At 35.7% G+C, this 144,179-nt stretch overlaps 2 protein-coding genes across 5 annotated transcripts; one reads left to right on the top strand and one right to left on the bottom strand.

The window, feature by feature from the left end:
- The first annotated feature begins 71,963 nt into the window (after positions 1-71,963).
- Positions 71,964-74,636, top strand: LOC118263506 (uncharacterized). The gene is made up of 6 exons (XM_035575540.2): positions 71,964-72,107; positions 72,190-72,260; positions 72,546-72,776; positions 73,158-73,328; positions 73,629-73,793; positions 73,929-74,636. The coding sequence occupies exons 1-6, from the start codon at positions 72,074-72,076 to the stop codon at positions 74,580-74,582; spliced, it is 1,326 nt and encodes a 441-aa protein (XP_035431433.1). The 5' UTR covers positions 71,964-72,073; the 3' UTR covers positions 74,583-74,636.
- Positions 74,637-82,056: 7,420 nt separating this feature from the next.
- Positions 82,057-142,105, bottom strand: LOC118263459 (LIM domain only protein 3). Of its 4 annotated transcripts, none has more exons than XM_035575478.2 (6): positions 141,806-142,105; positions 87,868-88,026; positions 87,450-87,622; positions 87,084-87,209; positions 83,174-83,324; positions 82,057-82,900 (listed from the first exon to the last, which is right to left on the bottom strand). In XM_035575478.2, exons 1-6 carry the CDS (start codon positions 141,809-141,811, stop codon positions 82,763-82,765), a joined length of 753 nt encoding a protein of 250 aa, XP_035431371.2. In that variant the 5' UTR covers positions 141,812-142,105; the 3' UTR covers positions 82,057-82,762. The 4 variants fall into 4 exon arrangements, with proteins under 4 accessions (XP_035431371.2, XP_050561221.1, XP_050561220.1 ...); XM_050705264.1 differs by lacking the exon at positions 141,806-142,105 and adding an exon at positions 125,425-125,511; XM_050705263.1 differs by lacking the exon at positions 141,806-142,105 and adding an exon at positions 116,235-116,321.
- Between the last annotated feature and the right edge of the window lie 2,074 nt (positions 142,106-144,179).

The raw sequence follows: 144,179 nt of genomic DNA, 5'->3' as shown, positions 1-144,179 counted from the left end.
CGGTGGTTTTCCCAGATGGTTATTTTATACAGTGGAGTCGAGTTAACGGCCTGGGTTTTTAGTATTCGTAGCCCCGCCGTAGACGCGCTACGCCGCCCGTAGCACTACGCGGCTTCGTAGCATCATCCCTGTGTAAATGGAGGTATTTGCTAAATGTTACTTTTTATCTTTACATGTAAGTATAGTCATTTTCACGATGTTCTATAAAGGGGTATAAGGAATAAATGCTAAAAAGTCTATAAATATAAAACATCATAAAGAGTTGGTGGTACTTTTTATTTACTGCCGCAATCCCTCCTCGTTTATTGCGATATAAATCGGCGACTAGATATGATTTATCAGCTCATCAGTCGTGGTTAGGTGTGAGTAATGTTCCGACGGTTATTGCAACATTATAAACGTCACGATGTATCTCTATACATTGAGGTAATATTTACGTTTTAAGACAGCAAACGTAATGGAATGGACGGCGACCAACTTAAAACACATTACCATACTCGGGGGACACTCACCCTTTATACAGACATTGGGACGTTTAAATTGAAATGGATCGGATTCAAGAGTCCATCCATCACGGTGTTTGCCCCACATCTAATGGTTTTTTAATAATTCCACTTCGGACGTCTGTGTGTCGTCCCTCATTAGAAAGAGGAGTGTGATCGAGTGCCGATTGTGCGCAATATGACAGCCAATTGACAGTTCTCGATGATAATCGAATAATGAAAGCGAGACGGTGCAGACAAAAGGTGTCGTTGAGGTGTGAAATGTGAAATGAGGAATACAGACGGAATTTTAAACAATGTGCGAATTATTTATTTCGATATGAACTTGCACATTGACACGTCGACGTCGTAGCATTTTTATTTCTATTATTTTCAAATAATATTTATAACTGGTTAGTTTTGGAATTGTAAGAAAATCTACATACTATGTAAACTCACATTTTATTTTAGTTTACAGTTTGATCGAGTATTACCTATGTAACACTAATAAAAAATTTAACAACGTAGATTAAATAACAGATGTAATAGAATGTTCGACGTGATTCTTTAATTTGAAAATTTAAGCATCCCACAATATATTCGACAGAGATTGGCATAGTTTTTGTGAAAGTTCTTTAAATAGACACACCTAATTATAGCAGTTCCGTAGTAACATTCCGTAAGCTATAAACATCCACAAACTTCCCTTTGCATTAAATTCCTAAAATAAAAAAAAGTCCTTCCAAGCATTTGAACGCACAGACGCGATTCTCAACAATTTAATTTACAATTTCGCTGTTGTCCTCCCTTTGTTTATCTATTTCATAAATATATTATTTCGATGTCATGAGCGGAAAGTAAGACAATAAAGGTACGAAGACAGGAATGCAAAAGGGGAGAGCAAACAAAACGACCGCGTTCACTGACCGCTATAAACAACGGGAAACTATGTGTGCGGTCACCTTTATATTTCATGCAAATCGACCCGCTGCCGGCGACTGTTTGTAAAATAATCGTATTGCGTGATAAACGATATTTGTTGCTTACTTTGCGGTCCTCAAGGAAAATAGTTTTTGTAAGACTATTATTTCACTTGAAGATATTTTAATAGGCATGTCGTTGCCGTGTTATTAATTCAAACGTAACCACACAGAGCGATGGTACAACACAAAGTCTGCAATAAAATATTGTCGCTACATGTGTAAGGGTAATAACTGGTAACATAAAGCGAGTAAGGATGCTCATGCTTCATATAATGAAATTTCACTTACGCATAATATAACGTTCGACATAAAGAGTCCTATCTAAAATACATCTCCGAACACGATCTATTCCCTCCATAAAAGTTACAAATAACCGCGAAATGACGCGTCATTAAATAATATCGTCGAGATAAGTACAGATTAATGTGGTTTTTTATATCGTTCGATCGACACAGCGTTTGAAACGACCCCCTTCACGCATTAAAAACCGCGAGAGCAACCGATATATGCGATTCCAACTTGCGATACGGCAATGTTATCGCGTTTGCCAAAGAGTAAAAAAATTGCAAACGCGATTAATCTAATAACTTGCCTCACAACAAATTAGAATAAACCGAAAATGTTTCAAACCGTGAAGAATTTATTTGAATTTTAAAATGCGTATTACAATTGGCAAGATTAGTTTGCACGTATCAGAAATCATTTCCCCATATTTTATGGGACACTCATATATCAAAGCTATGAAAAAGTTTGCCCCACCTACATAATATTGGTAGGGCAAGCATCTGTGCAGGAATCACCCGGTCACTAGAATATTGTTTTCACTATATTAGAAACGTGATCGCAATTTTTAAGAGCGAAAAAATTCTATTTCAACTCGACTCTCTGACGTTGGGCGTATTTGATTATACGTCGAGAGTGTATTCCCTTTTACAGTGTTATAAACTGAACGATATTGGGAAATTTTACGATTCCATCTACATGTTATATTGAAATATTAACTTTTGGATTAAAACTACGCGAGCGGCCGTCGGCACGATTGATTTTGTTAAAATGTAACTTTTATAGAGGGGAAAATTCGAAATTTATTACAGAATTTTTAATACGTTGAGGTAATTTTATTAGTGGGCTAAATGCCTTAAATCCTCTTTTTGCATAATCGTTACATCTGTCAATAATCATGGAATATGTGAGCTTACGATTTATCAATAAGTCGAGTGATTGCAAAAAGTCACACTTCAGCTTTGCGATCGTGCAAATAATGTGCTAGAATTGTATGACTATCGTGAGACAAAGTAATATAACTAAAAAACACAGTTTACTCACGAATTATTAATGGAGTAAAGCTAGTAATTTACTATGTCTCACAATCAAAATTCTCAGCAGGCAATCTAATCCTTTCCTGTACCCAAAATAATATGGCCAATATTACCAAGTCAACAACAATATCACTATTTATGTGTTATACATATATGCATGAATATTTACCTAGACTCGGTTAGGTATAATTAATCACTGGAGTGTCCCGGTATCTCAATGTATGCATGTCCTGCGTCTCCAGTTTGATTTTCATTAGGGCAAATCACGCTCCACGCCGCTCACATCAATTTATAGGTTCGTATCACGTGGTGGAATATATTCGTAATATCACAGAGATGATTGAGTACAGTTTACGAAGGAGAATTTCAAGATGGTCATAAAGTTTACAATGAAAAATTATGGTGGGCTATCAACTCTATAAATTATGATAAGTTTACTCAAACTAAAAATCGCTATTTAATCCTTGTGTTGGTGCCTATATTTTTCCTAATTATAACAATAACATATTACATACATCAAAGAATTCCACAAAAGAAAGTAATCGCCTTTATTATTTTTACGTTTTGTCCAATTTGTCTCTTTAATATCCGGATTCGGTAACCTGTAATCAAAAGTTACATATATACATATAACTAATTCGTGATAGATATAGGTTTATATGTGGGCAATATGACTCAACGTCAATCAGTAACAGTCAGTATATATCTCAATCATAATCCTCTACCAGGAACTTGATCTTAGTGCTAAAGGCTTACCTTGAATGGATGGACTCAAGTCCATTTGTGCGTGTATAAACGACGTTATACTAAACTATATAGGCAGTGCAAGTTGAACTCTTAGTGTATGGAAAATCGGTATTGGTCTCGGTAAAATTATTCTGCTACAATTTTTTTTTATTTTAGTGTCTACATTGCATGCTTTACACCTTTAAATCTCCAAAGATTTAGACCGAATCCTAAATGATTTTAGACACCCTCATTTCTTACCAGTTATTTAATGACTTTAAAAAAGTAAAATTCTCTTTTTAAAACTAATTGTTCAGAACACTTGATTGATTAATTTTTAACATATATCTGATAGTAGAGTCAAGTTATACCTCTTTACTATCATTAATAGAACAAAGACTAAGATAAGAGAAAACGTACCATAGTTTCATGAACTTCGCTTCTGTTAACACGTCAAAGAGTAGTGACGTCACTCCTAGCAGTTCATTTCAGGAAATTAATGTTAAGATAACAAGTCAGCGTCTACTATTGTCTTAGTATGTCATGTTATTATGAGTTTACTAACTTATGTTACCACTCAAACTCAGTGTAATATTATGTAGCTATTTGTACGTTTACATGTTATAATGTCGTAGTGGCACGGAGGTTTAAGACGTCCGCTTCTCATGCATGAGGTTGCGGGTACAAAACCTACCAATGGCAAGTACCAATGTGACATTTTTGAGTTATATCTACTTTCTAAGATTATTTAGATACCACTGACAAACGGTTGACATTGTTGACGACCGTGATGTTGAGGATGTAAGAACAAAAGTTGGTTTGTTTGATTTTTCATGCCACGCAACGGATTTAGGAGTTCTTAAAATCGAGTTGTAGAACTCGATTTATTACTACGGTAAGACTAGTTTGAGCTAATTGATTTATCTTAAAAACTCATGTAAAGAAATTTGTCCGCTAACAATTAATAATACCCAAGTTCAACTAAAGGTACAAACTCAAAATAAATAAATAGATGGCCGGTAATCAATTCAGCTCTCGTTGTCAGAACTTTAGACAAATTGGGGTTGATTATATTGTCGGTTAACTGATATCAATATTGGACCGAGATTGTTTACGTATTAGTTAGCTTGTTATTACTTGTTCTGTTTTAGTTTAACTAATAGATTAAGCATTACTACAGTTATGCTGCTATTAATCATGTTTTTGGATAGTTAAGTTTATGTTTATATTAGAACTTTCGTAACACTGCTACTGAATTGAACAGCAGCAGTAAAATTGAGTAGCAGCGCGACAGTCGTCTCGTCGTGTGTCGCGGAATGCTGGTCTTGAATATGGGCCTCAAGCATAGCCTGAAACGAGTCGAGTTCCTAATCAAATAATTACGTGGGTAAGCCGAAAAACATAATGATTAAGTTTATGGTAAATGTTCGTTGTTATATATTGTTATTTAATTTGAGATGGTTTTGTCAAGTTTTATAAAGTACCAAACGCGGGTAACAGCCAGTTAAGTACGGTACCTATCTAGCTATCATAATATAGCTAAGTACAAATATAAAGACTAAAGTCTCCACAACAAAAAACCCGTTTGTCTGAATGCAGTTACACGTTGTAAAGGAAGTCGTTGGCAGTTCCGCCCCCCTCCTCCCCTCAGGAAATTCTCGACTGGCAACTTTTGCTACGATGAAAGAAATACTTTACCAAACTTGTACGCGTTTCTTTATTAACCTTCCGATTTGTTTGTTCGTCTGTAGCTAGTCAAGGGTTGCGTTTTGCGTTTGTGAAATACTTTCTGTTAAAGAGGGTTTGTTAAGTGATTTATTATGAAACAATATTATAACAATATTATATTATTCCATGTTTGTCTTCGATATAAAAATATATCGAAGACAAACATGGAATAATATACTTTTAATAAATAAAAATATTCCAACATGTTGGAATAAATAAAAATATATTCCAACATGTTGGAATATTTTTTTTTATTTATTTAAGTTGTTATTTGGTGTATATTTATATAGTAATAATTAATATAGTTGGTTTTTACCAACATTTATGTTACACGAGAAATTTTTTATAAGCAATTCATTCGAGATTCTTTCTCATAATTATATTTTTTTAACATCATGTAAATATATTTCATGTTATATTATTTATTTCTAAACGGCACAAAACTATCGTAACAGATATTCCACAATCACAATATCAATATCATAAAATAACAAACAATAATAAAACATAAACAATGAAACTACGGAGCTATACAATTCAAATGTAAATACCAGTTAAATGGAGAGCCCCTATCTTCGGCAGACAAAGCACGAATTTAGAAGGCTTAGTTCTCAACTAAACCGTGATTTAATTTTAAAGCCAACTTCTCCCCGCCGGCATTTAGGAATAGCCTCTTAATAAATCTGCTACTTACCAACGTCCGGAGTTCGATTCCCGACGGGGGTACGAATTAACTAGTTGCCCTTTGGAGTACTGACCAACGGAAGTTATACTAACTTTGTAATTGAGGAGAATTTATTACTGATATCTTGAGACTACCCTCATATTTTGACAGCGGTGTTGTGGCTCTATTACTTTGGAAGGTTTCAACTTTGTTTTAGGGATGGGAGTGGGAATAAATTAATTAATGTGATTATAATTGCTTTTGGTAAAACAATGCTTTAATGGTTATTTTGTCACTAGAATGTATTATGTACTAGTTTCTACCAGCGGCTTCGCCCGCATTCCCGTGGGATAAAAAGTATCCTATGTGTTATTCCGGACCATAATCTATCCCTGTTCTAGATTTCATCCTGATTCATTCAGCCATTTTGATATTTTTGAGTAACAAACATACACTCAAACATATAAACTCATAATTTTTGCATTTATAATATTAGTACATAATAAATAATTACATAATAATACATTGGATATTTAAGATTTAAAACAACAATTCTCATAAAAAATACATTTACCTTAAGATATGATAAAAGAAGATAACTAAAAAATAAAGTAAAGGGTATGAGTATTTCAACCATTATTGATTATACTCAAGACACCTAATCTGTATTTAAACTAAAATAATTACAATAAGTTAGGGAACGTTGGCAGCACAAGACAGTCACGTCTGGCTACAGGTCGTCAAAGGGGAACTAATCCGAACTATGATTAATTGAATTTAGGAGTGGCTGGTGGCCCGTGCCTCGCAATACAGAGTTACGAATCTGTAACTTCAGTCGTTTGTACAGTACTGTGGGAGTTACCAATCTGTTGGTCTAGCTGTTACGGCAGTGACAGGTAAGAATTTGGTTTTGCTTGTCGATATTGATTTGAATTTTGTATATAGGTACAAGTAGGTTGTTTTTCGATAGAAGGTATATAATATGGCTGGTTATGCTGACTATTTGACTACTTTATATTTAGTATTATAATGTTTTTTTAGCAGATGGATCACCTGATGATAAGCAATGGCCGCTGCCCATGGACACCTGAAACACTAGAGGCATTATACTGCTTTGCCGGCCTTTTAGGGGTTAGGAGTTTTAGGATTGTTGGGGATTAATCTAAGTAATAGTGGCATCCCTTTTATAGGTAGAAGTGAGGTTCTGCTAACAATGGTTTTAGGAAGTAAAGTCTCTTACCCGACTGTTTTCAAATCACACCAGGGTTTGATAATCATGAGCAACATGTAGAAAAAAAAATATTTAATAAATGTTTTTTATTAATAATAACTTATGTCCTAATAAATTACCTTTATAGCTCAAGCTCAAAAATGTTTTAATTACCTAATAGAGAGCCTACAAATATTAAATAAACCAACAAGTAAAGTGTACACAGCTGAGTTACGCAGCTTTTAAACAAGAGTTTGGTCACAAGTGGGAATAGTGTCCAAGTTTTTGATAGTTCGTGTGGTTTCTGTATTTACTGGTTAAGTTTAGGGTCGGTTCGGGCAAGTTACACCATCTCGAGGGATGCCCGGCGGCCGGCGGCGAGTGTGCGTTTGACAGACAACTTTTTCACTTGTTTACTTTATAATTTAGTGGATTATTGAGTTTATCGCTATTAAATCCTGTTGTATTTTTTATAATAACTATCGTGAGACATACTACATTAACTAAAAATCATACGTAAATAAATGGAGAAAAGCTCTACTAGTTTACAGTAGGCTACGCGACTTCGTCGCGTCTGTGCACGCTGCTCATTATGAAGAGTCCCTCTGTGACTCGAAACTAGTAGAGTAGAACTTTTCTCCATTAATTTATTTGATTACGTTAGTAAACCATGATTTTGCGGATTGTTAGGATATGTAGTAAGTAAATAATGTAAGAAGAGTCTTTGTCCCTTGCTTTAGAGAGTCAATGTTTACCAAATAGTATATGGAAAAGTCTACGAGAAAAAAACTATATGAGTAACAGCGTTTTAAGCAAGTTATAAATAGAACTAGATCTTACACTAAAACACTCGTCTATAAGTTACCCGTTCACAAACACATGTTAACGACAGTAGCGGAATATTTTCCGATTGGGAACGGTACACACTGGTGCATCTGAGCACGTGCGGGCAATCAGTCATTCGGTGCGCGTCGCGTGTCGCTGCAGACCGCTGCGGTCCGCTGCGACTGCAAGCGGTCGCCGGCGACCTCGCTGCATCCTCAATGAGTGTGTAACCACCTTATTGGTTTCTCATATCACACGCTATCGATATTGCGGCAGTAAATTTTAGGGGTGTTACATTTAATTTTGTTGATGGAAATATAGTGGTCGTTGTTTCTTATGTTGTAAGATTTTGCTGTTTATTAAAATGTTTCTGGAACTGAACATTGAAATATCCGTATATAGGGCCCATTAGGGTTGATGCCGACGCGGAGCTGCGAACTGCCTAGCGGGTTGCTTGGGCTTCGAGTTGAAAAGCAGGAGGAGTAACGTGGTGGTTGTTAGTCAGTAGGAATCTGACATTCCCTGTCACCTCATCCATGACGGTAGAAATAACAGGATGATATCCCCTCTTAAAAAAGGAATCTCTTAATGGTATTGTATAAATCTATAAAATCAAGAAAAATCCCACTACATTAAATATTAAGCTGATTCAGTAAGCAAATTCAGCTTTCTACTCATTCAGTGATCCGTGTACACGACATTTAACGTAGGCGCAAAACATTAGTCTAACTCAGTCAATTTCCCAGAAATTTTACGCAGCTGTGTATAACAATCATACAAACCAAACAATCGAATGTGAATTTCTCATAAAACACGATTATTACAAATGACCGGTAATGTCCAAACAGTGATAGTCCACGCGTGACGTGATACGATCCGATATAATTGTCGAGGGCTGCGATCACGTTCGGCGGCGTCGAGAGTAATGGCTGTTTGCTTAGGCCGTGTCCACGGGCGCGTTTCTAACAAACAATATGTTGACATGACGCACATTAGCCAAAATCGACGGACGCTATGAATTCCAAGTTTTGCGTGGTTTGCGTTTAAATGCGTGTTTGGTGACGTGCCTAAATGCCCGAGTGGGCAGCCCGGATTGCGATCTGTGGCTATTCATGAATTAGACATGATGCTGACAAACAGGGTTTAACAATTGAACGTGGTCTGCGGGATTGAAACTGTCGATTGTGGGTATTATATCCACAACTGACGCTATATAAATTTATCAAACAAATACCTTATGAAATAATTATATTGATCTACAGTTATGAATAAAACAAGAATTAGTTTTGAGTTCAATATTAACCTCGTAGTCAAACATGCACACTAATGTATTATTATATAAATAATGTGTTTACCAACATCAGAGGTCGACCGGATAAATTATTATATTATCGGAAACGGAACCAAAAACCGCACACCGACAGTCGAACCGCATAAATATAAATTGTTAAAACGTATCTATGTTTAATATGCAAAGATAATATAATTAAATTATAATAAATAACAAATAAAACATAGACCAACAGATTAACATATCCTAAAATAATAACTTTATACGAATAAAATTATTATGTTGCTTTTAATTGTCAAATAAAATATTATTTTAAATAAAAAGTATTTCGGTCTACTGGTCTGTTTAAGCTTAGTCACGTATCTGTACAGACGTGAACGAAAGTGTTACAAGAGAAGTAAGAATACATATTAGAAGATAAAAATGTCACATAAATTATTAAGTAGAAATATGTTTTACACAAAAAATATAGTTTTAGGCATAAGTCCTATTATATTTCAAATATTCCTTTCGATTATTCCATACTTAATATCAATACTTCCGAAAGGTGTGTGCCATTTAAATAATTTCCTGTGAGCAAAGCAAATATACTAAACTGCACCTAACACTACTGCAATTTATTTAACATTCGACAGCAGTACCACCGTGTAGCTAATCCTAACATTTATTGCCAGGTAAGGCCGTTCTATCTGCTTGTACAGTAGCGGTCACTGAGTCAGCGAATGACCGGCAGTAACAAATTTAGTCGGCGGTCGCAAACGCATGTTGTTTTAGGCCGTAGTCAAACAAGGTGCAGCGTGACCGGTGCTAATACCGTGTTTGCTTTGGATATTTATGGCAGCACTCGACGTGCTCACACGCCGGAATAATTAGCTCGTTATAAAATGCACGATGCTAAGTTATCTTGTTTAACACGCGCTTTTGAGCGCGACTGTAAGGTGCTGAATGTACCTGGATTATGGTAATGAATTAACATTCGTATTTTCTTGTTTTTATTTTTAAATGTTAAAGAAAAGTAAATATGTAATTTCTTTTGAGAGCAGACTCAAAATACTTTCTTGGCTTTTTCAGTATTCTCTAATAACATAGGTCAATCTATGTATTTGTTAAGTTTTACTTGTAGACTGAATAGTCAATAAGTCAGTAACGGACTTAAAATTTGTAATAATACCTACATAGGTACAGAAAAAACATTGATGTTATTCTATACTCTATTTCCGTGCTCCCCAATTTGGCTAACACGATGTTCGTTAGCGGCCGCTGCAAATTAATAGGAGCACACTTTATCTCGTCACAGCGTTATTCGGTTACAGATATTCTATATAACGTACCTGGATATCGAGTAAAGTGGCGGTAGTATCGACGTGGCGGCGAGCCGAGTCGATTAAACGTTATAAACGGATTAAGCTGACCGCCGGCTAAGTGCCAGCCGACCTGCCACTAAACTGGACACTCGCTAATCTACTACATGTATGCACGGTTATGATACGGGTGACTTGGTGATTGGAACTAAACTTTTTTGAGACAAAACTTAGATTTCAGGTTATAACAGATTTTTTTATGGTATAAACCGGTAAACGGCCGTACGGATCACCTGATGGTAAGCAATCGCCGCGGCCCATGGACACTCAAAACATCAGAGGCGCTACAAGTGCGTTGTTGAATTGTTGTCCTTAGATAGAATGACGATAACATCATGTCTTGTACTTTTAACTGTAAATATAATATAGGTCATTTTGTTAAAGTAGTTTGTTCATGTCTACAACTGAAATCTTTTGTCCAAATTGTCGATATGTACATCGTCCATTGCCTTTTCGGTTCTCTTTATACAAATCAAATCAATCCATACAAATATATAACCAATATACAGATAAACACCCAACACACAATAAACACATAGTTAGATATACAACATAACACTTACCTTAACACAAACTAACTACTCAAATGTCCGTCTGAAGCCAAGAGCATTAAATTTCATAGTCAATACCCACGTAATCTGAGGGGCGCATACATTCGCAATTCGTCTCTGTAACGGGCAGATGTAATTAACTAAAGGTTTAATGACCCCTTTCCTAATTGGAGGCTAAGATTTGAAAGCCATTGTCTTACATATTCATAGAGGTACCTTGGGGCAGGTGGTTCTAATTTATTCAAAGGATAGGACATGCAAATTGCCAGTGGAATATCGGTCATGTTAATGTCAGATTTGAGTGAAAATTATTGCGGATTGGTTTCCAGGGATATTCTGGTCGTAGTTTGAATTATTATTATTATTTGGATAGGCTGACAGATGGTAGGTACTGTACCTTGTTTAGTTCATGCATGGAGTTATAGAGCAGTGCAGAACACTTAATGTGGCTGTATTGTTCATAGTAAAGTTGATTATATAAACTTATATATGCAAAGCATTCATGCCTTAAATGTAGTTATTATCAACATTATTTTACTTAGTTACTATATAGATATATAAAAATAATTAAATTGAATCACCTGACAATGAAACTCAAATACCTTTATCAGTTTTACAAAGCAATAAAGGGGAACAAAAAAGTAATGCGTTACGAAAGAAATACTAAGACTGTGTATTTGATTGGGCATACATTATTTGCTTAATGCATATAACATGTTATAAGATAAGAATATAATCAACTTGAATTTGTTAATTGTTAAAAGGAAAGCCTGTCAAGAATTAACCCTTCTTCTTGTGATTTTACACTCACACGAGTAGCTGATAAAATATTCAAACGATGTTACGTCTCAAGTCATTTGTTATTGTTTACATGAGAACAAGGAAGCTAAGGATGATATGTAATCTTTTGTGAATGAAATTACTGAAAATTTTCTTTTATCACTTTAACTGCATAATATATTGGCTTAAACTGTAAAATTATGCATGTTTTTACTAAAAAATAAATAAATTTTGTTAAAAAAATAATAGTAGGTATGGTATGTTTCAGATTACTAGATTTATAAAATTATTAATAAAAAATTCTTGAGGAGAGTTACAATTTTTAAATGTTGTAATCATTCGATAATTCAAATAACAAATCTAAACGTTCATCTCCAGAACCAATCAAGATATCCTTCAATCTGTTACAAATCTCAAATTCTACCCTGAAGGCACTGAACACTAAACGCCGAACATGCTAATTGCCGTCTGTTATCTTACGCCAAAGAAGATCTTAGTGAACAACAAACTACCCTTATCTTAGACAAGGAGTTTTAGCGAAAGGGCAACAAGCCCCGGGCTGAGCTAGGGGTAAATCCCACTTACGCAATTATCTGGGGCAGCTCTAGCGATTAGTGACGTCGTGCGTCTACTGTCCCGCTGAGAAATAGTGCTGTCAGGACCGTTTGTGTAAGTTTCTTGTACTTAAACTTAATAATTATTTGTAAAGTATCGATACAGAGAAGGTAATTCTTGAGTATCAAGGAATGTGTGTAGGACTGTAGGTAGGTACGTAATATAGTCCTTCATTACAGTGCAGTGGTTGTTTTAAAGTACTTAATGTCCCATTTTTTTCTAAATAGAAACAATGTAATGCTTAAAGTACGAGGAACCATTAAACACACCGTTTACTAGTAGCGAAATTTCTCTTCAAAAGAAACAAATCCCCATTCTCAAACTTCACACAAATAGTTGAAACCACAACTATTCTATTAGATAACACAATAGCAAGTCTAGCACGCCAAGAATACCCAATATGTAGCGGTCTGCTAGAAACAATGACACAAGTGCAGCGCTTCATCCGCTAAACAGACGGTATGGCACGCTTTGTGCCGACTCGAGCAGACTCGAGCAATCTCGAGCAAACTCAGAACACCGGGACAGGTAGACAGGCACTCTAAGAACCACTCGAGCACAGGAATGCCGTTACTCTGGCAACAGACTTGCCTGTAAACTGTCCAACAAACAATGGACTGTTTATCCGATCGTGTGGACGGCAAATATTTCGGTAGGGTAAATGTGAATTCACAGTATTTGTATTTCAAATTATTTTAAAAAGGATAACAGTAAACAGTAAAAATTCTGTTTTTTCTGATATTATTTTATAGATTATACAAATAACGATGATTTGTGGTGGTAATGATTATTGTAAGTTATTTTATCACTCACGTAGGACCTAATTAGAAAATGTTGTGAGTTATTCGGATAAACTGTTAAATACAGTAACCTGTTCTGTTTCTGTCTCTACAAAACTTTACTCGATTCTATATTAATCAGCTTTCGGTTAAAACTCTCAAAGAATAATTAAAATGTTTGCCAGTAACTTTTAATTATTAATATTCACACAATTAAATTTTGAAATGTCGAAATTAAATGTAAAATTAATGTTGCACCCACAATTACCGCAACCATTCATCGTAACAAACAATTGTATTGCGAACCACTTGAAACTTTTCCTTTGACGTGAGCCGCGTCTCTCGCTCGCTGCGAGTACCACTGAATCTAAACAATCGAGCTCATAAAGTTACAGCTTTCTAACTTCAGCGAACTTGTTCGGTTTCACTTACACGATAAATATGTTCGAGGTTTCAGTTCGAAGCTGGTTCTCAAACTCCGGTAAAGAGGTAATTATCCGAGTTCTGGAAAATTCTACGACTATTCATGTGTGCGCTTTGAAGTACTTAGAGTAAACCTTTAGTTAGAGTTACAGTTGCATTGTTAAGCTACTTTATTACTTACCACCGTACACAGAGTCATTAATGGTTACTTGGCCCAGTTATTAGCAATAGTTTTCTGAACAAAATCGTTACTAAGGAATAGTTTAAGTAATCATCAAATGATAAATGATAATAATAAATAATATTTATTTTTGCAAGTTGGTTATAAGATAACACTTTACACGTCAATATGTCTCTGAGTATGGCAGTTAGACCACCGTGTTTTGCTGAGTCAACTTAGCCAACATCAACTATACATCTGACAGTTACATCAAGTATCTCAAACTAACAGCCGCTAATATAAAAGTGACCCCATTGCAACTGGATAGTAGGTAATACGATATGCAGTATTGAGTTTACAAGTAGGACTCAACTCCACTAGACTCGAAGGGGTCGCAATTAATTCCTGATTGATTCACAAAGCTAGTTGGAATTTCACTAGACCCCCCCGCCACCCCACCGCAACTCCCCGCGCCCACCTGCCTCCACGTGAGGATCAGACAAAGATACGAAGTTAACGTCAGCTAAGGTTTGTTGTACAAAATTTATATGAAACTTTGCTTCCAAACCGTTAAGCGCGCGGGTTTATTACGACGAATTTGTTGCGTAGTGAAGTGTCTCTGATGTTATTGTGGTATTAGCATGTATTAGGAATCTGATCTTGTCTCCATTCATTTAGAATTCGTAGTTTCTTTTAACATTAATGTTTCCTAAACAAATAAATCCACTTCTAATACGTCATAGAAGGCATTTGTCACAAGTGTCTAGTTTACATGTTCTAAACAACGAGTCCCATTTGGGCGCCAATACCAATTCATAATATTTACAATAGCTTTTGCCCGCGACTTCGTTCGCGTGGAATAGTGACTTCCGGCAAATTTTTGGTTTTAACCACATAGTTCCCGATCTCGCGGGATCTCTTCAAAAATGAGATGTGGAAGATATTCCAGGGAACTCTTCAAAAATCAACATAATGAGCTCTGCGTTTGAATTTAATAGATGTATACTCACTTAGGGCATTGAAAAAATAGTTTAAAAACGGACTTAAACTAACTTAAAACTAAAGAAAGCTACGAATTACGAATTTATAACAATTAAAAAAGAAACTATATTACAACCTATCCTCTATGCTATAATAACCAAGCTTAAACTAAATAATTTAAAAGAAACGACTTAAATCTAATCTAATTAATTTATAAATTAGACTTACAATTTTATTAAAAAAACTAACTACAGTAACTACTAATAATCGATATCAAACTAAACCTACGTTAAATAGTTTAACCAAAAAACCAGGAAAACCCAACAAATAAACTTATTAATTGACAAATACAACGAAACCAATTTAGAATATACGAAACAGCAGGACCACTACAGACAAATAATCATACGACTGATAATACACTTTTTCTACGATAGTACCGAAGCGCTCGGCCGATACCCAACCAAATGAATGTAACGAAACCATAGCGCGATCTATTTCGAACTATCGAGGATAAAGACAACTTGGATTATTTATTTATACTCCGTTCGGGCATTTTCTTTGTACTAAAAGTTTAATTATATTGATATTATTTTTTTCATACCTTTTTACTATTTATTTACTTTTTTCGATGAATTAAAACAATAACATGAACCGAAGTCGTGTAACGATCGACATAGAATTATCTATACTCCGTTAGAGCATTTTCTTTGTACTAAATGTTTTATTATATTGATATAATTTTTTTCATACCTTTTTACTATTTATTTACTTTTTTTCGATAAATTAAAACAATAACATGAACCGAAGTCGTGTAACGATCGACATAGAATTATTTATAAATAATTTATTTCTTATTTTTATTTTTTGATTTTTGAAATAAAAATATATCTATGTCCTTTCTAAGGTTCTAAACTATATCTGTACCAAATTTCAACCAAATCCGTCAAATAGTTGCGGAGATTAATGGTATAAGCATAGAATGTTCGACGTGATTCTTTAATTTGACATAACTTTTTTATTTATGAACCGATTGACATGAAACAAACACTAAATGTAAATTTAAGCATCCCACAATATATTCGTGAAAACCGCATCCAACTCGGATCAGCCGTTTCTGAGATTAGCGCGCACAGACGAACAGACAAACAGACAAACAGACAAACAGACAAACAGACAAACAGACAAAAAAAAGTTATTTACATTTTTGGGTTCGACATCGACATAACAATAACCCCTGCTATTTTTTTTATTTTTATTATCAATGTACAGACAGCACTTTTCTACGATTTTATTATATGTATAGATCTTATTACATAGTGAATAGAACACAAAACCCTACTTATGTAAAGTTGCTTACTCTTATAGTGCTACTAATTGCCAAGTTCGCAGTATTAAACCCGTGACTGAGTAAACTGACGTGATAGCAGTACAACTGCTAAGATATTCCGAGACGCCGTGAGTTCGCGGCCGCCGCTCTATAATGCACGAGCTACTCCCTTTTTGTTCCTTCATCCTTTTCTCACACCCCGACGTATGTTCACTGAGTAATTATCTAGAATTATTAATACGTAACGAGACGAGTAAAGAAAGTGATAAGTTGAAGATGTAATTCCGAAGTGATTATGAATCTTTAATGGCGTGAATGGGGTGGCTGGGATGTGTTGTGTGCCTCTAATAGAGAGAATAGTGGTCATAAATGGTTTTGATATCGTGCCTTACTATATCGATAATCTTAGTCGGTACTTGATTCCTCAATTTAACACATAGTTATATGTACTTCGGTGATTTTCACTGTACTAATTTTGTCCCACGCGCAGTTATGTAGTTTGTGAAGTGTGCTTATTGTAAAAGTTTTTATCTAGTTCATGTGTTTTTCATGCTCAATATTAATGAAACAAAGTTCATCTGATTGTGTTGCTTTATATTAACACAATTCCAGACTCCGTGCTACTACTGAGTAATTTTCGAAAAACCGAAAAAGTCCAGTTATACTTTGCCCGGCCCGGGAATTGAACCCGAGACCCCTTGTCCGGCAGTCGCACTTGCGACCACTCGTCCAACGAGGCAGTCAAACCACTTAGGTACTATTCCTATCCAATTTATAATGAAGTTGAACACCACCCCAAATGTCTCTAAGTACATCTCTCAGATTTCACCTTCAAAATTTGTTAACCGCTTCATAATCTAAGCTCATAACATCAGAGCGGTTTAACCCTTACACTGGTTAACTTTTCGAGCGCCTTTTCGCCCAGTCCACGAATATTTTATTAACGTAAACGCGTTAAATTAACTTCGTTACCTCGCAGGAGAAGTGGCGTGGCAGCCTTTTTAACAACATTCAATTTTAATTAGGATGTGCCGTATTTTTGCGAAGGTTTATATGAGAATATTTTTGAGCTTCAAATTTTGAGGTTATAAATTTATAATCTATGTTAAATAACGAAAATCAATTGTAAAACAACTTTATTCTGTTGTTGCATGTTGTAAACAAATGCACGTCGCTTCGTCTTATGTTTCTTTCCAAAAAGTGGAAGGCCTTTAGTTGTAAATGTCTCAACATTTAAAAAAGGACATTAAAATGGGGGTTAAGGCACTCACGCGACTACTAAACAGCAAAAAGCCGACATCCGTTACGTCATTCGTGTAACACAGGTACTTGAAAAACTCGAGTTTTGTGTAAATGAGCGTGAGGGTAGTCGGCACGACCACGCATATGGCGGGAGGAAGCGACGGGCATAAATCTGTGCGACGGTGGCGCCGCGGCCGGAACAGGAAGCGCCGGCGTCGTTTGCCGCATTGTGATATCGGCCGCCAGGCCGCGCGGACGTCTCTTTGTGAATGCCACTTTATGGAGGCTATTCGAGAGATACGCCGCCACCCTGGCGTGTTCTCAAACGCTATTGTCGTGCCACCTTTATGATGATAGGCTGCTTCAATACAAGTGGGTGATATATTTTTATGTCACTTGAGGAACGGAATAAATGCTTTCAAACATTTCAAAGTTGTTTATTTAACATCGTATGTATTAACATTATATTGAGTTAAAAAGTTTACAAGTAACAATGTAACTTTTTCTTGCCATAAATCATGTGAAATCAAGATGGTAGAAAATATCGTAAGACAACTTTTAATAAATTAATAGGCCACATCATAGTAAGCATACTAATCTACTACAAAGTGTGTAGTAATGTACAAAACAAAGACAAGATAATCTACGTTCACTAGAAGTGACATAGAATATTCAAAGTGAAAAATATAAAAACCATTTGGCAGTGTAAGACGACGATCACAGAACAAATGCAAATCTAAGTACTACACATATTAAGCTACCGCCATACAAACACTTCGAACTAAACAAACCGAACGATGTTGTGGTTCACTTCAATTTCCAATGATTTCCGAATGGTACTAAGAGCAGATACAATGTGCGCGGTCTAATCGCGGAACCATAGGAAAGGCAGTTTCCGTCCACCGACGGCACAGTTATTGTGCTCGGTTGAATTTTAAAATGGGAACAAACGTTGCCTGCTCCGCTTCCATTAGTATTTGTCCGGAGAATCTCGTCATAGATGTCTGTGATGGATATCTTTAGTTTTTGATGGGTATTGATTCTCACTTAATTATTTGAGGGGTAGAATCGTATTCATACTAAGGTGAGCAGATACAATTATCTGATAATATACAGGTATATGTGCTTACAATGAGTACAGTTGTAGTCAAAATTTATGATTATTTATCACACAACTAAAATAAACTATACAATATATGAGTACATAAACATTATGTGTTAAATATATCTTTAAAGCCCGATTGAATAGGTTGCTTATGGGCAGACGTGCTCCATCATAGAGGCGAACATCAGGCGAGATAGCGGCCAAACGTCAACGAACCAAAATAAATGTAAAAAAGAACTGCTATTTAAAATTTGATCAGATTTTTTAGCAAAGTTCAAAATTAATCCACAACACAGGCTATCTTCAGTACGAGTAAAAATCATTGATACCGCGGGCAGTAAAACAACACGTTTACGACAAACGCTTATGCAAATTGAATTGTTCAGAGCACGGACATCGTCTGTGGCGCGGATTCTACTGATCGCCCTTGATAACTGAATATTTGTGGTCATTCTGTACAGTATGACTTTTTTATACATCCACTTCTGAATTTGTTTAGCGAAAATATATTTTAAACAGATGATAATAAAGTTGTATTTACATTGAGTTTATACTTTAGCGTTCGCTGCAAACGTCAAACGCTTTCCTAAGTTCCGTAAAATAGTTTCAAACAGAATAAACTTTCCGACCAGAATACACAAAGCACATCGAAATACTGACGTCAGAGCAGACATGGAAACTACGCTCCGGTAAAAGATTCCCGCAAACTATTTCGCAGCGTGAGTTCTCTCAATATTTATGAAGCTAACTTCTCAGCCGTCATCAATCACAAAGTTATAAATAAAACAATAAAAGGTAAAAACTTACCACGAGGGTCGGCTACTTCACTCCCGGGCGCAATATTGGCCCGAGGAAAACCCACTTATTGGAATAATATGTAGATTACAATGATATTAGAAATATTGCGAGGGACCTGTCGATACTTTATTACGTACCCTTCAATAACTCTTTCGCTTTTTATTAAGGGCTGTTTGATGTTTTGTAAGCAGGCTAAAAGTGATAATAAAAGTCAAATGGATAAATGATCTGTGGCTTAGGAAGACCATTTGGAGTCTATGTGGAGTCTCAGTGACTAAGTGACATCCCAAAGTGATGACAATATATAGAAGTTTAGTTCGACCGAGATTCTTGTTGCTTCTTTTGTATTGCATATAATGTCAAACAAGCAGACTGATCACTTTTTGATGGTCTACCTTTGACGAACACTGAACATTAGTACTTTTTATGGTATAAGCCGGTAAACGAGCAAATGGATCACCTGATGGTAAGCAATTGCCGCCGCTCATGGACACCTGGAACACCAGAGGCGTTACAAATGCGTTGCCGGCTTTTTGGGGGTTAGGAATTTAAGGGTTGATGGGTAATTTGGGGATGATTGGGAAAGGGGGTAATTGGGCCTCCAGTAACCTCACTCACACAACGAAACACAACGCAAACGTTGTTTCACGTCGGTTTTCTGTGAGGCCGTGGTGTTACTTGTCCATTCGTGGCAAAGCATGGCTCACCCACATTTAATAATAATAGGTTTAGCCTTTGTGATATGTGATCTAGTTTACAAGATATTCAGAACAACATTAATCAATAGCACAGCGTTGGTTGCACAATCAATATCTTTGGACGACCAACAAACATATTACATTTCTTACTCGAGGTAAGCGTCCACATGTTCGCATCACATCATCACCTGTAGGTATTGCTGATGACGTCATCAGCTACGCATCGCATATTACTGATGGCCTGTGGATGCTTAGCTTTGTTTGCCATTTACCTGAATAGAAGTACGAAATATAATAGCTTTTGTAGGGAAGAATCAACAATAGTGTTCCAAAATGGAGTCGGAATAAGTTATTTATGATAAATCGTATAAATCATTTTCTCTAACGCGTTCTAGTCGCGATAAAAGTGAGCGAATAAACTTGTGTGTGATTCGTAAACGTGATACTGCGGCGAACAACTTCGCTGCCAAAACTTTTCTAGGGAAGGAATAATGTGGACCTTACATCTCTTTGTAATAAATCAGAAAATATGTATTTGATTTAGGTATCGCTTTGAATGATATTACCTAAATGATGTTTGTGTGAGTTTTGTATAAATTATGTTGCTTTGGATATGAACGTAAACGCGATATTGTGCCTTTTTATGATAGTATTTATTAAAAGAAAATAATTAAAAATATTTGCTATTAATTTTATCAAAATGACGACGTTCCTCTGATGATGGTGATTTCCCATGACTGTCATCAATGGATGATAATATCTTTACTACTTACCTGATGCCATTAAAGTTTTTAGCAATGAAAAAATTGTTAATACATATCATAACTTTACAAAAATATTCATACATCCACACAATTCCAACAACCACAGTCAAATGAAAGCAAACGTTTTTTCTAAACTCATCTTCCAACGTATATGCCACTTGTAATGCGTTTAATATTTCATGATATCGCCGCCAGCGTATCGGTATCGCGGCCGCCATAAATAACGAACAAAAAGCGTCCGAGGGGCGAAATCAAACCTATCAATATAATATTAGACGTATATTGTTGTCTCTCAAGTGTCGAAATGAAGATCAATTGGAAGAATTATGTATGACACGGTTCGATGTATAAAATTGTCGATTTAAAATGTAATAACGTCACGTCTTGTGAGTTCTTGTAAAATAGGGTAGGTGACTAATTTTTATTTTTATGTCCGTCTAGATTCGGGTCCGGGAGATTAAAATGTTAGATATTTATATTTTTATTTTCTTACAGAAACTAGTACTTTCGACGATAAGAAAATTGGTATAAAATATCACATGACGTCATATTTGTGTACGTTTCATACACATAAGTGACGTAGTTAGCTCCCACTCCTTGACTTTGATTCGTTTTATGTAAGTATTGTTTTCCTATATAACAAACTAAAAAAAATACATGTCTAATATTTTTTAATATTACCCAACTGACGGACTAAATAGATTTTTAACTTTCATACCCCGTTATCATCCCCATTGTTTGAGAAAATCACCCTCCACCAATTTTTCGTCATTTATTTTAGGTGATATTTAATTGAGGTTAAATGTTTGTAAAATAGATGATCGCGAATAGACGGAAGCTTTTCTTAATTTCCATCAATATCATTCATCTAGTTTCTAAAAAAACACTCACTTTTCCCAGATTTCCAAGAGAGAGTTTGCCAAATCGTTTTGGGAAAATACACATAAAAAAGTAGTAAAGTTCCCCATTGCTGTTAGTTAGTATTCGAAAGGGCTAAACGGTGAATTATCGCGTGTTTCCGATTTAAATCGGCGAATTAACGACAGTGGTGTGCGACGCGGCCGCGGGGCGCCGTTTCGCGTATTTCAGTCGCACCGCGAAAATTATACCTGTTTACTTTAAACTATTTACCAAGTTTGCAAACTTTGGCTGACTCTGTAATTTGCTATTATTTACACTAAGTTCGCTTATATAAATAATTATATGCTTTATGTAATTATGATTCATACATAGTCAATTAAAAAAAAAACGAAGTGTTATTAAATATAAGACATCCAGTCGCATTACACCACTACTGAATTAAAAATATAAAATCGTCTCCTGTACTAAGTTTCACTTAAATATTTCAAAATACATATGTCACACAAATTGTGTGCCAACAACTAAATTAAACGAATATTTTTATGCCCAAGTTCATACGCACCTGTGATTGTATATCGAAACAAACTTTTTATTTTTCAACCCATGTTACAAAACCTACGTATTCACTCGGCCTATTTCACCCGTAGGCATAATTCCTATATCCACAAAAAACAAAAAAGTATCAGCTGTGCATCTGACAAGCGTTCATCTCGATTTACGAGCACAAATCAAACATTTAGTCGGCGGCTGTAAATCAGAATAGAATGGATTTATGGCGAAGTTCCCAGCTTTGTACTAAGCACGTTCCTTCGGAAAATATCACCGTAAACACGTGGTAAGCTGCCGTAATGAAAGATTGCTGTTTTTGGCCATTGTTGTCATTGTTAGGTCTTCAGAAGTATTTTTTTTTATAGGGTATTTTGTTTTGTTAGTGTGGGTAAGGTTTGATTCGGTGTTTCTATTACAATTTAGAGATAGAAAGTAACATAATCGATGAAGGTAGATATTATAAGAAGCATAAGAACTAATTTACGTGGTAAGACATTTCTCATAAATAATTTACATTGGCTTGACTGAGAAATGCAAAATATACGTAAGTAGATACAGAATGCAAACCAGTGTCAGAAAAACATACCCGTACCTATTTATACAACCAAATTACTATATTGTTTAGTTAGAACATACACAAAGATTCTTAAATAGTAATTTATGTTTAACGACTACATGCAAATCCTTTTAGTGAACGAGAATTATTTATAGTATAACCCATTTTGTTACATGAATCTCAAACCTACTTTACTCACCCTAAATCTATTAAAAACGTCAATCATACGTAGCACATGTAATGTTATGCTAATACAATTAGTTATTCAAACAACAGAACATCTGAGCATATCGTTTCGCTACTTTTGTACAGTTTCTATACAAAAGCGTGCAGTTAATGGTTTTTTAAATATCGCCGAGCACTGTGCGGCTTCCACACGTCGGTGAACAATGGCACGAAAAAGGGGGAAAATATAATTTATTTTCGAGTTAAATCTTTTGTGGAAATAATATGACATTTCTATTTGAAGTTGGCGTGTGATTTATCGGTTGCCTTGTTGTGGTCTCGCTTTTGAGCGGCCGCTTTCAATGGAGGTGTGTCCGCCACAATCCGCGCGCCCGCTACTGTTCAAGGATCGATGGATCGGCTGCGGTTCGACATTTTATTAATTTAATACTTTAATAAAAACAAACAATTGTAAACGAAAACATTAAACGTTAAGTCAGTTGATGCTTACAGTCCTATAAAGGCCATACTCGTATGTTCTTGTTAAAGCACCGTAGTTAATATAAAAAAAGTTTCTACAACTCATAACATGTTATAACTCTTTAGAAACAAAACAAGCACATTGTAAAACGAGAAATAATTCGAAACGAGTTTAAAAATTCAATTTTAACGAGTTATTTTCAATACAAAGTCTGCTTTGTAGGAAAAAAGCTGGCACTCGTATGTAACAGTTGCGTACGTTAATTCAAAAAGTTTTCATTAGGCGACTCTCGTGGCTGAGTGTGTGAGTTGTTGAACATTCGCATAAAGCATCGCGAGCGAAAGAATTTAAAGTATAGTAAAGCAAATAAAACGGGAAGCGACAGTGGCGGATAAAGCCAGTGGCAACAATTGCTACATTCCAGTCTCGGAACGGTCCGAGGCTCTGTCCTGCACTTAGTGGCTCTGCTACATTGGTCGTGTTCTAATGGGAAATTATTTTCTTTATATTTGTAACTTCACGAATTAGGATGTTATTAGGTTTCTATTTAAAGTATATTTGTAATGTTAATTACAATTCCTTTATTAAATGAAGATCGAGCTCAGTGGCATGCCTTTGAAGAGGCCTATGTCCAGGACCTACGTCCAGTGGACGAGAACAGGATGATGATGATATACAATTCCCTTGTCATTTAATAATAAAACAGAGGTTCTATATAAAAAGACTTAACTAACCTTCGCATATGGATTTGGCTCTAAATATTAATAATGCCTATGAAAATTATAACACACACAAGTGAGTGAAATCAAAATTAATTTAACAACGATTTGATACTTCGTCACTTGAACATGACGACATTATAGAATAGCCGTCAGAGTTGGCAAAGCTTTGGACAACTAACTCCTGGTTTTTCTTTTGTAAAACGAGTTCAGTCGCCTCTAGCGCAACCTCGACAAAAAATTAAGCTTTGTACGATTGTTATGACGCTAATATATTACACTATTGTCCTCTCAAAGGATTTTAATTCAAAAATAAAATGTCATTTCCCATTATGCTTCAACCGCGCGAGCGAGCAGACCTGTACCAAACAAATGTTCCGCAAACATTGTTTTGACAATACAATAAAATAAAATATTAAAGTCCCGTAAACATTTCAGGGCATAAGCATGGAATATGAAAACATTTTTTCTCAAAGCGAGCCAAACAGTGCTAGCGGACAGTGGACGGACCGTCACGCAGCCGTGCCGAAAATTAAAGGATTCCATCCGTCCAAAACAAATACGAGAATATTTTTATATTTTATTTTTGTTTAAAATAAAAAAGCGGCGGCAAATGGTGAGTAGGACCCGCAGGTGGGAATTTAAATAATCTGACAGGGATTAAAAGGAAAAATATCAGCTTTTGACCGTCGCCACGGGTGCCTACCTCCGTGGGATTATCCACATAATGCGATGTTGCATTTATATGTGCTCCTGGGTTTATAATTTAAACGGGTAACATGAATGTTTCAAACATTTACATTTGTTGAAAGTTAAAATTAATATAAAATCCGAAATGAAAATGAATTTGATGAAAATATTATTGTATTTCCATACAATACACATTATTATACTAACGTAATTAACTTATGTTAACCTCTCCAAACAAAGTCAATTCTGTCCAATCAAAATTATAATGAAAACAGCGTTAAACCCATAAGATCTGGTGTAGAGTGTAGACCTTTCACAAACCAATGCATAAATTGCGTATACCATAGAGGTTAGTAGCGGTGGGGATCTAGCCAGACGTCAAGTTGATTAATCACTATTTCCCCTATATTATTAACATGGTAATAGTCCGCGGATCGCTTTCTTAGCGATACTTAATGATACGGGATTTGCGGGATGATTGCGCGGTATACTCCGCTCGGGTTAGCTTACCGTTATCTTTTTCCTACAGTTCAGTTTGAATTGTAATGAGTTACCCGTTTACCTGAGTCAGCTGTGGAGGTTTCTGGGATTAGTTTTGACTGACGTAAGCGAATAGTTGCGTTTGGTTTTTTTTTAAGTAGCATTATTAATTTTAATATAAATACTTAGTACGTTTTTACGTACGTACCTTAAACCATTTTTACTTCGAGGGAGTTACGACATACTGTAACTTTTTGGAATAAAAATAATTAATTGATGTTATCTTGCTCGTTATTCTCCATTCAAAGCAACACTTTGGAACGAGCGCCTAGCTTCACTGACGGCCAGACTGACGGACAATTCAATTTGACGTTTCAAAAGTGCCTAATTTAGGATTAATTGAAATAAATGCTTTGACTTTGACTATAACAAGAAATTCATACTTCTTATTGTGTTTATTTTTTCTGTTTTTCAGATGGTACATGGAGAATTCGGAAATTGGATAGTATTATCTGTAGATCGTATTATTAATTTTTTTTTATTGTTTCAATGTTAAACTCATACAGCGTTATCCACAAACATAAAATACATGTTATACTATGTGTCTAGTTTGTACCATCCACTTGCGTCCTCTGTTCACTAAAAGGTACTCGACGAGCTAAAATATTTGTTCACCTATCCAGGGTCCCGAAGGACTGTTGTTTCTATGAATAAAATAACAATTATAAGTGATCCCCGTCCCTAGCGCGCGTGCTTAATTCCGTTTGAAACAATATTCATCTGGCGATTTACGCTGGCTGACATACTGCTAGCTAATTCGTACGATGAACTTAGTTGTATTTGAAGAAAATTAGAAAGATTTTATGTTAGTTGACATTAACATTTTTGAATTACATAAGATTTGTACATGTATGTTGTTGTTTATTTTGTCTGTTGTTCTTTTTAATGTGTTTGTTTTTCGTTTCAAATGTTCTTTTTAAGTTGTAATGACTAGACAAAGACATAGCGAACTATACTTTTCCAATGATTATGTACACCTCTTTATATCTACATATATTCGACTAATAAACATTTTGATTTGATTTATTTGAAAATTAGTTAATCGTCTTGGAAATTAAACTTTTCTCTATACATTTGAAAAATATCTTGATATAAGTGCCCTCGATTTTTCAATTTTTACAACATTTTACAAAATTTTTTGCAACAGAATAAATTAGAGGTCGGTTAATTTACATCATAATTAGGTATAACCTCATTCAGTTTTGCCCGAACATGTTGACCATGTTAGATGACCGTGTGTCCACCCGTCTATAGGGATGTGTGAAGTTTGTTCTGTTCGTCATTTCTCCCAGTATTTGATGTGGGATTGCGACTCGTTGCCCAAATTTAGTTTTGATGACACCCACCGCGGTAAGTGGCGGTGTCCTAACCATAACAGTTGGTGGGGTCCCAAATTAGTTTTACGCTATAACAATGTTTAAGTTCGTGATAAAATATAAGTGTGATCTGTATAGTTCATTAAACTTAATTTTGAATTAAAATTTATTAAAATTTTAGAGACTGCAATCTAGTTCAGTACTGCTCCGGACAGTTTACGGTGACGTGCAGACAGTCACTATAATCTTCTACCTTGGATATTCCAATACCTCTAGGTCATCGATAATAACTTGCAGTTTAAGCATTGATGGATACGGTAAAGTTACATTAAAGTTAATTTCATCAGTACCTACTTCATCCCAATATTATGACCGTACTTCCAAATTAGATGGTCACTAAAACGACTTTCAAACGTTCATCCATTTTATTATTAATAAACTAAAAGACGTCAGATAAAACAATTACGTAGCTTATGATGTTCAGTAATAGCCATAATGACGGTAAAATAACCACGCGACATAAAAAGATATCGTAAAGCGATGGTTGTAAACTTGTTTTTACTTAAAGTTCCCTTTATGGGGGAATAACCATAAAGAACCGAAGTTTGTCGAACGATAGCCGATATCTGTCGAACGTTACCCATCTGCGTTTATCTGTGGGGGTTAACTGGCAATCAGGCGGTCGTGACGGCGCGCGCTAAAATACTGGTCGACCGCGAAACCAGAGCTGCTAAACGTTCATAAAATTTACCAAATATCGTCACTTGGATAGTTTTAAATGGTTGTGAGATTGTTGTTAGAGAAATAGTGCAAAAGTTCTGTTTGGTTTACGGTGTTCAAAGTGAATTTTAATTATCAAGTTTTAAAACGTTGTATTATACTTGAAATTTCAACTATGTGCTTATCATTTCGCCTTTTCTTTGGAGTATGGAGTATCAATCGGTTTAAAACAACAAAAAAGAAAGCTAAGAAACATCAATACACCCAAAATCAACTACACCACACGATCATCAGCGCAAACCCGCACAAACACGCAACCTTATTCAATTCGCACATTCTCATCTCGTCCATCGATAAGGACGGCCATCAAAGGCTCAATTCTTTTTTCCCGTCAGTCTCCCCTCGCAAATGATCGAGCCGCTTATTATTTGGCGTGTGCGCAAACATTTAGCGCCCTTATCGCGGCTATTAAAGATACGGCTTCATTACCGGGAAGGTTGCGGTACTTTTGGTACCGCGAACCTATTGTACCGATTGTACGCCATTTTCTTTTTATGCACTTGTTTTTCCTTGTTTCTGTTTGCTTTATGTTATAGTGTATAATTATGTGGTTGTTATGTTTTTGGTGCAGTGCTTTAAATGGTTGGTTGTTAATAGCTGTAGATTTTTGTGGCTTTAATTAAGATGTGGAACGAATGTTTTGTATGTTAAATGTAAATTAAGTTTAACAAAATTTTGTTCCACACAGAAAAATACAAGCTATTTTTGTTATGCAGTGTTTTTATACCGTACCTTTATGTACATAACTGACTTACCAAACGATTCAATTTGACGACTCGATGTACGTATTTATACGACTCTTTACATGGGACATAGCGTTTTATTTCATTATTTATTGTTAAACGGGAGTTTTACGTCATTTTTACGTCCCCATACACCCATTTAGATAAAACAGCTGACTCTCATTTCCTAAACGACAGCCGACGGCGCTCAAATGCTAATGTTCATGCTTAAAACGTTACAACACATTATTTTTTTTGCGCATTACTTTACTTTACAAAGAAGAAAAAGTTGAAATATTTCACAAGGCGTAGAGATTTTAGCAGTCATTTCTATTAGAATAACTGATGAAAATGATGACGGGGTATGAAAATTAAATATCTATTTTAGTCTGTTATGTAATAAAAAATATTAGACACATATTTTATATTTTGTCGTAATTTTTTTAAGAGCTATTAGTCATCCGATGTCTTCTTTGGCCTTGGCTGAGGCGAGATGGTGAATCAGACTAAATACTAGCGTTCCTACTACTGCTTATTTTGTCTTATACTACTAGAACAGTCTTCAAAATGAATAACATTTTGCTCTTAACTAAACGATATTCAAAATATTTTAAACCAAAACTTTGCATACTAACATATACTATATATACATTTTATATAATCTGTATAAATAACATGACGTCATGCGTGGGTCGAGGGAAATGAAGTGGAATCTTTCAGATAACGCACACAATTACACAGACACACACACACACACACACACACACGCATGTAGGGTTGAGTTCACAATGTAATGTAGGTGACATCGATAATTTTGTATAATGGGGTGTAAGTGGTAAATTGAATGTTCATACGAGATATGAGTTTATTCTGTATGACGTGACCCAGAATCATTTGCGTGTACATTAATTAATGTTATAGAAATAGAAAGGGGAGGATAGAGCACCTAGCTTCACTGACGGACAGACTGAGAGACTATTATTTTTAAAGTACCTCTTTATGGTTTAATTGGAATAAATGATTTGACTTTGAAAATATTATGTTAACTACAAGTATGTAATATGAAATGATTTTATTGTTGTCTCTAAAATGAAAATTAAGGTAAAAAACAATATCTTAATATGATTTAGAAAAATATGATTTTAAACGTGAGCTTGCAAACAAAAGGAAAATGTGTTTAGCCACAGAAATTAATATCGATCTACCAACGTCGTGGTCGTAGTTAAAACTGACTACCAACCAGACATCCATCGCCAACTACAACATATTTGACCATTAAGTAATAAACACATGTTTTGACGATAAATACAATAAAAACAAATTAGTTAAAAATATTGTTTTGCATAACTAGATAAATATTATATCTGCTAAGTACCTGAAGGACATATGTAATCTTACAAGACTACACGTAGCTACATATATCACGTATCCGGACAACATACAGTTCACAAGTGAAGTCTTCATTTAGGACGAGTAGGGGTTGCTCCATTCATTTTCCTGTTCGCACAATTGAGCGGCAAAAGGAAGTGGTGGGAGATAACGCCCAGTGGGTCCCAATGGGTCCCACGTTGTTTTCCACTCGCGTACACATGTGGCCGACTTTACCGTACTTAAGGTTATGTTAAATTATTTTGTTGGTAATTTTCCTTGGTCGGTTGGACAGAGTTATCTATAGAAAATGTGGAATGAGGCCGCATTAATGTTTTTAAGATTGGAGAATACATCAAATCACTTAATTTATATGGAATTTATATGGAACATATATATAAGTATGTGTATATGGAATGAATGGAATGGATAAATATGTATATGGAAACCGAGTGAATAGGTTGCTTATGGGCAGACGTGCTCAACCGTAGGCCGCATCATCACTTACCATCAGGTGAGATAGCGGCCAAACGTCGACCCATTAAATGTAAAAAAAAAAAAAATAATGTTATCAGATTAATCAGATTAATAACAACATAACTGAGTTTCTAATTTATAACTGGGTAGGATCAATAAAATATTTTACACGTCTCAATGAAACCATAAATAAAGGAAAGGCTACGATATTGTAGCTCTTCGTAGCCAAACAAGTTATTAGTGCTACGGCGTAGCCAAAGTTTGTTTTAATTTGCATAGAAAGTTTGTTTTTACCAATACTATTCAATTTTAGTTTTAAAAAATACAGAACCTTTAGAATTAATAATAAATTATACTTCAACACTGATTAAATAAAATTACAATAATGAAACCTTTATGATATTTATACCAGTAAATATGTATTAAGAAAAGATGCTCTATCTACCCTTAAATCAAAAGAGGGATTCCATCCATCATTCATTACGGGTTTCCTTCATCACGTTGTGTATTATTTCCACGGATTATTCTTAAGATAAGCTTCATGTGGTTGGTATAAATGGTACACTATCAATCTCTTTGACGGCTTTCTTCTGAAACCAAATCATTAATATATGATTAGATGAACTGTATTATTCTTAAATAGTGGGTGATTAGTATTACTGAGTTAGGCTTTTTTTGAGGGGGGAGAATCATCTGATGACTTCTCCCGCCTCGGGCGAGACGAGAGGGAGTGTCAAACTCTTACAGACTAAAAACCACTCTGTTCCTACTCCGTCTTTTGGTGCCGTAGCTCTGGTAACCCGCTAGGCAGTACGCAGCTCTACTTAGTTAGGCTGATTTTACGTATATGTAAAAAAATTACATGTATCAAGCTATGTAAATGAGATTATGAGTATAATTTGAATTGTATTCATGTGTTTTGTGGTCGACAATGAAACTTAAATCTTAACCTAGTTTAATTGGGGGGCAGTCTTCACTTGATTAGACTTGTCATTTTTTTTTCTTATCAATAAATAACCTCGATTTGGTAGCTTAACTAAAAAATTATAACGCACAACTGTAATCTATTCATCATTAAAATGGCATTGTCAGAAGCGTCATAGATTCGACATTGAGCTTATTTTTTATGAAGTTGCAAAATGTTGGTGACTCAATTTCTATAGAACATTTACCGCCTCAATAATTTTATCATCATCAAAACAAAAAGTATCTAGACAAAAGAAATAAAAATTTATCTCAAGCAAAACACCCCATAAAAGTGAATGTCTCGAGAACTTTATAAACGCGATAACGACTAAAGTTGTTCGGAGCTTTGTTTCTCCGCTTACATAAACACGACCAGGCAACCAAGGACCGCCATGATCCATACTATGTTCAAAGTGCTTCGGAGAAAAACGAAATTAGATGAAGTGTCAGGGGTCTTGGTAATATGGTTGCTGCTTGCCTAGATACGGAGCGAAGCAACGAAAAAAGAGGATTCAAGGAGTGTCCGTCTCAAGCTCCGCCCATAGAGCGGCACGCCCACAGAGATACTCAGTAGAAAGGAGCAGAGTGAGACATTTCTTCAGTTTGAGTATAATATAAATGAAGCTGTGAGCGCGCCTCGTATACCGGCCGAGGTTTCTGTGTGCGAGCACTCAATATAAGCACACATGCGAACTATTCACACACACTAGTACACGTCGGGATTATATTTAGAAAGTTTTCAGTGTGATAATGTTGGAGTATTTGCTGAGTACACACTTATGTAGCTGCTCATTTACCAGGCTATGTACATGTAGAAGTAAATTGGAGATAGCGTGGGAGGGAGGTGAAATGAGGCTGGCGATCAATAGTTGTGACCTCTAGACGTAGATATTTGCGCTCCACTGATAATTATAATATTCTCGTGTCCTCATTTGCTTTCTAGATAGCAGTATTTGTACGAGTTCTTGGTTGAAATATGCTCTATATTAACTTTATAGATAAGATCATTTCTAAGGATTCTCTCTGGAATAATTTGAATACATGATATGTCTAGTAACTATGTTTATAATCAGTGACGCTAAACCTCTTTCTTTTTAGTTAGTCAGTTTATTTAAGAGACTGATAAAGTATGCGTAATCCTTTGCTAGTCTAGTTCTAAACGTCTGTCGAATGCTGTTTGGTTGTTAATAGGTTAATTACAAGATATCATGAGAGTGTGTACGCGGACCGCGTCACAGTCTCTTAGTCAGCTCTTACGATACCTACGGGAAGAAAAGGAGTGATGATACTCTGCCATAACGTGGATGAATTTTAATACCTTCACTCAATGCAATTGCAAATATTCAAGTTCTTTTTAAAAAAATCCTCCGTTATCTGTGTCAGGTATAATCCTTTTTTTAATTCAAAATCTAAACAAACATCCGTTCGTCATAACCCTGAAAAAAATAAAAATAAGCGGAGCAAACGTCACGGTATCCGGAAACGGATCCTCGTTTAATTTTTAATTCGGTCGGCAGGCGACGCGGCGCTGTCGTCGCCGTCTTCCTGCCCGTCGCTTCCGGTTGTGAGCACTTCTTTTTTCAAAGGTTGTATTTCCGTTTTGGCTCTGAAGCCGATGTCACGCGGGATTTGACATCGTTCCACTGAAACGGTTTAAAACTTTCTATTGTTTGTACTTAAATATAAATGAATGTAGGTTTTGCTTTGAAGTCTAAAATGATCTCTTTATTACGGTGTATGACAAGAAACGTTTAAGTGTGGGAGAGCCATGCTTCGGCAAAAATGGGCCGGCTCAACCGGAGTGCTACTACGGCCTCACAGAAAACTGACGTGAAACAACGCTTGCGTTGCGTGAGTGAGGTTACCGGAGACCCTATTGCCTCCTTCCCAATCCCCGATTCTCTAACCCCCAAAAAGCCGCGACGCACTTGTGTTTCGGGTGCCCATGGGCGGCGTGTGCTTATCATCAGGTGATCCGTCTGCTTGTTTACCGGCTTATATTATAAAAAAACAGAAACCTGTGTAGCTACAAAGTCAACAGAGTTACACTTTAAAATTATATCATGTTACACAAAAAAATAAATATATGTAATTTTAGCAAAACACGAAAATACAAAAACATTTTAGCAATGTGTAAATACCACCCGTCATTTTTTAAACAAAATATGAAAATAAAATATTATACTCGTATTTTCATGCACGTGTGTATTTTTTTGTAGAGATAAACCGCTTCCACGGTCCTGAATTCTGTTCATCCAACATTATAAATGACTAAGGCCTTTCGCGATTATTTTACGCCGACCACAGATTTTTTCTCAGCGGATGAAAAATCCGCTTCTGCCGGATATTATCATTAATTATGAATCAGGAGGTTTCACAGTCAACGCTCTGACGGTTATAAATTGTGTGAGACAACTTTTTGTCCATCAAGGGATGTTTTTTTAATTATTTATTTATTATGAATAGAAGCGCCGTTTGTTGATTGCGTAAGTTTTTGACTGTGACGGTTTTTAAAGCATAAAAGTAAAAATACATTGGGTAATGATTACTTGTTTGTTCCTTATTAAGTTAAATTTGCAATACGCTATGATTCAATTTGCTAGAACTTTCAATAATAGTATTATACAATTGTAGTTACTTTCTTCAGAAATACTATTGCGCGTTGTTGAGTTCAAACAAAGGTTTAGTTTAACAATTTATAGAAAAAAAAAACATCACTCCAAAATATGACAACACTTATAGTTATAATACATTTCTCAAATCCACAACACAAACTCATAAAGAAAGCTACAAATCAATCCAAAAACATCTCATAGCTGCCCTCAAGCAATTGATCTCTTTTCGGGCACGTAAATCAAAGCGGCAAAGACAAGGGCCGGCTAATGTCCGCCAAGGGCCAGTGGGAGGATGGATGGCCCCGTCCTCTGCGGCCACGCGATGGATGGGATGGCCCTCCGAGATCTGCACACCTGGCCGCCCGCCGTAAATCTTCAGGTAACCTCCGGTAATTAAAGGTGTTGGTAATTGCTAAGGTTTGAGTTAATTATCTTGTCTTTTCTGGTGTTATTGTGGGTTATGTGTAACAATGTGTGTGAGGTACAGTTGTGTTGTTATAATGTACGTTGTTATTCAGTTCATTTTATTGTTAAGCTAAACTTGTAGGTGTAACAAAATATTTGATGTTTGCATTTATTTATTTAGCAGTAATCAAAATGTGTTAGTACGATATAAAAACATGTAATTTGACTTTAATTAAAGGTCAGTACTCTATTGAAATTGAAGGAGTATATTATCAACTTACAGCTAGTATTTATTTGTATCTAATCTTGGGTCTACCTGAACTAAACCCATTCCTCACACAAGCATTTCATTAGCTACAAAGGCTTACACAAAGCTAACCAAAACATTCTTGGATCAAAGCCTACATTCCTACGTACTTAAGTTTCAGATTGTCATCGCAGTAACGTTCTGTCAAGTGGCAGCCATGATGAATATGCGGTGAGGTCCCCCGGGCTCTATGTTCCACCCTGGGAAGGATCTTTGCGATTTATACCCAGGATTTTGCTGTCCACTTCAAACAAACACGCCGTTAAATTGTAATATGAAGCAAACAAGGATTTGTGGTTTGTGTAAAACGAATTTTCTGGTGAATAGTTTTGTTTTGTGAGCTTTTTTTCGGTTCGTTATTTTGAGTAACATTTAATATCAATCATATTTCATATTTAATAATTCATAACATATATTTAGTTGCAAATTGATTAATTTTAATGAAATCAAAATAAATGTTCGTTAATTTTCAGGGCAATATCTCTACCAATATACAATCTGGACCTAACATACTTTTGTCGAGAACATAATTTTGTCGATTCTGTTAATCCCAATAACTCGATAACAATAGGTTCAGAAAATAACAAATCCTATACGATTACAGTTGATGAAGAGAACAGCTACACAAACAATTCATTGCACAATGATAATTTATATCGTGATCGCAGTCATTAGTCGCACAGTGCGCGTTCGGCACTAAAGTTGGGAACGAATAAATCGTGCCAACACTTGCGTCTTCCCATCGATATGATTAATAGGCGCTCGTGAACTATCTCGGGTAAGCTGAATTAAGATATTACTGGTGCCGTATTATGAGAGAATTACTTGGAAAGTAATCACTTGATTAAATATATCTTTATATTCTAAACAATGCGATGGAAAGAGACTTTTGTTGATATGAAAGTAAATGATAAACAAACTGGTATTGATGTGACGTAAAAAATACAAATGTAAGTTAATGTGTGATTGATTACTGGGTTTTACTATTGCAAACGTAATTGGTAATGTAAACCCAATAATATTAAACGCATTATTAATTCAACGACGACCACATCACGGCTGACCAATAGTCCGTTGCGTTCCGGATGTTGGCGCCCAACGTGGGGCCGTGACGTAGTGTTGCCAGCATCGACATTATCGCCTAGCAACACCTATAAATAAATATGGCGGCAAAAATGGTGGCCGTTTATCAGCTAACGGAAGTGGACACTGGGGACCGGAAGCCGAGTAATAAATGTTATTAGATAGCCCCTGGGCTTAGTGGGCACGGATTAAGTCCCCTTTTTTTACTTCTTTCGTCCACCGGTTTTGTTAATGTGTCTGGGTTTGAAAATAAATGGCTCCCGAGTTTCAGGCGGGCTCGTTAGGTGTGGGATTTTAATAATGAGGTTTAATTTTTACATGTGTTTAGGTTTAGATTGCTACACAAACATGTAAAATGTACAGTTGGACATTAGGTTCCAGATTTAATACGAGTAAAATATTAAACCTCTTTATAATCATGTTTAAACGTTTGATCCTGATTTAAAATCGTATATAAAACAACATTAAAGGATTATAACGAATATCCGTTAAAGCATTAATTAGCAATAATAATCCCAATACATCACGCACAGGGAGCGAAATAAAAAAGGCTGGCGCAAAAAGTTCACATACAAATAGTGGATGTTTGCTCAATACTTCTGACTGTCAAAAGCATCGGCAAACGATGCGTCGGTTATTTACCTACGACGTGCAGGCAGCTACAAATTGGCAGATGCTACTGTTGCAAGCCTCTTTTTTACACACATTTCACCTCTATTCTCCACTTTATACGGTTGCTTTTTGCGTGCACAAATATGAATGATGTTGGATCAGGTCAAACGCTCGATTTGATTCCACCATGATCGAGTTATAACAGTTGCTTACACGGTGTTTTATGGAATTTTGTGGACGTAAATATGATGTTTTGGTTTGTTTATTATGAATTTGAACTTTAATTTGGATTAGTAAATGTGTCAGTAAACGGTTTTGTCAAGTTAAGATTACAAAGAAATGTTTTAATTTCTTTTTATGTTTAATTAAATAGAGAAAAAATACATGAGCTATTTCTGTTCTTGTTATTTCAGGCTTGACATCATTGTCGTGTCATTTGTTTTTAATGCTGGCAACGTAGCAGAAAAAAATTGATGTACCTAGAAGGAGAATGAGATATGTGTCTTTCCTTGTCATTTCGCGCGTGTTATTTATTTATTACAAACCTCTACATCTACATTAGTATGATAATCGGAATTGAAAACCCGTGAAGTCAGTACTTACAACCGACCAACCAAAGCTTATAACAATTGTGATTGTGTAGTGATTAAAACAATAATAAGTGCAACAACACTCGGCATCATAAACACGAATGCAGAAGCACGTTCCGTCAATATTATAACATCCATTTCACATAAATTCATATTAATAGCCCTGAATAGTTTAAAGTGCATAAAATATTGTTAAACATCGGTTTTCTGTATGTATAGGATGGAAGTTTGAGCGTCCGATAGCCGATAGCGTCAATACTGGCAAGCCTCCAGCTATCAACTGCTGGTTATACGACTATTTACATATGAACTCAAGCGATAGTGTGCCCACTATGAATAAAATATTATAGGCGCTAGTATTAGGTGGTCCGAAATAACGGAATTCGGTCACTTTTTGTAGTTTTGGGCGAGAAAACTGGATGTATAGTGTTTTCTTTGAAATACCTTCAACTCTTCTTGAATGAACAGTTACAACAATAAGGTTATTGAGACACCACAGCATTAAATGATTGTTAATCCTCGTATCTATTAATAGCTATAGTTTGTTTGAGAAAATTGTATAACGAACTGATTGTTTAATTTCTAAAAATATGTACTAAATTCAAAAAGACATAATTTGAAACACTTTTCTTGCCTGTAAAAACAACTTGACCAAAATCAAAAATTCACACTTCGCTTGGCAAGACCCTAAGCTCGTTACATTGGCCACTAATTACATCCACATTTCTGAAGCTTAAAATTTCAAATTGCAACCCTCTCATGTCTTCTGTCCTTTTCTGGCGCGCTTAAAACAATACCAACTGTTGCGAACGGAGGCTGATGTGTGCGGGTGTGTGTGTGTGCGTGGGTAAACACCGGTTTAAGCCTAACTGGCCTTAATGAATCGTAATGGCCCCTATAATTCGCGGCGTAACTAACTGGCCATGTGGGGACGCCCGCGCCCCCCGCTCCCACCGCTTTTCCCGGTATTTGGAAGCGAGCCATATCGCGTCTATGACAGCGGCGATTCTCTTTTTAAAATTTTCAGGCCAGCCGCGTTTGCCGCTACAATTTGCGGTTCGTGCTTAGATTGCAATGTCAAAATATTGTCGCACGGTAAATATGATGCGATTTTTATTTCACACTCATGCCGTAACTAGCAACTGGTAGTTTATTTATCGTTACCTTGTTTATTTAACGACCGTTTAAAAATATTTTATATAAACATTGCGCTGTAGTATTTGAACGCAAATAGAATTATTTATTTTAAAATAGTTCGGAATAAACATTGGAAGTATTTGAAAAATGTTTGGTGCTGGCATGTTTTTATATGTTAGAAATGTTTTAAATACAGTTGTCGAGTTAAATGAGTATCAAATGTAAAATGCAACATCCTGCTCCCTAACTTTAAACTAAAGCCCGAAGGAGCTCGTTATTCCTTCTGTAATTTATTTAATTGCTCTGTGGCGGTAATTATTCATGAAATTACGGCAATTACGTCTGTGGAAACAATTATTTATTGTGCAAACTTGAGTCTTAACTCACATTTTATTCCATAATGCATCATCAGATAACCGGGTGGACGGAACAGTATCGTTGTGCAGAAACAGTTGCAATTTGTTTACTTTGCAAGTAAATCGTCTTGGATTTTCTAATTGCTTCTTCATAATTACATTTTGTTTTGTTTCTAAACCATAATTACGCATTCATGTACTTTTCGATAAAATTAAACTTGACTTGCTGTTCATATTGATGTATAAAAAATATGTGAAACAGATTGAAAGTAATTGAATATTAAATACAATATTTTAATATTTTCTTATGGTTTTGAACTGTCAATAGAAATACGCAATTTTTAAAATGGTTTTTAGAACTTACCAAAATAATTCTAGCCTTTTTTTAAAATTTTGCTACACACAATCTATTCAAATTTTAACCTATCTGTTTTTTAAATAATAAAATCTTGAAATTGTATCTATTTCAAAGACATAAACAGTATAAAGTCTGGTAAACATTAGGATAGCTTGACAAATACCGTCACTGGTACTCCTGGACAAATTGTTATCAAAACGAAGGAAAACAACCACAGAGTCGGACTCGGCGTGGTTCGACAGTGTCCATCCTGCATATTAATCACAGGAAGGCGCCATCTGGTGGTAGCTTACCGGACCTCGCTTAAATTAAAATATTTTGAATTTCCCTACGACAAACATGTAACATTTGGTGCTAATCGTCGCTGAAGGTTTCTTGGGGATACATCTAATTGTCGTATCACTTTCTATGTAGGTATATGTATATTTAAGTATATGTTTGGATTCCCTTACAAAATTGCAACAGTCAGAGTTAACTGATCATAATAGATTGTACTTTATTTTTTTAAGAAATGTTGCACCACTCTATTACTTACTCCTTATGTCGTGGCTACGTTTACAAGTATACAATTTCACATACATTTGACACCCAGACCCGAAATAACAAATTGTGTATATTATTTATATATTTTATATGCATTTTCCCTGCAGTAAAATAATTTTAAGTATCCAAAAAATAAAAGTGAACCAAGTCGTATTTTTTTTTCAAATGTGCGTTGTTAAACACAATCGCAGGTAAAGAATTGAAGGTGAATTACAACGACATAAAGCTGCCAAATAAATCGATGATATATCGAGGCAAACAAGTGGCGATCACAATAAAAGGCGACGCGGGCACGCCTCCGCACATTGTTCAAACAAGCGCTACAAATGAATAGTTAGGTAACCCGTCCTACGTGATAAATTCATTTTTGGGAAGGTTTAATTTGTTTGCAGCCGCCGCTATTTCGAATACGCCATTTCTCATTGAACAGATTACGGAGATTACGAATTCATTAGGGACGCTATATCTTTTGTTCGTGGCGTTGGGACGCGGCTAATTGATATTTTGGGCACACATGTAGTTCGTTGCCGTAATAATTGGTTCGGTAATTAATTTTCTAAAGAGTCGCCGATTCTCTCAGTGTAATTTGTACGTTTTAATAATTTCGTTTTATTTATTTATTACTGACTACTTCAAGACTTAACACCATTAGTATCCTTTCATATATTTGTACTAGAAAAGACATCAGGATCTTTATTTTGTTAGTTACAAAATGCTGAAAAAATATAACATAGAAAAGTGATTTTATAGCGCATAATAAGCAAAACATAAATGCCAGATTTGTACAGCATAATCATCATTATGATATTCTAAACCTAACTGACTACAATACTCACAGGTATATACAAGTACGCACATATATGTAGATAATGATACGTAATACACTTGCATTATCTGCGTAATTCAGTCAATAAGCTAATAGAGACATAGTTCGGTGGGGATGTCCTCGTCGGGATTCTGGCTGTGTCGGGGACAGCGCACACCGCAGCAGAAGAGCCGCGGGAGTGCGGACAGGAATTAATTGCGGCGCGTGTCTGAGGTGCGCCGTAATTATCGTGCCTGTGGACGTCCGGCCGATATCCGCGATGCTGCGGTTGACTTAGAAATATTGCGCTCCGGTATGTTTCTGGAAATTACAGTTGATGTGATCGGGGTTGTGTTATGCGGAGATGGAGTTGTGATGTAAATGTTTTAAAGTTATTTTTACGTTTCAGTATCAATTTTATAAAAGTATACTATATTGAATCTAATGTCAAACTGTAATGAATAAATAATAAAAAAATCTAAAAATATACAATAGCTTTTACTTTTTTTAAGAGAATTCAACATAATTGTATAGCTATTCATAACATAAAATTAATATCAAAGTTAGGACGTAGATATTAGCAACAAGATTCGCTGAGGCATATGGGAGTAGCACGCGGTAAAGACAGGGGTCGCATCGCTTGGCGCGGGCATCGAACCGCAACCGACCTGCGCTCGACGCCGCGACTGAATTAATTGCTCAACCCGAGGCAAACCGCTCACCTCAAATTTCCTTCGAGGAATTTTACTGTTGATACTGTGATTAAGGTTTGAATAATACGAATTTTAGGTCGAGTTTTATAAAAAAGAAAAGATTTTTTAGAATCCTGATGACATATTATGATATGACTGCAAGTTTTCGGATATAAAGACTACAGCCAAGTATTCATTTACATTATGTTAAGACAAGACATTTAATGTAAAAAATATGAAACTTATGGCCTGGAAAATTATTATACCTATAGGTAGAGTATACATAAGTACCTTGTGCAACATTGCACATTTATGTACAAGAACATAAATGTTAAACACATACATATTCTCATACATACACACAATATTTTACACGTAAGCAAGCAAAATAGTCTGCAAGCACGCACAGGATTTCTTAACGAGCTACTGTTATCATTCCTCATAATCTTTCCACGTCAATATTAATACACAATCTGGGTAATTCTACACCTTTACCTGAATACCTAATTGAGTATCAGCCGTTCAGTATTCGTCTCTCGTACGTTCTTACTGAAGATAAGCCGAATCCCGTCGCCTGCGAATCCCGCGATACTTGTGACTAATCGCCGGGATTCACCTCGCACCGTCTCACGATAATCCCGGACAAATTATAGGGGTGCTTATTACTACGTGGGGTTTCGTGATCATTATTTAACAGTCAGTTGAGGTAAGTCCCGACATTCGTGAAGATAAACGCTGTGTTTATAGAAATATAAAGATTAATGCTCATGTCTCGTGTTATGAATAAGTTAGGGATTTTTGTAACGTATCTTTCGTCTGTTATTGGATTTTAGTAGTGTTGTATTAATATAAATTACACTGGTACCAATAGCTTCAGTTTGTATCGCACATGTAACAAATGAGTCAGCCAAATTAAAATAGACAATTGACAAAAATATGCAAATTATTTTAACCAGACAGGCAGACACAAAAAGAAGAGAAACCAAGATAATTTTTAATTCACAGACATAGAATCCAAATAGCCAATGAAACCGGATCTATAAAATAAAAGACCGGCGACTCATAAATAAATACACTGAAAAATGCAAAGGGAAAAATAAAAAGAGGAATAATGGAGGGTATAAAAGAGGACAGTTTGCGTCACAAAGCCGCATGCGGGCCTCAGATATTGACAGTAAATTTCATTCATACGGCATTAGTGCCGCACCATCAGATCCAGGGATATCTCCCGCAAACATTTCAGCCGCGAAGCGGAGGAGGAGGCAACTTTCAACAGTTCCACTTGTACTACTGTAGTCTGTTAGTAGCGTGCAATACAGAACTGGATTATTTATTGATTGTATAACAATTATGATTAAAATAAACTTCTATAAATATGTCATTACTAATACATAAAAAAGCATATCTTTTTGAAATATTTTGTTTTATATAGTTAGTTTGGAAAATGTATTATACATTTCAAAAATATTAATGTACATATTTTAATTTAGTCTAAATTTAACATTAATAATACTTACAAAAAATATTTAACAAATGTAAGTTTAGACTAAATAATGAATTAAAAATAAATAATATTATGGAAGAATATTCGTAGCAAACAAATTATTTTCGTAGCTCCTCGTAGCCGCTGTGGATGGCGTAGCGGCATCTACGCCAAACCGCTACGCGGCCTACACGCGGCGACCAATTTAGCGTAGCACACCACAGAGAAAAACGTTCAACTGAGAACGAAAATAACCAGCTTTGAACTGTTTGGACAAGGCTGTATTGCCAATACACCTCTTTGTATGTGTGAGTTATTGCTCACTTTACTTTGGCTGGGGTAAGGAATTGTTTGGATCGTTTGTTAGTTTCGTTTTCTTAATTATTATTTAATGTGTGTTTATAGTTCAAATGATTAGTGAATTAGCTACAATGTCATTTATTAGCCTCAGTATCACATGTAAATTATTGAACTGCACTGTTATTATGTGAAAATATAATAAAAAAATAAAACATGCTTAAATGAATATAAACTGTAAAAAATATCATGTAATAATAAAGGTCCTTTTATTTACATTATAAAACACATACATTTGTAACAAATAAATCAAACATAAAACAACATTATCCTTATCTCATATTGTTTGAAGTTACATATAAAACATAATTCATATAAAATCCCGGGACGAGCTTTGTGTCCATTCTTCAAGTTAAGCCAATATTTGGCGAGTCCGGGACAACTTCCGCGAATGTGACCCGGTAATTTATCGGCGGACAAAGTGAAGTTTATCGAAAGAACGAGAATAACTTTATTATATAGTGACCGGAAGTGTAGGGTGGACGCGGACGGCGCGGACGTACGGCCAGACGCAACGGGAGCTTTGGGACAGTCGGGCACACAAGTGTTGCGAATTATTTGGTAGAGTGATTTTAGAAAATTATTATTGTCATTGGTTGTGTTGTTTTGTTACAATATATTATTTTAAACAAATTGTGGTAAGTATCATTTTACATGCACTGTATCGTTTCTCTTTATTTTGAGTATTCGATATATTCGGTGATAACGGTATCGCCATAACATAAATATAACGACGAAACATAAATTAAGTCATCTTGCGTGTAAGTGATGACAATTAATTATCTAAAATACTTGTCCATGTTATTGCAGATTTTTTTAGTTTTCGCATATTTTAAAAATCTTATATGCTAACTTATTAATAAAACTATTATTGCAAAATGTTTTGGTTCAAAGCAATCATGTAAAATTTCTAGACCATTTCTGTGTTCAACAGTACAGTTTCGCGTCGTTCCATTTTTATGGAGTTGGAGGCATTTCTTAGCAATAATGAAATATGTCGCGTCCACCGGCCGGCCCTCATTGTAAACACATTTCGGAAATCGTCCTCATACATACGTCCATACGAGGAAATCGTCCACGTTTTACTCATTTTATTTCCAAGAATCTTGCATTTCCCTTTGTAGTAAATATTTCCAGTTTCATGTTGAAATATGATGTCGGAATTTTTGTTATATTACAGGGTGTTATGGAAACCATCTGTAGAGATATGTAGAATTTAGAAAATCTAACTATATCATATGCCATATGATAATATGATATGTATTCCGTATTCTTTGTAACACCATTCATAATTCTATTAGATACGATTTTTTTAAATAAGTTTACAAGGTAATTTTTATTGTTTATTGGTTACGTTGATACTGGAAAAAAGCGTAACTAACATTAAAACATTTATATTTCATCAAAAATAAATATGTATAAACTAACATAGAAAAAAAAAACAAAATAAAAACAGCACACCGAATTTCAATTACAACAGTTGTTGTAATAACGCAAATACGCAATAAAATTTTGCGTTAATTGAAAGAAAAACCAATATGATTCTAGTTAGCAGAGGTATTCGTACAATATTGCGTTTCCCAGGAATCACACACAGGTCAATTTTCAGCATAGCTTGGTTGAGGGTTTTCGAGGTAAATGAAAAATGTCCAATAAAGTTTGATTTGGCGTCGAGGCGGCGCCGGGACCTGACGGACCGGGCGCAGCGGGCCTCAGATATGATACTGTCAAGTTGTTCACGCTCCACTACACTTATTCATGGCGACGGCGACGTGACGTCTTTACTGATACTCGAAGCTTGATAACACGTAAACTGTTTCGTCTCAGATATTTTTGTGTAAGTTAAGATTTATTTTATAGAAAAAAATGTGTACATATTATACTTTTTTAATAGTAAGTAACATATGAATTACTTACTAAATTGACTTGTCATTAATTAACATTCATTGACATGATAACATAACATTACAATAGATGAAAAACATCCATCTACACTTATCGCAAACGGAAATAGTTTGCGATAAGTGTTGTTTAAAAAAATGTTTCAGCAATCACTACCTTCAATCATCTAGCAATCTTTTATCCATACAGTTTCTTCTTACTAAAATAAATTATCTTAAAAAATAAAAAAAACATACCATATTACAATATTTTCTCGAAGCAACCAGTTACATTCTACCGACATACCCTTGTCCGGTGCGCAGTGAGTCCACTGTTTCGATAAAGGCTCGTTTAATACTACAAAGTGATCTGAAGCGAGTCCGCTGTCGCCCCGAGCAACGCTTTACCCAACTCTTATGAAAATTTTCTCAAGAACTCGCTACCTATCCGAGTTGAAACCTCTTTTGATATCTTATTTAGTATGTGATTGAAAAAGGACAGGTATCTTTAGGTAAGGTAGTGGTATATAATTTTTCCACGAAGAAATGTTTATAAGATCATAGCGTCTATACATAAGAGTAAGCTAAGATCATGCCATTTCAGACAGATATCTCATTTTAGTAGCAGCATCGAAGATTATACTAGTTGTCTACTTGAATGCAAGCGGGTACAAAGCCTAAGTACATCTGCATTTGGATAACACAAAATTTTCTTTGTGTCATTAGCGTCAATTAATAAGTCAGCCTTACACATAAGGTACAAGTGACATCAGTGTACTAAATTGCAAGACTCAATAATACTTAGCACCCCATTGACGTGTTCACGTTTCTAAGTATCAAGTGCAATAATAATAAAAAAACAATCAACTAATCGAATCTAAACTGATTTAAGAATTGTAGTAAAACTAATTTCTCTCGGAATTAAGGCATATAAAAACAGAATTGTTTCACAAATTGCTACCTAAATTAGTGATAAAAGTAGGAGTATGAAACAAAGTAAAAGTGAATAATTACCTGCAGGTAGGTAAATATGCTAACAAATGGACATTAATTAAACCGTTCTAGGAATGAACGCACGGCTCCATTTGTTCCAACCTGCCGCTGCCGTACCACGTGCATCGTGCACCATTTATAACTATGCAGTCAGCTGATAAAAACTTCCTGCTATTTTGTTTGGAGATCCGTGACTGTATTTTATTTTACAGACAACAAAATAATAATATGAAATCTAAAGAATTTCCTATTTTTAAGAGACTACCTTGTTCTGGGAACCGTCTTTAAAAGTTAAAGCGTATGAACCTGCATTTTTGTAAGTCGAGTAATATATCTAAAACCTTATCCTAAGTCTGAAAAATACTTTTTCGAAAACTGCATCAAAATCGGGTTCAACCAAACGCGAGACAATCGCGCACAAACATTCATACATGTCAAACTGAGAACCTCCTTTTCTTTAAGTCAGTTAAAAATTTTACGATCATAATTTTCAACAAAATTGTATACGGAACCAACATCGGTGGACCATACCTAAGCATTTTATTTCTACCTCGTGTAAATACGTTTTGGCTCGTTTCCGAGCTTACCGGAAAATATTGGCGGACTTTTTATTTTCCTAACGATTGCGACGAGATTCCACGGTATTCTCTTTATACACTTTTTAACTTATACCGTCTTAATCCTGTGCATTAAATTTTATACCTGTGTTGTTTTCCACGGATGAATGGTGCTAAATTATCATTATGAAGGTTTTAAATGTTTTTATGCTCAGAAATAGCATCTAATTATTTGAGTGTTTATTAAATAATTAGTGCCTAAAAAACGTTGCCTCGCACTAGCATTTTCTCCTGTGTCGTGTGTTTACTAGGATAAAAGTTTACATGAACATAACGCCCAGACCCGAAACAACAATTTGTGGATCACACAAAGAGTTGGTCTGTGCTGGAATCGAATCCAATACACGTAGCACCGTAGCCAGTTGCCCAGCCACCGCGCTAACCGCGCAGCTCTAGTAAGCTATTTATAGTAGGGAAGCCATCCATAGCACACATCCATTGCACGCATCTTTCCATATAAAAAAACATAGCATAGCTGACTCCGTTTCCACCAGTGCCAAGATCTGTGTACCAATAAATATGATTAGTGGAAGCCAAACTCATCCACAGCAACATAGCATGGCACATCTTTGGTGGAAAAGCAGCAAGTCTAAGTTTATCTTCCAACATTCATCAGGATACGTATGTATACATTACAAGAACATCATAACTTTGAAACTTCGAACATTTTTTCTCACCCAATGATTTAGTTTACGTGAAGCACAAACAATATAGAGCTGAACACGTGTTAACAGGGCCATAACCGTGTGAGTTAACTGCCGAACTTAGGGCACTTTGTGAAATATGACGCAGAGCGAAACGACCCTTATCGTCTTGCTGATTTTGTTTTATGTGCTGCCGCGGACTTTGGTGCTGAAAGGTAGATCTTGTAAGGGTTGAAGGAGAAAAAAGTAGCAGTTATCAAGTCGTACGTCATAGCTACTTTGAAAAAAAAACCGACTTTAAAAAACCAATGACTTTAAAAAGTGAAGCAAAAAATACTATTATAAGTACACGTTATCCTCCTACTGATAGGATACAAATTGATGTAAGCTGTATACAATTTTGTGACCACTAAGTTATATTATTTTGATATGAATCTCCCTTTTTTGAAGTCGGTAAAAATTAATCAAAGACATGCTGATCTAGGTAAGAAAGTCACTAATCTACAAATAACCTTTAGTTAACTTGTTAACTTAACTTTTATGGCTATTGGCTTATGCAAGACTGTGTGAAACCCAACCAAAACTATTTTAGTAGTTTAAAAAATGTGCATAATGTATAAGCAATTGAAATTGCACTTATAAAATACAAAATTCACGCCTATTAATTAGTATCCTTTACGTTTATTTCAAGTTGCTATTTCGAGGCAACAGCATATCAACGTTTTTTTGTTGTTTATTCACGAAAAATGTTTGGTAAAAATCTGATGATAGGTATTCTAAGAACACATAACATAAAGATCTCAGGTTTATGCCTATCAAAATATTTTCTCCTATAAGTTAATGACGACGCCAGGTGTTTCAAAATAGCTTGTCATTGATTTTTATCGGTAAAGGGTTCGACAAGAAGTGAGGCTATAACCATCTACACAACGTAATGGTTTATACCCCTGTAACGATAAATTTAGTGCACGGTAACATATTTGTACGTTTTTTTGAATGACTTGTTTTTCTACCTGCACCAAAAAACTGCTAGAGTTTTAGTGATATTCACCCAGTAAGTACAGTCTTCATGTATCCTTGCGGAGCACGAATTTGAATGTTTATGTACGTATCAGTAAATCAAGTCATATACTGTACATAATATAATAGTATCTATAATTTTATTAGTCTCGAGGACTTATTTATCACAGAACCACTCTCAATTTTAAACAAACTTCCCTCTTGTGGTCTTTCTGTAAAATAAAACCTCTTAGAAAAAATATTTAAATTGGTTTTTAATTTAAGAGCAGACCAATACAGAGGTATTGTGTTACCGTTTGTTTTTTTCAAGTTACCGTAATTAGCCCTCGCCCACACCTGCGAGGCTTCTCTCGAACTCTGACCAGGGAATCCTGAGGAATGCCTATTGTGTAACGCGATCGTTTCGACTTGCCTAGTTCTCGTAAACAACTCGACTAACTATTTATGAGAGGTTTCCTACTGCAAACAAATCGCTGAATAGTTTAATAACCTTAACTCGTACTCTGGTGGGGAAGTAGTTGTGTTATGTACCTAACCAATAATAACTTTCCGCCTCGCATAAATCGCAGCATTAATTTTACAACTCAAATGTAACAATTTAGTTGTAGGCAAGTAAGCACTTAGTTATACGCCGGCGGCGCTCTGCCTCGCAACTTAAGCGGCCCTCCCTTACCGCTAAACAAATTTGACAGCTCCAAGTTAGCCTAAGTTCGGGTACACGTGTGCAAACTTTGTTCTACAACCTTCTTAAGCGTCTGTCATCCTTAACCTGATTATCATAAGGAGTAATTTCGTGTAACATTTTTGACGTAGCAGGTTGTGTGTATGATTGCGTTTGGTTAAAGTTGCGTCTGACTAGTTAGCATTGTGCCCACGTTGAAACAAGTTGTCATGATTATTAAGGTGTTTAGCGCTGAGTTAGAGTTGGCACATGATTACTTTGTGAACTTATCTGTACAAGCCATGCACGCATAACTTTGTGCTTATACCAAATAAGCAGACTTTGTATTAGGAACATCTTAAGACTTTGAGTTTGGTAACGTGCATAATAACACATCAGTCAGGCACAAAAATATTGCACACATTACAGATTTAATGCGAAGTACTTTTAAAAATCATTTATTAATTTAAACTTACACGTCACAGCGCTGCTCTACAACACACACACACACACACACACATCTCTGCAAAAAGTACGTCAAAAGCGCGCAGTCTAAAATGTATTTCAGATTGATTATTAAATAACGACCATTAAATTTTCGACAGGGGTGATCAAAAAACGCAGGATTAATTCAGATTTAAGCTCCGCGAGTCGGAAGCTTTTAAATTCGCATAAATACAACATGTCATGGGCGGTAGCCGTCTGCCTTTATCAATTACAAAGAGGAGCCGCTTCGAAAAATGTAAAGTGAAGCGTTACATGGCGACCGTTTAATATTAAGTGGAGCATTTAGCACTAGGATGGGCTAAAATTATGTTTTATTTGAATTAATGTTAATACAATAGTATCAATTGTTGTAAAATTGTTACCTCACTTGTCTAGGGTTGATTAGTACTTGGTTTTAAAATGTTGATATTTTTTCTATAGCAAAATTCACAGCACACGTTTTTAAAAAAAAAACATTTTGTCCCACATTAGGATTTTCTTCTGACGTGGCTGCATTTACAAACATAGGAACAAGTTCACACACACATGACAACCAGATTACAATTTGTGGATCAAACAAAGAGTTGCTCCGAGAGGAATTCGAACCCGCTATACACACTACGCTACTACGCTTCCGCCAGTCACCGCACAAACCGTGAAGTCGAATTATGTACATAATTTAATTGAGGTAACATAAATACTATAAATAGGCTTTGACTTATACCTATAACTGAAGTATGCAACACAAGTAAAGGACTAAAAGCAATCCAACGACTAACTACTATTAGCCACATTCCATGCAAAAACCTTTAACAGTCAAAAATGCAGGTTTTAGTTTGGAATTCTGGACAACGAGCGCTTCAGCTGCGATGTTCATAAGTGGACAAAACAGTGTAGTGGCTCACATTTTATAAAATGTTTTATTCCAGTGCCGTCCTTGTGTTCCGATGCTGTGTACAACTCTGCTATGCCTCTTGTGATTTAAATGGTTAAAATTCTGCAGTTTTGTGTTTGGTGTTTTATTTTGAAGCGACTATTTTCAGTAGTTTTTACTAAGTACTGTGTAGCTGTTGATTAAACAATACAAGTAGCTGTATAGAGCTAGTAATGTGCATAAAGTCTTCTAGTGAATAATTCTATCTGACTAAACAATTTTTTATCGTATGAGTACTTTTTGTGAATAATACATAATTGTATAGTACATATTTGAGTCAAAAAATCATATCTATCAAAGTCAAATATTTATATCAAAGTACTAAATAGTGTAAAATAAAGTGCTTATTAAATAATAATAATTACTCATAGTTATATCAATGAAAACTACCAATACACCAATATTGTAGCCTAAGCATTTATCATAACACAAGAGGAATGCACAAACAATACGCAATTAAATTCCCAACAGCAATTATTTCTCATACATAACGGATCAAATTAAATTAATTCCCGAGAACAGCATATTACGGTACAAATGTGAAAAACGAGAATTTCTATCAAACAATTTAATTAACGCACATCGATATCTCTACTTATATCACAGAAGCAATGCGAACTATTAATTAATAAATATAAAGGCAAAGCTTTCACCATTATTAAACAACCGCAGCTTAATAAAAATTTCACATATATTAATTACAAGTGGCTTAACAAATGAAAAATATTTGCTCATTTATTGGGAACATGATAAATTGTAAATTACTTGGAAATGCGCGTTTTGGAGGGCAGACTGGGCTTAAATTTTAAAATGGTGAAACAACAGTGGAAATGAAATTCACGGACAAATAATGAGGGGTGAATTAAAAATGCAAAAATTGATTAATGGACCGTTGTTGGGTAAATATGTGCTCAATAAGTGAACGTCCACTCATTGTTAGTTGTCCTGTACTGTGTTTGAGTTATGCTTTTTATTTTGTAGTGTTATTGTTATTGTCGGAAATAAGTCATTACTATTTTAATGTAAAGGTATTGGAAACTGTTCCTCATTATATAAGATATGGGTGGTAAAAGAGCTATTATGTTATTATTTCAAAACATTTGATGATCTTACATCTTGCTCGTTCTCAGACTAGCGCGCGTGCATTAGATACTTTACACATACCTTGCTATTAAACGAGGTTTTCCCGTAGGGGAGAGAAAATAGTAGGCAGCAAGTATCAATAATATGGAGTGGAGTAACAACATGACATTTGAAGAACCATACGCCGCCATTGCCCTCGCTGCGCCGTCATAAAAAAGGCCAATTAAAAATCGCGTTTTCATGTCGAAATGTCCAGTAATGCTTTTTATTTGCCGCAAACATATGTTGCGAGAGTATTCTCGTAATTACAGTCGGCTTTTAATTAATTGTTTGTTATATTCGGATGCCCTACGGGAACGTGCTCGTGGCTCATGGCTCCATGGCTGGGCACTACAAAATTAACAACTTTTGCATTGTCACCAACTGTAAACTAATTAACACTTGCTACATTTATCGCTCGTGGATACAGATTGTGGTGTAATTTTAATTTCACAGTAACAATGCTTTACTTTTAAATGCTTTTTGTGTTGAATTTAATCGCTTTCCACTTAAAGTATTGCTCCATAAAGTGTTTAATGTTCATCAGATGCGCTGACACATAACTATTATGAAATAATATAATCATTTAAATCCTTTAACCCCACTTCAATTTCAATACTTCACCAAACCGACATAAACTCCCTTCACGCAAAACAAACATGAGAAACGACAATAAAAATGAATAGAATTGCTTGTACAAGTACGACTGCCTTTTTCCGTAGATTAATAGCATCAATCGCAAATCGGCTATTCAACACGCTCGACCGTTTCAGCAGCACATTAAACAGTGGCAAAGTAAAGCACACGGAATCGCGTGCTCAGCGTATATTAGGTGTCATAACATTGCAACCGGCTGCAACCTTCAACGTATACCATGGATTCAAGAAATGTGGATCGGATTTACATTCTATTCTCCAATATAAGAAAATAATGTGACGTTCTTTATGGAATGTGTTATCATTTATGTGGAATGTGTTATCATTTGTATTGCTATGTTTTAGTTGATTGTGAATAGTTTAGTGTATACAGCATTTGAAAATTCTGAACATACCACTTTTTTGCATTGTCGAATATCATATTGGACGATATAATCTCACTTGTTGTCATTTGAAAAGTTACCTTAATTACTTTTATTAAAGCATATTTTTCTTTGTTTTCTATAGGACAAGCCTGCCACAACCTCCCAAAACCGCTGCAACTCCTGTAAGCCAGGATCTACAGTAGACACAACCATGAAGACACCGGAATACTGAAGTCCGGCGCGTCACAGGGACATGAATGACTGTCTTGGATCTCGCAACGAAATAAATTAGAAGATATTATTAGAGGAGAAGAAAAAGAGAAGAGAATGTGATTAGATTTTGTATCCATCATGTAATTTTAATGAAAATATGTATTTATTTCTATTAGGCTCAATTCCTACGCAAAACCACATCCATCCTCAACGAATCTTAGTATCAGATGCATTTTCCACGGTACCATTTCGTAGCGCGATCGCAGCGATAACACGCCGCCATGCAACAAAGCCGCTAAACACCGTAAACTTGTGAATTATTAATCTTATCGAGTACTAAACATGGGCAGCTTCATGAAAAATTTAATAAATCGCCTTTTAGATTTATTACGACGTGGTTCATGTTGCCCAGTTATGAGCTAATGTTGATAAAGCTTAAATGCGAATGCTTGGCTTTATTGTAGCTCTTGATAAACGGTTTTGGCTTTTTGTGAATTATTTTTTGGTATTAACTTTCCTTTGTGTTGACGTTTTGTTTTGTGTGTTTTTTTTTATCGGAGTTTGATATGATATGGTACCGGTAGTTAAAGGTAGAGTGATTTATTGAAAGCTTGATTTATGCGGTGTAGTTTTTAGAATAACTTATATGAAGTTAACCTAAAAAGATTAGTTTTTTTATAAAACTGTTAAGTAACTTATCACGAAAACTTTAAAACCACTCTTTCAGAAACCAAAAAATTTCAAATAATAATTTCAACCAAAAACAAACAAAAGTTACGACTCAGTACGTTTCCCATAAATTTAAGTTAAAATTATTATCTGGCAACCCTTTAACGGAACACGAAAGAGGGAACCAAGAAGCGGAGTGGCGAACAAATTCGCTAATTTTATCTAGAGAGTAAAATAAAGATATATTAGTGGTCCGAACAAAGATAAAGGAATAAATTGTGGACGCGATAAATCAGTAAAGGATGGTTTTAATTACACGTCCGGCGGAACCACTGAGAGAAAGGTTGGGACACACTGAGACTTCTGAGAGAAAGGATTGAAGTATGTAGACTTAACACCAGTCACTAAAGTGTAAATGTTCTAATAATAAGATTTAATATATATAATTTGAAACTACAGACATAATCCCCAATGAAATGTGAAAAATTTACAGTAAGTAAAAATGATGTCACTACATGTTTGATTTCAGAGCAATCACTGTTTGAACACAATCATATTTTATGAAAGATGATAATTTTATGAAATTCAACTAAACCAATCCCGTTTACAAAATGTAACAATATGATAAAATACCTGTTAGAAACACCCTCGTACATTTCACTACCTGAAAAACTGTATGAAGCGTTTTTGCGACTCGTTTTACTCTCTATGTGTCTCTACCCTTATAAAGGGTTCCGCAATTGCCAGGAGGTAAAATGTAAATAAAGTTAATTATTGCTAGTTAAGTGATTTCAGACTTACTGAATATATTTTGCTTGGAGCTTGTGGTTTTACTTCGAACATGTTTACTTAAAAATTCACCGCAGCCCGTGAATTCTAAATGAAAATGGTTCGGGGAAAAAAGGATTGTTTTTTACATGGAAATGTTTTTATTCAACCAAAGATACAAAACATTTTTTGTTGGGAAAATCTGTGCATTATTTTATTATCTGGAAATAATATTAAAATACATTAATTCAGTTTCAGAAACCGGACTAGTATATGTAAAACAGTTTATTCTATTGTGTAAGACTAATTTAAGTTAATTTGAAAAGACTTAAGGTACGACTATTATTTTTTTCAATGTGTTAATAAATAAATAATCATCTTTTAACCCACTACAATTAATTCCAAAAATAAACCAAAAGGACAACCCAGTACTACAGCTACTGACGACAGTTTTTAGAGCTCAATGTCCTAGATAACAGGGCAGGCAACGTTGATTAGATCCGACATCGGTACGGTATGGCGTGCGTCCGCTGTTAATTAGCATTCCCTGCATTACAGCTGCACGGAACCCAACCAAACCGACCAGCCTTCCACTTTACTCAAAGCTTTGTCTATTCACATTTGTGAAGGATTGTTTTCACCAATGTGACTTGGAGCCCTGTTGCGCTGTGATTAGTACTCGCTCACTCGAAATTAGATCGAATTGTGGTGGGATAGTGTGTTAGTTACAAGGGTATTAATGCTGTTTAGTGGTTTGATGAAGGTAATTTCGGGATAGTTTGAGATGAAACTGAATATTGTAACTTTGTTGTTTTAGTATAATAATAAAATAATATTTAAAAATGGGATTTTCCCCCAAATCTGCACTTTAAAATAGTCCGTAGTATATTATTTATTTAAAAAATCCAACGTACAAACATTAATTACTAACTCGACTAATCTACACAAAACAAGACGGCCATCTTGGTCTCACTGAAAAGCAAGAAAAAACACATCCGAAGCGTATTTACCAGCCATTTCCAATCCAAAGCAAAGAAGACACCCGAGTGAGCACAAAAAATCGCTCACAAGGCGAAGTGGTCGCATTACATGCGTCGTCTGCGCGAAACGTCGCTTTGATTCGCTCACAGCTGAGTGTTATTTTAATTATAAACATTATTTACCTTAATTAGAGTTTTTGCGAGTGCTCAGCGCAACCGGCGGCAAATTGGCGGCCCACTTTGAATGCGCCATAATTAGGATGCAGTTTTAGAGCACACAGCTCTCGAGTGCTCGTGTGTTTGCTAAACTGTATGTCGATGGGGCTGGAGCTGAAAGCCCTTGCTGGCAATTAATTCGTAGGGATATAAATGAAACTCGTTCTCTATGCGACTATGAATTGATGGCGAAACTTTTGACTTGTGAGGAAATTGCCGTTGTCGTTTTTTGTCAGTTAAGGAAGGGATACATTGAAAGTCATGTTTTGTTTATCCACTAATCATTATGTTTGAAATTGTAACTAGAGATGTTCAAATAACATCCTCCTTATAAGCTAGTTATGTTATTGGTCAATTATATTGTTATTGTGACTCCTCTGATGTTGCGGGTGTCCATTAGCGGCGCTGATCGCTTACCATCAGGTGACCCGTATGCTTGTTTGCCCCCTATCAGATCAAACTTGCCTATCAGATTAACAACAACCGAGGTTTTATTTATTATTTAAAATTAAAATGGCCTCAATAATACTTTCCCAGCATAGTATTGCAATAATTACGTCGACGCAGACCCAGACTGGCGATGTTTGCTTGCTAATTAAATGATGCTAAATTAACGTTTTCCGCCATAATAATGATTACATAGCGCGCTGCTGACTGACCTCGCTGCTGCACTGGTTTGCACTACCTGCTTACTATTCATTAATGAGCCGTCATTAAGGTGACGCTGACGCTACGAATATTTAAAAAAGTTTTTTATACGTAGTGATTATTTTTCTGCAACTTTTGTAGGAGTTTATGGGAATGGATGATTGTCAAAAATATAAAATGTATGATGTTTCTTATAAGTAATGAAAATACTGGTTCAAGACTGATTCTACTCAAGTAAATTACATTTCTGTATAGTCACACTTAAATTCATGAAGATCATTTAGTTCGAACAACAGTACGATTACCTACTATCCATTATGTATAAGTACCTAGGTAGCGGGTTACTGCAGGTCCGGCTCGAAATGTAAGAACAGTGTAGTTTTTAGTCAGTAAGAGTCTGATAATCCCATTCGCTTCATTTAAGGCGGAAGAAATCATTAAATGATTATCCTCTATCAAAAGAAAAGTCTGAATGTTTATAAACTCCTCTAGGGCAGAAAGTTACGTACAACGTATATATGCGCTGTTTAAGCAGCGAGCTCACGTTTAAGACACCTCGTCCAGATAAGCATGAACGAGGTGGGTCCCGACCGACCTTATATCGCCGCCATTAACTCACCGGAACTACCCAATACTGAATTTATTGGAACAGGTTATCTTTTACCCTGTTCCACAATGTTTTTCTCATTGCAGTGCCTAGAAATGGATATTTATGTTATGTTTTATTTTTATATTCGCACCGTTTAATCCTTTCCTGTACTTCTAAAAATATTTTGAGACCAAAATTAGTCAAAACGATTCAGCTGTTTTAGTGAGACTAACGAACGGAAATTGATTTTTTTATAAATAGAGATAGAAAGATTTTGATTAGGTACGTAACTACTATAAAAGTAATTTTATGGAGATTTAAATACACTGGGAAGATTTAATACTAGTTTCAATAATATCTATAGTAAAATAATATTAAAAAATACATCTATAAGTGTCTACTAGAAACTTAGTAGCCTTTTCATGACCAAACTTTTCTAAAACTCAATAAAACAATACGTTTTCACAAAGAAAAATCTCGTAAAATTAAGACGCATAATTACACCCCCAATCGACTGTAGTCTGTAGTACATTTTAATTAAGGTGTTAAAAAACCGCCATTATCTCGGTTTATTTGCGTACAGGAAGGCGCAGACTTGGCACATAAATCAACATGGCACAATGGTAATGCCGTGGAATTAAAAAATACTTGGCTGCCAAGCTCGTACTGAAATAAAGGACTTAGCGCAATCTTTGTGAGCGGTTAATGAATTACTTTTTGCTAATTTCGCAGTAAGGGCCGTATTTGGGATTGTTTTTTTTTGGGATATTGTTTTGCCGGTATGTTGATATTACTGTATACTTATAGTTTGATATATTTTTGATTTCTAGTTTATTCAAATGATTTAATGAATATTTTTTAAAACAATATTTGAGGCATGATACATATAGTTTTTAGAATTTTTGTCCATTTGTATGTATGTTTGCATAAATATTATTAACTAGTCGGAACTATATTTAAGCTACATATTATCACGCCATAATTTACGGGAGAGGAGTTGTGAATCTTTATTTTTTTAAATCCCAATATCTGCCAGAAGTCATTATTCCACGCCGACGAAGTCGCGGGTAAAAGCTAATAATTCAATATTTACTATTGTAGTTAAACCATCATGAAGATTAAATCAATATAAGTACGTTTGTGATTTCTTCGATTTTATAAATACATACATAACTGTTATAGTTAAATGTGTCTTTCTAGTAAAGTACTAGTACTTCTACTTTTTATAGTCTTATTGTGTACACAACATAACTAATATGTAAATTGAAAATGATTTAAGACTCTATTTGGTTTTTCAAAATTTAATACTCTTTTGGTTTTTGGATAATATTCCTCTAAACTGATGTTGCTACATTAGTATGTAGTTTTCTTAATGTCTCCCTAAGATTCCCCAAATACCTCCCTGTATCCTTATAAAGTATCTAAGACAATATTATGATGTATACAGGGCCGTCGCGCCCTCAGCTGACATTTTAATTAATCATTCCAGATTAAAAATGAAATACGAGTAAGATAAGAACTCAAAAGAAAATGCAATCCATTGCATTAGCACTGAGTCATCTGTTTTTTTATTAATGTGTTTTTTTACCAACTTGTTTAAAGAGAAAGTTTAACCGCCGTACTCAGAGTCATTCAATGGTTACTTAACCCAGTACTTAGCAATTGTTTTCGGAACAAAATCGTTCCAGTAGTTTGAGCGATCATTAAATGACTCTGAGTACGGTAGTAAGTTACTGATTGTAATGCATGAGCCTGAATGTGAGACTTATTTCCACCTTCTGATGTTAGTTTGGGATAGTTTGTGTATCAAAACAACGTCATCAGCTCGTAAGAGTCCACTGGTATATCTAATGTGGGTTTTTTCGAATCACAAAAACAGTTGGGAGGTGAGGCTGTTCTGTACCACCCCACGGGTTTAAGTTAGTATATCTGTATGTGTATGAATTAATTGTTAATTAGCCAAAAGGCAGCACTTACTAAGATAAATATAATTCGAGTGTTTATATTGCGTAATAGTTTTTAATAACTAACATTCTCTACATAAAAGGTTTACCACAATCATGCATGTCAATCTTAACATGTGCTGCGTTTGGCAAAATTTGCTACGGCTGCTACGTAATGAGTGTGTCGGCTACGTAGTTGCGTAGCGATGTAGTATCTGCTACGAAGTATTATTAAAATTCATATTACATTGGTATGTACAGATTATGTACAATTATAAAGTAAATTATCTGTTTTTGTATTACAAATGTGAATGCAGTGAATATTTTCAATCTTCAGCAACTGTGTCAGTATCGATGTACTCTATAGATGTATACCGTAGGTAGTATATCTATAGATAAAATAGTATAGAATGTATAGAAAAATATGATAACTATACATTTTAATTATGAAATCTTCAATGTATTCAATCAAAAAATGATATGGAATTGAAGGCTCTATGCAAGAGTTGTAGTGGCCGATAGTATGAGTTTGTACAGCCGCTGCACTTCAGGCATGTCAACAGTATCATCGCGTCCGACGCTTCGCTGGCGACTGAAGTGTCAGCCAGTGGGCGGGGCGCATGGGTGGGCGTGCCTTCGCCCACCGCGGCACAAGCCCCGCCTACCCGCGAGACCGCCCCGTTCGCTCGAAAAACCGTGACAGGTGGGCGGGGACAAACTGAAGTATTGTCGTTAAGGATACTTTATCAAGTAATTTGTTACCTTCGATACGAATTTAAAATTTATTTGTCTACGCAAAATGTTTCAGTGGATAACTTCAACTATTCATTTCAGCACTACACTACACTGTTTCTCTTTAACTGCTTTTTCATGTAAATTTTATAATACATAGAATACAATGGAGTTGGTATATAGGGTACTACATCGCTGCAGGCCTTTGTTCCTCGTTTTACAATCAGTTTAGATATAATATCACTCAATTCTTTATAAAATAACATTTAGAGATAAAATAAAATAACAACCCAAAATACAGTTACAATCTTTAAAAACATAAAACATTTTTCCTGAAAATTATGACACAAAATTTTGGCAACATAGTTTCACAAAATACCTACAATACCTGCTTTGTAAATACCAAAAATGTTTACGAGAAAATGCTGTAAAATATTCAGTAGAGATAATGTTTAAAATTGTTGGCATCTTAAGGAGTTATTAAAGCGTTACTGGAAGGCATTTAGAGAATGTCTTTGAGAAAATTGTTGACATAGACAAGACACTCGGAATTACTGCCTTTAACTAGCTAAAAGGGTGAGAGCTTTACTCTCTGAAAATAGGGGTGAGTGAAATAATTTCGTTAATATTATAATTGTCTATAAGGGGGATTTTCCACCAGAAATGTGCTATGCTACGTTGCTGTGGTTGCGTTTAGCTACCAGCAATTCATTTGTAAACATAGCTTAACACTGATGGAAACGGGTTCAACTAAGATATGTTTTTATATGAAAAGATGCGTGCTATGGATATGTGCTATGCATGGTTTCCCTACTATCGATACATCGCATACTCGAGCTGCGCATCTTTCTCGTGCAGCTACTTTGCGGCGGCACATCTTACTTGCACCGCTACATAGCTTAGTATCAGTGGAAACGGTCACATAGTTTCACAGCTTAGCTATTACATCCATTCTGGTGGAAAAGCACCCTAACATTTATATCTCATTTCTCGAAGATGAAAGAAAGAAAGAAAAAGCATTTATTTGACAGTAAACACGCATACAAATACAAAGATTATAAAACAAACACCCAAATACTGGTAGTTCCATTGAAATAAACATATTTACCGTTCAGGGTAGAGAAAAATAGATACATTTTGTTGAACTAAAAAATAAATAAATATTTAAAAAAGGTTTCAATGTTAAGTATAGATGATAATGAGATTGATGACGTGTTTAAATCACGCACCTTCTATAAATGAAATAGGTTGTAATTATATTCTAAGTATCGTTTTAAAGTTTACTGGGTTACCAAATTGTCCGTCGGCTAGTCGAAACGGTCAGTTCCGAAATGATGATTTCAAGCACACGATTCCAATGTTCCTAGTTGGACACAAGTGTTGGTTCCCTGAATATTTCAAAATTATTTGAAAATGTCTGTCTCTGTAATCGTTGCAGTTGCGTCAACTCTAAAGTAAGACCATTGTAATTCAAGTTCGTAATAAAATTTAACCTATAAATAGAAAAAAGAGCGAAAATGGAATGCACAGATAAGTTGTTAGTCTATAAATAATACACTACAGGTTTAAAAAAGTTATAGTATGATAAATAAATTATAAATAAAAGTTATTTTTGCAAACGATACATTACTCTGATCTCTTCCAAAACCTTTTAATGTATAGCCCGACTCAAATCTTCGAGAAATATGTGTAGGTTTTGAGTTTTAATTAAACTAAGCACAAACCTACACTTACCGTGTCACAGTCGGGTGTCATATAACTACAGAGTTATTTCAACCCTTTAAAGTAAAGCATGCCGAATTATCTTCCCTAAGCTTTGATGTAATACGAGTATCTCTCAAATATTTCACGAACTATGTCGCGGCTTTAAATGTGTATAATATGCTTAAGTAAATAATTTTCTCTGTGCCTATAGTTCTGTTGTACACGTATTAAAGATATGTTTTCGTCAGTTATGTTATTGGTTTCTTGTAATAGAGGGAGCAAGTGTGCTCGAAGTCCATTTTTAATTTTAATCTCAATATTATTAGTGATTTCTTAAAAATTATAATAATAAACTAATCAAAGAATTGTTGTCAGTAAACACTCAACCAATTAAACAATCAATTCCAATATTCGGTTTAAAATACTTTTCTGCTGTAGGTATATGTTTCAAACAGATACCTAACTAAGAAAGAAGAGAGGGTGAAGAAGTAAATAAAATGCGCACACAACTGCCTAGATATACTTTCGAGAATTAAAAGTTGTAATATTTTGTTACGTAAGACATAATATACAATACTTACAGTGTGTTTAGTTTTTAGTTATTACTTATGTTATATTTCTACCGTCTCAAATCGAGTCTAAATATCAAAGCAGTAGAAATGTATTGAATAAACACTCGTTAAATGGAATAAAAATGTCGAAGTATAAATTTCAAAAGAAAAGGTCTTTTTGTAAATTATAGTTAATGTTAACTATTTTTTCCATTAAGTTAGTATTTGAAGCTAGTGGATGGTGTTGATATATTCTCAGTTTTTGTGAAAAATAAGAACGGTAACATTATCTATTTCAAAAACTTCGCTAAAACATAATAATTCTACACGACAGATGAAATCCTATAAAAACATACAAACGAATCCAAGCAATAGGTAAAGACATAACCTAGCATAAAAACTACAACCTGAAAGACACGAGTCCGGCTAAATAATCGTAAACCGGACGAAAAATCCGGCGATATTTCCCGGGCTTCGGCCATTCTAGGTGCACGTCACAACAATTAGCTAAACCGACGGCGACTGATTTATGAACGGGGCTTATCTGAAGCGCAGCTCTAACAGAGCCGACGGATCCATACACCTTTTAGGAGAACGTTACGAGGTAAAGAGAATGAACAAAACGATAGGTGATGTGTTCATTTTTACGGGGAAACTCGTTTAACGGGTTTATTGGGTGAATCTGGTATTTTGTTCTGTTCTGTTCTCTAAAAACATTATAAAATTTGCTCCTAAGTCTTGAGTGTGTTTACAAAATTCATAGCTACTGCCTAAATATTACATATATCACAAGTTCAAACTGTTCAAGCACCCATTAAGATCTAGGTTGGCATAAGATATTTAAATACTTACTTCATTAAAAAGGCACGCAACTTTTATCGAAACTACACACCGATTGTTTTTAAACAAACCAAAAAAAGAGATGAATAAGTATTTCACGAAAGTACATATTTGGAAAACAATAGCAGGCGCCGCTAATTATCCATTTGAGGCAGTGAGTCGGTGTGCACCGAGCCATGTGACGACATTAGCACTGCAGGCAGGCGATAAACAAATTCAAACGTCCCGACTGCCGCCTTAATCCATCTGTTGTTACAAAATTAATTATTTCAACAATACACCCAACGATAATTATCACGGCACACATATATTCCATTTCAATTAACGATTTTATTCAAATATTTTCAATAGCTCACATTGTTTCATTTTACACCGTACTGTTAATTTTATTATACTGCAATGCCACTTAATATAAAAATTCTTGGAACCTTTTTGTTGTTCCTAGTTTATGATAATTAATTCGTTTTGCAGATAATCATAATCTGAGCCAATTATTTATAATTATTTTTGATGCCAAATCAATGAAATCGTTTTGAAACCTGGAACTTTCAGAATATACCTACATAAACACATACGTACCTACAACAAAACAATTCAACTGAAAAACCAAAATTAAAGCTCGTACGGGCTAGAACAACGTAAGATATAGCTACCTTCAACAAATTTTATCACCGCAATGGATTTTGCAATATTGTACAACAAAATAACATTGTTTATAATTTATGTCTGTCTTTCTGTCTGTTTGTTCTGGCTAATCTCCGAAGTGGCTGGACCGATTTTAATGAGAATTTTATTGGTAGGTAGCTGATGTACTAAGAAGTAAAACTTTTATTAGTCACAAAGTCAATGATTCAAAAATACTCATTACGACACATTTTTACTTATCAATCAAATAATGACTCGTACCAATTTTTAATGCACGCGACTGTACATTGTACGGGTTTCAAGTTCCGCCGGCATCTGTTATCAGTGATCAGTGCTAATTGTGCGTTAATCAGTCGTTAATTACTGGCTGTGGGGCGCATGACGTCATTATGGCCACCACCCTACCACCTAGCAATCAATAATCCACTGTCATGTGCAACTTGATCTAATTTGTCGCGTGTCTAATTACCTACAACTGGCTTACTATCTGTTTGCTTCGTGTATCTATGTCTTGGACTAGACTCGGGTAGGAAATCGTCTTGTGTAGCGTATGGCATTGTTTAAATGAAATTGTACTTATTGACTATCTTTTGTAATACTTTTTAGCCAACTAAGAGTTTTTTTTTTAATAACTTTGCTCCATACTAGGATTGTTTCGTGTGTCGTGGGTGCATTTACAAACATACAAGTTAACATACACATGACACCCAGACCCGAAATAACAATTTATGGATCACACAAAGAGTTGTTTTGTGCGGAAATCGAACCCGCTACACGTTGCGCGACAGTCGGTTGCTCAGCCACCGCGCCAACCATGCAGTCAAATCAGCAGTATTATAAGCTTACATCAATTTGAAAGACATGTGTATTCTATGAACATAAAAATGTTCTACCATAAGTCAAATTCTGGCTCATCAGGTATACTGTCCATGGTCACAAGTTTTATTATTTTCTAGAAGTTGCTTCTTTAATATGACGTGGTCAACTATCCATTTGTCTGCGCACTAAAGTAACTAACACAAAACTATACTTAATCTATAAAGCTGAAGAGCTCACTATACATATATTTTACTAACTGGAGTAATTTAGTGAAAAAAACTTCCTTTAAATCAACTGGCTTTTGACTAAAAATCACAGTTTACTCACGTGAATTACTGAAGAAAAGCTCTACTAGTAGTAGAGTAGGCTGAGCCACGTCGCCTCGTCTGCGCACAGTGCTCATGATGAAGAGTCCCTCTGTGACTCGAAAGTAGTAGAGCTTTTCTCCATGAATTTACGTGAGTAAACCATGATTTTTAGTTAATTTAGTATGTCTCACGATAGTTATTATAAAAATACAACTGGCTTTAAAAAACATAAATACAATTACATATCTTCATCAAAATACTAAAAGAACAGTTTTTTTTTTATAAATCCGAATTTCGAAATTCCCTCCTCTCCTGCTAGTGGCCAGTGTCCGTAGCAATTCATTAGTGCCGGCCGCGTGTCACACGATATGCGCGTCATTTGGCTCAGCTGTCATTTGCGTCCGCCGTCAATCGCGCGTGATTAGCGCTCTGTGATTGCGCATTGATCGGTCGTTCCCACTGTTTGCTCGTACCGTACCGTATCGGACTGTCCTCTACTTATTAGATACTCAGAATTCCAAATTGTAAGGGTTGTAGTCTATTTTAATTGCCTAAGTAGATGTAGTAATTATGTGTTTAAATTCTAGCTTAACAGTAAAACAGCAACATCTCGCCTTTTATCCCCGAAGGGGTAGGCAGAGGAGCCGCTATATAATGTACACCCACTTTTCACCATTTGTGTTATTAGTCCCATGTAATAGGGGGTGAGCCGATTGCCATAATTATACTGGATGCAATTCCAGACACCGTACTACTACTGAGAAATTTTCGAAAAACCTAAAAAAGCCCAGTAATCTTTTGCCCGACCCGAGAATCAGTCGCACTTGCGAACATTCTACCAACGAGGCAGTCTTAACAGTAAAACAATGGTGATGCTACGTAGGTATCAAAGCTGTTTCATATGTTTCAATAGAAACTTATTTCATTTTTAACAAAACGAATAAATAATCGTGATTTTCCACGTCGTATTAATCTCCAGTCCTTTAATCCCTTAACACCGCCAAAAATATGAACTAGTGGAGCTATAAAAAATTGTAATAAAGCCATAACGGAGCGAAACGTGCGAATAAACGCGAGTCGCGTCGTAAAACTGTCGAATTGAATGGACGTTGCAGTTGGCCGGGTAGCGTTCACACGTGAAACAAACAAGACCACACATTTTCTTTTCATTGTGATCTACTCGAACGGGAAATTTCAAAACAAGTATGTAGATGTTGGTGGTGTCAGAAGAAATGGTGTGGGACTCAGATTTCTGAAGATTATCTTGTAGTTTGATGTTTTTTATCCAACATAGTACCTTTATAAAACTCACCTACAAGATGGCATTGCCAAAAAGTGGCAGTCTTAAACAAAATATCAATGAGATTTTTACAGAGAATTGACTGTGTTTCATTTTCTCTGTCGGCCGGCGCCACTGTTCTCCTCCACTACATACATATACCACTATATACTCCTACACTCCAATATAAGTATATTTGTTCCTCAAATCCCTCAAATCTAAGATCGGTTTATTGATGGCCAAATTTTTGGTAGCCGGCTGCCGCGCAACGTGCAGCGAGTTCGATTCCTGCACGGAAAAATTCTGTGTGCGATTCACTAATTTCATATTATTATTTCGGGTCTGGGTGTCATGTGTATGTGAAATTGTATGTTTATAAATACACACAATACACAAGAGAAAATCAAAGGGTGAGGCAATGTTTAAAAAAATCATAAAAGATAAATCTACCTCTCTGGTCACGATTCAGCCTGATATGAACGCGGCTGGACCGTAAAATCAGGTGCGGCAGGGATCAGGTACGTACACATTAATAATGATAAATTCATGTCATTAATTCGACGGGATTAGTCGCGCGGGCCGAGTGCGCGTCGCCGATAACCAAATATTAACTCAATTAGTGCGGAGAAGCGGTCGGCGCATTCAAATGTCTGCTAATCCGTCCAACGTTCTACCCCTTTGGTATCCTAGAACTGAACCGCTTTGCCGGTGTGGAATTGGCTATGTAGGAATTGGGATTTATTATGTTTGTACGTTATAATTTTTGTATTCTTTTACTATGTAATATGTTTTGAAATAATCATATTGTTTTATATGTAAGTAAGTCAAATAAATACGTAATATAAGTTTTTAAATTGACATGGTCACTTACACTATCATTAGAACTTAACATGGGATTTTAATATCGGAAACTCATATTCATAAATAAACATGGTAAAAATTCCGTCTTAAATTCTAATGATAAATACGTAATTTTTACTAAATATTTTTTAGTTTATAAGTACAATAAATTAAAAGTTAAAGAAGACTCATCAAAGATTGATTACTAGTATTTGATCATTTTGAAATCACAGATTTTATTAACACATTTATCAGATTAAAAAAGATCAAACCGTTTTTTTAATCTTTATTTATAAAAGTATTCGAGTTTTAATCCAACAAGGATATGCCAACTCCATCGTGCCTTATTCTAAAGTATATCTTAAATTACAATCTCATAGTAATATATACCTATGTAGATAGATTAAATAAAACAATAACTAACGGGTGTCCCAAAATTAACGCAAGATTTGAATTTGCCCCCATTTGTGCAGTGAAGGGTTGGCAACCCTGAAAATAAAGCAATTTGATAGCTAACAGTATAATTATAGTGTTATTAAAATGGAGCGTTACACGATAGAACAACGTGTCTTCATTATTAAAAAATATTTTAAAGACATTTCCAGGTCGTGTACTCTCTCGTTTCGGTGATCAAAATTAGCCTCATAGATCGTGTTTTAACACCATTAGACTTCTTTTTTATGGGGTTATTTGAAATCACTCAACAATCAAGTATGTCAACAAGCCCAAATACCACCCGTGCATTAAAGGAAAAGATTCAAAAAGCTGCATCAACGAAATTCAGCGCACATTTATACAGAATGGTCATGGCAAATCTTCAACAAAGCCGTGGAGGCCATGCTGTCCGATATGTTATTCCATATAAACATATCCTATGACTTTACGAGTCAATAAAAATATAACTATCAAAAGAATAAAAACGGCGTTTTCTATTCAATTCACGTCTTGCGTTAATTTTGGGACACCCTAACTAATCACTCTTGGACAGTCAGACAGACCTTAGTAGTGAAGAAATTTAGTCAGTAGTGGCGCTTGAGATCGCGCGGGCCGAAAACATTTAGTTGTGCACTATAAAACTAGAAACTCCATACACGTGCTCAAACGATACAAACATTCAACATCAAGCAACTTACAACACCCTCGCCTATGTAATATCATTTACATACGTCATAAGATAAAGTGAAGGGCCAGCTAATGACATTAATCCAATTAATGCAGCCCAATCGTAATGACAAATGCATGGTTAGCACTGACATATTGCTAATACTCAGCTGACGGAGCAAAAGCCGCGTGTAGGAACATATGACGTTGGACATCCATCATGAACAGTTTCAACCCTTTGTTTACATTCAAGAATGGATTTTGAAGGAGTTTAATTGGAGGATATTAAAAATTCGTAGTAAAAATTTAGTGTCACTTAGAATTTGATGACTGCCTCGTCGATCAAGTGCGGCTGCCGAACAAGGGATCTCGGGTTGGATTCCCGGGTCGGGCAAATAAATACTGGGTTTTTTTTCGGTTGAAAAATTCTAGGTTACACTGAATTTGGATTGTACCCCGTATGTGGCAAAGCTCGCCTCCTATTACATGGGACTTAACACAAATGAAAAGTGGGTTAATTTTGAAATAAACCATGACGTGCCGAATATGCCTACCTCGTCGGGGATAAAAGGCGTGATGTTAAAAAAGATAATTTTGATGAGATGTCGTACCCCAATAATGCACTGAATTTAATTAATTCTGATGCAGTCGCAAATATAAACAACATACGTCGTAACCATTGGTATTGTACTTGTAAATTTTACTAGAGGATAAAAAGACAATTTATCTATTTCGTTCATGAATTAAATTAAAAACATTTTCTACGAATACTCGTAATCATAATTTGCATTCTCTAAGAAAACATTTAACAAAATTCGAATGAAATCTTCATTCAAGATTAAGCAATTAATCTCGAACTTAACCCGGCTTACTAATTGAATATCCAACAAAGACAAATTCTCCGCTACAATCGCAGTTCTTTCAACGTTTCCAGTCGAACAGCTTTTCTTTATAAAGCAAACGTACCGGTGCCGAGCAAACTTAATCCAATCCGCGATTCAGACCAAGTAAGACGTCGGTTCAAACAAATTATTTGACATAATATCGTTAATTAGAAACCCTCCTTTGTAACCGAGGGTAGGGTAATTAGGTTCGGATGCTCTGAATGGGCCCTTTTTCTGCTCGTTACGGCTGAAACAAAGGGGCAAAGAAGTAAACAGACCGTATTCAGACGCGGATTTGCATTACTGACAATGAAAGAGTTTGACTTTAATTCTGTTACAATGTTGGTTTTGGTTTGTCTACATTTAGACAATGGTTACTCAACGCTTTATTGCGTTTTGAGTGGTTGTGTGTTGTTGTGTGCTATGTTCATTATTATTGTAATGCAAGTAAATGAATAAGTTTCTAATTTTACTCAAGTCCTTAACTAGTGCCCGTGACACAACAACCTTGACTTTGTAAAAAAATTCTTTCAGCATTAGAAAAAATATTTTTCAGGAAGTAACATTACAGACTCGAGAAAGATCTCGCTAGTGAATGTGATCCTCAGATTGTTGTTTCGGGTCTGGGTGTTATGTGTATGTTTGTAAACGCACGACACAGGAAAAAATCCTAGTGTGGAGAGACGTGTATTTATATATTTTTTGAATTGTGTGTTTCATCTTAGACTTGACAAAACCATTGTTTTTTCTTGATTCAATAACACTCGTAAAAACCCAAAGTTCTTTGCGTCTTAAGGCTCAATCTCAAGGCACCCCCTCGCGGGTTTAATTGCGCCAGCATTGTTGCGACTGCGACTGATTTGATTCTGTATCTCTCTATAGGGTACAATCATAATAACGAGCTTAGCGGCCGACACACCCATAAAGCATAGAGGTGGAAGTGAGAATTCACATATTAAAAAAAAACATACGTAAAAAGTGTTTTTTGTCAGGCTTAAAGTAAATCTGTGAAGATATTTGTATAATAATAATAATACCAGTGCCTTTAATATGAGTTTGTTTTACGTTTAAAGTAATCGGAACGAGAGCGCATTCGTTGCTCTGATTGGTTAACTTATTCGAGCCAGCCAATCAAAAGCGCCTGAATATAAATTATATTCATAACATCATATTCAAGAGTCTAATATAGCTACATTGTTTCAGTACGAATGATTAAAATAATCCAATCCAATTAGGTCATTACAAAACGTACTTTATATACTTAGCCCCAAAAAACAATTTTAATTGGCAAGATAATTATACAACTGTCACGTGCTTACTACCAACATGTAACAAATAACAATGACCGACGAGGCAGTAACACATCTATGCAACCAGCGCCACGTGTCATACACACTCTTTGGCTGACAATTTACAAACAACAACTTACTCCTAATTGTGTTTGCGATTCCTTTAGAAGGCTCTTTTGACTCGCCTACAATTGTGAGAACTCGTTTTGAAACGAAACGACGTTAAATACGACCGAATTTTAGATAATTAACTCAGATTACGGTCTTTCAGCAAATAATTCGCTTTTGTTGCGGAAGATGGGCGGAAAAGCTATCGTTGACACATTTTATTTTATTTTGTTTGTTATTGTTTTAGTAGTAGTGCGTTTTAATAAGAACTACCTAATACGACATATCTAGATGTATCATTTAAATACATTATGTTATTAAAAAATAAAGAGTCCGGAAGTAAACGATAAGCATAAGTCTGAATTCTGAAAATCATGATCTGTGCATGCGGTATTGTGTATAGTATACGAGGTATTTAGAACTTACGTACTCTAAATGGATAGGCAATTTAAAATATAATAATAATCTTATAAAACGATCTCTTTATCACACAATTTCAAGAAAATATCTGTTGTTACCAAGTATTAATTAAAACCTTGAAAAAAGGATTAATTAGCACAATTTCAACAAACGCAACGAAACCAATAGTTAAAACTACCACAAAAATATCGAATATCAAGTAAGTTAAAACCCATGCAAATTCGGAAAAACCTATTATAATCTGCATCGCACACCGCTGGACGCTCTTTTCATTCGATACCTTTTGTTGGCGGATTCAATTAAGTTTACATCGGCACCGAGGTCAGTTAATAAAAACCGAAGCCTACAAAAATTGGTGCGTAAATCAAATTCAATAAAGTGCAGTACAATAGAACGGGACGGGACATCGGAAAATGACGGCGGGAACAATGACGCACACGCACACATCCACGACCAATTTATATTGTCAAGCACACGAAACGGATATGTTGCTGTTATTACCGTTGAGGTTTTCATCATGTCGATATGAAACGTGTTTCAACTGATTTCATTGTTACTCGAACCTGCGTAAGGTTCATAATAAAATTGACAATTGTTTATTAACAAAAACGAATTCGAATAGAAATACTCTATTACGTTTTAATGACTGATTTTGTAACGGAAAATAGTCACACAGAAAAACATAAATAAATTAAGAAATCTACAGTTAGCCTGTTTTTACGTCTGTAGTTTCTTAATTTCTACTGAAATTGATTTATCGAAACAGTTACTGTAACTCCAAACTCCTCCAAATTCATGCATGCATGATCGTAAAATCACGGAACATCTATCTTCAACTTGAACATAACACACAACTAAACGAAATAAACAAGCACAAAAATAATTGTGAGCGCACCCTTTCCTCCATTATATGCACCGATTGAACACCTCCCGTTACCCTTCCACATTAAGGATTCCCGTCCACCTTTCCACGTCTCCGAATTAATCGCCCGAGAGCCGCTCTCTATTAAAGTTTCTTCGCAAGTTGTTTAAGAGGCTCAAGTTCCTTAAAACTCTGCAGATAATGTTAAACATTCATTTAAGTGCGCGAGGACCGCCCAACTTCCGAATTGTCGTATAAATCTTCTAATTCTTGAAGCGTTTAATATTCATATCACCGTTCCCGAGTCACAGTTGGTAAGCCGGCGAAAAGTTCGCCTAGCCTCCACGGAATTTGTACGCAACCGGTACCTAATGCGAATTTACTCACACGCTTCAAATATTTAGTCCTTAGTATATTATGTTTGATGTGCAGCTTAATTCGTTTAGCACGCCAGGTATTCTAGTAAAAGGAATGTTCATACTGCCAGACTAAATATTTACTGTACGTGTATGTATATTATATTATTTTTAGTGTGGTACACAAAACAAGTAAAAACGTTACTTTACATTGCAAAGTAAATATCAAAAATTCGAATAAAAAATAAATTCAATCGAATTTTGTGTACACACAAACATTAGGCACTGTTACAAAATTTAGTTTCTATTATTTCAAACAATGAATAAATATCCATATAAAAATAAAATAGACCAACTAGAGCCGTTGAAAAATCCCGGTATCATTTTATATTCACCGACAAAACAATAAAATCAGCCGCTGTTACGGATACCCATGCGGATGCCCTATAAATATTCGTTCGATTGCTTTTCACAAAATCAATATAGCTATTAAAATACAACTACGATTAAAAGTTATATAGCAGTTTTATTGACATTTTAGGGCATCGTTTTATAACGTCGAACGTAGAAGTGTAAAGCAATTGGGGGATGCAGCCAAAACACGTAGCTCGTTCATTCGGACCGTTATAACAATACCAAGTTGAGAAGACACCGCTGGCCCCTAAAACCGAATAAAGTTTAAAGACATTGAGAGAAAGCTTAGAACAGTAAGACAGGTCCATCTAAACTGGACATGTAATAACCATTGGAGCAAGTGGTATTGACGTGGCTGCATCAGCGGTTTGGATACGACATCCCCGCTCATTTGTAACAATGATAGTGCTACTCTACCTTGAAGTGGCTATTCTAATTGCTATTTTGTAGGCGATTCGAAACTACTTTAGAATTACTTTCGAGCCAAGCATTTCACATATAAATAAAGCACATTCAAAACCTAAGCATTTTTCCCTCTCAATGTTTTATACATTTATCCAATTTGAAATAAAACTGAATAGACGTACCTACACAGCAAGCGAGCGGTGCGCGCCCGCCCAAGCCATGTTTCCGTCCACATATTTTAAATAAACTGTACTTTTTTATGTTCTTAGCATATTTTTCAAAAGCCGACGCGGTTCCAAGCGTATTAATACGCACTCTTAAACACCCCTAACATGAATAATTAGGTGTTCCCCAGATTTATCCGCCACCGTTATCTGTAGAACACGCGTTTTAAAATCGCGAAGTCATTCTTTTCGCTTTATTGAGGATAATACATCTTGGCTCGGATGAGATTCTGATTAATGTCTTTAACTCGAGTCGGCGTAACTTTGTCAAAGATAGCGGAGAAAAATAAAGGGACGTGACTCGACTAATTCGATTTTTACTATAGAGAGAGTTGAAAGAATTTATAGCATAATGAAAAAATGAGGGTTAAATACTTGCGAAGGAATGTAAAACTCTTTGTTTTACCTGGCAGTGAAAATATGTTAAGAAAAATGATATCAATTCTTCTTTTGAAATTTCTACTGTCAGGTCAGCAATGTATTTGACGGTGAAACGTCATACAGTTTTCCTATAAATATTTATGATAGTTTTCTTTAAATATGAAAACTAAAACTTTGATTGCACTATGTTTCGGTAACCCAACAATGCTATTTGCGTATTTTCCTTTCCTCTGTGGAAGATTGGTTTGTAAATGTATGTTTTGTTAATTTTGCAGCAATGTCATTATGTGTCGAAGTGTACGCGGATGGTGAACAGGAAATAAAGAGAGGACTTTATCCTTACATGGTAAGTCAGTTGCAACTTGTTTTGTTGTGATGCTGTGGAGCTGCTGAAGATGTATTGACGTTACATGTCATCGACACAGTGAAACAAACTGAAGCAACGAAAAATGTGGAACATCTTGTAAGGAAACAGATTTCATGCCTACTGTGATAAAGACAAATTAATTTTAATAATAGTGGTGTGTTTTTTATATAAATAAGTCTATAATATTTGCCTATATACACTTGAATCGATAACGAATATTTTCAAACTATACTTCTAAATGTTAATGGACAATATTGTTTCTAGGCATTCTTATATTACCCTGATGAGACGGTGATAGACGGCAGTGGAGCCAGATTCCTTCGTGGTGCAGTGCTCATTAGACCCGAGTGGTTGATCAGCTCCGCTGTTGGCTCCAGTATTCTCACAGAGGAATCTAATGGTTTCCCACGAAAAACACTTCTAGCAAGACTTGGCGCAATCAGTATTGATACGAATTTTACGCTTAATGAAGATGAGGATGAACAAGAACGAGAGGTATGGGAAACGTTAATAAGCTTGCATCATTTTAAAACCTCATAAATTCTCAAGATTTATGTATCATTTTATATTAATTTGACCATTTATCGTGTAAATGTTAATTTTATTATAACTTTCGTGAGACATACCTAATTAATTATTATGTTATCCGCTTACTCACGTAACTGTTTGACGAGGAACTCGACGCATCGTGTTGCGGAATGCTGCTCATGAATATGAGCCTCTAGCATAGCTTGAAACTAATCGAGTAAAATCATCATTGTACCTAAATTAATTACTTTTAAATCTATTTCACTAATGGCTTATTGAAATATTTTATATATTTTGATTGATTTTATTTTGTGTATAGAAGTTGATGTTTATAATTTTCTTGTACAGGTGATACAAATAGTTCGTCCATACAACCACAGTGCGACGCAGTGGTGGCGCACTGATATCTCCTTGATGAAGGTGCTACTGCCGTTTAACATAACTACAGCAGTGAGCGTCGCTAACCTCAGCCCCAAACAAGAGATCACAGAGAAGGCCTGCACAATACTCGTTTTTGTTGTAAGTACATTTTTTTTATGATATGAACCAGTAAACGAGCTGACAGATCACCTAATGGAAAGCAATCGCCGCCTAATACTAGTGCTTTTCAGGCATTTTGGGGCTTAGGAATTTAAGGGTTGTTGGGTAATTGGGGATTGGGAAGATTGGGAAGGGGGTAATTGGGCTTGCTGTAACCTCACCCTCGCAACGAAACACAACGCAAGCGTTGTTTCACGTCGGTTTTTATGGGTTATTGACACCCTTTCGGATGTTATTCCTTATGTGAAATGTGACTTAGTTTCATAAAACGATTTACAGAAAAAAGATGGCAACTGGACTGAAGAACGGAACTTAATCCAGTTTGCTGTTGAACTGCTACCGCCTTCCATCCAGAACTGCGGTCCACACTTTGTTAACTCCATGACCTGCGGCTCTCGCACCGATGACAGCAAGAACGCACTCTACGATCCCAACTTCTGCCAAGTAAGTTCTTATGCAAATACATTTTTAATTCAAACTTGCAATAAAAAATCTGTACGTAAATAAATTACCTAAAAACTAATTCATGTTTTTTATAATAAAATGCATTGTTTGTAATGATTTGATTTTCTATCCTAGGGGAATAGTGGTGGCCCACTTATTTGTGAACAAGAAGTAGTGGGACTTCAAACCTACATAGACAATGATTGCAAGCAGCCACATCTGTACCAGCAGTTGTATGCATGGGAAAATTTTATCTCGTGCGGCACAGAAGACAAATGCCATGAAGAGCAGTGCACGCATATTTGTGACGTAGCTAACAAAGATCCTCCTGCACCAGAAGTTATTGTTCAAGAGACTACTCCTATACCTGTAGTGAGTTTGATTGAAACCACGATAGCTCCTGTTCCCGTAGTCACTTCGGCCATTCCAGACACCACAACAGACAGTGAATCTGATACTTCGAGTGTGATGGTCATGTCTACCGCACAACCAGAAGAAATAGTAACAACGACAGAACATTCATCTTCAGTGCAAGAATCTTCCCCCACACATCCAGTTTCTGAATCAGAGAGTGTTGAACCAAAGACCTGGCCAAAAGAGACATATACAAGTGAGCGTAAGAAACTTGAAGAAGGAAATTTAGAAAACCCAGATAGGAAGCCAAGTGTGGAAGCTCAACAACAAGACTTAAAAGTCAAAAGCGTCCCCGTACGTAGCGCCGGCCGAAGCAATGTGTCTAATACCTTAAGTCTTTTCTTTGGATTCTTCATTTTGGCGTGTTTGATTTAATGTTAATTTTTGTGATATTATTTGTCAGAGTATTAAACTTTTAATTGTTTGGTACTTTGGTTTTCATTTGATCAAACATTTTCTTCATGATTCGATAGTTTAATTCTTCGCTAATAATAAAACTACAATGAAGCACCCGGTAAGACCCTCGTCTTAACGCGGCGCTGAAGTTTGTCGAATAAGTAGAATTAAGTAAGGTTGCAAGCTTTACGCCTCCGTAGCTTGCTCTAATAGCATTAACAAGTTTCCAGACCATATTGACGGAATTTATGCATTCTGCAATTAAGAATTTAATGAATAAGTAGATCTATACATGGTGGTTTGGAGTTTTATTCAGTCTGCTTTAGACAACAAGAGGTTATTTAAAATTGTAATTTTACTGGTAGTTTGTACTGGTGGGTTATAGTTAACCAGTGCGTCACAAATAGTAAGCAATAAATGAATGATTTAGCTGCACTCTTTCTTACTTTACATTTTTATTTTAATACCAATAGCGGTCCATCTTTAGTTAATTTTTTAAGAACCATATTACTTCAAATGAATAGATATAGCCTACCTATATTTTATTTACGAATGTCCAGAAATGAACCTTACACATCTTTACTGACCAAGAAAAGGTACAAATGTCCTGATAAAAATTTGCTACCTCTATCTTACTAATTCGAGTCATTGTGAAACTAATTATCATATCTGGAGAAGACAAATCCGCGAGAGTCTCGGTTGGCGACGACACCGGCGGCGCGATGTCGTGGCGAAGCTCCTTATTTGCATTTTCACAAGTCGTGGTTAAGTACACTTAACTTCCCAAGTCTACAACCCTCTTGAAAATTTGTTTCTGATGCGTTAAGGTCTTTAAATATACTTTATGGCTTACATAGTTTGGACTTTGTGTTGCTTGAGATGCTTTAACAATGATTTATTTTAAAACGCAATACGTGGTGGTATCACAGTTTGATCAGTTGTAAAATCTGAAAAAAAATATTATATAAAAATATTATTATGTTATGTTACTCATTATTCTCGAAAAGAGTAAGTAGAGGAACATCATAGAGATGTTACACTCCATAATATTTCATCTTAAAATTTTGGAGAAATTATTAATTAAATAGTATTCTGAAAATCGTACCTCCTTTATTAACGTCTAACTAATATCGTATCTGGTACCGAATGAATCTACATCGTTACGTTAAAACTTCCCCAAAAATTACATGTGCATCCACTCGACAGAAAAAAAACAGTCATAGAATATTTTATCCGTATTCACAATTTGATTTGTAGCGATCTTCGTCATTCGAACAAACATCACACATTATTTCCTAACATCTTACACTTTACACCGAAACCGCTCCATCTTTAAACTGAATAGCATTTTCTTCCGAAACTTCCCAAGTGCACTGAATCGAAATGTATCTTAATACGACTCGATGTGTTTAAATTCGAAAGGGGATCGCATCGGAAAACTGTTATGCATATTTTAAAGTTAAATTTACTTACATCGAACCCACAGTGCCGAAGGAAGATTCGACTCTAAAATATCTCTTTGCGAACTTTAAAATGTTTTATGATATTCAACGGACGTGATAACGGCGAAATTTTTGAATAACCCACTCAATCGAAATGAATATAAAACATATTCATTTGAATTTATCGTTCGAGGAATACGTGACTTATTATTCTTTGAATAATATTTCATTTGTTTATCCCTAACCTGCTTTTAAGACTTATTTTATTAGCTTTTAGCTTGATTTCTGAACGAGGCTTAATATTTCTTTGGTTAAATTCCAAAATAAACTAAATTATAATAGTATGAAAGTAATGAATCATTACTACAAGGGACTAATAACATCTCAGTATTATAAGTTGGGCGACACTCTTTTTTATTATAGAGATAAAATTGCCGCTGTCTTCTCCTTTTTAGAGACATGTGAAGGAGTTTCTAATAAAATTTCATTTACAAAACCACTTTGCATAGTAAAGCAACACGAAAAATAAAGAGCGAATGATTAATTATATCATTTTGCAAAATTAACTTGAAGCAGAACAAGTAAAATAATGTAGCGCCTTAACTTTATATTATAGCAAAAGTACTAACAACGATTTCAATTCAGCACATTAATTACTGTGAAACAAACGCAACTTTTAGCATTTGATAATACAAGGAGGGTCGAGTTAACAAACAAAAGGAATTAATTCAACAATCTCATAAAAAGAAATAAGCAGTTCATAAAACTTTTAATAATTAAAACTCAAATAAAAATAGGAGCTTCGGGGGTATAGCTCGACCACTTTACTTAGACCTGCCTCACCCTCCTCTGGTCTACGAAGAAATGGTGAATCTGACGGGATTTTATGTAAGTCCAGAGTTCTTTACAAATGGGCAATGTGCAAGAACCATTTTCCTATATAAATCCCTGCTGGAGGGTAAAAGAACTGACAACTGTCGTTAACTCATCCTGACCGGGCATTAAGGAGTGTAAACAGGGAATAGCTCGTAAAAATAATAGCTCGTCTATTTATCAAGATAAGGATTATTAATAGGTACATTTTATATTTTATTTTTCATACATTGCGACCCCCGTCGCCATTCAAACTCAAATTCAACCTATTGCGTAGTTAAAGGGGAAATCATCCAATGACTTCTCATGCTTTGCTCGAAGAAGCGAGAGTTAAAGTCAGACTCTTACAGTCTAAATATCACCCTATTCCTACTCCTGCTTTTCGAGCAACGATTTTGTTCCAAACAATTGCATAGCTTACACCATATTTTTCTTAGTCAGTTCTAAGTTAAAGCAAATATCAACAATATATATTACATAAGTGTTCGTGTAAGATATAATTAGTGATAACCTAATAAGATTAATACTTGCAAGAATTTTACTCCATTACCTGAAGATCCTCTCAACTAAATCTAACTAATTATGTAGATAATATATTTTTAAACTTCTAAGGTTAAAAGTAAAATGAACCTTTTAAATACAATTCTACAAAGTCAAGATTTGAATGCAAGTTCAATTTGTTTTTAGTACAAAACTGTTCTATTGAAAGATAACGCGTGTTACCCACTACGCTCTAACCAGAACCAACAACTTAATAAATCGTCCAGCAGATTGTGCTATCTCGTGATCTCAATCTTACGCTTGCACTATTTTCTTTTAAACTCCCTAGAAATTGCAATCGCAACAAGTGCAACTACTAGGTTTTATAGATTATTTTTCTTTGATGAACCATGAAAATGTTAAAGATTTTTCCCAGTATTTTCAATAATAGTACTGTATAAACAAACATTACTTCAAACCCTACATTACAATAGGACTGAAAACTTAACCTACTATTTCTAGTAAACAAAGTCAATTAAAAATAAAATAAAATCACCCCTCGTTGAGGCACTTTCAAGAATAATAGTTGTAAAGATAAGGTGTACAAAAATGTACTTAGTGCAGTTTTGTTCTATGTACATTGTACATTAGCAAGTAGTTGATTACAGGATCATCAAATCTACAGACGACGGCGACGTCTCTGTAGGCAATTTTCAATCTCTTTCCTATTTGTGACAGTAATAAAGCGGCCGGGAAAAGTCAACAATCAATTTTGTATTTCAATTTATTCCCAACCATCCTAGTTCGTGCGATGATAAGAAAAAGAAAAACGCGTTCATTGAAAACGGAAATTATTGCAAGAAGCCATCAGTGGTGTGCGCCCGGCTTCCTACGTTGTTATATTTGTGTTTTTTTATTTTCACTTTTTTGCCAAACGGTTTCACAGTTTTGATTTGTGAGCCGTCGCGTCGGTGGGAGCCATTTTTCACGCACCTCATTGTGAAGTTCACGCTCGAGGAGGCCGGCTGCGAAGGTTGGCGAGCTCGTCACAACTCACACCTTTATTTATTGTCAACCCTTTCTGTTTGGATATGCGCTTCGTATACAATGCACGCGATTGGTTCCATTGATTTCTTCTCGCCTTACAGAATACAAGTACTAATTCGTAACACTGTGATTGTTTTATAGTAGGTAACATCAATTTGTTTGTTGTTAAGAAGACATTAAGTAATAAAAACTGTCCATTCATCTTAACAAAACTTTCTCTTTATTTTAAACTCGACAAAAAATAAAATACATACAATAAATTGTGTTTTAAATTTCAATTCAGTGGTGAGTTAGTTGTGTGTTGGCTCGTAATGTCTGTGGTTGTTTACAGTGCTGAAATTAAAGATGGCATCGATAACAATTCTATCAGGGAGTGCTGGGCCGACAATGAGGGCGGGAGGTCGGGAAATTGGGGTGATTTTTCTCCTCTTTGCACGCTAACCGTAAGCAGTAGCGTTCGCAAACAAATGTTGAAGTAAACTACATTTATTATGCACTGATACTGATCAGTTTAAATTTCGAAATCATTGTTTTCTTTTTCTACGTTTCCAGTTGCAACTGATCCTTTAGAGTTTAAAATTCTAACCAGTTGCTGATCCTTTAGAATTTAAAATATTAATTAATATTTAAATTCCATCGTGACTCTACACTATAACTTGTGACTGCTCTAGTTTTGCTTGCGAAGCTAATCTCAAAGATACAATCAGATGACCAGAATGCTCGTTTAAAATTACCCTCTACGACCTCTTAGACATTATTTTTTCAGACTGCTCGTTTGTCCCATGTCTCATAAAAAATCATAACCCATTACGATCTTTCACGACATTATTTTTTCTGATAACATTCCATAAAAAACTATACTATATCATTTTCAATTCCCCACCACTAACCACTTGGCTGACTATCCCTACAGTTTTGTGTTACTCTTCAGGTGCTATCAGTAAACACTACAATGCACGGCGGACGACATTTTTATGCCCCCGATATGAAACCATTTTACTCTTCATTCACGCGCAACTGCCAAAGGTGCTGTGTTCGAATTTCCGCTGCCCTGTCTATTGATAACACATTTTCTCTTTCATTGAGTACTTTATTGCATTCGTTGTACACAGGTCAGGGTCTTTAGAGAATACTTTGAGGTTTTCAATAAAGAGTTTTGTAGTCTATCGTCGTTTAGTGAATTTGTATTGGATATATCTATAGTTATCTAGTCGAATTTATATAAAGGACTTGTTTAAACTTGTACTATTGAATAACATTGCCATTTAACCTATGGACTTTCTTGCTCGTTCTTCTCTATAGGAATCTACACTTTGTACCACACTTTAACGAATTCTTCCTTTTTTAACCAAGTTGTAGTAGTAAAAGTCTTCTACTGTCGCATTCTCAAGTTAAAGTTTCAAATGACAATGCCAGATCCTGCCCCACTTAATTTTATCAATGTACAAGAAATGTAAATTAATCAAAATTATGCAATGAAAATAAGACCCTTGGTTACTTAATTATTATTCTGATAAAGTTGCGGATAACCATAACTTCAACTAAAATAACGTGGTATTTATTTTTTAACATGTAAATCACTGAAATTGAAATAACTATTTTTACTTACCCACTCAATAACTGCTTTTACTGTTTCCTATACACAGAAAATCTTAAAAATTCTTTAAAGTTCACAGTAGTATTTAGACAACTGTTAACTGTAGATCTCGATTAATAGTGAAAACTAATGGTATAAATACATACTGTTCGGAGTTTCAATGATTCAAGGGTATTTTTAACGTATATATTGGATAAGAAATAAAATAAAGTTTGTATTCTTGAACAAGGCTTTAATGAGCTACATCTTTGGTCGTATCATTGGTTATAAGAGAACTTGCACATTCATATTTATACAAATGTGTGTGTGTGTGCACACAACCGTGCGTCTCTCATCTACAGGAATGCATGAGCTTGTACAGTCGTCAACATATCACCTACGTTATAATTACACATCGAAGAACTTGAAATGTATCAACTAGTTACCATCTCTGACAATAAAACACTTGATTCACAATTAGTATAACATTAAAACTTCTATGGATTTAAATACTCGCAATATAGATCTATGCAAGGACTATTATAATTTTAAAATACACATTTTGTTCTGTACACAATTAAATGCAAACAATTAATAAATCATCCGAAGACGACGACAAGTATTCATTTAAAATATCACTAAAGTAACTAATTTGAACTACAATTATGTATTGTTTAATAAACATTTAGGGAACAGAGAGTAAAGTTCCCTAAGAAAAGGAGGATCCTCCGACCAGGCGAGGTGATCATGCCTGACTTTCTGCCCAACTGTTGTTCGTTGGGATTTTCTATCCATGTTTATTCGCATGTAAACTTCATATGTGCGATGCAGGATTTATGACGTCATCCGTTGATTTGCTCGTCGATAGTCTATGTGCGACGTGTCGCCACATCAATTCCCCCAAGACCGGAGGTCGATCCTGTTGAGACGGCTGTCGATGCTTGATATGAGCGGTGCCAGAGCCAGTGAAGAATGTCCCTAGTTCCAGTGAGTCGGAACTGTGCCGCTGAATGCCCAGTGAGTCGGGTGAGCGGTGCAGGGTGATACTCCAGTGAGTCGGAGTAGTGAAGCTCGCAGTGTCCCACGGTGAGTCGGGGAATAATGCTGCGAGGGTAGTTGCGTAGTGGCGTATAGTCTGCGTTGACGGGAGGAAGACGTCCTCAGACCGTGTGCAGAGAATGCTGTGCCTAGACGCTGATGAGGCCGTAGGGAAGAACCAGGCTGCATATCTTCGATGTAGCGTGTGGTGGTCCCCTGATGAGGCCGAGGATGCTGGTTGGCTGCAACTTGATTACCGCTCAGCGGAGAAGTAATGGGTACACATGGCGAAGAACGGTGCTGAAATCTGCTCCGTGAAGGTTACTCTGACAATAAAACACTTGATTCACAATTAGTATAACATTAAAACTTCTATGGATTTAAATACTCGCGTATAGAGCATGCAAGGACTATTATAATTTTAAAATACACATTATTGGCGACTGTACACAATTAAATGCAAACAATTAATAAATCATCCGAAGACGACGACAAGTATTCATTTAAAATATCACTAAAGTAACTAATTTGAACTATTTCGAATTATGTATTGTTTAATAAACACATAAATATCCACATTTTGCTAGTTTAATCAAATATTTCATAATCACCATTGTATAGGTATAATATAATAGAAGACGATGGTCTATATACTTAGTAAGTAATTCTATTTACATAAATAATACAAACATCGTAACAATGTCCATAATAAACTTAACAGTTAATTTACATACATACAAAAAGAAATAACAAATATATTCGAAAATTGATCATTCAAATAAATTTTTCATAACGGCTTAGCCAGATTAGAACTAAAAATATTTGAAAGTAACCTAAATATTTGATCGTTAAATACACCTAATTAATTTGAGACTCGATCGATTGTACTATAATACGTACATATAGATGGTTATAATATTTACATTAACACTGATAGTTTATTCTAAAATACAATTCATCCATCAAAGACGACAATTCGGCAGTCTTAAAACCCGCGCTCGTTGGATTCCCGCGTTAGGTCGGTTACACATTCAGCGGTTTACACGCGCGTCGGCGCGGCGGCCCACCGCTCACCGTAGCGGTGCGGTGGACCCGCCATAATGTCCATATCGCGTCATCCACAACGCATCTAAACCGCTGAAAATATTCACAGCCCTAAGAATCGCACTGTATCACTCATCCGTACAGTAACTTCACTCATTATTACTTATACGTTTAAGAGAAAAATACAGACATGATATTGCAACTTTTAACAAATTTATACAAAAAAGAGATTCATAGATCCTTTACCTATATTCTAATTCAGCATAATTGCTCATCTGAGATCAAATTCTGAGAAAAAAAACTAAAACAGTCCTCCTTCGCCCAGTCATTACTCTAACTAACATAATAGGTAATATCATATTTTATTCAAGAAAATTACATACAATGTACGCTAATTACGTGCTGTCATAAACAATCAGAAACATTAACTACAGTTTGGCATTTACTTTGCTTTAGTTTATACGTACACTTAGAAACATGTTAAGTTCATAATGAGACGAATTTCAAAAGTTCTGTCTTTAAAGAGCTGCGCTAAAACACTTGAGAGTTCGTTTGCAACAGCAACAGTTTGACTTTGTAGTATCAATCATTGTTTGGAGCACGCGTGATTAGTTTTGATACTTGGCGTAGGGGTGGGCCGCGTCTCACGCGCTGTAATCTCAGCTGGACGCCGAGAGGCCGAGTGGCTTGAGGTGCGGCGGGGCGGCGAACGGAGCCGGCGACGAGCCCGACATGTTGTTGTTCAGATCACCGGAGCGGCTCGAGCCGTTCATCAAACCGCTCATTGCGTTGCTTGTCTGTAGAAAATTTATTTAATTAACTTCCTGACTATCAACTCCAGACACATTCTGTATCTAAAACGAGATCTAGATCTTGTTTTGATCTACGATGCAGTAACATAAAAATATATTAAAGAGAGTTCATATGTAATGTTTTTCTGTTCTGTGCGTGTTGTTTTTATTTTACAACGTACATTAATGCATGTTCAATCATGAACGAGCTTTTATAATTACTTAATGAGTATGTATATTTAGAACAGTTTCAACAAAAGAGTATCTAGATTGTCTTACCGGTGGTGGTGGTAGATGCGTGGTCTGCCTCTTGAGGTGCGCAAGCGGCGGCGGGTTGTACGCCATGTTGGCGAACACGAGGCGCTCCTCGTAGTCATACTCGCACAGGATCTTGTTGTCGCACAGGTAGAACCGGTCACCCACGCAGAACCTTAGACAAACGATGCAGCTCATTGATTTAAATGTCCTGATATGGCAAGTATCAAGTTACTTCAGTCCGGTTTAATTTAACATGGAAAATTCTTCTCACATAACTTAAATAATATTTGTAACGTATTCTGAGAGTTTTATAATTTATGTATTTAAATATAGAAGCAGTTTTTGCTCCCTCAGTCATAATCACATGTTCACCAGTTACGTACACATCATTATCGACTTTGTAGGTTAATTGCGACACTCACATCATTAGTTAGTACATATAAAATAAGCAAGCTACAAGCAGGAAGATCCAATTAGCGATGCTACCGGAACCTGCTACACAACCCACGCGTTATTAAGGTTAATAATAATTATACGCATCCTATTTCTAATAAGGCACCGTTCGATCTAATCGCGAACATCATTACTTTGATGAAAAGAAACTCGAAAGGCAAGCCACAAAACGTCTAAGGAATAAAATTTACTATCATGAGTGGAAAGGTCAGCGCGAACGAAGAAGGCGCGATAACGTCACGCAAGCGAGCATCCCTCAATGTGGCAAAACAAAAGGTATCGCCTTCGACTCGCCACTGTCCGCCCGGAACCGCCGGTGATAACGGCGACCTTATCTCCCCTCGGTCTCAGCCCCCGCCCGCCCCGCGTCTCCGCCACCCTGCCAACTCTTTTGTTTCACTTGTCACAAAAATTAAGCGCAATAGCTCCGCTACAAATGTCTCTTTTTTAAGGGGCCAATTTCCACCGCAACTCAGTCGATTTCGCCGCTCTTAATTAACTTTATTTCCTGTTCTCTTCGTTCCCGACTTTTGTTTTGGGCTCGTCGTTTTTTATTTCGCTATTTTTTGTCTGCAGCTGCGTAATGGAAAAGATGGAAAACGAAATTTTAATGACTGGGTGCAAGTTAAGCTTTGTTCGAAGCGCCATTGTGTCGCAACGGCACCCAAGCCAAGTTTGACGTTTCACGTTAAACGAACGTGTACATTGGCTCTACTCCCTCTGCAGTAAGACAAAAGCATTCAGGAGGTGTCTGATCAAAATCTGTAAGCGAAAAAACAATCCAATGTCTACCCAAGAACAAAAAAAAACCTCCTTCAATTTCATCAACGCTTCATTTCGAAACGCTGTCCTTAGAGTATATTTACATTTCGTGGCATTTCATCACATTGTTGTAGTAAGTCAGAACATGACAGCGTGAAGATAGTGATTGCAGGTGTGGGTGGCGAGCGGTGGCGGTGGCGTGGAGCGGCGCGGACGGCGGGCGTGCGAGCCGCAACACGCGGCTTCCGCCGCGGGCTGCCGCCGTCGCTCGCCGCCAGATTGCTACTAAATTATTTAGCCGTTTAGCGATATTCGCCCGTGATATCTGCCGTCCGCTCCGATCGGACAGCCCGCAAATTGGATTCAGATTTCTGCCCGGCGTGGAAATTGATTTGTACCTGATATTTAACAGTTTGCACTGGCGTACCGTAGTTGTTGCGTGTTTATCAAACTTTAATCCACCTAATTACCAAAATACCTGTATAGACATTTACAAGTCGTACATGTAACATATTACTGCTACGATACAATTATAAGTATTCTAAGCTTTAGAAAGTACGAATCAGGTTCAAACATTTAAAAGACATAGTCGAGGAGCGCTTTGCGTAATACGAAGCCAACTGTTGAATCTGTATTCTAAAAGCACTCGAATGAATATATAATTCGGCGAGAATGTCGCGCGAGATCTACTAACACGGGAAAGGTTCACAAGTGACATATAAACCATTCAGAGCGGCTCCAATCTTCGCGACCTTTCTATTATTTAAACGGACGCAGTCCGGCGAAAATTGCCGTTTTCGCGCCTGCACCCCTACTCTGAACTTTACACGACATTTTGGGGCGATAGAGGGAAAAAAGAAAATTAGAATTTATATTATTTTTACCCTTTCAAATGAGTTATTAGTCTTATATGACCAAAACTAACTTTTATGTAAAACCTGAAACTTTAAACTGTATCAAAATACCCTGAAAGTCCAAAACAAAATAAATTCACTTTACAAATTCAGGTGACGTGAGTCGTGAGTTCGAGACTAGAATACGGACGGCGGTATCCGAGCCGGCTGACAATGTCGTGCACCGTACAATTGAATTGAATAAAACAGTCGAAGAGTATTCATATGTTTTGATTAGTAAAGAAATCTCGTTGCCGGGACAATGTTACTTTGGAGAAATATTAAAGTGGGTTTTAACAAATGTACGAGTGTGTTTGGGATTGCAAGTGCTGTAAAGCTTTCATATCATTTGTTTACTTATAAAACTCTAGGTATGTAAGTAGTTTTGCTGTGAATACTTTAGTTCTTTTCACGTTAATATGATCAGTGACGAAATCAGCATGAGACTTTCGTAGTACTCCATATTTTTAAACACAATATTCAGGTATATCAGTGCATAAAAAGAGATGATGCAGTAAAAATAATATTCATTTTATAACAATACACTCGACGTTTTACAACTTTTTAATAGAGTACAGATTTGCTCATGCTCAGATATCGACATTGGTAAAGCTTCGGACTTCGTAGTTTAATCAATCCGTTGAAGGGCTACATACGACATATATTAATCCCGATTGCAATACGAACACGACACAAACTGAGCGAGGAAATGAAGGTCCATTTGCACCTGTACTATTTGCTTTTCTACATAAGCCGAGGACACACTGAGACTAAATGTACACCCTACAGTATTCACTCAGGTTTAATTAATGCTGGCTCGTAACAACCTGTGACAGGGTTGCCAAGTTGATCTAATACTGTCTGTTATTTTAAAAGTGAACAAAACTATGTATTATTTAACAAGCTTTAAAAATTAGGAAACGTTGGATTAATACGGTTTTTTGGCATTTTCCAGATTGTAAATAATTACTTAAGATGTGTTAGTATCAACTGATAATTCATTTGTACAATGCCAAATTTCATAAACCCATTACAAGTAAATTTAAGTAAGCAATACGTAATAAGCTGCACTCAAATCGTGTCTTGTTTTGAAAAATACATTTGTGCTTTGCAATTTACTCTTCGACTGAAGGCGAAATATTTAAATAAACAATAAAATAAGACTCACAATTTATGGAGACTGGATATTAAAAGTTTATACAAGAGCACGCATTCTCCTCCTTGCGTTTGATTTTATTATGTAGCGGAAAATTTAATCGCGTTTTCACTCCGTGAGATGAATAAACAATACAAACTGCTCTTACATAATACTTCTGTCCCTTTCATTCAATAGTTTATTGTAATGTTTTGTCCTGCTCGTAAAATGTGGGATTCAATATGTGTGTAACATGTTCAGATCTTATTTGTTTTCATAAATAATGGGTGGAACTTTTTGGTAGGGGTTCACACTTTGGGTAAATGTCTTGAGCTTGCACATTTGTTTTCTATAAAATTGTTATTTTATAGAAGGCTTTTGTGTATTATACAAATACCTAATTGACTTTCTCTGTTCATTAAAGAAAGAATTACCCACTGATTTGTAATCTTACTAATATTATAAATGTGAATGTTTGTGATTTTGTGCGTATGTTTATGTTATTCAAACACGTCAAAATACGAAGTCATAAAATTTATTATGATCAAGAATAACATATAGAACTTTATCCCACGGGACCGCGAACAAGGCGTTGTCAAAAGCTAGTTATCTCCATTAAGTTAATCTGTGTTAATTTCTACTTTTGTTAATTTTGTATATTATAAAAACAATATTTTTCAATACATACCTATGATTGCACTGCTGGCAAGCGAAGCATTCCAGGTGATACACATTGCTGCGTGCGCGCATCACCATCTCAAACGCGGGAATGACTTTATTGCAAGCCGCGCAGTATCCAGTGTTACCGAACAGCCTGTGGAAAGTAAGAAACTTTAAAACATGTTCAATAATCATCGCAGTCCGATCATACTTTCAGATAATTAATAATTGAAAAATTCTACTTATTTATTACTCCTTGGTCGACAATCGGACTAGCTAATAAGAATAATACTTAAGATTATAAGTAAGTAAGCATTAAAAAATTTTTAGTATCTTATAATGCTTGCAATATTTTCTCACAATATAGAGCATACATCAAGAATGTATAACATACCTCAAGTAATCCCTCTTGCAAAGGATGAGGTTGGCCCTCGTATACAGGGTGTGTCCAACTTCTCCCAGCCGGCAGTCGCAGCAGCCGCACTTGAGGCAGTCCTCGTGCCACAGCTGGTCCAAAGCCTTCAGTAAGTAGCGCTCTGTGATCACCTTGCTACATCCAGCACAGATCTGGTTAACAAACAAAAAGTTGTATGCATAATGAAACGGATTTTTTTATTATTGCAAATTGAAAAAGGTAGTTACTGAATAGAGGTATAGATTAAAAGTAGGTCTTCGTTATTAGCTGTCGAACTTATGCCCATTGTGACTAATAAGGCATAATCAAATCAATAATTTTGATATTTCTTGGTCTTAAAAAGGTATTTTTTTTACTAAATCACGTGAGTTCTCATCATAGCCATAAGTTAAAGTACCTGTGGTTGAGGTGGTTGAGCAGGCTGCGAAGAGGTGCCGGTCTGCGCAGACGCAGGCAGCGGCGACGCGCGCGCCTCCTTAGCGACCTCCATGGCAAGCATCTGGGTACCCAGCCCTGGACTACCGCCGCTCGCCTGTTGCGGCGTACGCCTCTCGCACTGTAACAAACAAATTACCTACATGTTTTATTTGTCATGTTGTATGTCCCTATGAACGCTTAAATCTTTAAAACTACGCAATTTTGATCTAAATAGTAACTATGAGGAAGGTTTTTATTATAATACAGGTATAATATATCACCATTGCACCCATAACAGAAACTATTTAAATGTGTACAAATTATATTTGTTACAGATAAAATTCGTACCTCAACCTAAATTGTATAGGCACCTAACGAAAAAGTATCCGTTTATGATATTCTTATATTCCTTGGCAACCAATCAAGTTCAGTTGTATCGCGGCCCATTCATATTGAATCATAAGTTACAATACGTAATCGGCTCGGAACCGTACAGCTCATTCAGGCCACTTTATGTTACAGCATAAAGTCCAGAACCATGAAATTTATCGCCTGTAATATTTCTCGAAAAAATTAGCACAACTACTCAAGCGATTAATGAGAACGTGAAACACGACTCGACGTTTCTGAACTATAGCAAATTATGTACCTTAAAATATCGAATAAGTACAGAAATAAGAATAAAAACTGTAATTGAGATCGTGTTGCCGAAAAAAGCAGGTATAAAGTGAAGCACGGACTGCGGCGTCGTCACGCTTAATTAATATTTTAAATACAATTCAATTAAATTTGGCAACCGCTGCAGCCTCGCACTATTTTGTTGGCGACATTCTCGCGTCGATTACGACTGTGCGACCTTTCGGCTCACTTTTTTGGCCACGCACAAACTCGTTTTCTAGTACAACGGATTCGGGTATTATGAGCCAACGTGCCTGAAACAATGCTGGCTATTGTAAGGCCCGTGACGAATGGCCCGTTGCTCATATTTTTGTGTGTTTTCGAGAGTGCGTCCGATCGGTCGCCATAAATAATAGCGCACGGATATCGACCGGAAGCGAGCACACTACACCGACAAATAGTGTCAATGACTGTTCGTTTAATCTACAGAGGAAGCTAATCAACTCAGTCTTGGAGTACCGGTTAAATACGTGCACCTAATCAAGTGTGGCGAAACGTTTAATTGCACCTATATTATAACAATGGTTTATTGCCTCTCCAACCAATACATTTAATAAATATAACATATGTACGTTAGTGGAGTCGATAGTACATTGCACTGTTCACGTTACAATAAATAAGGTACCACTGCATGGAATTTTAAACAATAATAAAGAGGCATTTGTAAATTAAACACAATATTGCACAATTCTAATAACATTATTATATCACTTTGTTCATAAAATTCAAGTAAACAATACCTAACAATGCAAATTGGCAAGAAAAGAATCGAGCTGTCATCGACCGAACAAGACAACTTAAATCGGATCCATTGAACACGGTGGAATATCAAGAAGTTAATAATAGAATAAAAAGCAAATGAATGCCAGGCCTTCAGTCAATGGAATGGTAGTGCACGACCGAGGTATCGATGCGACATTTTTTGCGAAGTAGACAGGCCGTGAAGCGAGCCTTCGTGAATAATTACCGAGCGGTGACAGCAACACGCTACGCCACTCGGAAAACAACCCGTAGCGAATGCAACCAACCGAGATTAGACGCAGCTCAAGCAAAAAAGCTCACGCCTTCCATTAGCGGTGACTTTCGAAACGTCAATACGCACGAATTAGGATTTTACGAATGTCAGCCGTGGCAATGGTAGAAAAAAACTATGCAAAAGTAATTTCGCTTGTCATTCAGCGGCAAATTGTTGAGTAATAAACAGAATAAAACAGCGACCGTTGAAGCGCGGGCGGCGATGCAGCGGCGGTACGGCGGTGATGCAGGGACCGTACAGCGGTGGTGCAGCGGCTAAAATTGAAGGATGGCCGGCGCGGGCCGCCTGGGAGCCCGCATCCGGCGCACCGGACCGACGTTAATGATTAACACAGACGCGGTCCGAGACCAATTATGCGCTGCCACCACACTCCAAATTAGAAACTATTTTCGCCCATTAGTGGCCAACTTCATAATCAATTACACGTTAAAATTTCACAGCGCTGTTTCGGGAGCTCTCTGTTTGGATAATCGGAGTTTGTGGTCCCACGGCGAGCTATTACGTGGCTCTGTACGGGCCATAAAGGTTTTTGTTAGGCTTCCGGCGAATTTTAATGTACGTTTCGAATGCATTTTGGTCCGGGTAACTAAATAATTGCATCTGACCATAACTTCCGCTAGATTAAGTGTAATAAAATATTTGTTTATGTAATAAAAATTCATTCTTCAATCTTTCAGTATTGTGGTTAAAAATTGTTTGTGTTAATAGAAGTACCTTATTCAAGTTTATCAACTTTAAACTTAACGTACTCCAAAAAAGAAAACAAATCTTCCAGAAGATTGTTCGAGACAGACAACACTAATAGGATTGAGTGCACTCCGCTAATCATAATTCATCAGCGAGATTAAAGAATAAGCGGCGCGATGAGGGGGATACGGGGCTTCAGTAGTTACCCTCCCTCCCGGCCGCCTACACTCTGCTGGCGTTCGGATGAGACTGAGAGACAATATGATTGCCACACCTGCGGAAACGACGCAAAGTAACGAGACGAGAAGCTAAATAATTCAACCAACTAACAACGCCACAAACGTTGCTCCACTCTATTTTTTGCACACTAAATGTGCGGAACACGAACAATTTAGTTGCTAATTAGCTTAAAATTATAAGCAAAATTAAGGTGCGGCTTGCTGTAATCTAAATGAAGCCGACATTACCATTTTGATTGAATGTTAATGAGAATGAGACACGAGAAAAAAAATAATTAATTAATTAAATTTCTAAAAACTATCAAGCTCTGCAGGTTTATGCCGTTGTTTAATATGATATGTACATGGTTTGTAACATTATACGTAGATATTATTTTTAGAGAAAAAAAATATATTTCAAAGTAGAGCGCGTTTCTGAGCGTATCGGCTACACGGGTACTTATTTAGCAGATTGCTTTCCTTTAAGTTGTTCTTTAATCTAGGTATGGCCGTGGGCCGCGGTGCTTTACTTCACACCCTCTCGACGTCACATCCGGCCGGCTCCTGCTACAATGCTACAAGGGATGTTCGCACGCACTTTCATATTAAACTCCTTGCAGTAATGCACTCGGTAGAAGAAAACTTTTACCACCAGTTGCTTTCAGTTTTGGATTTGTTTTGATTTTGAGTAATAAAAAGTTACTCAAGTGTACCTACATAATATTTAGAAATTTGAATTTTAACTGGAATACAAAACGTAGTCAGATAAGTTAATAATGTGCAATAATAAAGTTAGCTATAATAAAGCGGACGAATATCCACACAATGTCTTATCTGAATAACTATAAAGGGTTGTCAACGAGGTGATCAGTAGACGATGGCCAATTAGAACACGAATGTGAGGAGTATTATCATTCGCGCGCCACAGAACGGCAACCGCGAACTCGACGCGGAATTTCGTTAATGCCAACCCATATTGGATTAGCGGCGGCACCCGACCGCCGCAATAATATAACGAAATTCAAACATTAATAGGCTCAAACACAATCACGGATGGCCGCATAATCGAGTTAGCTGCTATTCGGTTAAACCCCTATCGCGTAATCTGCCCCATTGTCTGACAGTCGTTGTGCTGATCATGAGGGCCGATTATTGTGGCAATTTCGTGTTTATTGTTTTCAGGTGTCTCCTGTCACCCCGGCGCGCGTCCTGAAGGAGCACAAAGCCAGCCTTATCTCAAGCGAGACAATCTCGTAAAATGTTACCGTGAACGTCTGTAACATTTCCAAAACAATGCCCCGTAATTGTTACTTCACGAGAATTACTTCAATATCTGTCTCTGACACTATCCAATAACCGAACCCGAACGTTACAAGAAACATAATCTGACCATCTAACAATAGAATAACAAAACGCGGTGGCGGATAATAAACAAAGTCCCTCGGCAGACCAAGTGATACTCAGGTGGAATATACGTCGGACAAGTTAAAAGTTTCACCTCAGTTAGATGCAGCTGAAGGAACAAATAAGTAGATAGAAGCTACGTCAAAACTGCCAAAAACAAAACTATAAAGTTTGCTTTATAACGGGTAGATATCGCTTTATCTATTTGAGATGTCGAACTCAATTTGGATTGGAGAACTTGTCTTTTATAACTTCTAGTGAACGATCTTTTGTTCATAACACCACATCTTATTACAGTTTCGGTTTTCTTATCAGATTCTATTTGAATGTAAACTATTCTATAATTAAGTCAATCGCTTTAATTAAAAGCAAGTTAATTGAATAGCAGTTACTAAAACATTCAACTGACGTGTTCATTTGAAGTAGTCTAATAGCTTTGACCAAGTTACAATTTCAAATTAATGTTAAATAGATTGAATAGTAAATCTATACATTAATGAAGCGGACCAGTTATTGATATCTACTTTGTATCTCGATACATATAATAACATTGAAAGCTTTTATGAATACTTAGCCGTAGGAGGCGCGTTAACGTAAGTGAGTGTAACGACGCGTTGTAACGTTACCGATAGCAAAATCTGCTGATTTTTTATTAGATGATAAAACAAACGTCTCGTATTAATTATGAGTCGCGATGCAGTCACATCCCTATTGATCGTAAAGTATCGTTGATAGCCGCTGTAAAATGTTCCAAATCGTTGTCGTGATAATTTATGAAGCATGTTTATGGATGAATTTATGACGTTATCTCTGTGTTCCCCGTATATGTATTTAATACGGCGGATTCACTAGCATCCATCCTGTGATTAACGTCATGATTTTCAACTCCCGAAATATATTTTTCCGAGATGAGTTGTAAAGCTAAATTAGTAAACGCCTCGCGCGACGAGGGGCAAAGTGAATTAAAGCAACTTGGAGCCTATTACGTGAAGTGAGTTATAAAATAAAGCCGCGGCGAGTAACTTCATACATTACAAGCCGATAACCAGACGAGACTTCTGAGACACAAACCAGTCCCTTTTAGTGAAATTGAAAACTTTTTCTGTTACTCATACCGCGGCCACGACACGGCTCCTTTTAAATCAATTGCCTTTTATAATTAACTTACTCCGTTATTGGAGTGCACTCGCTCGTTGACTCAATTAAAATTCAATCGAGATGTAAATCTATCTATTAAAGAACGAGTTTTTCTGGCAGATATAATTGAATAAAATTGTTTTCTAGATAAGTGTTGGTTACATACGGGCTTTGCGTAGAGATATTACTTACTTAGCGATCCTTTATCGCGACGATTAAATTATCAACACATTCTGGTTCACTTTACGACGTCAAGAACGCGTCAGTTTCTTATCCTCACTTTATGTTTAGATCCAGCGATACAAATAGCTGCGGACTAGGGTATGAGTAAACAACTGAAAATATTAATAATATTAAGTTATCATGAGAGCAATAAGGGATAGATATAGTGGAGTGGCTCGCTGGACGGCGTTCAACAATAAAGTGTCAATTCTGAAATTATGCAGTCCCCTCTAATGCAATGAACATCCCCGATGCCTGCCCAGGGAGTGCCACTTTTACCTAATTCTTATTAAACATTTATTAGATTAGACAAAAGCTATCGGAGGTAACGTTCTCGATGTTTTATTTATGATCTTTTATTGGATTGCTATTTCCTCTCTGTTATGCTTTAGGCAATCTCTAAGTGTCTGAGGTATTATTGTCTTGGCTAGCCGGTGGAACTTATTTCAGGTCGGCTGCTACTGTTTTAGTTTATAGAAAATATTAGAAATAGTTTGTATTTTCATATTGTCTGCTATCAGTACTTATTAATACGTTTTCGATTTAACGACTCAATGCAGTTGACTTTGTATCTTTAATTACTTAATTAGAATTATATTTAGGTAATCCTCTCATTGCCCTATAGATTATTTAAGAGAATAGGATGAGAAAGAATATTAAAGATCATTCTATTACTACCATCTATACCTAACAACCAGACAATCGAACTAAATATTTTTTTTTATTAATTTCACCTCTATAAAAAGTATCATTTGCAAAATTATGAATACTCGCTTCAACAAGTGTTGCCAACCTCATCGGTTGGTACGCAACGCTCAGCTGATCGCATTTTTCCTTTTCAGATATTATTTAATCAGAGTTATGCGAGCCATTAATTAAATTACGTTAGCTAAGGGCTCGGCTATAAGAAAATTGCTTTTATTTGTGGGGAGTCATTCAATTAAACATTCATTCATTTGCGGCCCATCGAGTGGCATCCATTACGTTTAATTATAATTTAGACTGACTCTTTAATAATTACATTAGATGCTTACGTTACCGGCGTGTGCACAGAAACTTATTAATATACTTATTGTATGGCATTAAATATAGTAATTATCTTGTCAAAATTATAATGAATGTGTGTTACAGTTGTAACGAAATCAACGAATAATAAATTAAATTATCATCAAATGTGTACACGGTACAAAAAGTTTAGAAAGTAGCTCTATCTTCAGTATGTGTTTAATCCTGGGTATCTTAAGGTTAAGCTAGGGGTTGATTTAAAAAAAAACTAGGAAGTGGTTACCGAACTCTTTTATTCGGAATCACTGAACCAACTTAATGATACAATACTGAATTTGACACTGATACCTGATACTAACCTAACAATGATTTCTCAGGATACCTATAGTATTGCCTGAAAATCTTTAAATCGTGATTCAGAAAATGATCTCAAATAAAAAAACGCCATCTCTTGACGAAATTTAGCACTGTTTTTTTTTAATAGCGGGTTTTTTATTTTACATATTAGTTGCTATGCAGTTAAACAGTACCTATGTGTTTTGGTACTCGTATATCTTTAAAAGGTATTATTAGATATTGATAGGGAAACAATAATGTGTAATCAATATTTGTGTGTAATATCGGTACACTTTCGATATTAACGTTTACAAGCACTTACCTTATACAACAAAATAGTTGGGTATTCCCACGAGGTGGGTACCATAGGTGGCAATAATTAGCAGTAAGTTCGTTAACTAAGTAACTGACTACGCAATGTCGGTGCGTAATTAAATCACTCAATTAGGGTTATTAAAAAACTCAATCTAAATTAAATTAACTATATATACTCGCTTTACAAACTAATTTAGCCTGCTTAATTAAATTATTATGTGTAATTGTACGGAAGACCCCGTTTCTTAAATTACCTACGTATGAATTAATCAGTTCACGTTGAAGTGTAAAAAATAGGTAGGAAAGCAAATTAAGAAAGAAAACTGTACGCCTTAACCTTAATTGCAAACAAATACTTATAAACAATGTACGTACTAAGTATGAGACAGAGCAGAGAACAGAATCTGATGAAAACTTTCAATAAGCTTGACATTAATTGGCATCAAAGCTGGTAGCGAGCGCCTGCACAACTTTACAGCACTCATTATACTTATTGCACTTAATTAAAAAGTGTTGAGATATCACAACATCGCTGTAAACAATAGCGAATGCTTTCATAACAACGAGCTTATTAATATTATAATTGAGATACACTCACCGCACACTAAATTGTACTAATTAAAACAAAAACATTCTTCACATTGTAATTACTATCTAATTTAATATGGTATAATGATGAATGGTTTCTTTGGCCACGTTCGTATGTGAGCCGAGATCGAGAGGCGTGTTTACTAAACGCATTCGTTTTTAAAACTGAATGAATGAGCGGCACTCTATCGGAGTGCTTCCTGCCGACTGTGATAACACCCCGCGCGCTTAATGAGACGTCTGTTACCATTGTAGCCACTTTAGCTAATTATTGTGAACATTTAATGGCGACGTAATGATCATTGCGTATTTTACCATCGATGGCGGTAAGCGTTTCCGTTACAACATGATAATTGCCAGTGAAATCTTTTTTATTTAACACGCTCATATTGTTCTCACTTACTTTAATAACCGCCTTATTTACGAAAGTAAAATACAAAATGAATTAACAATGAAAGATTTTTTGATATAAAATTCATTCATATTCCGCCAACGCTTTCGGTTATTTTCCATAACAAGAACCAAATAACGGAGGAACATTGAAGTTGAAGAATCATAGTTTATTTTTGAGATTGCCCACGTGCAGTGGTAGAAAAAAGAGTAATATTATTTTTCAATTCCCATACAAAAGTGGTCGGTGCGCGGCGGCAAATTGGTTGTATTGTCAATTTGGGCAGTGCGTGCCGGAGCGCAGATGAAATGTTTATTTTCAATTTCCGCCATTTTCCCGCCGCGTCCGCCGCAGGATTAGGATGCGAAACAACTACACTATCCATGGCTAACCTAGTTTTTTTTTAATACTGGCAACATGCTCACCTCAACTAACTTACTATCGTGGGCCATGTTATGAGTAAACTTTTTTAATATCAGAAATAACATCCGTTGGATTAATTAGTATATGTTTTTAATGTGCTTGTATTAAAGGAAGTGGGTGTATACAATATATGTATTACCTAGTTTAAAATTACGATTTGTATTATAAGTATCGATTTATATTATTGACATACCATGACTAAAAAAGTTTATAGATCTGACATCATCTCTGGGAGAATGATATTTTTTTATTAACAGTCTTAAGAATATAATATGTATGATATCTAATCATAAAATCTATCTTTTAATCAAAATGTGAGAAAATAGAATTAGCTGGAGTTACTTTGCGGAACTCCATGTACGGGGTGTTGCGAATCGGGTAAATACGCGTGCATATAAATCCGTCAGCGTGTTGCACGGATAAATACTTTCTGCGTATTTTGTTGGCAGGTATGTACTTGTATAAAAAAAGAAACACTATCCACCTATAGCTATTAGCTATTAAATTGTAGTACGTACGTTAATTGAAAAAATTATGTACGGTACTTTATTTCTAGGTACACTAATAAGTTTTTATTTAAATAATCTACGATTCTTAATTTAAGTTTCTGGGATAATACATCATTATTAAATACTAGGCTGTTTTTATATTCAATTGTTAATTAAAATTAGTATTTAACTTTACATACATAGCTTATCTTTTCCAATAACTCTGTAATAATAATATCGGAAGGCCTTAAAGGCTAACAGTTGACGGATCAACAGTTAGGTTCTAGAAAGTCAGGTAGTTAGAAGTCAATTGTGTGCCAAAGGTGGGTAATTGCATGTAATCGGTCACAGTCGAGCGATGAGTGGAGTGCACGATTTCAATTCACAATTCACGATCCGCGACCTTTAATCGTTTAAACTGTACTGAAGATACTGCACGCTCGTTATTAATTTAGCAATCCATTATAAATAAATGAATCGGTAAACGTGTTGCTATGCGCAAATCTCGAGAAATGCTGAATTGATTTCGTTCATTATTTTTTAAGATTAAAGGCAAAGTATTTATTTTTAAGCCTAATTAAACTATATCTAAAAGCACTTTATAAACGTCAAAATAGATTAGATTAGGTCCAATCTATCCATCATCCATCTAATGACTTCTCCCGCCTTGGGTGAGGCGAGACGGAGTGTCAGACTCTTACTGACTAAAAACCACCCCGTTCCTACTCCTAATTTGAGCTGGAGCACCTGTGTTACGTTATAGATTAGACTAGCAATAGCAATATACTCGGCTCAAAAACACACATTTCTGGTTGGAAAATAAGCGCACGAGTTGCAATATGACTGTTAACACAGAGATTTTATTAATAAAGTTGTACGAACATCACTAACTAGTTTTTACACAGAAAAGTTAAACAACATCAGCCCTTCCCGGATAGCGTAGGACTGTACTGTACATTCACTTTCCATGTAATAAATATATCATACGATTCCAGGTCCAAATTGCCTTACATCCGTCACGTCCCAAAAACAAGGAGTTTTGGTTTACTTTTAGACTCCCCATTAGTTAATCTTACTAATAGTTTGTGAGTTTGTACGTATATTTGTTACTCAATGACGTCAAAACAGCTGAAGGTATCGGGATGAAATTTGAAACAGGGGTAGATTATGGTCTAGAATAACACATAGGCTACTTTTTATCCTACGGGAATGCGGTCGAAGCTGCGGGTAAAAGATAGTATAAGAAAAAGTGCAACGATTAGATCCTATCTCTATACTTTCAGTAAGTATAAGTATGTGGTAAATATATACCTAAGCACCTAGCTTCACTGACAGACTATTATTTATTTCTATATTTGTTTACATTTCAAATTACTATTTATGGTTTAATTGGAATAAATGATTTGACTTTGACCAATATCTGCACGGCTGAGTTTCCATATTAAAGTCCAAACCTCTAACTGTAACAAGATATATATAATTAACACAAGCAACGAACAGCCACCGTTTAAAATACTATATCTTAATTGGTTCACAAGATCCTTCGCCGGTGGTACGTAAGTTAAATATTAGCACATTTTATTACCCTGTGTTTACAGTGGGCTTCCTTTGAGATACTTTGACGTCGCCAGCGGCATTTTCATAGATAAAGGGATGCGACCGGACGTTCCTACTAATATTGTACCTAAGTGTGTACGTTAGTTTGTCTGATCTCTGCTTACACAGGACATGGGGGACTGTTTTAATACCTCCATTGATATCTCTTTGTGTTCCGTTCGTTTTGATAGAATTAAATGTAAAATAAACTATAATATGTTATGTTTTTTTTATAAGTTGCCTTATCTAAATTATTCATATGTGTAGATAGTTGATACGTTTGAGGTAAACGGAGACTCGTATCGGATTTCTTTATTTCGTTCCAAAATGTCACATGATTTTATAAAATTCAAATAAGTAGACTCAAAACCAGTATTTTTGTAAATGTTAAAATCAGTTACTTGTATAGATATGTATATAGTTTCTATTTTTAGTGTAAAATTAAATGCTTAATGTATATTTCAAAACACGTGGAACATACTAATGAGTGTCTTCTAGATTGTCTGATAGACAATTCCATAGTACTAAACTACCAACTAACTAACAATCGCGTTCCTAGATTATAGCGTAAAAGTCGGTAATTTTCCTGACATTCTACTTCAAAAGGGCTCTTCAACAATTCTATGTCATTTGGTTAAACAAGCGGATACATACATAGCCTATACTGCGGGTTTCAACGTAATAATGTACAATTTGATAACTACAGTTAATGGCACCGAGGAAAACACTGATTCATTATTAAACAGTACGTCCGTATGTCGGGTTATTACAGGTTTATTCTACAAATTGTCTAGGACACGAATGGCAAATTACGTTTCTATTTATTCTTTCTTTGTATTGTAAGAACCTATGCAACGTTTGAGTCATTATTTTGATTCACCTATGATGTAAGTTGTGACAAATTGTGTACAGTTAGGATCCCAAAAATGGCCAGTAGGTAACTGGCTCTGTAGACTAATATGTCATATTAAATTACATATTATACAATAATATTCAAAACATATAGAGTTACATTGAAGAATTCATATTATGCAAAATATTCAACAGTTATAGTAATTTATGCTTACATCTCAATGTCAGGAACATTCTACGGCAATAACATAAATAGCTATGTGTCGAATATATGCAGCATTAGACAGGCGAGGTGTCACATTTAGGCGCACATACTTGGAACAAATGAATGTGTAACACGAGGACGCGCACATGCCAGCGCGTTACAGGAATACCGACAGGATGGCCACGGGCTTATTAACTCCCTCCATTAATTAAATTATTAGAAATCTCGAGCCGGACTAATTAATGAAGAATTCCAACATTTCGGTCCACCTATCGGGCTTTAATTAAAATTGACAAAGCCGCGAGCGAGCGCTCTCGCTCGCCAAATAACGCCTCTATTAATGAAATGATCACTCCAAACTAATTAAATTATGGAGGTAATGGTGCGTGCAAGTGATACCGGCCGCGGGACGATTCTGACAACTGCCTGTGTAATGTAACACCTACGCACCACTCCACTGCACCAGCTTTTAAACTCGATAAAAGAGTCCGTCCACTATATAATTAAATTTTTTACTCAGCTATAATTTGTACAAAGGTCCTCGATGGAAACCACTTATTCGGCGAAAGCGTAACACGTAATCGGTAAGCGAACTCGATCAATATATAGTCATTTTTTAACCGTTAACTTAATTGGTGCTACCATGTTAGGTGCCCGTATAATTTCGTGTGATTTCAATATCCTGCAAATTAATGGTCGCTACACAGGTACATGGTGTACATTAATAATTTCATACATACGTTGCCCAATTATTTTAAAACTACTCTACGCTGTAGCTAATGAGATGTCGAGCAATAATAACGAGCAATTAAAACGAATCGTACAAGAGCATAATACCAGCGCTGTACTACACGAACTTTCAACCTTACTTACAATAACAATTACACTCTGTATATTATTAAACCTCTTAATGGATACCCGTTTTCCAATTAGCGTTTATTCTGTAATTGAGATCATTAATGGGTTTAAAAGCTATTACTTCTAGAATTTGAGTAAGTTACTGTGGCTCGGAATAGACGAGTTGAGCGAGGCATGAGAAGGGTCAGTCAGTGTTCAGTAATGAGACTTAGTATGTAGCGGGCACGGCACGACACGACGCGACGCGACGCTAGGCGCAGCGACATTAAAATGAGTAATTATAATAAAGCTGATATGTCCTCATAATTAACTAAGCCTGATGAAGAGTGCTTTGACGAGAGAGACGACCGCTAAGCCGCTTCAGCGCTTTATATTTTTGTAAACATGAAAAAATACGTAGTATTTATGTTAATGTTTTTCTTTATCTGAAATTAGACAGAAATACAAAGAGTTTTGTGAAGAGCTTGTTTCAGCTATTATTAATACTATTAGAAACAGACGTTTCCATAAGTAACGGTTATTTTCCCAAATACAATTTGTAAATTGCTCGTATTTATTCAAAGAAGGTAAAACCCCACTTAGAGCGTAGCAGCTTAATTATTAGCTTCGCTCATGGCTTTTATTCATTTCGTCGCTCTACATGTTCGTCCGCTCAGCGCTTCACCGCTGAATCGCGCCGCTTACAGCACTAGTGCTAATTAGACGGAGTGACAACCCACTCCTGCCATAAAGCGCTGCAGATTTATCGCCACAGATTATTTATATTATGTTTATTAGGCCCCGCCCTCCGCGCCCTGCGCCCTGCTTTCCCGCTAATTGAATTGCCGGGATTTTTATACGTAACAACACCTGAGGAGTTTATTAAAGGTCATAATGTATGATGTGACCTTTGCCAAGTTGCGCTTAGATTACATAATTTTCTTTTTGTTTCGTTTATTTTTGTATCAGTCTAAGTGTACAGTCATTTGAATAATTAATTCACGACTGTTACGTACAGTCGCCAAAAAAACTAGAATTCATTTGTTTTATTTTTTGAAGTAGCTTTATAGTTTTCTGTCTGCATACTAAAACCAAATACAACGTTTACAAATGTAAAAGTTGGCATAAAACGTGTTTTACATTTGAAGTCTATTTGGACGGTCAATTATCGTCTGATTAATGATAACCATTATAATCAGTGGAAGTGACCTAAACACGACATAACCGGGATCCATGCGTAATTAACATGCGACCATCATAAATCACCGTTCACAAGGAATACAAGTTATTTTGGCAATCGTACCAGTTATGATTAACAGCGTCTCCTCCCGTACGCCACAATGATGAATTGACTACTAAAATAACCGTTACTTTCAAACAGTTCCAATTTACAAGACGTAACTGTGTATAAATGTGTGGAAGGTTTGTGGGGAAGGGTTACGAACTTACGACCAAAGTATATCTGGAGTTATTTAGAAAATAATCAAAAGATAATACTTAATAACTCCAGCTTACAAAATCAGCCTTTTGTCTATTAATTTTATTGGTGGTTTCGAAAATAATGAATTAAAAGAAAGTGTCGATAACAAATGCCACAAACACAATATATCAGTTTGATACTTTTGCTGTTCAAATAAATCATGTAAATCTGTACATTGGAGAAATTAGCGCTGTCTTAAAGTTTCTAAAATTAATTGGCTTTTAATTGCTGTACCACCATCCATTTTATTCAATGTTTACACTATTACACACACTGTTCAATTAAAATGAATTATGACCTATCGAAACATGACCGAACAACAAAAATAAACAAAATATTTTTAGATGAAAAGCGAACACGGTTGTAAGTGCATTACAAAAGGCAATATGAACACTATGCGCTTAAATTTAAAATTTATTTTGCAGTGTATTGTCCTAATACAGGATCCGTGTCCTTATCCACGGACACCGCTATCCGAAGTTGTATCTTTCGTTGATTTGTTGCTTCGGTTTGCACAGTGTTCTGTAGCTAATTAATTTTAATTGGACCGAATTGCAACACGTCTATTATACGCGACTTTTGGCCCCTTCGCTTCGTTTGCATACACGCTCCTTGACGTCGGTGTTTGTACATAATAACATGTATCATTAATCTAGAAAAACATCTGCCAATTTTTTTCAATAATGTCTTTCGTGGAGCACTCAATTATGTAGACATCTCCATCGTTTTCTCTGTTCTTAATTAGCTTGTGGAGTTTTTTTTTTTTTTGTGGACGGTACTATTGTTATCCACTGAGCAGTAGGGTTGAACGCCACGGGAATTTATTTATTATGATTTCAATATGAAATATGTAATTGTAAAATTATCACAATGGTCGCCAACACTGCGTCTGTCTCCTCCTAATCCTCGCATTATGTGGAGTTCGGAGGGCCACCGCTTACGAATTCCTAACACTTGCAACAATCGCATTTAATTTTCCGCTCGTGTGCCCTTATTGGTAATCGCCTCTCTAAATTGAAACGTGAAGAAATCTCATTCGAATACGTTATGAATTAATTAAAGGATTTGTTCATTTATACGACGGAGTAAATAATCATGTCTCCCTGAGCCGACATGTTGGAACAAATACACAATAATTAGCTGTTACTAGCCTCAAGTATAGTCCTGTTCTGAGATAATTGGTGTCTTAAGTGCAATTTTGTGTAGCTTATTGCTTCTAATATGACTATTAATTATATACTTGATGTAGTAGGTAATACTTTATTAGCCGATGCATAATACTTGAGAGCTACATTTTTAACTTCCTGAAAAACATATATTTTATATGCTACATAAGTCAGAATTGCAGTCTTCAGCAAAACAATAAATAAGACTAAACTAAAATATTGATTATCAAATCATTACCCTTATTAGTCATGTGAACAGAGTGTGTACACGTTACTCATGCTTGTCATATCTATCATGCTCGTACTATTCACAACGAAGCAGCCATTTGCGTATAACATGACAAGGGAACACTGCGGGCGATGCAAACCGGTTGTATAAAAAAATCAGGCAAACACGCGCACTCTACTTGTTTAATCTCATGAGCAGGCTAATTGTTCACAGCAGTGACGATGACAGTTGGGGGTGGCGGGGCGCGGGGGACGGGGGCACGTGACCTGTCACTCGCAGGGAAATTAAAACATTCCGTTATTATTTTCATTTCGCGGGCTCTACGTAGGCGGAGGTACCGGCCCATGATACCCACCGTGCACGACTGTACTAAAAACACGAACACAAAAAAAATACCCGACGTGCCCAACAATAAACTATGGAGCTGTTTGTGTAAGTTAGAAATGAACAATCGTGACCGTTTCGCGGATTTTGGCAACCTTCAACAAAAAAGGTTGACGAAAAACTATGGCAGCTAATGGTCAATCGATTGAAAATTTCTCTGTTCTGGATTAAAAAGCTTTTTATGGTTCGATTAAGATTGGAACACGAAAAAATTGCGAGACACAGCAACAAGTCTTTGTATTTCTTGGGGTCTATTACGTTTGCCATTTGTTCGCTTTCACCATGAATTATACCAACATAATGTCAATGTCTAATGAAGTTTCACAGGTTTGCCAAAAAATAATATTAACAACCATACCAATGTATTTATTTCGGACACACCTTACTTTACACACTTCAAATAACTTTTATCTAAATTCCGTGATTCTGATAACAGTATATGTACTTTTATTCAAGTTTACTTTTTATTTATGTATCTCCTGTGATTTTTTTAAAATAGTTTTATTGTAGTCCCTACCATAGCGACAACAGTCCAAAGGTGAATAGTTTTGTATCTAACATTACAGCACGTGTTTTTCGTGCTACAATCCACTCAACTACAATGTTGTAAGCGAGGTATTCGTTACTACACGTGAGTGATACTCTTCAGGATAGTTTAATTATACTTTAGAATTTAAATCGCTCCTTGCAATAAACATTGTTGGCAACGAAACATCGCGTGACAGCAGTTGCACCTACAACAGGAAAGAGCAGGCTCAACCAAAACAGCTTTCAATTAACATTAAGCCAACATTTAATCCTAAGCCTGCATCTGCGTACAATTTAAATACAAATAGTACAATGTAATTGATCAATCAGTGCGATGCATGCGAGTAATAGGCAGTATTACCTCGCCAGTCCCCATATCAAAGCAATATCGGCAGACGCCGGCGGCGTAGAATTTTAATAATTAAAAATCACCCCAACCATGAAGGGAGTCGCCGACACACTGCACATTACGCGTTATCATTTTTAATTAAAATTCTCGCGCCACCACTAACTATAATGATGAAATATTTCGACTTTGTTATCGTTATTTATGACTAGCTTTTGCCCGCGACTTCGTTCGCGTGGAATAGTGACTTCCGGCAAATTTTTGGTTTTAACCACATAGTTCCCGATCTCGCGGGATCTCTTCAAAAATGAGATGTGGAAGATATTCCAGGGAACTCTTCAAAAATCAACATAATGAGCTCTGCGTTTGATTTTAATAGAAGATGTATACTCACTTAGGGCATTGAAAAAATAGTTTAAAAACGGACTTTAACTAAAGAAATATTATAATCTTTCCGAACTTAAGATGAAAACTAACTTAAAACTAAAGAAAGCTACGAATTACGAATTTATCACAATTAAAAAAGAAATTATATTAGAACCTATCCTTTATGCTATAATAACCAAGCTTAAACTAAATAATTTAAAAGAAACGACTTAAATCTAATCTAATTAATTTATAAATTAGACTTACAATTTTATTAAAAAAACTAACTACAGTAACTACTAATAATCGATATCAAACTAAACCTACGTTAAAAAGTTTAACCAGAAAACCAGGAAAACCCAACAAATAAACTTATTAATTGACAAATACAACGAAACCAATTTAGAATATACGAAACAGCAGGACCACTACAGACAAATAATCATACGACTGATAATAATACACATTTTCTACAATAGTACCGAAGCGCTCGGCCGATACCCAACCAAATAATTGTAACAAAACCATAGCGCAATCTATTTCGCTCCCAACGCCATCTATCGAGGATAAAGACAACTTGGATTATTTATTTATACTCCGTTCGGGCATTTTCTTTGTACTAAAAGTTTAATTATATTGATATAATTTTTTTCATACCTTTTTACTATTTGTTAACTTTTTTCGATGAATTAAAACAATAACATGAACCGAAGTCGTGTAACGATCGACATAGAATTATCTATACTCCGTTAGAGCGTTTTCTTTGTACTAAAAGTTGTATTATGTTATATTTTTTACAAATTTCCAATGAATTAAAACAATAACATGAACTGAACAATTGTAATTACACCATTGCGCGATCAACGCCATCTATCTACGGAGTATAGGAACAGCACGACATTGTTCAATTCCGTACTATAAGTACGAAATTGAACAATAGATGGCGCTGTATGTCCGGAATAAATTTATTTTTTATTGTATTTTTTTTTATTTTTATTTTATTTTTATTTTATTTTTATTTTTATTTCATTTTATTTTTATTTTATTTTTATTTTTATTTTATTTTATTTTTATTTTTATTTTATTTTTATTTTTATTTTTATTTTTATTTTTATTTTTATTTTTATTTTTTTTATTTTTTATTTTATTTTATTTTATTTTTATTTTTATTTTTATTTTTTATATATATTTATTTATAACACTCTAAAATTATATTTTTAAACATTACTTATAAAAATAAAAAACAAAATAACATTTAAAAATATAAAAATAGGAGCCGACCAGTAGCGGGAGCATGGTCCAAGCTACCGGTGGTTAGGGCTCCAAAGACAGAAACCTTCTCACAATACGTGCCGTTTCGAGGAGTACTGCCTTCTGCATCAGGCCCTTGATCCATCCGCCTAACCCCAGCCTCCTAAGGTGGTTGTCGAGGCTGTTGGGTATTAATCCGTTGGCCGACACGACTATCGGCACAACGATAGCCGAATCCACATTCCACATGTCGACAACCTCGTGAGCCAAGTCAAGATATTTTATTTGTTTATCTTTTTCAGCTTTCACGAGGTTCTCGTCATGAGGGATGGTGATATCGATTATCATCGTGCGGCGCGCTTGTCGGTCTATCACCACTATATCAGGTTTGTTGGCTACAATAGTCCTGTCAGTGATGATAGATCGATCCCAGTACAACGTGATATGGCCGTTTTCGAGAACTGGATCGGGCGCATACTTGTAGTATGGAACCTCAAACTCAACAAGTTGGTAGTGCAAAGCAAGTTGCTGGTGGATAATCTTGGCCACCTGATTATGTCTATGTCAATATTCACCATTAGCCAAACGACCACAACCAGAAATTATATGTCTTATGGATTCACCAGGACTATGACATGCCCGACATATGTCAACGGTCCCATCCTTAATAATATATTTCCGGTAGTTATTCGTAAGGATAACTTCGTCCATAATTGCAAAGACAAATCCTTCAGTTTCTCCAAAGAGATTACTGAATCGTAGCCAAGATACGGACGCCAGAAAATCTACACTGGGTCCATGAAGGGCCCGGAAGAAGCGTCCGTGGAGCTCCTTGCTATGCCATACCTCCTTGCGGTCATTGACGCTCAGTACCACAGGTTTACGCCAGTTCTCTTTTGCTAAAGATAGTGGAGTGAATCCATTGTCCATTGCTGCTACTTCTCGATGCATACCCTCGTTTACTTTCAGGAAATATTCCCTGAGGTTGCACACCTCACGGTTATGAAGGGTCTTAGCATTTAATAAGCCTCGACCCCCACACTTCCGCGGGATATACAACCTCATGATCGATGAACGAGGGTGATGCATACGATTTGCAGTCAGCAGTGTTCGGACTCGCCTATCCAGGGTGTCAAGTTCAGTCTGAGTCCACTTGAGTATACCAAAAGAATACATCAGAACCGGCATGACCCAACCGTTATAGGCTCGCACCTTGTTTCCGCCTGATAATGAACTTTTCAGCACTTTATTCAGGCGGCCAAAGAAGCGTTCCCGTAACGAATGTTTCATGTCCGGCCCATTAATGCCTAATCCCTCTGACATACCCAGGTACTTGTAAGTATCATTTGCGGAGAGCGCTCTTTGTTTTTTTTTTTATTTTTATTTTTATTTTTATTTTTATTTTATATTATTTTTATTTTATTTTTTGATTTTTGAAATAAAAATATATCTATGTCCTTTCTAAGGTTCTAAACTATATCTGTACCAAATTTCAACCAAATCCGTCAAATAGTTGCGGAGATTAATGGTATAAGCATAGAATGTTCGACGTGATTCTTTAATTTGACATAACTTTTTTATTTATGAACCGATTGACATGAAACAAACACTAAATGTAAATTTAAGCATCCCACAATATATTCGTGAAAACCGCATCCAACTCGGATCAGCCGTTTCTGAGATTAGCGCGCACAGACGAACAGACAAACAGACAAACAGACAAACAGACAAACAGACAAACAGACAAACAGACAAACAGACAAAAAAAAGTTAATTACATTTTTGGGTTCGACATCGACATAACAATAACCCCTGCTATTTTTTTTATTTTTATTTTCAATGTACAGACAGCACTTTTCTACGATTTTATTATATGTATAGATATAGATTATTTTATTTTTATTTTATTTTTATTTTATTTTTATTTTATTTTTATTTTATTTTTATTTTATTTTTATTTTATTTTTATTTTATTTTTATTTTATTTTTATTTTATTTTTATTTTATTTTTATTTTTATTTTTATTTTTATTTTATTTTATTTTTATTTTATTTTTTGATTTTTGAAATAAAAATATATCTATGTCCTTTCTAAGGTTCTAAACTATATCTGTACCAAATTTCAACCAAATCCGTCAAATAGTTGCGGAGATTAATGGTATAAGCATAGAATGTTCGACGTGATTCTTTAATTTGACATAACTTTTTTATTTATGAACCGATTGACATGAAACAAACACTAAATGTAAATTTAAGCATCCCACAATATATTCGTGAAAACCGCATCCAACTCGGATCAGCCGTTTCTGAGATTAGCGCGCACAGACGAACAGACAAACAGACAAACAGACAAACAGACAAACAGACAAACAGACAAACAGACAAAAAAAAAGTTAATTACATTTTTGGGTTCGACATCGACATAACAATAACCCCTGCTATTTTTTTTATTTTTATTTTCAATGTACAGACAGCACTTTTCTACGATTTTATTATATGTATAGATAGATTATTTTATTTTTATTTTATTTTTATTTTATTTTTATTTTATTTTATTTTATTTTATTTTATTTTATTTTATTTTATTTTATTTTATTTTTATTTTTATTTTATTTTTATTTTTATTTTTATTTTATTTTTATTTTTATTTTATTTTATTTTTATTTTATTTTTTGATTTTTGAAATAAAAATATATCTATGTCCTTTCTAAGGTTCTAAACTATATCTGTACCAAATTTCAACCAAATCCGTCAAATAGTTGCGGAGATTAATGGTATAAGCATAGAATGTTCGACGTGATTCTTTAATTTGACATAACTTTTTTATTTATGAACCGATTGACATGAAACAAACACTAAATGTAAATTTAAGCATCCCACAATATATTCGTGAAAACCGCATCCAACTCGGATCAGCCGTTTCTGAGATTAGCGCGCACAGACGAACAGACAAACAGACAAACAGACAAACAGACAAACAGACAAACAGACAAACAGACAAACAGACAAAAAAAAGTTAATTACATTTTTGGGTTCGACATCGACATAACAATAACCCCTGCTATTTTTTTTATTTTTATTTTCAATGTACAGACAGCACTTTTCTACGATTTTATTATATGTATAGATTTATTATATCAAAGTTTTAATTACTTAAATTGTAAGCGTAATCATTTTAATCCGACCGCGGCAACATGAATTGTTCTTTGTAAGTACAGCTAACTAAAGCTAAGGCCTCGGCCTCGAATTTTGCGGGCAGCGGGGCGGCGGCGGCGGCGGCGCGGCAGCGGCAGGATCTTTTGCGTATAATCAAATGGACCGGTTTTCGAAAACAGCGGCGCGGGAGCGGCGCGGGAGCGGGCAACGAGCGGTGCACTCCAGTCAAGCGGTGACCGCCCGCGTTGCGCGTCTGCATTGTAGTATAGTGTTGTGTACCTACATTTTTTTTTGTGACGTATCAAAATGTCCTCGGACGTGCAAGAGCAAATGATTTCGGCAATCTTTGAGAGGATACCCATACGGAACAGCAAAGATGTGAACCATAAAAATAGAAGAAAAATTAACCAATTATGGGAAGAAATAAAAAACGAACTGAATATTGAAGACTAAAGCAAAAACTGAAATCACTCTTGATAGTTTCAAGAATATAGTCAAAAGTTTCTACACTCATTCTAGTGTAGTCGTAGAATTTGTCGGGATTTTGTCTCTGTTCTTCATAATTTCGATAAAACTCGCCATTTATTTTCCTTGCCCTATAGTAGGTCTTCTTCTTTTGCCCACAGTAAATCGAGCGTTAGGAATAAATTTGAATCAAAAAGATTTCGTTCGCTAATAAAAACAAATATCTCGACAACACAACCACGAACACAACACTACACCGCTGTAGTGCCGCGCGATCTGCCCGCTAGTTTCGAGAACGGGTCCGCCGCCGCCGCCCCGCTCCCGCGCCGCCGCCGCCGCCGCCCCGCTGCCCGCAAAATTCGAGGCCGAGGCCTAAAAGATAATTTTGTTAACAAAAATAAATATAAAATATAAAAGTCGGAGTACAAAAAAGGATCCAATATAATTGAGTGAAGCACTTTTGTTTAGATAATGTCAGTTATTTCATAACTACTGCAAACAATTTTTAATTTCCATTCGGTTTAGCGCTCGTACATGCAATATAGAAAAAATAGCAAACATTCAGAGCGATTCCAATAGGCTAATCGTGAGTTATTAAACCCCTCGCGGGAACCCACCTGATCGCCTGCCAGCTATAATAGAAATACCAGGGACTTATTATTAAAATTGCTGCTAAATTGTTCCCCTCTCCCCTCGTATTTCGTGGGTCGAAGGTGACTTATTGACGTTATATTCTACTCGTAATAATATTAATTTGACATCGCGCAACGTGTCACTAAAATTAATTTAATTAGTTTGAATAGAGTTGGGTATCAAAGCTCCGGTGTATATGCGGAGAATGCACGGGATTAATCAATCGGACAACGCGTGACCACAGACGATGTTAAGAGAAACTTGAAACGTCGGATTATTCAATGTAAATCCAAATTACACATATTAATTTCTGCATTGGTAAGATATCTGCTTTGTGGAGGAAACTTTATTAAATACATAGACTTACTATGTTATGATTAATGCAGGATATTTCATGACGTTTTATTTCTCGATAGAGGCTAGTAGTGCAATATTTTACCTTTACATTTTTAAGGAAAAATATAGTCGTGGTCCGTAGACAGTCTTATTTGGGTTACGTAGCACTAACATAGAGGACTAGACAACGAATTTAATTGACAATAACATTACTACAACTAAATTGCCTCCAGTAATGAGCCCCGAAGGGAACAACTTTAATTTAGTTCAATGAAACATTTTTTACTATAGGTAGCGGTACTTCAAAACAACCCTTCCATTGATCGAGTAAACACGAACCAAATGCAAGGGTTCTGCACTATGGATTGCATAATTAAATGTATAACGATACAAAGTATCACGTTTGTTTTACTTTGTGGGATAGTTAGAGTTAAGAAGAGTGTTCATTTTCTGTTAGTAAGTATTGAGATTTGGCACTAAGATTGAAATCTTGGTGTCCAAGATTTCCAAATACTATTTTGTCAAAGTCAAAGTCATAGTCAACATTATTTATTTCAAATAGACCAGGAAGGCACTTTTGAACGTCAAAGCAAATATAATAATATTAAAAATGTCTGTCTGTCAGTCAGTCCTCTAGTGAAGCTATTTGCTCGTTCCAAAGTGTAGATTCCTATAGAGAAGAACGAGCAAGAAACTCCATAGGCTACCCAAACCCAGGGAATCAAACAATCGCTAAGCAATCCCTAGACAAATAACGTCGACAAATACCACACATGATTAAACATTAATGACATTAATTGTTATTGTCGCATCGCACACATATTATTATAATTAACGTATCGATATAAATATGTAGTTACCTAATCAAAACGTATTGCGGCTGTGTTAGGGCACATTGTTTATGTGAGGTAACTCAATCAGTGGCTGTTACCTATATTATAATAACAGCGGTATTGTTGGCTCGGTTCTGGGACATTAATTAGGTAAGTACGTGGAACACGTCACTCTCTGGGCTAATTAATTGAGCGTATTATTGGTGCAATACCTAACCGATGCGGTTACATCGACTAGTGGTGTACAACCCGTGATTCATGCATAGATATTAATTCAGTTAAGTTTCAATTATTATATTTTCCGATATTCGTATTCGCATTGTTTCCTAGAACATGGTATGTCATTACTAAGAACACTAATTGGCTGAAAGTGTATGGGGGCAAACGTATTGTTGTAACTGAGTAACTTGTTCGTGTTTGCTTGTTAATTAGTTGTCTTTTTCGTTAATTGGTGTTGCTATATGCTATATGTTCTCAGAATATGAATATTAGGAACTTTATTCTTTGGAATTATGACGGAAAAGTTACCTATAACTAAATATTTAAAACGTTATTGGTAAATGGTAAACACCCTACTCCTTCAGGCAAAAACAAGCGCTATATTATGTGTCATACCGTAATTAATGTGGAGGAAAACTCGAATGAGTTTATAAAAACTGAAGGAAACTGTAGCTTAGCTTACGATGTGTTTAGAAATATTTTCATAACATGCGACGAAGAAGCATACGTAACGGGATATTACTCGTACAATTATGAATGACTTAACTTGGTCAATGAATTTTTCAGACATGTCAAGTGGGGAAGAATTCAGCGTTTACCACAGAGGACAGTGCCCTTAGTATGAGTAGAGTGCGTTCGGCACTCTGATTGGCCGGCTCGAATAAACCAACCAATCAGAGAGCAGAACACGCTCTCGTTTCGATTACTTTAAACGTTAAGCAAACTTATTTGTACTACTATGGAAAATTATCCTTTGTTCGAACTAGATCAATAGACATTAGAAAGTGCATTTGAATACTTTCAAAGACATTGTTTAATCTGAAAAACACAACGTCAACTTTTTTAAATCAATGTTAACTGACCTACGACTCCACACCGACTTAACTTTCTCAATGTCTAAAAAATATCTCCTTTGTAACTGAAACATGAACAAAGTATACAGACAACACTTTTTCCATTACTTAAGAAGCTAGTAATGGTACATTTTCAGTACACACGCACTTACAAACGTGACCAAACAGACTACAATCGTCATTGATATCACACAAATGATATCTAGAGCATAATCTGAGACTAGTTGAGCTGAGGTTAATTCGTGTAGTCGGCTAATTGAGTGGATAACACGCGTTACAAACACGGCTAATCAGTCAGTAATGTGACTCGACATAGCTAACGTGACGCGTACTGATCGATATAACCCGAGTAAATAACTGATTAACTGCCAGTTACTCAGTTAATGTGATGCTAACTTTATTATTAGATTAACTGGACTGTTATTTCTGTAATTTCATGCTTTGTGTTTATAGTTTATAGTTGTGCAAATACTTAATGAAATCGAACTGCGGATAAGAAATACTTTACTATTTCATCTATTGAAATGATTAAATTATAATGTCATGCTTCGAAAATAATCTTAAGTGTTAACAAAAACAGAAACAAATAACCAAACTTTTAATTCTTTATATTAAAATACTTTTCAACGTCATTTAATGGTTACTTAACCCACTCCTTAGCAATTGTTTTCGATACAAAATCGTTACTAAGGAATAGTTTAAGTAATCATTATAAGTCTCTGAGTGCGGCAGTTAAAAGCATATAAAAACGAAATGTACTCTGCTCTGTACCTATTAATAGAAACAGACTCCATTTCTTAGTCCATCCCTTTCAACATAAAAATAATTACCTATCAGTACCTCGGAACGGAACATCGAACTAATTAGCAAATGACATGTACAAATTAATTAGCTAAATGTAATAACGATAGATATATGTGTCAATGTTTTCAATAATTAATTTAATTATATAGTAGTAGGTTTTAGATAAGCCTTTCATTAATTATTATCTGTTGAGAAACATTTGAACATAGAACGAACTATCAAAGACAAAGAGTTTTTTCTTTTTAAGAACGCAGTGTTCAATTGTCATTTGGATAATGACAGTTGTCAAAAGAACGTGTTAACTGGTTTGAAAATAGTAAGTATAATGACTAAAAAATGTCAGAATGTCAGGGTGCAAGTGACAGGGTGATTGTTACATCCTGTTACAATTCCTTCCCACAAATCGTAAAAGTCAAACAAAGCAAACGATAACGTATACGTATGTGTAATTTGTTAAATTACTTAATAACCCACTCGAAAATATTATTCAATATGTTGACTACTGAGCCTGTACCAAGCGCAGGTTCGGTCATGTATGGAGTACTGTTCTCACCTTTGGGACGGCTCGGCTAAATGCCAGCTAGATGCGCTCGAACACATTGAAAGGCGTGCCAAGAAGCTCATCAACGATGATGCGCTTGTGGAGGCCCGGCTTCAAAGCCTTGAACACAGGCGCAAGGTCGCAAGCCTTTCCGTTTTTTACCGGATACATTTCGGAGAGTGTGCGGGGGAATTGCACAACTTGATTCCCCCTAGTCCTTTTCATCATCGAACCACAAGACAATCGGCGAGGCGTCACCGCTTCATGGTAGATATCCCACCAACTCGCACGAAGCGCTTCGCTTCAAGCTTCCTTGTGCGAACTGCTAGGGAGTGGAACTCCTTGCCGGAGTCTGTGTTTCCTGATGGGTATAACCTGGGTGTCTTCAAGGCCCGAGTGAATAGGTTGCTTATGGGCAGACGTGCTCCACCGTAGGCCACATCATCACTTACCATCAGGTGAGATAGCGGTCAAACAAATTAAGTAAAAATCACGGTTTACTCTACTAGTTTCGAGTCACACAGGGACTCTTCATCATGAGCAGCGTGCGCAGACGCGGCGACGACGTGGAGCGGTATACATTGTAAAAGAATTAATTGATCCAAAAGAAACTCGACACCAATATGTCGTCTATAATTCCATTAAGTTTATGTGAAAACTGAACAGTTTCGTAATCAAATTAAGTGCGAACAGCAACTTCTAGGTGCTCAATCGAATAGTCCGCTTAATTATAATTAAAATACAATTTGCATCGGATGTCCGACCAATGACTGACGTTTGATTAAATCGATGCGCGCAAAGGTATGTTACCATTTCGATTTGAACGCGCCAATTAGTTACTAAATTAAATTAATTTCCTATAATTAGCATACCTAGAATTTCCACACAGCGCTGTTTCGATACAAAATTACAATTTCCACATAAATTTAACACGATGATTAGATTGTTTTGGATACGCCACGCTCATTAAAATCGGTTTCAAATGCAATACAGGTATTGAAAGAGTAATTAGCTACTTTTAACCACACTGCTGGAAATAATACGGTGTATTAATTTGAATAAATGCATTTTCTATTACACCTAATGGCGTCCAAAAAAAACTGTAAAGGAATCATCAATTTGTCAATTCATCAGCGAGTATTCACTTAATTCGGAATTCTGAAGAATGAATGAACATAATCAGTTCACATTCACGCAGCGCCCCCAATGGGTCCAAATCATTCAATACTCAAGTGTCGCAATAAAAAAAAAATGGTCGTCGTATGTTTTTAATTAAACGCTTATTTTGAAGAGGGAATGAGTCACACAATAGCTCATTGTGCGACAGTGCTATTGCATTATTGACGTTTTATGATGTGAATGGTTGCTGATCACAGGGTGCCATGTTAACCATTTTGTACCCAAGTAACTTGACATACGGTTTAAATTACTGCGCTAACAGCAACGCATAGCTCGTACATAATATGAGAATAAAATCACAAAAGAAATTATGACATAATACGTAATGTGTGAATGGTTGAATAATGTCAATTATTTCTGAGGATCGAACTTTACAATGACGGCAGTAATAGGCAATATGCATAACATTTGTTCTGATTTTTGTTTATTTTTAAAAGAACATAGAAGTAAAAGATTTTTTATATCACCAACCTCTGGTGCTTAGAAATGAGCAAATATAATTTTCCAAAATCGTTTATATGTCATATCGAAGAAGAAAGTTTACGAGTATTATGTAAAGGATTAACTAAATGTATTGCTGAGCACCCTGTGTAGTAGGTCTGGTTGTTAGGTAGCGACTAGCGAGGCCAACCAAGCTTCGGAGTATCAACTTGAGCATCCAGTTTCAAAGCGTCGACCCGCCGCCGCGTTGCTCTTCCTAAGTGGATTAATTACGTGGATGATCTTCCACCTAAATTAGTCTAACAGCCGTATAGCGTTACACGATCCTTCACGAACATCGCTTTGTGTTTATATTCCACCTAACTAGTTATATCGGTACATTCACTAGAGCTCTCTGTGTTGCACATCTACAGTTCTGATTCTGAGAAGAGATGTACCAACTAATTTGATACAAGACACTAATTGGGCGAGATGGGATCGGATTTAATTAATAATTAATACTTCGAACAGCTTTACTACTCTGTTTCATAAGCTACTGTTTATTTGTCTATCGTTATAAATTACTTAAAACATTGAACGCGTACAGTGATTTCTTCGACCCAATTAATAATTTTCTCGTTCCGAAGACCACGCAAAAGCCGCGGGCAGAACCTAATTAGCGGAGAAATTGTAGTTGTTGTTTACTAATAAGTAATCTCATATCCTTTAAAATTACTTACTGGGAGCGTGCGTGCTCTAATTGTCGACGCTTTTTCGTGATGACTTACCTGGAAAAATAAAACATTTATCATGAATACGAGTTTATTCATTAATAAAATAAACTATTTAATCTAGTCTAAACATTTACATAGGTACCCAAATAGGAGTAAACAAGATGTCAAATACAATAATTTCCGGACCATCCCCAATTACATGAAAAAAGTTTTAAATACGTTTTATTTAGCCACAGAGTACGAACATGCAAACAGATAGGCAGCTGCTCAAACACGAGTGCACTCGTCTGTACTTTTAATGTTCTAAGCAAATATTGGGCGGCACGTCGCGCGCTGCACGGTACACTCGCGGTCAATTGCTTGGAAAACCACGAGGTATTTGACTGTCTAACTAAATCCCACTCAAAAATAGTAGAAGAAATTCTTCAAATGAAAATTCTCACGAACATTTTTCATGCTAATTTACCACGAAGTACCCTTTACGCTATGCCATGACTCACAATTAAGACTTGTTTAGCGAAAAGAATCGATGATTGCCCACATAATGCCTTTGTTAACAAAACAAACACGTTTTGTTACCTAGTGCATGAAATATGAAACTCAATAAAGTTTAGAGAAATAATAGAAAATATTTTTCATGGAATTCCATGCGTAAATCAAAATACTAACATCCGTGAAATAGAGCGGAATGCTGAAGATTTTCAATATAGTTTTCATTTAACCTAATTGCTCTGTTGGCATCTGTTATTAGAATACCAACTGTTCATGAAATTGTTATCTGAAACTGTACATCAAAGTTTGTATAAAGAATAGTTTACATATTTAATAGCATCAAATGTATTGGATACGAATTCGTAAATGAATAATGTGTATCAATATGGGTTGGGTGTACAATGTACACACAAGATACAAAATTCACGGTCCATATTAACATCATTCGCAAATCACAATACTAACACGATCTAAATTGGCTACTAAATATTCAAAAGCAATAGTCCGTAGGAAACATACACGTAATTCGACAATGGGCGGCTAATTCAATTTGAATCACACACAATATTCTATTAATCGTGACGGGCAGGTGTAATCAATCCGGGAGCGGCGAGCGTTGCGCCGCATTGTCCTACAGGCCTGCGATTGATGGTCCGCACAATGTTGCTAACCACTGATAGCTACATCAAATCATATTTATTGCGTTCCCGTGTAAATTGTGTAGTTTTATTTCAATTTAAATTCATGTTTTTCATTTATTTATCAGGTTATGGTCGGTTTATTACTACGATTAAGAACAAAATTAAGTATGACTGCAAAATAAAAAAGAATTTTCTTTTTTTTTCAAATATCCTTAACTTTACAATAGTATACAAAATAACTATACTAACAAGTGGTTATCAATAAACACAAATGGTACGAAAATCTTAAAAATATTAAAAGTATGCGATAAATCTCTTCGAATCGCCATAATTCGTATCCTTGGTACGGCCACCTGTTGGTGAGAGCGATTAGACGACACTTCTTTCCGAAATTAGGGCAGCTTAACTTCCCATAAGGAAAAGAAAGGGACGAAAGATTGCATTTAACAACGACAATCCTGATAAAAAATAGGGATGTCAATTCCTATTTAAATGTTTAAAAGCCAAATTGTGAAAGAAAAAAGTCCCTGTACTAGTATTATTGAAGTACTCTAAGAGCTGAAATAGACATGTTTCTAAACAAGCAAAACCCTCTCATCAAGACCAGGTACATGAGATACAACAAACAAAACAACAATAACATTTAAAAAGTACACAATCACATGGTAATACAATCTGTCGTAATGGCATCTGCCTCAGCAGCTGTCACAAACACCACTAATGAATAAATAAACCAAACAAACAGATAACAAGAGATGCCAATTAAACAATACACTAATTAATTCCAAACATTGGTGTAGTGGACTTAATTAGAGTAGGCAACATTATCAAACGAGCGGTATACACAGGTACATATAGAAACTGTATAGATGAAACGCACTGCGAAAATTAATATTTGATGATACGTAGCATATCTTCGATTAGATCATTGTAGTTGAATTCAACGCCCTAAGATAGCCTACATGTAAAGACGAGAAAGAAAACAAAACAAGATGTCGTAACGTCGCCAATGATAACACAGTGATATTAAGCGTGAGTGTCACATGAGCACCCAAGCAACATAAACTACTTTACGACAATCTCATAAAAGAAGCCGCACAAAGTCGACACTGGCTTTTTTAATATCGAAGGCGAGAGCTGGCCGCACTGTCCCACGAAACATTTTCCATTAATAAAACGCGAAAAAGGAATATTACATATGAAAAAGACATATATCCGTATCGCCGGACCCGGCGCTATCTCCTTGGAAGGTAATAACTTCTTTACAAGTCCAAAGTCCGAGGGATTGAAAAGCAATTTCAGCAGGACACCCCCGCCCTCACGCGGGGCCGGACTCGCCATATTTCTTTTTCGCCGCTACTGTAATTCGCCTTTGATTTAATCTAGAGAAACAAATCTTTGAATGTGAAAGTTTAGTGATAGGCATCAGTGGAACTAGTTTCGCTGATTGGATTCCATCCCGGCTCGTGCGCGGACCCCGATAGTTTCTACAATTTGAATTGGTCACTGCAGATATTCCGCTATTTGTCTGATTCTACTACAAGATTGCATTTCTTATTTTCTTAGGCGAATTTCGTAGCCGTATTCTTTATTTCTGACTTCTGGGTTCCAACGGAATGAAAGCTCGAATTTTAATATTCAACGTTCAATGTAAAATCGGAGAAAAGTGGTTCAATTTATAATGAGACATTAAATAATACTACGAATTATTAACAAGATAATTTCACTTGGAGCGATTATTAATAGGACCGGTATAATTCGAATGAATATAAAAATGACCATGTTTGTAAGCGACTGCAATAATTCTTCAAGTCATTTCAAGCTTAATGATGTGATAGATATCGTAAAAAATGAGCAACATCTCATTACCAATAATGTTTGTATGGAATATGAGCACAACAAAAAGGCTGTCGATGTCATCGGATCAATTTGTAACGTATCACTAAACAGGATAGAATCGTAACTGGAACCAGTTTAGTCGTGGGCGGCGAGGCGTCTCGGCACTATCGCCTTACCTCCTCGTACTCAAACCACACCGCAAAATATACATTACATGATACGTTCCCTTTATTAATATTACCTATCTATTTAAAATAAATATGTAGATATTTGGAACAAGGAATAACTCTCCCACGGATCACTATTTAACTTATAGAACAAACAAATCATACAATAAACAGTGACAGTCAAATCAAACATTAACCTCTAACTCTAAAACTAAGATCGAGTGTAAATCTATCCGTTTTCCTAAACGTAACATATTCGTAATAACATCAGTGGAAAAAATCTTCGTAAAACTGAGTCAATTTGTACGAGACGGTTTGTGGAGGGTAACGCTAGGGCTGCCTCAGATCGCTATCAGTCAAACTATTCCGGCCGCCTTATTTATATAATCTAACTATTTGCGAGGGACAAACACCCCTTATTATATTCCTTTTGCTTGCCTTTTATGTGAATGTGGATTTTAAAACAGATTTTCTTTTGAGATTTGTGGTTGCTTAGTGAACTTTTTTATTTCCAAAAGTACTTAAGTATATGGTTTAATTGGAACAAATGATTTGACTTTGACTTTGAAGAATTTTTATTAAGCTTAAGATTTTAATGTTCTACATCGTATTCTTCATTTAATTGTTACCGAAAGTTTCGTAGGGGTCGACAATTTTCATTGTTAACACCTGTTTCTTTCTTATTTGTTTCGATTTAGGTTTGATCGTGCATGTTTATTACGAGTAATCTGTAAGCTGTGTTCAGTACCGCTAATATAATTCGGTACAGAGTGCGAGGGGGACGCGAACCAGCCAGGGACGCCGCTCACGCGTCCCACAACCATTTTCTGCGCGAACGAAACTCTATATTGAATACAATTCTAATAGAAAACACCTTCTACATTGGATACTTATTTGTAAATAAAATGTGGTTGGCGTTTTTATGTTGGGAAATAATGTAAGTAGTGAAAGCAATCAAACTGTTACTAAGAAAACTGTTTAGAATTTATATCAATTGGGATAATTTAACTATTGTACCTTTGGATGAGAAATTCTATGTGCAAAATGATGAACTTTATACACAAGTACAAAATATTATATAAAAAAGTAATCTACTAAAAAAACTGTACCATGAACCCTAATAGAATTCCAAGAAAACACGTCCTTAGTATTTTGTTAAAAAAAATATATATATATATTTTTAGTAGAAATATAGTGAGCAAGGAGTGCGGCTATTGTGGAAAGGTTAGCGGGCCGCGATCGGGCCATTTGCTACTGTTTTCAATTTGTCCGCCGCCGCCATACATCAGCCGCGGCACGCAGCGGTAACGGCCCCAACTTTAATACACTTACGCTTGACATTTTTCCGCCCATTATGCATTCAGCTATACCAATACTTTCTGTTAATACTTACTGGGAAATCCAATTTACTAAGCCCGTCATTCACATTTTCTAAGAAAAACCATTCAAGACATTCAACGCCGCCATTATTTTCAGCATTGTTTTCATTTTTATTGCAAATCCACGTCGAATCATTAAATAAGGCACAGTTTTGTAATGTGAAGCTTTGATTTTGTTCTGCTTTTTTTGTTTGTTTTCAACAAAATTTCACGTGTTCGTTATTTTCAACTGCAAAAAATAACAAACATTTATATTTCCATTGAATTTTGGTTGCCGCTATGAAATAGTAGGTCAAATCGGAGGTATTCGTCAGAGCCCATTTGCAGCTGTCAGTTGATCCTCATTAAAACGCCTGTAATTGATTCACGGAATTGTTATGGTTCTACGCAAACCTGCAATAGGGTATTTGAGGCCACTTCTCTCCTAACTTCGGTTAGAACTTCGATATTAGGTAATATTTTATGTGCAGCCTTTTTTGCTTCTAAACAATTCATATGAAAAAGTAAAATCGAGAGACTTAAGTCATCGTAAATTTAAATAATTACGATAAGTGATTATATAGTTGTTAGTAAAAACTTATGCTTCCCTTGCCACGTAAAAAGTCCGCTACTTGATTAAAAGCTGAAACTATTTATCACGTAACATCTATTGTTAAGTTTCCGTACCTCACTCAAGTTACAGTTTAACGACATCTCGTACGTCGTAATCAACACTAAAACGAACTAATTATAAAGTTTCCCATTCTTATGAACATAAATCATGACTAATAACAACGCAGTAACAAGTAATTAATGGATGCAAACAACCAACGAGCACTCTGATGTTCCGTTGCTAATAACTTGATTTTATGCACAAAAGTACAGAACATTGCAATGTCGATAATAATAACATGCAACGTTACCGAGTATGTTAGAGAAATTCAGATATATACGGTAAACTCGAGGGAATGAGCGTAGAGCTCGTATCAATAATAATTAGAGGTGCTTTTAGTCGACGCAAGTTGGTAGTCAGCCACGCTCAGCTTAGCGTTCTAATTGGGCGCCCAGTCCACCTCACGACGATGTTTGACGAATGGTCCAAGCGTTGACAAACAACGTTGGTATTAGAGAACTCGGGATAGTACACAGAAACCACCTCTGGCTGTGATTACGACTCACGTATTTGAGGTGCAGACAGGATCCGGCTGCAATATTCCTGGAAATAATATATTGGATTATGTTTGAATACGGCGAACGAGATATTCAGCTATTATACGTGACGAGTGGACTGCACAGTATTGTTTTACAATGAAACACGATCCTCAAAGCTTACGTGTTAATTATTGAATACTAATTGTCATTAATTGACAGTCGACTTTATGAGTAATGGTTATGAGTGGCGACGTGTTTTCCATGTTACCTGACACTAATTAGTGTGCCAGCAAAAAGTTACATTCGCACGACAAAAATGTCGTTTGATTTGAAACAGAGGTGTCGTGTGCGCGTATGAATGATCACCTCGCCCCTGTCTCTGCAGTTTCCAGTACACCAGTATTTGTGCTGTTATTAATTCCGCAAAATTGAAAGCCGATCCGAGTCGGCCGTTGCTGTCGCGTTGTTGACTCCGACGGCGATTTAGTCCAGTTTAAATTGCATACTGTGACGCTTTGAAATTCTACCGCGTTAGGTAATAGATTCAACGCGACACTACGTTGCGATATTCATGTTTTTTAAATATTGGACGAATATTCAGCGGCAAATTGTTTGTTTTTTTTTTATTTTATGTTCATTTTTTAATGGGTTTACTAGTATTTTTAATTGCTATAAGTTTGGATGATATTAACAACAGTAACTATGATTTACAATCAGACTCATCACAAAATGCCATTTGTATCGTTACGCTCTATTTACCATCAGCAACTGAAATGACATATGAAGTTATATATTTCGGATTTCAGCAAGTTTCGATATTGATTAATGAATCGACGTCAAAACCAACAATAAACCAGCTAAACGGCAAAGTAAACGTTCCAAACAAAAATAAATTGGAGACATCCTGTTTTCTATTACTTTTGAAATGTACAAAGGCACGCGGACAATAAAATCCGCCTCGGCCGACGACCGTTACCTTTCACAATCAACAATAGCTTATTCAAATCATTTCCTGTGTAATCCTTAATCAAGTGGGCAATGAAAACAACTGACGGTAAGCACTAAGTATCGAGCTGTAGTAATTTCGAGGACTGTTGGAACGCGCCGGCCCACTGAACGTTCATCGTAAAAATCAAACAAAGCAAACGATAACGTATACGTATGTGTAATTTGTTAAATTACTTAATAACCCACTCGAAAATATTATTCAATATGTTAACTGCTGAGCCTGTACCAAGCGCAGGTTCGGTCATGTATGGAGTACTGTTCTCACCTTTGGGACGGCTCGGCTAAATGCCAGCTAGATGCGCTCGAACACATTGAAAGGCGTGCCAAGAAGCTCATCAACGATGATGCGCTTGTGGAGGCCCGGCTTCAAAGCCTTGAACACAGGCGCAAGGTCGCAAGCCTTTCCGTTTTTTACCGGATACATTTCGGAGAGTGTGCGGGGGAATTGCACAACTTGATTCCCCCTAGTCCTTTTCATCATCGAACCACAAGACAATCGGCGAGGCGTCACCGCTTCATGGTAGATATCCCACCAACTCGCACGAAGCGCTTCGCTTCAAGCTTCCTTGTGCGAACTGCTAGGGAGTGGAACTCCTTGCCGGAGTCTGTGTTTCCTGATGGGTATAACCTCCGTAGGCCACATCATCACTTACCATCAGGTGAGATAGCGGTCAAACAAATTAAGTAAAAATCACGGTTTACTCTACTAGTTTCGAGTCACACAGGGACTCTTCATCATGAGCAGCGTGCGCAGACGCGGCGACGACGCGGAGCGGTATACATTGTAAAAGAATTAATTGATCCAAAAGAAACTCGACACCAATATGTCGTCTATAATTCCATTAAGTTTATGTGAAAACTGAACAGTTTCGTAATCAAATTAAGTGCGAACAGCAACTTCTAGGTGCTCAATCGAATAGTCCGCTTAATTATAATTAAAATACAATTTGCATCGGATGTCCGACCAATGACTGACGTTTGATTAAATCGATGCGCGCAAAGGTATGTTACCATTTCGATTTGAACGCGCCAATTAGTTACTAAATTAAATTAATTTCCTATAATTAGCATACCTAGAATTTCCACACAGCGCTGTTTCGATACAAAATTACAATTTCCACATAAATTTAACACGATGATTAGATTGTTTTGGATACGCCACGCTCATTAAAATCGGTTTCAAATGCAATACAGGTATTGAAAGAGTAATTAGCTACTTTTAACCACACTGCTGGAAATAATACGGTGTATTAATTTGAATAAATGCATTTTCTATTACACCTAATGGCGTCCAAAAAAAACTGTAAAGGAATCATCAATTTGTCAATTCATCAGCGAGTATTCACTTAATTCGGAATTCTGAAGAATGAATGAACATAATCAGTTCACATTCACGCGGCGCCCCCAACGGGTCCAAATCATTCAATGCTCAAGTGTCGCAATAAAAAAAAATGGTCGTCGTATGTTTTTAATTAAACGCTTATTTTGAAGAGGAAATGAGTCACACAATAGCTCATTGTGCGACAGTGCTATTGCATTATTGACGTTTTATGATGTGAATGGTTGCTGATCACAGGGTGCCATGTTAACCATTTTGTACCCAAGTAACTTGACATACGGTTTATATTACTGCGCTAACAGCAACGCATAGCTCGTACATAATATGAGAATAAAATCACAAAAGAAATTATGACATAATACGTAATGTGTGAATGGTTGAATAATGTCAATAATTTCTGAGGATCGAACTTTACAATGACGGCAGTAATAGGCAATATGCATAACATTTGTTCTGATTTCTGTTTATTTTTAAAAGAACATAGAAGTAAATATTGATTTATATCACCAATCTCTGGTGTCTAGAAATGAGCAAACATAATTTACAAAATTCGTTTATATGTCATATCGAAGAAGAAAGTTTACTAGTATTATGTAAAGGATTAAGTAAATGTATTGCTGAGCACCCTGTGTAGTGAGTCTGGTTGTTAGGTAGCGACTAGCGAGGCCAACCAAGCTTCGGAGTATCAACTTGAGCATCCAGTTTCAAAGCGTCGACCCGCCGCCGCGTTGCTCTTCCTAAGTGGATTAATTACGTGGATGATCTTCCACCTAAATTAGTCTAACAGCCGTATAGCGTTACACGATCCTTCACGAACATCGCTTTGTGTTTATATTCCACCTAACTAGTTATATCGGTACATTCACTAGAGCTCTCTGTGTTGCACATCTACAGTTCTGATTCTGAGAAGAGATGTACCAACTAATTTGATACAAGACACTAATTGGGCGAGATGGGATCGGATTTAATTAATAATTAATACTTCGAACAGCTTTACTACTCTGTTTCATAAGCTACTGTTTATTTGTCTATCGTTATAAATTACTTAAAACATTGAACGCGTACAGTGATTTCTTCGACCCAATTAATAATTTTCTCGTTCCGAAGACCACGCAAAAGCCGCGGGCAGAACCTAATTAGCGGAGAAATTGTAGTTGTTGTTTACTAATAAGTAATCTCATATCCTTTAAAATTACTTACTGGGAGCGTGCGTGCTCTAATTGTCGACGCTTTTTCGTGATGACTTACCTGGAAAAATAAAACATTTATCATGAATACGAGTTTATTCATTAATAAAATAAACTATTTAATCTAGTCTAAACATTTACATAGGTACCCAAATAGGAGTAAACAAGATGTCAAATACAATAATTTCCGGACCATCCCCAATTACATGAAAAAAGTTTTAAATACGTTTTATTTAGCCACAGAGTACGAACATGCAAACAGATAGGCAGCTGCTCAAACACGAGTGCACTCGTCTGTACTTTTAATGTTCTAAGCAAATATTGGGCGGCACGTCGCGCGCTGCACGGTACACTCGCGGTCAATTGCTTGGAAAACCACGAGGTATTTGACTGTCTAACTAAATCCCACTCAAAAATAGTAGAAGAAATTCTTCAAATGAAAATTCTCACGAACATTTTTCATGCTAATTTACCACGAAGTACCCTTTACGCTATGCCATGACTCACAATTAAGACTTGTTTAGCGAAAAGAATCGATGATTGCCCACATAATGCCTTTGTTAACAAAACAAACACGTTTTGTTACCTAGTGCATGAAATATGAAACTCAATAAAGTTTAGAGAAATAATAGAAAATATTTTTCATGGAATTCCATGCGTAAATCAAAATACTAACATCCGTGAAATAGAGCGGAATGCTGAAGATTTTCAATATAGTTTTCATTTAACCTAATTGCTCTGTTGGCATCTGTTATTAGAATACCAACTGTTCATGAAATTGTTATCTGAAACTGTACATCAAAGTTTGTATAAAGAATAGTTTACATATTTAATAGCATCAAATGTATTGGATACGAATTGGTAAATGAATAATGTGTATCAATATGGGTTGGGTGTACAATGTACACACAAGATACAAAATTCACGGTCCATATTAACATCATTCGCAAATCACAATACTAACACGATCTAAATTGGCTACTAAATATTCAAAAGCAATAGTCCGTAGGAAACATACACGTAATTCGACAATGGGCGGCTAATTCAATTTGAATCACACACAATATTCTATTAATCGTGACGGGCAGGTGTAATCAATCCGGGAGCGGCGAGCGTTGCGCCGCATTGTCCTACAGGCCTGCGATTGATGGCCCGCACAATGTTGCTAACCACTGATAGCTACATCAAATCATATTTATTGCGTTCCCGTGTAAATTGTATAGTTTTATTTCAATTTAAATTCATGTTTTTCATTTATTTATCTGATTATGGTCGGTTTATTACTGCGATTAAGAACAAAATTAAGTATAACTGCAAAATAAAAAAGTTATTTATTTTTCATTTTTTTTTTTTTCAAAGGTGCCTAACTAAGTTGTATATACAAAATAACTATACTAATAAGTGTTCATCAATATATACTATGGTATGAAAAATCTATCTTTAATATTGAAAATATGCGATAAATCTCTTCGAATCGCCATAATTCGTATCCTTGGTACGGCCACCTGTTGGTGAGAGCGATTAGACGACACTTCTTTCCGAAATTAGGGCAGCTTAACTTCCCATAAGGAAAAGAAAGGGACGAAAGATTGCATTTAACAACGACAATCCTGATAAAAAAAATAGGGATGTCAATTCGTATTTAAAGGTTTAAAAGCCAAATTGTAAAAGAAAAAAGTCCTTATGATAGTATTATTGAAGTACCGTACCGCTCTAAGAACTGAAACAAACATCTTTCTAAACAAGCAAAACCCTCTCATCAAGACCAGGTACACGAGATACAACAAACAAAACAACAATAACATTTAAAAAGTATACAATCACATGGTAATACAATCTGTCGTAATGGCATCTGCCTCAGCAGCTGTCACAAACACCACTAATGAATAAATAAACCAAACAAACAGATAACAAGAGATGCCAATTAAACAATACACTAATTAATTCCAAACATTGGTGTAGTGGACTTAATTAGAGTAGGCAACATTATCAAACGAGCGGTATACACAGGTACATATAGAAACTGTATAGATGAAACGCACTGCGAAAATTAATATTTGATGATACGTAGCATATCTTCGATTAGATCATTGTAGTTGAATTCAACGCCCTAAGATAGCCTACATGTAAAGACGAGAAAGAAAACAAAACAAGATGTCGTAACGTCGCCAATGATAACACAGTGATATTAAGCGTGAGTGTCACATGAGCACCCAAGCAACATAAACTACTTTACGACAATCTCATAAAAGAAGCCGCACAAAGTCGACACTGGCTTTTTTAATATCGAAGGCGAGAGCTGGCCGCACTGTCCCACGAAACATTTTCCATTAATAAAACGCGAAAAAGGAATATTACATATGAAAAAGACATATATCCGTATCGCCGGACCCGGCGCTATCTCCTTGGAAGGTAATAACTTCTTTACAAGTCCAAAGTCCGAGGGATTGAAAAGCAATTTCAGCAGGACACCCCCGCCCTCACGCGGGGCCGGACTCGCCATATTTCTTTTTCGCCGCTACTGTAATTCGCCTTTGATTTAATCTAGAGAAACAAATCTTTGAATGTGAAAGTTTAGTGATAGGCATCAGTGGAACTAGTTTCGCTGATTGGATTCCATCCCGGCTCGTGCGCGGACCCCGATAGTTTCTACAATTTGAATTGGTCACTGCAGATATTCCGCTATTTGTCTGATTCTACTACAAGATTGCATTTCTTATTTTCTTAGGCGAATTTCGTAGCCGTATTCTTTAGTTCTGACTTCTGGATTCCAACGGAATGAAAGCTCGAATTTTAATATTCAACTTTCAATGTAAAATCGGAGAAAAGTGGTTCAATTTATAATGAGACATTAAATAATACTACGAATCATTAACAAGATCATTTAATTTCGAGCGATTATTAATACTGGTTTAATTAGAGTGAATATAAAAATTACCATGTTTGTGAGCGACTGCAATCATTCTTCTGATCATTTCAAGCTTAATGATGTGTTAGATAACGTAAAAAATGAGCAATATCTCATTATCAATATTGTTTGTATGGAATATGAGCACAACAAAAAGGCTGTCGATGTCATCGGATCAATTTGTAACGTATCACTAAACAGGATAGAATCGTAACTGGAACCAGTTTAGTCGTGGGCGGCGAGGCGTCTCGGCACTATCGCCTTACCTCCTCGTACTCAAACCACACCGCAAAATATACATTACATGATACGTTCCCTTTATTAATATTACCTATCTATTTAAAATAAATATGTAGATATTTGGAACAAGGAATAACTCTCCCACGGATCACTATTTAACTTATAGAACAAACAAGTCATACAATAAACAATGGTCAGTACGATTAAGTTAAATCAAACATTAACTTCTAACTCTAAAATTTCTAAGACCGAGTGCAAATCTATCCGTTTTTCTAAACGTAACATATTCGTAATAACATCAGTGGAAAAAATCTTCGTAAAACTGAGTCAATTTGTACGAGACGGTTTGTGGAGGGTAACGCTAGGGCTGCCTCAGATCGCTATCAGTCAAACTATTCCGGCCGCCTTATTTATATAATCTAACTATTTGCGAGGGACAAACACCCCTTATTATATTCCTTTTGCTTGCCTTTTATGTGAATGTGGATTTTAAAACAGATTTTCTTTTGCGATTTGTGGTTACTTAGTGAACTTTTTATTTTCAAAAGTACTTAAGTATATGGTTTAATTGGAACAAATGATTTGAGTTTGACTTTAAAGAATTTTTATTACGCTCAAGTTACGATTTTAATGTTCTAATTCGTATTCTTCATTTAATTGGTACCGAAAATCTCGTAGGGGTAGACAATTTTCATCATTAACACCTGTTTCTTTCTTATTTGTTTCGATTTAAGTTTGATCGTGCATGTTTATTACGAGTAATCTGTAAGCTGTGTTCAGTACCGCTAATATAATTCGGTACAGAGTGCGAGGGGACGCGAACCAGCCAGGGACGCCGCTCACGCGTCCCACAACCATTTTCTGCGCGAACGAAACTCTATATTGAATACAATTCTAATAGAAAACACCTTCTACATTGGATACTTATTTGTAAATAAAATTTGGTTCGAGTTTTTTATGTTGGAAAATAATGTAAGTAGTGAAAACAATCAAACTGTTACTAAGAAAACCGTTTAGAATTTATATGAAACTAGAAAAATTAACAATTGTACTTTTGGATCAGAAATTCTATGTCCGAAGTTATGAATTTAATACAAAACTACAGAATATAACATTAAAAAGTAATCTACTAACAAAAATGTACCATGAAACCCTAATAAAATTCCAAGAAAACACGTCCTTAGTATTTTGTTAAAAAAAAAATATATTTTAGTAGAAATATAGTGAGCAAGGAGTGCGGCTATTGTGGAAAGGTTAGCGGGCCGCGATCGGGCCATTTGCTACTGTTTTCAATTTGTCCGCCGCCGCCATACATCAGCCGCGGCACGCAGCGGTAACGGCCCCAACTTTAATACACTTACGCTTGACATTTTTCCGCCCATTATGCATTCAGCTATACCAATACTTTCTGTTAATACTTACTGGGAAATCCAATTTACTAAGCCCGTCATTCACATTTTCTAAGAAAAACCATTCAAGACATTCAACGCCGCCATTATTTTCAGCATTGTTTTCATTTTTATTGCAAATCCACGTCGAATCATTAAATAAGGCACAGTTTTGTAATGTGAAGCTTTGATTTTGTTCTGCTTTTTTTGTTTGTTTTCAACAAAATTTCACGTGTTCGTTATTTTCAACTGCAAAAAATAACAAACATTTATATTTCCATTGAATTTTGGTTGCCGCTATGAAATAGTAGGTCAAATCGGAGGTATTCGTCAGAGCCCATTTGCAGCTGTCAGTTGATCCTCATTAAAACGCCTGTAATTGATTCACGGAATTGTTATGGTTCTACGCAAACCTGCATTAGGGTATTTGAGGCCACTTCTCTCCCAACTTCGGTTAGGACTTCCATAATAGATATTAGGTAATATTTTATGTACAGACATTTTTACTTTAAACAATTCATATGAAAAAGTCAAATCGAGAGATTTAAGTCATCGTAAATTTAAATAATGACGATAAGTGATTATATAGTTGTTAGTAAAACTTATGCTTCCCTTGTCACGTAAAAAGTCCGCTACTTGATTAAAAGCTGAAACTATTTATCACGTAACATCTATTGTTAAGTTTCCGTACCTCACTCAAGTTACAGTTTAACGACATCTCGTACGTCGTAATCAACACTAAAACGAACTAATTATAAAGTTTCCCATTCTTATGAACATAAATCATGACTAATAACAACGCAGTAACAAGTAATTAATGGATGCAAACAACCAACGAGCACTCTGATGTTCCGTTGCTAATAACTTGATTTTATGCACAAAAGTACAGAACATTGCAATGTCGATAATAATAACATGCAACGTTACCGAGTATGTTAGAGAAATTCAGATATATACGGTAAACTCGAGGGAATGAGCGTAGAGCTCGTATCAATAATAATTAGAGGTGCTTTTAGTCGACGCAAGTTGGTAGTCAGCCACGCTCAGCTTAGCGTTCTAATTGGGCGCCCAGTCCACCTCACGACGATGTTTGACGAATGGTCCAAGCGTTGACAAACAACGTTGGTATTAGAGAACTCGGAATAGTACACAGAAACCACCTCTGGCTGTGATTACGACTCACGTATTTGAGGTGCAGACAGGATCCGGCTGCAATATTCCTGGAAATAATATATTGGATTATGTTTGAATACGGCGAACGAGATATTCAGCTATTATACGTGACGAGTGGACTGCACAGTATTGTTTTACAATGAAACACGATCCTCAAAGCTTACGTGTTAATTATTGAATACTAATTGTCATTAATTGACAGTCGACTTTATGAGTAATGGTTATGAGTGGCGACGTGTTTTCCATGTTACCTGACACTAATTAGTGTGCCAGCAAAAAGTTACATTCGCACGACAAAAATGTCGTTTGATTTGAAACAGAGGTGTCGTGTGCGCGTATGAATGATCACCTCGCCCCTGTCTCTGCAGTTTCCAGTACACCAGTATTTGTGCTGTTATTAATTCCGCAAAATTGAAAGCCGATCCGAGTCGGCCGTTGCTGTCGCGTTGTTGACTCCGACGGCGATTTAGTCCAGTTTAAATTGCATACTGTGACGCTTTGAAATTCTACCGCGTTAGGTAATAGATTCAACGCGACACTACGTTGTGATATTCATGTTTTTTAAATATTGGACGAATATTCGCCAGAAAATTGTTTGCTATTTTATGTTCATTTTTTTATTGGGTTTACCAGTATTTTTAATTGATATAAGTTTTGGTAACGATATAAACAACAGTGACTATGATGTACAACCAGGCTCATCTCAAAATACCATTTGTATTGTTACGCTCTATTTAGTATCAGCTACTGAAATGACATATGAAGTTATATATTTCGGATTTCAGCAAGTTTCGATATTGATTAATGAATCAACGTCAAAACCAACAATAAACCAGCTAAACGGCAAAGTAAACGTCCCAAACAAAAATAAATTGGAGACATCCTGTTTTCTATTACTTTTGAAATGTACAAAGGCACGCGGACAATAAAAACCGCCTCGGCCGACGACCGTTACCTTTCACAATCAACAATAGCTTATTCAAATCATTTCCTGTGTAATCCTTAATCAAGTGGGCAATGAAAACAACTGACGGTAAGCACTAAGTATCGAGCTGTAGTAATTTCGAGGACTGTTGGAACGCGCCGGCCCACTGAACGTTCAAATTGCCGTAGCGTCGAGCGCGTTCCCGCTCGTTCATTACCGCCGCCCGATATTTGCTACTCCACGATCAAGTGAACTACAACATCAGGAAATGAACGATTTCTATGAGCCACTGACGACTTTGTTGTGCTCCTACATACAAAACTTATTACTTCTGTACAGTCGTGCAAACAATGCTTCCACGCCATGAGAGCTAAACGTCCCACTTCCTAAATGTACCTAGCAATTAACTTAAGGAAGGAAACATTTGTTTCGATTTCTGTTTTAACAAAAACGAAAGTTAACCACATGGAAGTTGTCAATCAAAACAATCAATGGCGTTATAAGTAAAAGTGGAGCGCAATTTCCCCAAGGATGTCAATAATATCTGTTGGAGGCCACAATCGGATAAAGCACTGAATAGAAATTGAATTCAAATAGCCAATATTTTCAACCTACATACGTGTATGTCATGATATAAACTTATTAAATTAGTCTTGAACGCTGTAAAAATATATAACATTGTTATGTCAAACTTTCCTCCAATTTTCAGTCTGTCCTTTCCATGTAAAAATCGCTGTGAAGCCAAACTTCAATTTGGTGCAATTTATAAACGCAAAGCTTTCCTGTGCACGTTGAGCAAACAAAACGGGCCTAATTGAGCACTTATGTCATGACTCCGACTACTCGTCCACTGATGACTCCCACAGACTACAGAATGCGTTCGAATGTGGAGTGATTTTCATCGTAGAACGAGATCTCGGCCACTAGTGATCCAATCGCTAGTTAGTCTCGTTACCGTGCTAGTTAGCTTTGTACATTTTTAGGAACAACACAACTGTACAATGTTCTGTTTTTTAATAACCATTATTTATCTGATCGAGAATTTAAAAAAAGTTTTGATAGTCCCTTAAAAAGCACTAACACGCAAAAGAAGTAAAACAGGACACAGTTTGTGCCCCCACTAAATGTCATCATCAAAATTTGCATAAAATCGGTCGGCCGAACCCACAACAGTTACAAACTTTTGACTGTACTTAAAAAGCACTAAAATCAAAATGAGCAATAAACGGGCGACCCCCATTTCAGCAGACTCAACTTCCCGATTAATTTTACGTAGAAATTGACGTTTTTTCAAAGTTTTACGTTTGTCTCTATGTTTTTAAAGCTGAACGATATTAAATGCTTTAATTTTTAGAGGCGAAAGTCATTTCTTGATCATTAAAAGAATGTTGGGCACACATTTATCTTTTGGGGGATTAAAAAAGGTCAAACTTTTTTCATATCTGTGTGGGTATCGATGGCTGGAGAGTGCATTCGATGAACACTTGAGAACTTGACATACGGTACATGATGGGATGTCATTATTAGGGTTATCTTCGACACATTATTAAGAACTTTGTTTTTTATGAGCCGCACTAGGGTTGGTGCACTTTTTACTACTTTTAAAGTGTCTCTGAAAAAGCATCTGTTTATTTCTACTTAATGAGATGAGAGTCAGATTATCTTACAAAGAATATAAAAAGTAAGTACTCACTTAGTCACTTATGGATTTTTAAGTGGTTTAGTCATAAATGTTTTTGTTTTTAATATCGAAACAAGACAAAGCAAAACTAATAAAAGTAATTCTTATCTAAATTACAAAAAAAAAGTTAAAGTTGTTTAAAAAATTCTTGGCGCATGCTGTCATGTAATCATCAGTATGAATTGTATTTTTTCAAACCCCGTTAAAATCAACCAATCCAAATAAAATCAAACCCTGTTTTCTTACGTATAGGGAATATTTTGGTATATATTAGTTCCTGTAACTGGTAGTAAGTAGTATTGGTCGAGTACTCGATAATGATGCTTATTGACGTCAACTGGCACATTCACGACTGGCGATAACCCTCGGTCGCGACTTCCGAGCGCGGCGCGGGCGCACTGAGCTTCATTCACATTGGGCTTTCAAGTTTACTCGTAAACAGGAACATACACTAACATGTACTAGCTATAAATAATATACAACTATTGGCATATTTATGTTAATGCGGAAAAGTGTTGTGGTACGTAATTATTTTTGCCAAAACGTGCCTTAATTATTATACTTGCCTACATGTGATTAAATAATGCTTATATGGTAATAAATAAATAGCTAAGATAATTATTATTAGATTAATTTGTTGTTTCCTGTTTGACGACTATTCTGATAACGAACTTAGATGAAATGTAGACATAAATGTGAAATACCTTATAATTTACTTTTAACTTGTGATGTGATGTGAAATTAAATCATTTCAGAATAGGATACTTGGATCAATTCAATAAGAAGAAATTAATTATATATATTCTAAGTTCGGATGCGATATAATTGGAGAGGCAATATGACGGCGGATATCTAAAATGAAAACTGTGCCGTAACAATCCTAAATAATATCTTCATCCGTCAGAATGTAGTGCCAGAAATACTAACTTTAACCCTTGAAATCTATTTATTTAGTCCGTCAGTTAGGTAACGAAAAAGTATTAGCCACGTAGGTATTTTTTATTTTGTATATAACAATATAATATAACTTAGATAAAACGAATCAAAGTTTATGAGTAGGAGGAGCAAATACGTCATTTCTACGTATAAAACACATAGTTAAAGTCACGCGATATTTCAAATCGATATATTTTCGAAAGTGATTTTATTGTAACTTTCGAAATACTAAATTAATTAATTTTCGAAAGTATTTGTTTCCGTAAGAAAATAAAACATACGTATCTAATGTTTTAAAATAATCTACAAGACGGTCATTAAATAAAAAATTAGTCATCTAAATACCTATTATGAATAAGAAGTATTGTTTCCCCACATTCTATCGTGACCAATTCCACTGGAATAAAACAATAATTTTCCTTATATAAAACAAATATTTAAAGAAACATTAAGATAAACAAAATATTTCTACTTTACTTTAAGTATAAGGCACATTAAAAACTCGGTGCGTGTTAATACAAAATACACATGTTATTGTATGAAGTTTCTGACGTGAATAAATCTAATTGAGCTAATGAAAGAGGAATTTCTTAATTAGTAGTGTTTCGAACTAACCATAGGCACACGTAGTGTACCGAAACGGGTTAATTACGACCGATAACTCTTTAATTAACCTGCCTAATAACAGAGTATTTGCATTCGAGCCAATTAGGGACTCGACGAGATCGATAGAAAATATTATTTACTCGTGCGCTCAACGTTCGTTGAGAAACCCGCTGGACTTTATGGTAACGTGTTCTAGAAACACACTCCGTAACTTTTTTATGCGCATCCACAGTCAACAGTCCATCAATCCAGCTGGTTTTCCTTAGGCGCGCTCTACACCTATTTCAAATATTCTAATGGTTCCCATTACACTGACTTGAAACCTTTAATTAAAGTGATACTTAAAACATTTATGGCTTTTCTTGGTACAATTATAGAAAGAATCTTACAACAATTATTATACTACTATTTTCCTCATCCACGTAATTTTGAATCATGTATTTTACTAGGTCACCGATCTACGTTATCTAAATAGAATTAAGTAGGTACCTAATCATACGAGAACACAAAACAAAAATGTATCGGTTATAAACATGGTAATTATCAGACTATCAGACATACTCCAGTGATGATCGACAAACAAATTAACAACACCCGCTGGTCCCGCACGCAAAACACAAAATAAGTACGTACTTTAACAAATGACGTTAACAACAACTATCAATTATGAGAAATGATTTTCAATAATTAAGCCATTAATTGGCCAGAGGACGATAAACACTAAAATATCTTGTAATCAAGCTGTGTGTACAAATAGTGATGTACGTAAGTGGTGTACGTCAATACGCGTCACTCGTCACGCCACTACGAGGTTATCTCTCGCGGGCCGAGTGCCCATCCCTAATGAGGGACGCGGGGTTAAGACGACTTTCTAATTATTTACACTTTATGGACATAACTACGTGAGTTAATGAGCAGAGGACGCATAACTACATTGTAGGAACATTACCAGTGTTTGGTTGTTAACTGATGTACACTTGACTAGCTTTGCTACGATTGTATTGAAACTGGTAGGGTTTGTTTTTCTTACAAAGAAGGAAATTGAAAAAAGCATAGGTACTATGCATTTCACATTCAAAACAGTAGTAACTTTAGATAACTTAATAACAAAGATGAAGTCAATCAAACTTTAAAGAGCCAGATATATTCGCGTTATTTTGAATATTTTTTTTATTCATATCATTTTTATGTTATAAAATTTTATTAGGTACTTGTGAAGAATAACTGCTTAAGAATATGGCAATTAAGTCAAGTTGTGCTATATATACCAAGTCGTTATCAAGACGCTTAAATAAGAGCTAATTATGAAGTAATAATAAGATACAAATGCCTACCATTTAATTTACATTAACATACAATAATTTATAAAAAATGTTGAGCCGTTGATGAGCCTTATATTTATAATTGGGGCCATTTCTTTCTACTGATTATGTTTTAAATGATTCTTTATATTAATATGATGCAGATTATTATTTATAGTTTATACCGTAACATTCCGATCGCGAGGTACAGTAGCAGGTAGATCCACTTCATTAAAATTTAGATTAAGATTTTGACAAAAATGTGTATGTAATAAGTAGTAGTAGAGAAAGTACAAAATTATAACGGATCTAATAGAAATTATGTCCATACTAAATTGCTTTTGTCATATTTGTGTTATTGCAAGAAATGTTATGAATAAATGTTATCTAAAATTTAAAAAAAAACTTAAACTCTTTTACAGAAATCCAAAAACTCTTTATATTTTACAGTCTAGCAGCGCTTCGTTTGTATGCGGATGTAAGCGGAATGCTACTCATGAATATGAGCCTCTATCATGGCTTGAAACAAATCGAGTTCTTCGCTAAACAATTACGTGAGTAAGCCGATAAAAGAATAATTAATCTTGTGGTCTATCTGTCAAATTAATTTCATCGAAATCCATTCAGTAAGATCAGCACAAAAGATTAACAAATACCAAACATTCGAACACAAACTTATGCGTCATAAAAGCAGGATTTTCCTAAAACAATTAAAAGGTGGAATTTTTAATGAGTCTCTTCATTAATGCAGGCTGATTCAATAAAAGGATTCGTTATTTTTCTAATTAGCGTAGCGTGTTCTAAAGTCATAATGATCGATAAATAGAAGACTGTGTACTCGTGTAATGTAAGGCGGTACACTTAATGCAACACGGGGAACGCGAGACGAGACACAGCCCTAATTAAATAAGTAACAAGAGGAAGCGCCGCCACCGTTGCTGAAAAACATAAGCCACACCAACAACCTAATTACTGATGACCTTCGGACAGGGCTACCACAACTCTGTTGTTGTATTAAAAAAAGGTATAAGGATTTTTTTGAAATTAGAAAAGACTTCAACTTTTTTTGAGTAGATGACTATACGGATTTGAATTAACTTGTATTCATGATCCGGAGGTTTACCGAGACTCCGGCTCAAAAAGTAGGAGTAGGAACGGGGTAGTTTCTAGTCAGTAAGAGTCTGACACTCCCTCTCGCTTCGCCCAAGGCGGTAGAAGACATTGGATGATTTTATAATAAACGTCGTATCAATAAAATAAAAAGTCAGTGGGCCATAACAAAAATGCACTTACTTCTTTACCAGCGATCAAATAACATCATCAAAATTCAATAGATCTCCCTGACAGGTGCGTTATTGGATACAAATTGGATTTGCAAATTAAGCCGGACCGGTGAGTGAAACAGTTTAACTTTTTTTTGTCAATTACGTTATTGGTACGCACGCAGTACTTTGTCGAGTGAGCCTTGTTCCACGATTAGTTTCCGGTTCGATAATCAATTTAATTATTAATTCACTCACAGTTACAACCATTGTATTTTTTTCTAAAAGTTTTATTCATGTAAAACCTCGCAAAACACATACCTACTGTATTTGTACATAACAGTACATATGAACGGAATATTTTGTAGTTATACTACATATATCGAATGACAGAAACAATCATATTTTCAACATTTTTTCTGAAAGCTTTAGTTTTTATTTTATTATTTTTTGCAGTTATTTTCACTGCACAATTTGTTAACTGATTCCGATATCGGTACATAAAAATGTTACGTGAAATTGAGGATACGGGATATTGTAAAACAAATGTTGCCTTCATTAAATCAGCGTACACCGTCTCTCTTGACATGTACTATGAATCAGTCTGTCTGTCAAGCCGTCATCTAAAAAAGTGGTAACCCTAACACAGCGTCAACATCCGTTTCTCTAGCTAATTTGTTTGTAGTACGGCGCGGAGGAGGCTGCAAGCCAGACCAATTAGTGCGCGCGGTGACCCTGCGTCCCGCACCGAGGACCCGCTAATGACAACCCTGGCGCGAGGGTCACATGTCACTTTAATTATTTTTAATGAAACAAATAAAAAAATAACTTACGAGCAGTATGAACGCTCGCTTTTAAAATATGTTTTTCGGTGCCGTAACTAGTATACTAATTAGTATTTAAAGCTGGGTTAACGCGAACGCGATTAGGTACTTAAAGAGAAATAAAAAGGAGAGGCCCGTTGTGTAAGGGTGTAGTTTACATTCTTCGCATGGAAAACTTGGATATAAATAACATTCGTATCAGATTGTACAATTTTATTGTATTCCATATTTTATACAATGGGCCCGGCAGCTATTGTGCGCGTGAGCATCTTCATGTTTTGGATATAATATGATGAGATGCTATTGTACTGTGATGAAAGCGCTGACAATCATATTAAACATTTCATTTTTTATATGGATCACGGTGCTGCTATTCATTGGATATTAATTACGAGCCCATCTGTCGCATCGGAAGCTAATCAGCGGCCAGTTGACTTAATTGAAATTTCATCTATAGAGAAAATATTGTGACATAATGAAAATTTGGAGGTGCAGCCATACTGATCATCGCGTGGACCAATCACCGCTGATTAATTTATCCTAACACCCACGTTAATTAAAGCCGGTTTATTAATTAGCCAAAATTAATTAATGGAAATGCACTAGCCCATTGTGCTAAAATATAATTTTGACATAGCTAATTGAACATTAAAATGATATTAATTTATTATGCGGCTGCTGTAGTATCGGTTGACGTAATAATACCGATATTTTATAATATCGACCGGCCTCGGTTACATTAGCTTATACCCGGATTTACCCGTCAGAACAAAAGAGGGATTATTCAAAACAAAAGCTTACCGCTAATTTTATTCGTGTTAATTACCCCTCACAATTTATAATTGGAATCATTACTAGAGGGGTTCCATTGATTCTACTACTTGTAGACAGGTATATTTTTAAACATAGGGTATGTATTCATTGCTAACATTAACTTAATAAAAAACCGAACATGACTCTACTCACATACTTATCTCGTTAACCTAAAATAGATCGACATAGACAGTCTTAATGTGAATTACACAAATTCCTATAAATGTAATTTTTCAATTGAAAAACGAAACAAAAACTGGATGTGCATGTGGAGCGTCGTTAATCCATTTTGTATAAACATTCATTATGCGTAAGATAAGCAATAAAATGTTGTCCATTAATTGTGCACGGTAATTATAAGAACAGAAGGAGGCAGTGTTTATAATTAAAACGAATGAGGCATTGCTACACTGGCTGGGCTAGTGATGTAGCTCTAATGAGCTACTTGCTAATTAGAGAATAAACAAGCCGGATACGGGATTCTAATTGGCTTTTGGGACAACGATGTCGCGCTCAGCGCCACAGCCGCTCCGTCTTTTTATAGCAAAAAGATGCTTTCTTGTTTTCGGAGTTCCGTGTAACAAGGATCTCTGTATGCCTCACGCGTATTGTAATATTGATCCTAATTGTCTTTCCTATATTATATCGCGTCTAGTACTTTTTACAGCGCATATTGTCGTTTGTTGCCTCAACAATCCTTCCATGTTTGCTTTACAGTTTTCTTGTAAATAAAATTGCAGCAGTATTTTAAAATCTTTAAAAGCTTATGAAGAACTTTTTCTTGCTAATTGAAAATAAATGTTATTTTAACACTAATTAGCTTTCGCGATAACGATGTCGAGTTTAACTCGAGCGCGCTATACCTTTTGTTGGAAAGGACTTGTTTTTATACTCTTCTAGAACGATCCGCTATAGTTTTGATTTTAAATAAATTATTTTTCTTTTCCACGTACTGTAGGAAAATTTTATCTTTTTTTGTTTCAACCCTTGAGTACCTGCTCAAAGTTATTGTCTTGAAGGGTTAAATAAACCCCTATATTGTACGATTAAATCCAAATAGACTTGTTATTCTATTACTATTGGTAACAAATATAGTTATGACAACATCAATCATTATAGTTTTGTGTAGAAAATATAATTTTAATAGTTCATCTGACACGGAAATAAAGAAATAATAACTATTCAACTTTAAAAATAATCATAACCTTTTCAAGTGAAAAACTTGAAAGGATTAATTTGCCTTATTTTTTACCCATTAAGCGGACTTTAATTTTATCCTTAAACTCAATTAGTCACCAGTTATCTTAATCAGTAAACATTGATTGTGAATGTTTTTATGTCCATGTCATTATTTTTGACGTAAGTCCCAATTAGTATCACGTTTAATTATAAAACATATCTTACTGAGTCCTTTTACTCATTAAAATTAATTATTATCAGTAGGTTACGTAATTAATTATTGCGAAAAAAAATTATAAACATATCATTAAAAGTTTAGTCGATAAAAAAATCTTAAGAGTAAATACTTTTTTTTGTTGGCTGTAGAAAAAAAATTGTCTCCTAACTCTTTGCCGGAACTTACGTCACATGTTATCAAGTTATATTGACAGGCGTCCGGATATTGTCAGTTGGTTACAAAATATGAGTGGCTCGTTATCAGCCACTCACGCCTACTTCCATTCAATTTATTACAGTGTTCCAACTAATTTTACTTTATTCAGCTCAACTATGTAACTACCTATCGACTGAATGATAACCCACTCGTGTTGACTGCGTAAAAAATAATTAAAATTATCTTCAGGGTATTTTGTTTCTTTATTTTTTATAAATATTTTAATATTGTTTAGATAAAATTATTTTAATTTAATTGTGACTAACTATTCGATTTTCAAAGTTTTTAAAGTAATTATTTTTCACTGTTTACTAACTTTAAATAATATTGTTATTAAAGCTCTTTTATATTATACTATTTAATGAATAATAATTTTAATATAGCATTTTTAACGAATATAAATGGAAGGTCCTGAAAAAAATATTATAAGTTTGAAAAAGTTACTCACTTCTAAATATAAAGCCGCTAAAATAAAATTAATAACTAAACCTTAATACATATTAAAACAACAGATCCCTCAGTGCGATAAGCGACATAATCCATACAATAAACTAATTAGTAATTAGTTTAAAACCGTAGCCGCGGAGTACACGAGCACTTAATAGTTTTTCAAAGTGTACGAGTCCGGCGGTAGAGATCATTAAGCGACTCTTCAAACCTGTCGCCGCATTACACTAATTGACGCAATTAGAGGGATTGCCGAACGGAAATAAAAGTCGGCTCACCTTCATGAAACGCCGGCCCAGCCAATTAGTCTAGCAACCCGTAATTAGCCTCTTCAAAACACTCTTACGCTCGATTAGTCTTTACACAGTTAGGAAAAAATCACAGCACAGAAAAATCTTGTCCATTTTTGCGTGTTCGGAAAATAATGTTTTTCACGGCACTGAAAAGTTTTGTCGCGATCGCGCGCCGGTGGAGGGCTGTGGACACGTGGACGTGCACTCGCCGCGGCCGCTCCGGAGCGAATGCGCGCCTCGCGGCGGGAGGAAGCCGGCGGGCCGCCACACACCGCCACTCCGGCAGCCTTTGCTAGGCGGGGTGTCATGCCCTTCCTTTTCCCCTACGAAAGCTTCGCACTTGTGGAGCTTTTCGCACAAAGCTGTAGCGGCTGATATGACTTTTTGTATCTAGAACGACGCTTAACTCTGTAAGTGGACAGATTTTGCGCGGTATCGCATTTAGGCCTAAATAAAAACGATACTGAATCAAATTAAGATCAGTCCAGAACTAATATATTGAATACGGCATAGACTTAATGACCAACAACCATGTTTCCTAGGTTTACTCTTTTAATGAATGACTAATTAAAATCGTTTGCATTTCAATTAAAATAATCTTTATGAGATAATTCTCATCATGAATATATTTATAGGTAGCATTTTCCTTGTAAGATTCATCGTGGCGCTTAGGACACGAGTTAAAAATAAACGTCAATATGTTAAGTTTAGCTAAGTGTAATATTGTGAAACGGATTATTCACATAATAACGAGAATTGTAATGTTGGAGTTGGCGTATAAATAAACATTATTAGACGAAATGTTGGTGTATGTTGCAATACGATGCGCTGGGTGTATCCTTAAGGTAAACAGGCGGTTCCAGTGAAACTAACTAGCAATTATAAATACAAAACGAAGGATGGCCCATTCATCATTGATAAAACTCGTCGCGATGTCTCATTCATTGCTTTGTGACCACACTGCCAGCAGTGGCAGCCCTGCCCCTCACCGTAGCCGTCGGTGAATGACGACGCAACCCTATAACATTTATAATTCGAATTCTCTATTGTATATTACATGGTACCAATAATCTCTGTACGTTTAATACAAAAAAAAAAATATTTCAATATTTTTTTATCGTGCACAAAAATTGAATTGATTAAATGTTTTTTGTTTAGTTTTAAAGATAATTTAATTATTTTTGACTGCTATATCTCGTTCTATGGAATTATGTTTCGTTTAATTATTATTTCTATGTACATTTAAAAATATAAATACATATTTTAACTAAATTGAATAGTAACAGAATTACTCGATACTCGACACTGGCAGTATAGTCGACAATTTTGTATTGGAGACATCGGATGCCATTAAGAAAATAAATCAAAATTAATTGGTAAATAACAACTGATGAAAACCACCTAAGTATTATCTCTTTAGTACCTACACTGAGTTAAATAGGCATATTTTTGTGAAGTTTAAATAAATATTTGTGTGTACAGATAACAGTAACAAATAATAAGCATTGTCTGTCGGCCTTGCGGTTTTCCCTCACCGCTGTTTCAACTGATAAGTAAGTACTTGGCACTCTCATGTAGGTACCATATAATTAGTATTTATTAAAAAAATATTCCTCTTTTCTATACGCATTACACGACACTTGACACGTCAAATAATTTCCCGAGTTAAATACCAGGTTTTGGATCAAATATTTTAAATTTTTGAACTTAAAGTAACGGTTTACTCACGTAAATATATTGAGAAAAGCTCTACTAGTTTCGAGTCACAAAGAGACTCTTCCTCGGTACATTCAGTACCTGCTTAGTTCCTACTCCTCAATATATTTATATGTAGGTATTCTGGTGTATATTTACGTGGGTAAACTTTTTAGTTAATTTTGTGACTTACGGTAGTTATTTAAATTTTCTTACTATTTTGAGGGAAGTGCGATGAAACGTTGTTTTACTGCGAGTAAATTTTTGAATTCAGGCAATAAAGAGTACTTTTACATATAGAAAAAACTCACCAATAAGATAGTTTTGATTTCGTCTCCATAACGCAATAAAATGAATTTTCATCCAAGTTGTAATAATTATTACAGGTTAACCATTCCCAGAAAACCGCACTTAACGGCAACCTATACTTGGACTCAAGCTTTCTACATAAATCGATTAACTAGAAAGGCAATACTAGCAATAAACTATCCGTCAATAATTCTGATAAGCAACAATTAAATCGATTATAAAAGATAAAGAAATTGAAAGCATCCAGGGACCCACTACACATGCTAAGCACGATCGGAGGCAATACGTTACAAAAACGCAGAAACGAAGCAAGCGTATTACAAATGCATTATTCTACACTTAGACCGGTACCTTG

Source organism: Spodoptera frugiperda, chromosome 27 (assembly GCF_023101765.2).
Source record: "Spodoptera frugiperda isolate SF20-4 chromosome 27, AGI-APGP_CSIRO_Sfru_2.0, whole genome shotgun sequence".
NCBI classification, from domain to species: domain Eukaryota; kingdom Metazoa; phylum Arthropoda; class Insecta; order Lepidoptera; family Noctuidae; genus Spodoptera; species Spodoptera frugiperda.
The sequence above is the reverse complement of the archived record's forward strand: the minus strand, read 5'-3'. Positions and strand labels throughout refer to the sequence as shown.

What these genes read in the sequence shown, in the direction of transcription:
- LOC118263459 (XM_050705264.1), bottom strand. Translation starts at nt 125,496, where the DNA reads ATGATAAATGTTTTATTTTTCCAGGTAAGTCATCACGAAAAAGCGTCG. An exon ending in TTAGAGCACGCACGCTCCCA is followed by an intron (nt 88,027 to 125,424) that starts GTAAGTAATTTT and finishes TGTTTGTTACAG; the next exon opens with TGCGAGAGGCGTACGCCGCA. An exon ending in TGCAAGAGGGATTACTTGAG is followed by an intron (nt 87,210 to 87,449) that starts GTATGTTATACA and finishes TACTTTCCACAG; the next exon opens with GCTGTTCGGTAACACTGGAT.
- LOC118263506 (XM_035575540.2), top strand. Translation starts at nt 72,074, where the DNA reads ATGAAAACTAAAACTTTGATTGCACTATGTTTCG. An exon ending in GCACAATACTCGTTTTTGTT is followed by an intron (nt 73,329 to 73,628) that starts GTAAGTACATTT and finishes AACGATTTACAG; the next exon opens with AAAAAAGATGGCAACTGGAC. An exon ending in ACGATCCCAACTTCTGCCAA is followed by an intron (nt 73,794 to 73,928) that starts GTAAGTTCTTAT and finishes TTTCTATCCTAG; the next exon opens with GGGAATAGTGGTGGCCCACT.